General features: G+C 40.6%; 8 protein-coding genes across 16 annotated transcripts; all 8 read right to left on the bottom strand.

Moving 5' to 3' along the window:
- Positions 1 to 21239: 21239 nt before the first annotated feature.
- Positions 21240 to 32668, bottom strand: LOC143030682 (uncharacterized). Of its 2 annotated transcripts, none has more exons than XM_076193862.1 (2): positions 32434 to 32668; positions 21240 to 23697 (listed from the first exon to the last, which is right to left on the bottom strand). In XM_076193862.1, exon 2 carries the CDS (start codon positions 23551 to 23553, stop codon positions 22093 to 22095), a length of 1461 nt encoding a protein of 486 aa, XP_076049977.1. In that variant the 5' UTR covers positions 23554 to 23697; positions 32434 to 32668; the 3' UTR covers positions 21240 to 22092. The 2 variants fall into 2 exon arrangements, with proteins under 2 accessions (XP_076049977.1, XP_076049978.1); XM_076193863.1 differs by having other exon boundaries at positions 21240 to 23693.
- A 5292-nt stretch (positions 32669 to 37960) lies between these two features.
- On the bottom strand, positions 37961 to 49421 carry LOC143031422 (uncharacterized). The gene is made up of 2 exons (XM_076195219.1): positions 48425 to 49421; positions 37961 to 41814 (listed from the first exon to the last, which is right to left on the bottom strand). Exon 2 carries the CDS (start codon positions 41708 to 41710, stop codon positions 40835 to 40837), a length of 876 nt encoding a protein of 291 aa, XP_076051334.1. The 5' UTR covers positions 41711 to 41814; positions 48425 to 49421; the 3' UTR covers positions 37961 to 40834.
- A 541-nt stretch (positions 49422 to 49962) lies between these two features.
- LOC143031420 (uncharacterized) lies at positions 49963 to 92827 on the bottom strand. Of its 2 annotated transcripts, none has more exons than XM_076195215.1 (2): positions 92702 to 92827; positions 49963 to 53835 (listed from the first exon to the last, which is right to left on the bottom strand). In XM_076195215.1, the coding sequence occupies exon 2, from the start codon at positions 53689 to 53691 to the stop codon at positions 52063 to 52065; it is 1629 nt and encodes a 542-aa protein (XP_076051330.1). In that variant the 5' UTR covers positions 53692 to 53835; positions 92702 to 92827; the 3' UTR covers positions 49963 to 52062. The 2 variants fall into 2 exon arrangements, with proteins under 2 accessions (XP_076051330.1, XP_076051331.1); XM_076195216.1 differs by lacking the exon at positions 92702 to 92827 and adding an exon at positions 62496 to 62783.
- Positions 66344 to 80495, bottom strand: LOC143031418 (uncharacterized). 4 transcript variants are annotated; one of them, XM_076195211.1, is made up of 2 exons: positions 79975 to 80495; positions 66344 to 67745 (listed from the first exon to the last, which is right to left on the bottom strand). In XM_076195211.1, the coding sequence occupies exon 2, from the start codon at positions 67535 to 67537 to the stop codon at positions 66344 to 66346; it is 1194 nt and encodes a 397-aa protein (XP_076051326.1). In that variant the 5' UTR covers positions 67538 to 67745; positions 79975 to 80495. The 4 variants fall into 4 exon arrangements, with proteins under 4 accessions (XP_076051326.1, XP_076051325.1, XP_076051327.1 ...); XM_076195210.1 differs by lacking the exon at positions 79975 to 80495 and adding an exon at positions 79397 to 79961; XM_076195212.1 differs by lacking the exon at positions 79975 to 80495 and adding an exon at positions 79277 to 79339.
- LOC143030334 (uncharacterized) lies at positions 69734 to 81809 on the bottom strand. Its single transcript, XM_076193487.1, has 4 exons — positions 81754 to 81809; positions 80907 to 81612; positions 80321 to 80804; positions 69734 to 69816 (listed from the first exon to the last, which is right to left on the bottom strand). Exons 1-4 carry the CDS (start codon positions 81807 to 81809, stop codon positions 69734 to 69736), a joined length of 1329 nt encoding a protein of 442 aa, XP_076049602.1.
- LOC143031421 (uncharacterized) lies at positions 83071 to 104582 on the bottom strand. 2 transcript variants are annotated; one of them, XM_076195217.1, is made up of 2 exons: positions 104378 to 104582; positions 83071 to 87126 (listed from the first exon to the last, which is right to left on the bottom strand). In XM_076195217.1, exon 2 carries the CDS (start codon positions 86980 to 86982, stop codon positions 85774 to 85776), a length of 1209 nt encoding a protein of 402 aa, XP_076051332.1. In that variant the 5' UTR covers positions 86983 to 87126; positions 104378 to 104582; the 3' UTR covers positions 83071 to 85773. The 2 variants fall into 2 exon arrangements, with proteins under 2 accessions (XP_076051332.1, XP_076051333.1); XM_076195218.1 differs by lacking the exon at positions 83071 to 87126 and adding an exon at positions 93428 to 94440.
- Positions 104583 to 106289: 1707 nt separating this feature from the next.
- LOC143031417 (uncharacterized) lies at positions 106290 to 121893 on the bottom strand. Of its 2 annotated transcripts, none has more exons than XM_076195209.1 (2): positions 121393 to 121893; positions 106290 to 109376 (listed from the first exon to the last, which is right to left on the bottom strand). In XM_076195209.1, the coding sequence occupies exon 2, from the start codon at positions 109166 to 109168 to the stop codon at positions 108296 to 108298; it is 873 nt and encodes a 290-aa protein (XP_076051324.1). In that variant the 5' UTR covers positions 109169 to 109376; positions 121393 to 121893; the 3' UTR covers positions 106290 to 108295. The 2 variants fall into 2 exon arrangements, with proteins under 2 accessions (XP_076051324.1, XP_076051323.1); XM_076195208.1 differs by lacking the exon at positions 121393 to 121893 and adding an exon at positions 120883 to 121366.
- Positions 121894 to 124702: 2809 nt separating this feature from the next.
- LOC143031416 (uncharacterized) lies at positions 124703 to 138617 on the bottom strand. 2 transcript variants are annotated; one of them, XM_076195207.1, is made up of 2 exons: positions 137894 to 138617; positions 124703 to 125898 (listed from the first exon to the last, which is right to left on the bottom strand). In XM_076195207.1, the coding sequence occupies exon 2, from the start codon at positions 125688 to 125690 to the stop codon at positions 124818 to 124820; it is 873 nt and encodes a 290-aa protein (XP_076051322.1). In that variant the 5' UTR covers positions 125691 to 125898; positions 137894 to 138617; the 3' UTR covers positions 124703 to 124817. The 2 variants fall into 2 exon arrangements, with proteins under 2 accessions (XP_076051322.1, XP_076051321.1); XM_076195206.1 differs by lacking the exon at positions 137894 to 138617 and adding an exon at positions 137388 to 137814.
- Between the last annotated feature and the right edge of the window lie 5562 nt (positions 138618 to 144179).

The following is a 144179-nucleotide window of genomic DNA, read 5'->3' as shown; positions in this document are numbered from 1 at the left end:
TACTCGCTTCTCTCAACCTACATTCCACCTCCACTCCTCCCTTTCCTGCCACATTTCCACCCAAGTATCTAAAACTATCCACTTCCTCCAGTTGCTCTCCCTTAATGCTCACTTCCAGTCTGCTGCCACTGTCTCCCCTTGTACATCTCACCACCTTACTTTTGCACACATTTATCTTCAACTTTTTTTTTTTTCACACTTTCCCAAACTGCCACTAACTTGCCCAATTCCTCCTCTGATCCTGCTACAAGCACAGTGTCATCAACAAAAAACAGCTGACTTATCTCCCACTTTTCTCCATTTTCTTGAACCATCTCCAATCCCTGACCCACAACCCCTGCATTCACCTCTCGCACCACCCCATCCATGTATAAATTGAACAGCCAGGGTGACACTTAGTACACACTAGTACATAAATACACTAGCACAGAAGTAAAGTAGCACAGGGACACAAGCACACCACAACACTAGCGTATCAGTACACAAGTACACTAGCACATGATTATACTGGCAGAATAGAACACAAGTACAATAGGACACTAGTACAGGAATATACTAGCACACTAGAACATGTGTACATTAACACACTAGTAGACAAGAACACAGACACCAGCACAAAAGTACAAAGGTATATAGTACATTAGCAAACTAGTATACAAATACACTATCACAGTACATAAATGCACTAGCACACGAGTACATAGTACACTAATATACAGTACTAGCACACAAGTACAGTAGTGCACTAGTACACAAGTACAAGTGTGTTAGCATCCTTGTGTGACAGTGTACAAGTATTTACCTAGTTGTATTTTACGGGAAGGGGAGCTATACTTGTGGTGTCCCGTCTTCATATCTCGTTTTACCTAGACTTTCTAAATTCATGTAAAATTTTGCACACACCACTTTCTCATCGAACTTGTTCCAAATGTCTATTCTGTGGGGAAAGCTGTTCTTTTTCAGGTATCTTCTATAACTGTCTTTCTTGATTTTCTTTCTGTGTCCTCTTGTATTTCTACTATCCAATTTGATTAGATCCTCTTTATCAATAGCCTTTCATGATTCTATAAATAGTTATCAAGTATCCTCTCTCTCTTCTCTGCTCTAATGTCTGTAGCTCAAGTTTTGCTAGTCTCTCTTCATATGATAGTTCCGAGTGTGTTGGTACACAAGGATTAGTACACTAGTATACTAACACTAGTACTCTATTTCTAGTACACTATTATTAGTACACTAGTGCACTAAATCTAGTTCATTAATACCAGTATAAATACAGTAGTACTAGATTAGTACATTAGTATTAGTACTAGTATACAAGTACTAGTCCTATTATGTTATTACACTAGTACTATTATATAAGTACACTTGTATAAGTAGACTAGCACTAGTAAATAAGTACTAGAACAATAATACACCAGTACTAGAACACTAGTACAATAATGCACTTGTACTAGTACACTAGTAGTAATACTCTAGTACTAGTATGTTGCAGTACAGTAATACACTAGTAGTACACAAGTACACTATTACAAGAGTACAATAGCACACTAGTACTCTAATACATTAGTACTAGTACACTAATGAAATATTAGCACACTAGTATTAGTACACATTAATTAACTAGTACCAGTACACTATGCTATTACAATAGTACTAGTGTACTAGAATTATTGTACTAGTGTATTACACTAGTCCAATATTTCTAGTACACTAGTAGCACACCATTACTAGTACACTAGCCCTAGTCCAGTAGTACTAACCCAAGTACACCAATACTAGTGTATTAATACTTTAGTACTAGTCCTTTGGAACACTAGTACTATTACACTAATTCTAGCACTAGTACTAGTACACTAATACTAACATTAGTATCAGCACTAATACTCCACTGGTGTTCTGGTGTACAAATATAGTGTACTACACTAGCACACAAACTAGTACATACAGATACCATAGGCTTTTTCCCCCTTACACGGGGGGTAGCCATAAAAAGGCATAGGAACCACTCCCACCCATTCCACTTCCTATATACTCCACTCCACCTTCCTCCCTCCCTCCCTCCTTATCTTGGCACCTCCTGGATGACGGGTCATCCCTTCATCTTGTCCACTGCCTTGGTTATTTACTAAAAAAGTAAATACGCTAGTACATTAGCAAAATAGTACACTAATACACTACCACACTAGTAAACAATCACATTATCACACTAATACAAAAGTACACTAGTACACAAGTACACTAACACTAGTTACATTAATACACATTCATTAGCACGCTAGTACACAAATACACTAGCACAATAGTACAATTACATTAGTAAACTTTACTAGTACATATATACACTAGCACATTAGTACTCAAGTACAGAAACATGCTAGTACACAAGGGTACTAGTGCATAAATACACCAGTAAACTAGCACTCAAGTACACTAGCACACAGGTACACTATTGCACAAGTGCACTAGCACAAGTATATAGCACTAGAACACTAGTACATAAGTACAACAGGACTAGTGCACTAGCGTGTAAGTACAATAGCATTAATAATAATACACTAGCACGTAAGTACATTAGCACTAGTATACTAGTAAACAAGGACGTGAGTAAACCACCAATGGTACAAGTGCACTAGTACACTAGCACACGAGTATACTAGCAGAATAGAACACTAGTACACAAGTACATTAGCACATACACTATAACACTAGGACAGGAATACACTAGCAAACTAGCATAATGTACTAGCACACTAGTATAGAAGTGTGCTAGCACACTAGTATAAAAGTACACTAGGACGCCCCCTCATATTCACTTCTTCCACCTCTGCCTTCCTTCCACACCTCTTTTACTAATCTCTCTTCACTCATTCTTTCCATGTGTCCAAACCATCCTAATACTCTTAGTCCAGTAAATCTAGTAATCATTTTACTGGACCTAGAACAAATTGCAATAGAAGGTTTTTTGGCTTTAACTTGATGAACATATAAAAAGTCTCCAACTTTTGGACACTGTGAAAGTGGTTAATTTGCATCAATTCAAGATGGCCACCGTCCAAAGCTTCAATTTACAGATAACTTTTTTCTGGCTGCTCCCAGACCCTATAAATGTATTACAAACAACGATTTTTGGCTTTAATTTGTTTATTAGGTCCCTCTGATGAACATATAAAACATAAATTCAAGATAAATTCAAGAAATACAGAATGAGGCATTGCAAATGTGATATGACGTCACCATGACGTAGTATGACGTCATTCAGAGGCATGATAGGGGTTCGTATTCACTTGGATCATCGGTGCTTGCATCAAAGTTGCTATTTTGACAGAGTCCCTTACATTCAAGCTCATTCCGTTTGTAACTACAGCGTTGAGTGTCACAGTTGCCCTTACACTGACATCTGACCAATTTCAGTAGTGAATCAAGAGCCATCTTCGAATCCATCGTCTTCGGTTCAAGCTGTCCCTTCCGCAGACACCAGCCCCATTTCTCGGGGTCCACACAGTTCCCCACCCATTCCTGGACCCGACAATAAACACGGAACGAGTGGTATTTGGCTGCATCGGTTGTTGGAGGAAGGCTGTGAACTTGAACGGTAGTTGAACTTTTTCCCACCTTGTTGCAAAACTTTGTCTTTCGCAGTCCGTCAAGGGTGTCATTTCCTTTTCCCCCGTACAAATAAACCAAGGCCTTTTCACTAGCTGATGATATCGCGTCTTTACTTCCACTTTGGCAACCGAATGCATCTAAACGTTTCAAGAAACCGTCGTCTTCCCTCACTTTCCTCAAGGCAGCCCCTTTACCGATACCATACAGTCGTGAGGTTGTGTCACATCCACAGAGTGCATGGACAACTGGCAGGACACTACGGATGCTTTCACCGAGAGCTTCTGCTACTGAGTTAATATGCCAACATTTCCCACCTTCCTTGCTCGACTTGAAGTACAAATCATTCACTCCTCGTTCCGCATAATGACACAATAGCACCAACAAGTCTGTGTCCTCACCTATCACATATGTCACGGTTTCCCTTGCATGCTCAATTCCCTTCTTCGCAATCATGACATCTGCATCTGTCTGGCGCATTGACACAATCAATTCCATTTGCCTTGAATGTTTCACACAATAAGTCAATGAAGTTTTGCTTATTGTCCGAGTTCCTTTTTTGACCGAAGGGGCATGGTTGGAGTGAACATCACCTTTGCACCAAAGACTCCTTTTGATCGTCGATTGTGTGTCATGTCCTTGGTAGTAGGTCCTGATTTATAACCGTCGAATACAACCACCGGGTTGAGAGTTTTTGGAAACATGCTTGCAATGTCCCCAAATGTGTCACACTTCTTCCATGGAATCCTTTGCAATAAGGAACCACCATCCAGAACATGGGTCACACACAGTCCTTTCTTCCTCAAATGATTCCAATGCCGACTTGGGAACAACAGCAGCTATCTCATCTCCTAGCTGTGGTTTACTGGCTTCCCTGAGCCTCCCCCACTTATCGTACAGAGCAGTAGGGTAGCTAGACAACTCATACGCAAAGACCTCTTCAACACCTAAGTCACTGTTATTAGCAAAGATGAGGAGCCTCTGGAAAAGGAGCTGTGGGTCGATTGGTACTTTTTCAGCACTGATTGTAACCTTTGCACCCTCTTGGGGATCGGTGCCATCTGCGTAGAGCTGATGGCCAGGGGTGGTTGCTGCTGATTGGCCCCCAACTCTTGGGGTTGGGGGGTGGTCCCACGACGTAGACGCTGCAGCTCCAGGACTCGCAAACACTTGCCGCAGCCACCACAAACACATCACACCCGCTACACTACATAGCAGAACACCCACACACACCAAGAAACATTAAAACTACACCCAAAGACCTTTATTACGCACAGATACTCTCTTCTCTTCCTCCACAACCACCAAATACCAGCCTCCGGAAACATATTCATAATCATATCACTCACCGCTCCATTAACACACTGAAAGACAACACACTGCTGCATGCCAGACCCCCTGATATCCACCCTTCTGAATCCTCTCTCCCACGAAAGGACAGAGTCCACTTGGCCAGACTGCGATGCGGTCACCACCCAGCACTTCTAAGCTACCAGAAGAGGCTGGACGACCGTGTTGTGAACAGCTGCCCAGGATGTAACACTTCACCCCATACCATACAACACACAATGGAAGACTGCATTATACACAATCATGCACGCAAACAACACAACATACACTCAATAAAGGATTTGTGGGAAAACCCAGTTTCGGCTGTGGCCTTCCTTGGGGAGACGGGACTGCTCGGACAGACAGTCTAGGGCACGACAACAACAACAACCTTTGCACCCAACGACACAACTTGATATTTCTTCCAAAATGAAAAGTCAAAAGCATGGCTGCCTTCCATCTTCTGCACAATGTTCATACCAACCTTATACAGTAAATGAGGATTGGCCGAGGCTGGTCCTGTCACACCGTTGGCAATATTCCTGAGTTCATTTGATTCTTGAAATGGATCATAATCCTTGAAGAATGCGAGAACCTTCTCTGTGTCCTTCCTATCCCGCTCGTTCACGCCTTGCTTCAGTCATTTCTTTGTGCTGCTCAGAGGTGTGGAAATGCTTCCCTGTCAGTTCTTGCATAACTTCACTCACCGCAGCGCAGGCTGGCATAGCAAGTAACCAGCGCAGGCGTTGCATTTCCTCCATGCTGCCCCTACCACGTGTCAATCCACCAATCGTTTTCAAAGAGCGCATCAAAACCTGCTCTATAACCAAGTCGCTTGCTTGGCAGTCCTGCCCACAGCCGATCACTTCGGCGGATTACAAATAGACCGGAGTTCAATTGACAGAACATGTCTGGGTTGAGCTGCTCAAGTTCAATCATGTCTTGAATGTACACATGGGCTGACTTGGCATAATTGTTATGACCACACGCTGCAAAGTACGGCAACATCTCCTGGAGTGTTCCGAGGTACAGTAGGAAATCGCCCATTCTCAGTGCCCTCAGGAAGCGACGCAGCAAGTCAATCATGTCCATGTATTGAATCCATAGCTTTCCCATCTTATGCTCTGCTAAGGAGCTCTTCTCAGCTTTAAGTTTTCTCAGAAATTCTGTTGAAAACGTCTTTACTGCAGACTTCATCGGTTGAAACGTCTTCACGCAACAGCTTATCCAAAAGATCTGCTGCCTCCTGGAAGTCCTTGCATGCGTCACTTTCCTCGTCTACCATTGAGAGGTTGTTAGTACAGGCCTCATTTACCATTGAGAGGTTGTTAGTATAGGTCTACAGTAGGCAAAGTGTAATGGACAATAATGGGCAGTAAAAGTAGGGCTTGACCCAGAACAAATTGCAATAGAAGTTTTTTTTTATTTTTGCTGTAAATTATCCACTATCCCGGTGTCCAAAAGTTGGAGACTTTTTACATGTTCATCAGAGGGACCTAATAAACAAGTTAAAGCCAAAAACCGTTGTTTGTAATACATTTATAGGGTCTGGGAGCAGCCAGGAAAAAGTTATCTGTAAATTGAAGCTTTGGACGGCGGCCATCTTGAATTGATGCAAATTAACCACTTTCCCAGTGTCCAAAAGTTGAAGACTTTTTATATGTTCATCAGAGGGACCTAATAAACAAGATAAAAAAAAAAAAAAACTTCTATTGCAATTTGTTCCAAGTCCAGCCCTACTTTGACTGGTCTATCTTTCATCAACCCTATCTCCCAGCTCCCTTTCCACCCCTGTTCTCCTCCTCACCTCTTCATTTCTCAGTCTATCTAGCCTTGCAACCCCTATCATACTTCTCAGTCATTTCATCTCAAACACATTTCAACTCCTCTCTTCCTATCTCATGCTCTATGTTTCTGCCCCGTACATTACTGTTGGCACAATCACTCCTTCATATAACCTCCTCTTAATATCCATTCCCAGATGTCTATTTCTCATTATACTTTTTAATCCACCAAGGCATTTACTCGCTTCTCTCAATCTACATTCTACCTCCACCCCCACTCCTCCCTTTCCTGTCACATTCGCACCCAAGTATCTAAAACCATCCACTTCCTCCAATCTTTCACCCTTAATGCTCACTTCCAGCCTACTGTCACTCTCTCCCCTTGTACATCTCATCACCTTACTTTTACCCACATTTACCTTCAGCTTCCTTCTTTCACACATCATCATTCACTTCATCCTTCCCTTTTTCTCCTTCATTTTCCTCACTCATCACTCTCATTTTTTTAGCGCTTCCCACTGTAACTACCTTTCCCTCCATACCCTCCTTCACATTTAGCAACTCCCTAGAATACTCTGCCCACCTTCCTCTCACTGCCTTCTCTTCCATTATAATTTCTCCATCTGCACCTTTTACCTTTTCTTCTCTACTTGATTCGCCTCCTCTTTCTCTTTTAATTTCCTTCCAAAACATCTTTTTATTGCTTTCAAAAATTTCTGTCATACTCTTACACCATTTCGCATCAGCTCTCCTCTTTACTTCCTTTATTTTATGCTTAACTTCCCTTCTCTTTACTTTGTACCTCTCATACGATTCCCTCGTCCTAAATTGTAGCCAATCTATAAATGCCTGCTCCTTCTCTTCTACACATTTCTTTGCTTCCTCATCCCACCACTCACTACCCTTCCCTCTATTTCCTCCTGCCCTCCTTGTTCCACACATCATCTTTGCACACCTTATGACTCCCTCCTTGAACCATCCCCATTCCTCCTCCACTCCTAGTTCTACTCTATCCTTTACTCCCTCGCACTCCTCTCTCAGCTTCTTATATTCATTCTCCTTTTTTTCTTCATTTAAGCAGTTCACTCTAAGTACCTCCCCACCTTCTGCCCTTTTCCTCTTTCTCCACTCTCAATTTACCTTCCACCAAAAAATTATCTGATATTCCCCCACTCTCTCCCCTTAGAACATGTACAGCTGCACAGAAAACTATCGTTAGTAAATCACGCTAATCATTTTGACACAAAACAACGAAACAATTTGAGACAAGTTGAAGTCTCCATCGGAAATAAGATTATCATGTCATAGTGAATCCATATGATCTTCGGAACTATTATTCGATTCATATTCATTCAGAAGGAATTCGAACAATTCGAACCCCAGAAATACCAACCCTTCGGTATCATAAGGTTATGTTCATTCGCGAATGTTTCGACACCCCTACTAACGATAGTTTTCTGTGTAGCTGTACATCCTTAACTCTTCCTACCATACTCCTGGTCACCACTATATAGTCCATTCACGCTCTATCTGCCACCCTTCCATCCACCACCCTCTCCCGTGTGTACTTATGCTTGACTTTCTTCCTAAACACTGCATTTGCTATCATCAACTCTCTTTCAAGACACATCTCCATCATTAATTTCTCCACTACGATTTTTACCTGGAACTCCATACTTCCCAATCACTCCGTCTATTGGTTCATTTTCTACCCTAGCATTATGGTCTCCCAATACAACTACATTGACATTTCTCCCTAATCCCTCTATGCACTCTTTTCTATCTACCCAAAAAGCCTCCCTTTCCTTTACGCTCTTCTCACTACCATACATAAAGGAAAAGAAAAATATATATATATTTCCGTTGTACATCAGAGTTTGCTTACTTATTAGTAAGAATTGTATATTTCTCTATATAAGAGGATTACATCTAGTTGATAATGTGATGTTATTTCTAATATTCATAGTTAGAAAATATATGTCAAGGATTTGCAAGAATAGAACGAGGGAAGTTTTACTTTCTGGCGGCTTATGGCAATGAGGACGAGCGGGTGAAGAATAAGGCCTTGATCACACTAGCGGTTTCTAGTGGTTGTAAGTCGTAGTTGTAAGTCTTGGTTGTAAGTAGTGTAACCTTAACTAAGTCGTGGTTGTAGGTGGCGGTTGTATTTGATGGTTGTATGTGTAGTTTTAAGTATTGGTTGTAAGTGGTTATGGTAAGTGGTGGTTGTAAATGGTTATGATGGTTGTAAGTCGTGGTTGTATGTAGTTCTAAGTGGTGGTTGTAATTGGTTGTAGTAGTTGGTGGTTTTAAGTCGGGGTTGAAAGTCGTGGTTGTAAGTCGCGTATCCTAAGTGGTTGTAAGTACTGGTTGTAAGTCGTGTAACCTAACCCAAGTCATGGTTGTAAGAGGTGGTTGTAAGTCGTGGTTGTAGGTGATGTAAGTCGCGTTTGTAAGTCGTGGTTTTATGTTGCGGGTGTAAGTCGCAGTTGTTAGTCGTGGTTGTAAGTAGTGGTTGTAACCCGTGAAACCTAAGTCGTGGTTGCAAGTATAGGTTGTAAGTCGTAGTTAGTGGTTTCAAGTGGTTGTAAGTCGTGGTTGTAACCTAACCTAAACTCAGTAACTATAATAGTGAGAGCTGAAATTATTGATTATTTTAAGAAACTGTTAGACAACATTATGGATGGGAATGACGGGTGGTCATGGACATGGAACTGCCTAGTGTAGGCCTGAGGGTCTCTTGCAGTCTCCTTCATTCTTATATTCTAAATTAACCTAAGTCGTGGTTGTAAGTGGTGGTTGTTAGTGGTTGTATGTGGTTGCGCGGTCGTAAGTGGTTGTATGTGGTTGCGCGGTCGTAAGTGGTGGTTGTAGGTCGTGCTTGTAAGTCGTGGTTGTAAATTGCTATTGTAAAATGGTGGTTGTAAGTTGTGGTTGTAAGTGGTGGTTGCAAGTCGTGGCCGTAAGTGGTGGTTGTTAGTGGTGGTTGTGTGTCGTGGTGGTTGTCTGTCGTGGTTGTAGTTGTAAGTGGTAGTGGTGGTTGTATGTCGTGGTTGTAAGTGGTGATTGTAAGTCGTGGTTGTAAGTTGTTTGTAATGGGACCTTTCGCAGTCAGGCTCGTAGATTCCTATTAGCGCTAGAATTTTCAATTGTCTCGGCTTTCACGAGGCAAAGGGGTGACTTAGCTAATTTGGAAACCGATATTTGAAAAAAGATACGCCATAAATTGCTGCATAAATGTATTTCAAATTAAAAACATGAATCTTAATGTTATAATTTTTACCTACTGGTGTGTGATAAGGCTTTGTTAATTTAATTATAAGGTCAAACTAAAAACAGGTGATTATCTTTACTGAAGTAACTATAAGCATTAAAAATAAGAGGATGTTGATTTCGGTTTGTGCATTTTATCTGAGAGTGTTGAAAAATAATGGATATCACTGTCACGTCCTGTATATGAAGATAATCAGAGATAAAAAAAATAACAGCAGTGGTGGCAGACGTACGAAGTGAGCGACGTTTGTGTAAAGAATGGCCTCTTCGATCTGCTGGGAGCTATTTTCAAACAAATATGACTAATTTTACATGTGCCGTGGCAAACTGCACGTCGGATTCAAGAAAATAAAAATAAGAGAACGACAAAGTTTATCGTACCGAAAAAATTAAGTCTTCGATGCAAAATTATATTTTCGATACATTACATGGATTTGCCTATTGCTTGGTGCATTCAAATGAAAGTATATATCAGTATACGTCCATTGAAGTCGGTAGAAAATGACAAATTGCTTGGCTTGATACAATTATAGGCTGTTTTACGAATATCTGTAATTATAAATAGAGGCTCAAACAATGCTATATGCCGTTTGCAATCATGAAATTAATTTACTTAAATTTCAGACACAATAATGTACAACGATACACCTCTGTAAGCTTATAAAACTTGCCCAAAAAAGTATTTATTTTCCGGCAAGAATGACAAAATCTGGCGGTGTCTGGTATCAATTTGCTCACTGCGAAAGGTCCCATTGGTTGCAAGTGGCTGTTGTAAGTCGTAGTGGTACGTCAAGATTGTAATATGTGGTTGTAGGTCGTTTTAAGTCGTGGTTGTACTAGTTCTAGAGTAATGCCCTAGTACTAGTGTACCAGTACTAATGTAATAGTGTGCTAATACTATCATACTAGTGTGCTATTTTACTAGTATACCAGTACTACTGTACTGGTACAAGTGTCCTAGTTCTAGTTTACTAGTGTACTAGTACTGGTGCATTTTAAGGGTCCCGGTAATAGTATACCAGTACTAGTGTATCAATACTAATGTACTTGTACTGGTGCACTAGTGCTGCATTAATACTACAAAGGCGGAGCATGCCGACAGGAGACCTTTTGATCCATATCTAGGTCGGATGAAAAAAAAAAAATCATAATAAATTAAAACTAATAATGTAAAAATAACAAATAAAATACATAAATAAATGCATAGGTATAGTTGAATAACAAACAAAAAGGTAAATAGTAAATGATTATAAATTGACATATAACCAGTAATAAATGAAAATCAGACAGACAAATTATAACAAAACAAAAACAAATAATATAACATAAATTATAATCATTACAGCATCTTACTTAGGTATTTATCTAAATGATTCTTAAAGCTTCGAACTGAACTACATTGCACTACCTGTGCAGGAAGTTTATTCCATTCATTAACTACACGGTTGGCAAAGTTGTTTCTACCTACTTCCAAATTGAATCTATTTCCGGACAGTTTGAGACCATTGTTTCTTGTCTGATTCTCATTCAATGTGAAAATTTGGTCACTTTTGATGTTGTCAATTCCCTTTAAAATCTTAAAGACCTGTATCAAGTCACCTCTGAGTCTACGCTTTTTTAGGGAAAACAGATTCATGTGCTTAAGTCGATTTTCGTATGATTTATTTTTGATATTTGGAATCGGTTTTGTGGCTCGCCGTTGTACTTTTTCCAGTCTGTCAATGTCTTTAATGAGATTCGGTGACCATACGGAAACAGCATATTCCAAATGTGGACGAACTAACGATTTATATAGCTTGTTAATGAGTGATGGACTTTTGAAATCAAAAGATCGCGCAATCAATCCCAGAATCTTATTTGCTTTCTCAGAGGCTGAAATACACTGCTTGGATGATTTGAGGTCGTTACTGATAATTACGCCGAGATCTTTTTCACTATCCACTTTTGTTAACGAATTTCCAAATAACTTGTAATCGTACTTGCTGTTATTTTTACCTATGTGCATTACCTTGCATTTACTTGTGTTAAATTTCATTAGCCACTTTTCAGACAATTGCTGTAATTGATCTAAATCTTCTTGAATATCTAATTGGTTTGAGTGATCATTTGCCACTCCGCACAGTTTTGTATCATCAGCAAATTTGGAAACAGTAGATTTTAGTCCATTGTCTATATCATTTATATATACTATGAATAGAAGTGGCCCAAGAATGGAACCCTGAGGAACTCCACTTGCAACATTTTTCCATCCAGAAGTTTTTCCATTTAAAACAACTCTCTGTTTTCGACCTTTCAACCAATTACTAGTCCAACCTAATAGGCTACCACTTATTCCATGCAAAGCTAATTTAGTAAGTAGTCTTTCGTGTGGGACGGTATCAAAAGCTTTTGCAAAGTCTAGATATATTAAATCTATATTGTTTCTTTTGTCATAATTGGAGATAACTGTGTTGTAGAATTCGAGTAAGTTAGTCACGCAAGAACGTTTCCGTCTGAAACCATGCTGGCTATCATTTATCAAACGGTTACTTTCTAAATGATATTCGATATCATCTCTGATGATAGTTTCCATTATTTTTCCTACGATCGAAGTCAAACTTATAGGCCTATAGTTATTTGGTTTCTTTTTGTCACCTTTTTTGAATATGGGAGTAACGTTAGCTAGCTTCCATTCTCTTGGGACATCTCCGGATATGATGGATCTCTTGAAAATAATTTCTAATGGAACAACAATCTCATTTTTCATTTCCTTTAAGATTCTTGGATGCCAACCGTCAGGCCCTGGTGTTTTATTAACTTTGAGTTTGTCTATACACCTTTTAATTTTTTCTTTTGTTATATTTACCGTAGTGAGTAAGTTTACCCCAGACTTTTCACAGGTTTCAGTTTGGAATTCACTTTGAGGTGTTTCGTTTACGAATACCGAGCTAAAATAATTGTTTAAGATATTACACTTTCCTTCATTTGAATATTCAAGTTGACCGTCAGCAGATAATAGTGGACCAATGTGATTCCTAACAACCTTTTTATCTCTAATGTAACTATAGAATTCTTTGGATTCAGCGATGTTCATTTCGTATTGTCGTTTTCTTTTTCTTATTGTCTTTTTTAAATCTCTCTGTATTGATACATAACTTTCATAGTCATTAGATGCACCCGAGCACTTATATTTCTTATAAGCCTGTCTCTTTTTAGCAATACTTTTTTCAGTTTCTTTGTCGAGCCACTTTGGGCGAGCCTGATTTGGGGGACGTCTGTCCTTAAAAGGAATGTAAGTTTGAATCATTTTAGTGAGCGTATTTTGAAATATTTCCCACATCTGATCTACAGGCCTTTCGTTTAATTTTGCCTCCCAATCTGTAAGCTGAAGCTCCTGACGTAGTTCTATGAACTGAGCTTTACTGAAATCGGGTATTTTAGAAGCACAAGTATCTATTCTAAAATTGTTTAGGAGTTTGAATCTGACTAAATTGTGATCGCTATTTGCAACAGATTCACCGACTTCTACATCAGTTACCATGCTTTCGCGGCTAGTGATCAATAAATCGAGCAAGTTTCCACATCTTGTGGGCTCTTTTACATGCTGAATTAAGTAATTGTCACCAAGAAAATCAATCAAGCGACTACCTATATGGCCATGTTCAAGGGTCATCCAATCAATGTCAGTAAAATTGAAATCACCCATTATCAATAAATCCCGGTTGCAGAAACTAGACAGTTCTTGAAATAACAGTTTGTCGTCTGCTAATGATAATGTCTTTGGCCTATATATTACACCTATATTCATTTTTTGTCCATTTGTTAGGGTTAACTCAACCCACAAACTGTCATATGCATCCTGTTTCACTTTCTCTAAAACACAAGCATGAACATTGTTTTTAACGTACAACAGAACATCCCCACCTTTCTTGTGGTTTCTATCCTGATGAAAGTGTTTAAATCCCGCAATATTAAATTCAGCTTCGAACTCTGTACCATTTAACCATGTCTCAGTTATTCCTATCATATCGAGATTTTCGCTTTTGACATACGCCTGTATTTCTTGAAATTTGTTCCTAATACTACGAGCATTAAAGTACATAGTTTTAAGAAACTCGTGATTATTCCTTTTTGCCACATTTTGAGTTTCAATATCATGTCTTATATTATCATTTTGTTTTTTATTTATGCCTTGCTCTATATTATTATTATTTGGTCCTTCATTGACATTCAATGCCTCATTAACATTTCTCCTATCAAAATTAAAATTTCCCCCATCACGGACATCTGGTCGATTACGGTCATCCGATCTATTTTGTACATTTTGTCCCCCTACGTCACCGTGATTCACGCCGGCCTCCCATCGTTCAGTGACATTATGTACTTGTACTAGTTCTAGTGTATTTATATTAATGCACTAGTTTACTACACCTTTAAGTAGAAGCGTAACAGTAGTGGTGTGGGGTACTAGTACTAGTCGATCAACACTAGTGACGAGTTTACTAGTGCTAGTGTCCGAGTGTATTAGTAATAGTACTCATTATGTATAAGTGTACTAGTGAATTAATCCTAGTGTATTACTATACTAGTACTAATGTACTACTAGTAGGAAGTCACTAGTATTAGTAGACTAGTGCACTAGTATACTGTTACTGGTATTCTAGTACCCTAGTATTGGTACACTAGTAAAAGTGCAATCATACAGTAGTATTAGTACACTGGTATATTAGTATAAGTACATACTAGTACTATTACAGGTACACTAGTATTAGTGCAGTAGTACTAGTGTACTATCATACAATTACTAGTGTATTTGTGCATAGTATTAGTGGAATAGTAACAGTGGCCTAGTAGTGTATTAGTACTAGTGGACTAGTATTAGTTTACTAGTGGACTAGTACCAGTGTACTAATGGACCAGTACTAGAAGACTAGTAATAGTGTACTAGAGGACATGTATAATACTGTAGTATCAGTGACACTACTTCTATACTAGTGCAGTACTAGTGGACTAGTAATAATGTGCTAGCTGTTAGTGCTAGTGCACTAATGGACTAGTAGTGTAATAGTGGACAATTATTAGTGTACGACTGTAGGTGTACTAGTACTAGTTTACTAAATGTAGTGTATTAGTGTACTATTATTTCTGTACTAGTGTATAATCACTAATGTACTGGTGTAAGATTTACACTATTTAAGTACTAGTACTAATGTAATAGTATACTTATACTACTGTACTAGTGTACTATTTCTTGTGTATTAGTACCATTAGGTTAGTACTAGTGTATCAATAGTGTACTGGTACTAGTGTACTAGTATATTGTAGTAGTACCAGTGTACCATTGTACTAATACTAGTATACTGTTGTACTAACATTACTTTACTATTATACTAGTACTAGTGAATTCTTTTATTAGTACTAGTGTATTAATGTACTAGCACTAGTGTACTACTAATGTACTAGTAGTGTACTATTATTAGTGTACAAATACTAGTACTAGCGAATTAATACTAGTGTACTAGTACTCTATCAGCAGATGTGCCAGTTTTAATATACTAGTGTACTAGTACTACTGTACAAATATACTAATGAAGTAGTACACTAATACTAGTGCACTAGCACTGGTGTATCAGTGTATTTGTACTAGTGCACTATTGTACAAAGTGTAGTAGTAATTGTGTACTAGTTCTAGTGTACTTGTGTACCAGAACTAGTGTACTAGAGTACCTGCACTAGTGTACAAGTTCTAGTGTACTAATGTACTAGAGTACCTGCACTAGTGTACAAGTTCTAGTGTACTAATGTACTAGATCTAGTAGTATCACTAGTGCACTAGTACTAGTGATGAGTACCTGTTTTGTACTAAATTACAAGTATATTAGTACTAGTATACTAGGGTAGTATTATTTTATTAGTGAGTACCAGGTTTGTACTAAATTACATGTGTATTAGTACTAGTATACTAGTGTAGTAGTATTTCATTAGTGCACTAGTATTAGAGTATCAATGTGTACTATTGTACTATTACTAGTGTATTAGATTAATACTAGTGTACTAGTGCTAGTGTTTTAGTGTAATGATATAATAGTATTAATGTACTGGTGTACCTGTACTAGTATACTAGTCTGAGTATTCTATTGTACTTACACTAATGTTGCACTAGCTCACTACTACAGCACATAAGTACATTAGCACACAAGTGCACTATTATTATATAAGTACACCAGAACGTAAGTACACTAGCACATTAGCGTATAAGTACTCTCGCACACCAAAACAAAAGTAAACTAGCGCATTATTACACTAGAACGTAAGTACACTAGCACATAAGAAACTACCACTAGTACAATAGCACTAGTACGCAACTGCACTAACACACTAGTACACAAGTACACTAGGACACTTTGACACTGCCACACAAGTACATTGGCACACTAGAACACGCTAACACACTTGTACTTGTGTACTACTGTGCTAGTGGACTAGTGTATTGTGTACTAGTGCATTTATGTACTACTGTGATAGCGTATTGTGTACTAGTTTACTAGTGTACTTATGTACTAGTGTGCTATTGTACTGAGAGTGTGTGCATAAGTGTGCTTCTATACTAGTGTCTGTGTTCTTGTCGACTAGTGTGCAGTATATTTCTGTGCTAGTGTATTTGTTCACTAGTGTACTAGTGTATTTGTATACTAGTGTACTGGTGTACTTGTGTGCTAGTATATACAGTAGCGGCCAAAATATAAGGGTTAGTGAAAGCATATGTATTCAAATGCATATATTGAAATTAATACCCTACACAAGAACTTCATATTTTGTATACAATTAGATATACGTACATTATATCTATATTTCTTGGAAATTTGAAGCTTATGCAACTGATACAAAGAAAGTTAGTAATTAATAAAGAAAAGAGTGTGTAATTTCTTGCGGTCAAAAGTTAAGGGTATCTTAGAAAAAAGGACTGTCTATGCTTTACAAGACTGTCAAATCAGAACCGCAACATAAAATTAGCGTTTATAATATTGGAACCTCAAACTTATAAACATGGCTGCTGATAAACGACGTCCGGTGTCTTCTCAAGATAAACAGAGGATTGTTGATCTTCACAAAGATGGACATTCAAATGGAGTCATAGCAGAGAGGATAGGAAGGTCTGTGAGTGTGGTGTAACGTACTGTAGCTCAATATAAATCAAAAGGATCAATAATTTCACCACCTAAAACTGGTAGACCACGCAAAACCTCAGTTAAGCAGGACCGTCTTATGGGAAGGTTGTCACGGAAGGATAGATTCAAGAGCGCTGCAGAGATATTCCGTGAGTTAAATGCATCTTATGACTGCGATGTGTCACGTAAAGCAGTGTCTCGGAGATTAGTAAGTGCTGGTTTGAATGCCCGAGTCCCTGCATCCAAACCATTGATATCCAAGAAGAAACAAAAAGCCCGCCTGAAGTTTTGTATTGAACATGTCTGGACGGAAGATCAGTGGTCAAGCGTTTATTTCAGTGATGAATCTAAGTTTAATTTACTTGGTTCAGATGGCAGGAATTATGTCCGACGAACGACTGGCAAAAGATTGTCCGTTAAACGTGTGAAGAAAACTGTGAAACACGGCGGAGGAAGTGTGATGGTGTGGGGGATCATCTCTGCTGCTGGTACTGGCCCTCTTGTTCGCTTGCATGGGAAGATCAACGGAGAGGTGTATAGATAGATTCTTCGACAGCATGCCCTTCCATATTTGAGATCTTTAGGGGTTCAATGTCCCATATTCATGCAAAATAATGCTCCTTGCCACACTTACAAGAAGGTCAAATCATTCTTTACTGAAGAACTTTGTGATGGACTGGCCTGCTCAAAGCCCGGATTTAAATCCAATAGAAAATGTTTGGAAAGTAATTGGTGAACGGGCACAGCAAAAAAAAAAAAAAAAGAACTCTGGAAGTTCTTGGAATTTGAATGGAGCACTGTTACTCCATCATTTTGTAGGAGATTGATCAATTCATGTAGCAACAGGTGTCAGGTGATTGATAATAAAGGATTGTTCACCAAATATTAATGTTATTGCTATTTATCTTTTTAAAATAAGTTGAATTTCATTATTTTCTAAGCTACCCTTAACTTTTGACCGCAAGAAGTTACACACTCTTTTCTTTATTAATTACTAACTTTCTTTGTATGAGCTTCAAATTTTCAAGTAATATAGATATAATGTATATCTAATTGTATACAAAATATGAAGTTCTTGTGTAGGGTATTAATTTCTATATATGCATTTGAATACATATGCTTTCACTTACTCTTATATCTTGGCCGCTACTGTATGTGCTAGTAAACTTGTGTACTTCTCTACTAGTGTGCTAGTGCATTATGCTAGTTTGCTAGTGTATTTCTGTCCTAGTGTTATAGTGTATTTATGTGCTAGTGTACTTCTATAGTAGTGTGCTAGTGTTTTATGCTAGTTTGCTTGTGTGTTTCTGTCCTAGTGTTAGTGTATTTATGTGCTGGTGTACTTGTGTACTAGTGTTCTATTCTGCTAGTATACTCGTGTGCTAGTGTACTAGTGCACTTGTGTGCTAGTGTACTTGTACCATTGGTGGTTTACTTACGTGCTGGTGTACTAGTGTTTACTAGTATACTAGTGCTAATGTACTTACGTGCTAGTATACTTGTGTTAATATAATACTAGTGTCCTTATGTGCTAGTGTATTATCATGACAACATTTTTGAAGTAATAAGAATATGTTTTGGAAAGAAATTAAGAGAGGAAGAGGAGGCGAATCAAGTAGAGAAGAAAAGGTAAAAGGTGCAGATGGAGAGATGATAATGGAAGAGAAGGCAGTGAGAGGAAGGTGGGCAGAGTATTTTAGGGAGTTGCTAAATGCGAAGGAGGATAGGGAGGGAAAGATAGCTGCAGTGGCAAGTGCTAAGAAAATGACCGTGATGAACGAGGAAAATGGAGGAGAAATAAGGAAGGATGAAGTGAAGGCAGTTGTTAAGATGATGAAAGCAGGTAAGGCACCTGGTCTGGATGGATGTCATGCAGAATGTCTGAAAAAGGGAGGTGCAGTGATGGTGGACTGGCTGGTGAGGTTATTTAATGTTTGCTGCAGAGAGGGTGGAGTGCCGGAGGACTGGAGGAGTGCCTGTATAGTTTCATTTTACAAGGGGAAAGGGGGCAAGTGTGAATTTAGTAGTTTCAGAGGGATTAGCTTGTTAAGTGTAGTTGAGAAGGCTTATGGGAGGATCTTGATTGAGAGGATTAGGAGAGGAACAGAGGGAGTAATTGGTGAGGAACAGAGTGGGTTTAGGACAGGTAGGGGTTGTGTAGATCAGATATGTGTGGTAAGACAGATATGTGAGAAAGCTATAGGAAAAATGTAATGATGTTTTTTGGGCTTTTATGGATCTGGAAAAGGCTTATGACAGGGTAGACAGGAAGGCACTGTGGGAGGTACTGCAGATATATGGGATAAGAGGAAAGCTGTTAAGAGCAGTCAAGAGTTTTTACGACAGTAGTAGAGCTTGTGTTAGGATTAGAAATGGAGAGAGTGAATGGTTTGAGGTAAAGGTGGGACTTCGTTAGGGATGTGTTATGTCGCCCTGGCTGTTCAATCTTTACATGGATGGGGTGGTGCGAGAGGTGAATGCAAGGGTAGTGAGTCAGGGGTTGGAGATGGTTAAAGAAAATGGAGAAAAGTGGGAAATAAGCCAGTTGTTTGCTGACGACACTGCGGTTGTAGCGGGATCAGAGGAGGGATTGAGGAGGTGGAAGGAAGGAATATGGGGGGGGCGTCCTAGGATGAGATGGATGAATGGGGTGAAAGGGGCATTACAAAAGAGAGGAATGTCTGTGGAGGAAGGACGGGAGAGGACAGAAGATAGGGGTGAATGGAGAAGGGCTGTGTATAGATGATGCCGTAATGCACGAGGGGAAGTGGGTGGGGGATGAGGAAGTATGAGAAAAAAATTGACACAACCCGAAGGGATTTCTCCCCGTGTAAGAGGCCGGTAGTTGTACGAATGGAAATGAGCTAGGGAAACAGTAGGGCATTAGAATGATGACTCAATAATTCAGACTCGACGCCTACTGTTGTTATTAAACAAGATTGGAAAGCGTCGTTCAAGGCGACGTTATGTCTATGTAAACACACCGACGGTGGTGACTGTTTTATAATCGATGATGTAATCAAAACTCTGTAAGCGCATGTTAGCTTCGTTTGACTAATGCTGAGGTAAACGATATTGCTAGTGGCATTGCAATGGCTGTCCGGATTGGTGCAAGGTGGAGGAGGAAAAAACTATTGGTGCATGAATTCAAAGTCACGCCCATAAGGAGTGACATTTATTTGAGAAGTCATAGGAGATTGGATTAGAAAAATTAGTGACGTCAGACGAAGGTAGCTTAGCGTAGGATACGGGGATCTAGAGAGACGAGAGAAAGAGATCCTGAGTGTAACAAGACTGTGAAATTACAGTGAAAGAAGAAAATTCACCACCCTTTTATTAACCCAAAGGACGAGAGAACTAGGCACGGGGCCTATGGAAATTAGAAAATAGTGAGACTACAGGAAATACAAGGCATTGGGCCTACTGCTTAAGAGGAACTTGAACATATAGTGAAACTCGCGTAACGAAGGCAAGGGGCCTCGAGACGAGTGGTATTACAAGTCAAATATAAGTGTAATAGTCGAGGACCGACAGTGGTGGTGAAACCCCGCCTTCTCCTTTTCTGCATGAGGGGACGGAGAGGGGAGGTTGCCGAATTTATGAAGCGGCCTTGCTGTGGATGTACTGTGTCTTGCGACACTGCTTCTGACCCAAGGCGGTGGACAGGATGCAGGGATGACTCATCATCCAGAAGGTACCAAGATAAGAGGGAGGGAGGAGGGGAGTGGAATATATGGGAAATGGAATGGGTGGGAGTGGTTTCTGTGCCTTTTTCTTTTTGGCTACCCCCCGTGTAAGGGGAAGCCTTTGGTATATGTATTTGTCATTACTATACATTTTTTTTTGCATCCGACCTAGTTATGGACCAAAAGGTCTCATGCCGGCATGCTCCGCCTTTCTAATCTTTTGTTAGAAACCCTTGGGGTTCGATGTCACTTCTCTGGCAACGAGTAATACTGTTGTATAACGCGAGTATGGCGATGCATCATCGTGCATCAGGCAGCTGATGCTTCCCGCGATCATTTGACTCGTACCGAAGAGGTTAATGGAAAAATACCACAACAATTCACATTTTTAAAATATTTTAATATAACTCTTTTTATATCACACATACAACATAAGAACATAAGAATAAAGGAGACTGCAAGAGACCATAAGGCCTACACTAGGCAGCTCCGTACAAACCATCACATTTTTTATTTGATATAGTACAAACAAGAAATACAGGCGTATATGTCAAAAGCGCAAATCTCGATATAATAGGAATAACCGAGACATGGTGAAGACTTTGAAGCTGAATTTAAAATTGTGGGATTGCAACACTTTCATCAAGATATAAGTCACAAGAAAGGTGGGGGTGTTCTGTTGTGCGTTAGGACCAATGTCCATGCTTCTGTTCTAAAGTGAAACAGGATGCATATGATAGTTTGAGGGTCCAAACAAATGGACAAAAATGAATGTAGGTGCAATATATAGGCCAAAGTCATTATCAGCAGCAGACGATAAGCTGTTGTTTCAAGATCTGTCTAGTTTCTCCAACCGGGACTTTATGTGATTGGATGACCCTACACGGCCATATAGGTAGTCGCTTGATGGATTTTCTCGCTGACAAATACTTAATTCAACATGTAAAAGACCCCACAAGACATGAAAACTTACTCGATCTATTGATCACTAGCCGCGAAAGCACGATAACCGATGTACAAGTCTGTGAAGCTATTGCAAATAGCGCTAACAGAGAACAGTTTTTCGTGAAAAAATATTTATTGCACTGGTCACACTGCAATGGGTTCTCTCCTGAATGGGTACTCATGTGACGTGACGTTTGAAAAGATCCTTACGTGAAAAAAAGCTTTATTGCACAGGCCACATTGGAATGTCTTCTCTTCAGCGTGGGTAGTCATGTGATGTTTGAGAACACCCTTTTGTGAGAAAGCTGAATCACACATGTCACACTACAGCGGATTCTCTCCTGTGTGGGTCATCATGTGACGTTTGAGATCACCCTTTTGTGAGAAAACTGAATCACACGTATCACACTGGAATGGCTTCTCTCCTGTGTGGGTCATCATGTGACTTTCGAGATCACCCTTTCGTGAGAAAGCGGAATCACACATGTCACACTGGAATGCCTTCTTTCCTGTGTGGGTCATCGTGTGACTTTCGAGATTCCACTTTCGTGAGAAAGCGGAATCACACATGTCACACTGGAATGGCTTCTCTCCTGTGTGAGTCATCATGTGACTTTTGAGGTAACCCTTTAGTGAGAAAGCAGAATCACACATGTCGCACTGGAAAGGCTTCTCTCCTGTGTGGCTCATCATGTGACGTTTGAGACTACACTTTTGTGAGAAAGCGGAATCACACATGTCACACTGGAATGGCTTCTCTCCTGTGTGGGTCATCATGTGATGTTTGAGATTACCCTTTAGTGAGAAAGCGGAATCACACATGTCACACTGAAATGGCTTCTCTCCTGTGTGGGTCATCATGTGATGTTTGAGACTACCCTTTAGTGAGAAAGCGGAATCACACATGCCACACTGGAATGGCTTCTTTCCTGTGTGGGTCATCATGTGACTTTTGAGGTGACCCTTTAGTGAGAAAGCGGAATCACACATGTCACACTGGAATGGCTTCTTTCCTGTGTGGGTCATCATGTGACTTTCGAGACTACACTTTCGTGAGAAAGCGGAATCACACAAGTCACACTGGAATGGTTTCTCTCCTGTGTGGGTCATCATGTGACGTTTGAGATCACGCTTTTGTGAGAAAGCGGAATCACACATCTCACACTGGAATGGCTTCTCTCCTGTGTGGGTCATCATGTGACGTTTGAGATCACCCTTTAGTGAGAAAGCGGAATCACACATGTCACACTGGAATGGCTTCTTTCCTGTGTGGGTCATCATGTGACTTTCGAGACTACACTTTCGTGAGAAAGCGGAATCACACATGCCACACTGAAATGGTTTCTCTCCTGTGTGGGTCATCATGTGACGTTTGAGATCACGCTTTTGTGAGAAAGCGGAATCACACATGTCACAATGGAATGGTTTCTCTCCTATGTGGGTCATCATGTGACGTTTGAGATCACGCTTTTGTGAGAAAGCAGAAGCACACGTGTCACACTGGAATGGCTTCTCTCCTGTGTGGGCCATCATGTGACTTTTAAGATTACTCTTTCTGGAGAAAGCAGAATCACACATGTCACACTGGAATGGTTTCTCTCCTGTGTGGGTCATCATATGATATTTGCGATAACTCTTTTGTGAGAAAGCAGAATCACACATGGCACACTGAAATGGCTTCTCTCCTGTGTGGGTCATCATATGATATTTGCGATAACTCTTTTGTGAGAAAGCAGAATCACACAAGTCACACTGGAAAGGCCTCTCTACTATGTGGGTCATCATGTGATATATGTGACAATCTTTGGTAAAATATGGGTCACACTAGAAAGGCTTCTCTCCTGTGTGAGCCATCACATGATGTTTAAGATGAGTTGTGAGATAGCCGAGCTATCGATGATACATCTGGTTTTCTTTGTTGATACCTTTCTGAAAAAAAGAGATTAACTTATAGAAATATGTAATAGTAGGACTGTTGGTGTTTTGCACACAAACCATTTCATACATGCCATCCTCTATTATAAGAATAATTTGCCTAAAAACACATAGTAAAATCGATTATCAAAATGGTCAACTGGTCATTATAGCGGTGTTTGCTTTGTTAGCCTAGTTGTGGGTTGAAATTCCATACTTCTCTCCTACTCAAAGGAGTAATTATTAATTACCTACGATGCACCTCGTAGAGGGAACGTCACCTGCATGGAGGGGGGGGGGATGTTAGGGTAGACTCAACCCTGCCCTTCAATCAACCAGTACTAAAACAAACTTTTAAGATCATCTTATCGACTAACTGTTTATGTCTATAGTAATTGCATGTCTGACATGAGAGAATGTAAACACTGAACACATTTGATACGTCACCTTATCTATATCTACCAATTTAGCAGCGGCGATCAGAACCAATGAAAAACTACACCAATTGAAGCAACCTTTAACGCAGAGGCACACTACTTGCTTTGCTGTCAAAATCTTGCGCACGTCACATAGGGAGTGTTTTGCAGATGACTTTTTGGGCAAACAAAAAGGAAGACAAAGCGTCCCGCCGAGCTTTCTCCTATGTTAAATAAAATGCAACTTGTACAACAAGTGAAATACACACTTGCACAAAAAAGGAAATAAATTAAATCACGTTCATACACAGTGACCTTCGTTCACTCTGTACTCTCTCACATTATCTTTTTTCTGTCATTGTGTTCCTAGTGCCTAGATACATTGGATTTAAATCTATGCACCTATTTACACTAGTTTCTTTTGTCGTCCACATTTCTATGAATAATCTCCTTTTCTTCGAGTTGCCTCTGTGTACCACTGTCGCTTCTTCCCGATCAATGTTGTGCTGTAGTTCGTTCATGTGTTTATAAACTGCTGAGGCTGCATCTTTCCGTTTAACTGCCCGTTTATATTCTTCAATTCTTGTGGCGAGTTTCTTATGCGTTTCTCCTATGTGATCTGCATCACAATCCAAACATCCAATGCGGTACACTACGCCCGCCTGCTGAGTGGGTGCTTCCATGTCCCACCCCTACACCAAACCAATTCAAGTTTAAAGGACTACAAAGGAGAAGCATGCCGACAGGAGACCTTTTGGTCCATAACTCGGTCGGATGCGAAAAAAAAACTATAAATAGATAAATAGGTAAAGTTAAATGATAGACAATTGCACTTTTCGACGACACCTTACTTTGTCGCCATTTGAGCCATCTTGATCATCTAGATCAGCAGTAGATCATCACCAGAGCCAGCCTATTCTCCAAGCAGATCAGTAGATTTTCTTGGAAGGATCAGCAATGGAGTGTAAAATTGGATTGGATATTTGCAATTTATTGGTGGACAGAACATTGTTATCTTCTGTGATAGCTCGACCTTTACAAGTACGATCAGAGCAATTCCAGTAAATCTTCGTGGCTCGTTCACTATCTTTGGTGTAGGTGTAGCCTTCAAAAAGCAGACGTACACCACCACGAGATGTTTTGCAAAATTCAGCCATTATCAAAGAGTGTTCTGATTTTTGTAGTTTGTGGTCAATACAGTGTCGACCATTGGGAGAGTGCACGACATTTGGTCGAAAGACATTGGAACACAGCCATGAAAAAAATCCTGAACAACTGTGATATGCTAGTGTGTACGGAAATACTGTAAAATTATGCTCGCCAAAAACTTACATTGATGTATTTAACATATAATGTGTAATTATTTTATCTTATTGCAATGTCTCAGTGTCGCCAATCAATGAACAAATGGTGGCATAACAAGTCCTAAATGCTCCTTTTAATTCATTTGATATTGTAACTTTTTCTCACGAAATGTCATCTAAACTACTCTAGCATTCCTCCAAAATGAAAATATATGAACATATTAAATTAGTACTTTAAATGTATTTTTAATATCTGTCGACGAAATGTCACGTTTGACGAATTGTCCTGTCGCCCAATTGTCGCTGTCGACCAACTGTCGTAGACCCGTCTGTCTTACCACGAAAATCAGACTTTGCACAACACGTAAATGCTCTCAATGAGCAGACGCTAAGTCATCGACTTGAAACTAAGTTGCCGTTAGGTTCCTTCTGAGATTTTGATTCCTAATAACCAAAGATGCTCCCCGAGTGAATTGAACCTGCACTTGATCGCACATTTGTTTGCTGTTTAACTTTTCCTATTCATTATTGTTACCCTTATTCCTATTCATTTGTTCATTTATGGTTATGTTTCCTCGCACCCGGCGTAGTTATGGAACAAAATGTCTATTATCGGCATACTCCTCTTTTTTAATCCTTTTAAATAGAAATGGTTACCCTCATAAACATGTATGCACATCATACCCACACCGTTGACAGTGTCCCAGCCCTGTATCCGATGGCAAAATACTGCCTAACCTTGAGGAGGTGCACATGCGTATATCCATGCTACTCGCCAACAACCACCACTTGACTACTGTTAATATTGGTCACTGATTACTTAGTTGGTCATATCAATACACAACCACATGAATTTCATATATTGGGAACTCCCCAAAATTGGAAAACTACTCATTATAATGGTGCTGGCTACTACCCTTTTCTATTCTTTCACTACAATGTAAACAAACACATGGTGCCAGATCAACTCCGACATGAGCCACTGTCCAATCCGTGTACCAGCTATAACTGCTAGCAATATTACAAACGAATACCAAAGGTACATTGCTCTAAGCCTCTCTCGAGGAAAGATATTACATAAAAACATAGTCAAAAATCTTTTTATACAGAACTATCAGTGACACTAGAGCTCATGGAGGAGTCATATAACTCAAATTATCTAACACAAAAGTTCTCACGACTCATTCAGATCATCAGATGGAAATTATTGCACTCCATCAAATGCCCGCATTTAAATTAATTATAAACTATCATCCGTCACAAAATGATCTTGTACATTTCACGTAAAAAAAAAAAAAATCAACAGAACAAGAGAAGAGACCACAACTCAGCAAGGAAATATTGACAGCCTTTTTATAGAAATTAAACCAAAGAAATTCCATCACTAGAGCTAATCCAAAGAAATGTATTAATCTGAATGGCGGCCATATTATCCATGCCATTTCAACGGTTACATTAATCTAACAAAGATTCTCACCCCTGACCAAGAGGAACTACTTAACCTAGGGTTCAACTGCCTTATTATATCTAAGCTCAAAAAGAGTTAAAAAAAAACAAAAAAACAGAATGTGAAGTTTTTATTGGTGTCCACTGTGGGTCATCACATGATATTTGAGATCACTCTTTCGTGAGAAAGCTGCATCACACATGTCATTCTGGAAAGTCTTCTCTCCAGTGTGGGTCATTATGTGGTATTGAATAGCATTCTTTTCCGAGTATGTTGCATCAAACGGGTCAGATTTGAAAGGCTTCTCTCCATTGTGGGCCATTATGTGATGTTTGAGAGTAATTTTTCCTGAGTAAGCTGCATCACACAGGCCACAATTGAAAGCCTTCTGTCTAGTGTGGTTCATCATGTGACGTTTGAGGTGCTCTTTTCGTGAGAAAGTTGTATCACACAGGTCACATTGGAAAGGTTTCTCCCCACTGTGGGTCATTGTGTGGTGTTTTAGAGCACTCTTTTGTCGGAAAGCTGCTTCACATTTAGCAACTCCCTAGAATACTCTGCCCACCTTCCTCTCACTGCCTTCTCTTCCAGTATCATCTCTCCATCTGCAGATTTTACCTTTTCTTCTCTACTTGATTCGCCTCCTCTTCCTCTCTTGATTTCTTTCCAAAACATCTTTTTATTACTTTCAAAATTTTCTGTCATACTCATACCCCACTTCACATCTGCTCTCCTCTTTACCTCCTTTACCATTTGCTTTACTTCTCTTTTCTTTGTACCTCTCATATGACTCCCTTGTTCTATTTTGTAACCAATCTCTGAAAGCTCGCTTCTTCTCTTCTGCAACCTTCTTTGTTTCCTCATCCCACCATTCACTACCCTTCCTTCTATTTCCTCCTGTCCTTCTTGGTCCACACACCATCCTTGCACACTTTGTGACTCCCTCCTTGAACCATCCCCATTCCTCCTCCACACCTAACTCTACTCTACTCTATTCTTCACTCCCTCCCACTCCTCCTTCAGCTTCTTCTTGTACTCCTTCTCCTTTTCATTTAAAGAGTTCACTCTAAGCACCTCCCTACCTTTTGTCCCTCTCCTCTTTCTCCATCTATCCTCCACTCTCAACTTACCTTCCACCAAAAAATGATCTGATATTCCCCCATCCTCTCCCCTTAGCACATGTACTAAGGGGAGAGGGTGGTTATAACCAGGTTACCAGTAAAATGCTTAAAAGGTTGAAACTAGGAATGAAAATCTTGGAACCAATCCATTACTCATTGCAAGGACTAATAGTCAGTTAAAATATTAGAAAAAACTGACTTTTATGTTATTTTGTATTAAAAAAAAAAAAAAAAAAACGAGCACTTGTTCATTCTGGTGATAGTTGTAGAAGAATCTGTCTTCCCAGATTTATTGATAGGATTTGCAACATTGAAAAAAGGAGGGCATGACAATATGTCAGGCTGAGCAAGGGATCTTAGTGAAATCACAGTTAAATACTTTAGGCTAAGCATGAAGAGAGATATTTACTTACATATTGACAATTGCTTGAGATGTACGGAGGTAAAAGGAAATACACCCAAGTCTGCTCCTGTGCTATCATATCCTATACCACATAAACCTCGGGAAAATTTCACTTAGATACACTTGAGTTGTCTGAAAAGGGATATATGTGTTTCTTGCCATTGATTATCTGTCAAGATTTTGTATTTGACAACAACACACCCATTCCAAATAAGAGAGCCAAAACAATTGCTTCAGTAATATATGAACAAGTAATCTGTAATTTCACAACTCCTAAGATCTCAGTTTCAGACAATGCTGCTGAATTTAACAACAAAATCTTGGAAGAATTATGTAGGTTATTTAAGGTAAACAAAATTAATAGTCAAGTCAATTATCCTCAAAGTAATAGATTGGAATCCTGTGTGTCCTCCCTTCTCCCAATGCCCCAACTTGTATGAATAATTAACTCACCTAAGAAAGATTGTAATTTCCAACCTTTCTTTGGTGAAGTAAAGCTATCATTCTATTATCCCTTGTAAACTGCATACTTAAGTGTTTCTTCAATAATAACAGAGGTTCCTTTTGCTTCTGAATTTAGATTCAACCTGTACAAACTGGTGCCCTTCCCAATGCAAGTAAATAATGCAATTTTTTAACTTAACACACCTGTAATAGATCCACTAAATTACATCCTTTCTCTAGATAACTTAACAGAGAGTAATCTTTAATGATAACCTTAAAAATTGTAAGATCCCTAACAATATTCTCTACTTGTGCCATGCTTTTATTTTATTTTTATTTTAATGATGCGGCCTTGCTGTGGATGTGCTGTGACTTGCAATGCTGCCTCTGACCCAGGGCAGTGGACAGGGTGCAGGGATGACCCGTCATCCAGGTGCTAAGATAAGAGGGAGGGTGGAGGGGAGTGGAGTGTATTTAGGGATGGAATGGGTGGGAGTGATTTTATGCCCTTTTCTTTTTGGCTACCTCCCTTGAAAGGGGGAAAAAGCCTTGATATATGCATGTATGTGTATGTATTTTCATTTTATTGATTTTTTTGTGCTCCATGAAGCATTGAAATAATTTTGTGAAGTTCCACTAGCTAAGAAAATATCTGTAATACAGAATTGTCACTACAAAAAGGATATTTGTAAACCAGGTTACTCACAGAATATCATGACAATATAAAATCTTATCACAAAGGACATGGCACCTGATAAACAGACAGAAAAAACTGCTATGACCAACAAAGGGGGCCTTTAACTATTTGGACAAAGGAATGGTAAAGAAACTAGTAATCACACTGATAAAGCCAAAACTGGAGTACAGTATGCAGCAACATTACGGACAGCCAGTACTTAAAAGAATATAAAGAAAATTGAGAGAATCTAAACAGCAATTACAAATATGGCCCCAACACTTTCAAAACTGCCATATGAAGGGATTGTTAAAGTTGGAAATGCCAACTCTGGAACAAGGAAGAAAAATAGGTGACCTATTGACCATCTATAGAATCATGAGAGAAATGGTCTTTAATACAGAAACTGACAAGTTGGAAAGGATATGCAACAAAATGCCACATGACAATGTCCATAGCCCTATATTTTCTTGCTTATCATAATTTTTTTTTTTTATAAATGTAGAATAAATAATTCATATTATGCATCATGGATGATAAAATCATCATTATATTTTGCACTTCTATTTCGTTTATCAAAATTGCACACAAAGTACATTTTTGCACTTCTATTTCATATATACATTAAAACCATACAAAAATTAAGTGAATATAGTATGTTAAGAATAAATATATATTTTTAAACCATTAGAATTGTCTGATTAGAAATGAAGTCTTAAATCAGAGTATGACTAAAGTAATTAAGCCATCATGCACACTATGAAAAGTGGAACAACTATTATTCTATTTTTCATTTCATTATCTTATCATTGTTATTATTATTATTTTGGTTGGAAAATAATACCTCCTCTGTATGGACACCTTAATTAATTCCATAAAAAGGGAAGACAATAATGTGGCCAATAACTGCACAGGATACAACCTGCCAACCTACATAGAAACGTCGGAGATGGGAGTAAAAGTTTCAAAAAAGCCTCCCAAGATCAAATGAGAAATTCTTTGCAGGTACCAGTTTCAACATCCAATCAACTTGGAGCATCAACAATTTCATGTCATCAGCTTAATTTATTTTAACATTATGTGTACAGTTTTCTATTTCTGTGTTAGGAAATAAAGTAGAAGTACAAAATATGCAATTGTGTTTTAATACAGGGATTACCTTTGTCTTGTGGCATTTTGTACATAATACCTGACTTTAGAAAATATCACCTTACTGGTTTACAAGAGCTTCAGGTAATGAGCTTGAGGTTAATTAGGTGAAAAAATAATGTATTCCATTATCCAAAGTCACACTACACTTAAGGATGTAAATCCCAATATCCACAAAACACCCAACAGGCTATTAGATTTGATTTTTTTTTACAACAGTTTTCCTATTGACTACATTAAATTGGGTGTTCTGTTTCAATCAGAAAACACTTGTTTGTACCAACCCTAACCCCCATACCAGTCATGTCTGGGGACTGCATTGGGAAATAAGTATTTTGAATTAAAAAGGAGTGCAAAGACAGTGATTAATGAGAGAAACAAGGACAACATTCTTCAAATAAACAATAAAACAATTTTGACCATTCCTAAGATTAGAGAACACAATCACAGCAGGGTTCACCATTCTTTAAAAGATTATTGGGTTCGTTATTCTTTACATTACGATAATCAGGTTTGCTGTTTTTGATATAGATATGTTGGGTTCGCTAATCTTGACATTATCTGAATTAGGGAATACTGTAGGTTGTGTTAGGTTATGTTGGGATAGCCATTCTTTAGATGAGGATTATTGGGGTCACTGTTCTTGACATGATCCATACATTTTTTCCCAACAGTTTTCCTGTTGATTTGACCAAATTGGGTGTTCCATTTCAATTGGAAATCACTTGTTTGTACTAAACCCCCACCCACCCCCATCTGGGGAATGCATTGGGAAATAAGTATTGCAATTTAGAGAAGCATGCAAAGCCAGTGATTAATGAAAGAAATGACAAACATTGTTCAAATAAACGATAAATCAAGCACAGTATTCTCCTATTCTGACCATATCTAAACTACCCAGTTCCTCTCTCCCTCATGGCAAAAAGATTTTTCAATGGTATTTGCTCATTTTGTTTCTTGTATTCAATACGAGATAAGTTAATACAAGATCATTTTCATTCTCTTCCATACATATATATCTTTTACAATAATGTAGTTATGATTCTACATAATTCTAAGTATTCACAAATATGTTTGCCAGTCTGCAACCCTTCCCCATATCATCTGCCGGCCCATGTTTAGATACAGTAAATTCATAGTAACATCAGCAACGATTTTCAAAACACTAAGGCGAGCATCTTTATAGTTACCAACATTTAGGTTAGGTTACATTATGTTAAATCTCAAGTCTGCAATTCTTACCTGTATCACGACTAGCTTTTATCATTGTGAGTTTTTCAGCCCCAGATATGAATAGTACCACAAATCAACAGTAACATCAGCGGTGATTAGAAAAAAAAGACTAGCAAACATCTTTACACATACCTAATTCCACACCTAATTCAAAATTCTTATTCAGTACTTGGAATTGTTCTTAAACATCAGCATATACTGTTAACTACTTCCTAGTTCTTAAGGGGATATTGTTATTTGACAGCCCCCTCTACAATTTTTGAAACGCTGGCTTTCTTTCAACAGAACAATACCTAATTTGATCTCATTACTAACCTGCAGCATTCTAAAGTACCCAACACCTAGACAGCTGCAGCCATAATGGCCTGCAACTTCCAGGCATGAATCTAATCATGTAGGCTCTGTCTGGCAAACGCCTACAATCATCTTTTCTTTACCTGTGTGGTTTCCTTCTTTGCTTACAACTTTCGTGACACAAATGTCTAAAGTATTTAGAATATTTTTCAAATGTACAAAGGCACTTTTAGAAATGTTTTGACATGGTTTACCCCTACTTACCAAAAACATTTGTTCTGAAGAGTTTATCCAATAAATTAGTACACCCACACGCACAAAATCAAAGACCCAGTCGAGTGAAAGTGAAAGTGAAGTGTATCACATAAGCGAAACACCGCAAATCCAATTTCGTAAACAAACCCAAGCGACCAAGCGTCCGACGCACAAAGCATCATGGCCGCTGCCTCCGCCCAATCACAACAAACAGACATCTGCGCTTCGTGTGGCGCGGACGGAGACATTGCAATGGATGCCCTAATTGGATCCACTATCTTTGCACGGGGCTTCCCCTATATCAAGTCATGTTCTTCATAAAAACAAACAGAAAATACACGTGTAAAATGTGTTTTGATACGACATACGGGGACGACGACGTAGCGATGAACGAAACAAAGGAGGCTTTAATTTGGCAGGATAAAAAAACTCCCCAAAACGAACAAACTGACATGAGATATCAGTGCCTCCCTGAACGCATCGAAGAACCCACTTTCACCAATACATACAAGCGACACACCAAAACAAATAACTCAAACAAAGGAGAATATTAGTGAAGGCCCAAGTAAGTACACACAGCATACCGTACAACAGTACAATACCAAACCAAGAATCTCAACCAAAGGGAAAGATGAGCCAAATTCTAGCGGGCAGTACGCCTACATCTAACCAGGAATCCCAAACAAAGGAGAATATAAGGGATAATCTACGTAGTACACCAGAAAACCTGAATTCCAGCCAGACTGACATAGTTAAGTTAACCCCAACACCAATAAGGGATGGATGCCCCTAAACCGCCCACGGCTAACCCCAACCCGAAGGAGAAGAGGGACACACCTGGTACCTCGATTGCATCTGTCCAGTACTCTGCACCGTCTAACACGGGGCCAGTGAATTCCCAAACAAAGATGAAGCCAAAAGCATGGTGTAATGGGCATTGGATGCAAAGAGTCACATCCAAAAATCTGCCAAAAGTTTATGAGGCATGGGCTAGACAAGAGGTCCGGATGCACTTTGGGATGGAAATGTGTTAACTTCCACCCATTTGTATGCAGACGCTCTCTCCACAAGGGAACATGCCACCAGAGGAACTGCAGATTCCCTCACATAAAGGGAACCCAGACCCAGAGACCACAAGGAATGGATAATGACCAAAAGGTACAACCAATAACCCATTCCCGACTACAAGCAGCTCCAGGTCCACACAAACCTACCACATCACAACCACCAACTGAACCAAGTATACCTATCACTGGTACCGACAAAAGCTGGCAAATAAACCAGGTCCAGGATGCAGTAATAGATGGCCAGACCAATATCTCCCTAGCCCCAGCAACATCCACAGCAGACCAGAGTGCTTTTTTAGAGCGTCTCATGGAACGAATGCTAGCACTAGAATAACAGTCACGAATAATAATGATGAGGCTACTAGTCCAAGCAGACGACCACGAACGGAAGCTGATGGGGAGGTGGAGCTGCCACTAAACTATTTCTTTGTGGGTAGCATCAGGGGGCTTTACCCACAAAGCAACCAGTGTAAAGTACCAGTGCTTGAAGAGTTGGCAGCAGAAGGGAGCACTATCTTTATTGCCCTCACAGAAACTCACCTTAACGAAGCTATCTTAGATGCAGAAATTAATATTCAGAATTTCACCCTATTCAGAGCTGATGGGGTGGATAGAAGTCATGGAGGAGGGAGGATTTAGCAGCAAACACCGAAGTTTTACTGCCTTCTCATATAAACAACAGAGTTGCTAGCTGTACATGTAAAGAGGCTCGAGCTAATCACTGCAACCTTGTATCGACCCACAAACACCACAGAGGAAATCTTCAAAGAAGTTTAAGAAAAATTACAACCACTTCTTCATCACCTGCCATCCCCCTACACTGAAGTCATACTTGCAGGTGATTTTGACTTACCAATAACAACCTGGACCTCTAGGAATATACGAGGAGGAACAACAAATGAACAGAGGTAAGCAATGGAATTGATCAGCCTAGCCGATATAGCCTATCTCAAGCAATTCATTGAAGTTCCAACAAGAGGCAACAACATACTTGATCTACTATTCAGTAACAACTATGATCTAGTACATGCATATCAAGTTACCAAGACAACAATGTCTGACCACGGTCTTATCAAAGTTATGACAACGCATTTTACTAAACAACAAATAGCTCAACAAGAGGCACACTTCCCTTGTTCCTCTCTCCAAGACCTGAATTTCTTCAGCAAAGATATAGATTGGGACGAAATTAGAAAAGAACTAGGCCGGACCGACTGGGTAACTCTTTTCCAAGACAAAGACACTGATGGAGCCCTGGACATCCTACAGAGAAGATGCCTCCCAAACCAACAAATACTAAAAAACAAAGAAAAATTATTCCAAAAGACAGGAAAAACTTGATGAAGAAGAGAACAAGGCTAAAAGTCAAACTCCAAAAGACCACCCACCTACCAACCACTACTAATATTCAAAGAGAACTTGAGGAAATCGAGAGAAAACGCATTCAGTCCCACAAAGACCAGAGGGCTCAAGGAGAACTACGAGCAATCTCTAATATTCAAATGAATAGGAAGTTCTTTTACTCATATGCTAACAAGAAACTAAAGAGTACACCAACCATAGGACCACACATAAATCCAGCTGGGGAACTCGAGAGCGACCCATTCAAAATAGCACAGTTGCTCAAACAGCAATACAAGAGTGTGTTTAGCCAACCGAAAGACCATATGAAGGTAATCGATCCACACACCTTCTTCAACAAACCCCAGGAGACGCCAAACCAATTATCTTCAGTAGAGATCTCTATACAAGAAATAATAGTGGTCATCAACAAGATCGCACCAAATGCAGCAGCAGAACCAGATGGCTTTCATGCCCAATTGCTAAAGAACTGTAAACATCAGCTAGCTCTACCCCTGAAACTGCTATGGACTATGTCTCTACAAGCAGGACATGTGCCACAAGCCCTCAACTATGGCACAATCACCCCAATACACAAAGGGGGTAGCAAGGGCATTACCAGAAACTACAGACCAGTGGTACTAACATCCCATTTGATAAAAACAATGGAAAGGGTAGTGCGGCAAGCAATCGTTAACTACCTGGAAACCATAGAAGCATTTAACAATGGCCAACATGGATTCAGACAAGGACGCTCACGCCTCTCGCAACTACTCGCTCACTATGACAGAATACTGGACGACACCAAAGATGGGGACAACGTCGATGTCATATACCTCGACTTTGCAAAAGCGTTCGATAAGGTGGATCATGGGATTCTCTTACCCAAAATACGAGCGCTTGGAATATGTGGAGTCCTAGGTAAATGGCTACACAGCTTCTTATCTGATAGAAAACAGCGAGTCAACGTCCAAGGAAATCCTTCACAGGCAAGCAGTGTTATTAGCGGTGTCCCCCAAGGTACTGTACTGGGTCCCTTACTGTTCCTCATCATGATAGGGGACATAGACAGAGACCTTCAACGCTCTACAGCTACATCCTTCGCCGATGACACGCGAATCGAAATGAAGATCCGCACACTACAAGATGCCGTGAATGACCTACAGCAAGACCTTAATGAAATCCTGAGGTGGGCAGAGGAGAACAACATGGCACCGAACGGAGACAAGTTTGAGCTTTTACGCTATGGCCACCATCTAGATTTCAAGAACTCAACAAAGTATTAGTGTGGCCAACAAGAAATCATTGCTAAGAACATAGTGAAGGATCTGAGAGTGAGTATGAGCAGTGATGCCTCCTTCTACCATCACATCAATCAAGCAACATTAAAAGCAAGGCATCTATCAGGGTGTATCCTACGTACCTTCCAGACAAGAAGTCCAAGGTATATGCTAACCCTGTGGAAATCATTAGTTCTACTACACCTAGAATACTGCTGCCAACTTCGGTGTCCCTAGAAAATATCAGAAATTACTAAGATTGAAGAGCCCCAGAGGACTTTCACTAGCAAAATACATGGGCTCCAGGAACTGAATTACTGGGAGAGGCTGAAGGAGATGCAGCTGTTTTATCTCCAACGGCGCAGGGAACGCTATATTATCATCTACATCTGGAAGGTGTTAGAAAAGAGGGTGCCCAACACTTGTATTCGAGAAACAGTCCACCAAAGAACAGGGAGGTTGTGCTATGTGAGGGCTGCTCCTGGATCAACACTGAGCATCAAGTCCAGAATACACAACAGTTTCTCGTTCAGTGGGCCAAGATTGTTTAACTGCATCCCGCCCAAACTGAGAAACATAACAGGGGTGTCTCCAGACACCTTCAAAAAACATCTGGTTATATGGTTGGCCAAAATACCAGACAGAGCAGCCGCCAACACCGGGATACACCAGCCCCAACGCCAACCGACTGATCGATTGGACCATTGATGTCAGGGAGTTGCCTGGTCACAGTGGGACCCCAGTCTAGCTGCGTCGATCACCGACAGAAGTAATATAAGTGTAAGTGTAATCATAAGCTCTATCAAGGGGTAACTAATCTGTTTTGGTTTCACAATCCAGAAATCCACCTCCTTACGATCTGACCGTTCACAAGCTGTGGTTTACTTAAACGTCCTGTTCTGTGTAGGAAGTAGTGGTGAGATGATAGCGGCACTGGTGTTTTTTTCATCCAGGATTGGGCATGTGTGAAATAGAAGTCTTGCTCACAAGCATACTAAAGCTGTTTAAGAACATCGGTTATGATGTAAAGACATGTGGGGTTTGATTTCTAATGTAGGATTTGTTGGATATTGTTCCTAGCCTATATCAATATACTTAACACTGGAAAACAACCTGTTACGTAGAGATGTGTATGCACCTTGACTTACACTGGAAAAACGAAGAGGGCGACGTGATCTAATATGTATCCAGACGGGTCAAGATTATCATTTAGACAACAGGGCAGTACTCATAGTAATGGCCTCTTGCAGTCTCCTCCGGCCTTCGGGGGGAGGGGGGGCGTTTCGTCGATTGGTTTTCCTCCTCTCAGGGCGATAGTGTTATTGCACTCTGACCGAGGTAGTGAAGGAGGGAGGGGTTGGTCATACCGCAGTAGTCTCTTTCCTGCCGTCCGTCCTACTACTTTCCCTCAGCACTTGCACCCCAACCCGAGTCTTGCGAATCTGACGATTGCATAGGATGCGAGAGAGGGAACGGGGACTGACCGCTCTACCATGTGATTTGCAAAGTTCTATCTTAGTTACAATAGTGAAGCCAATAAAGACTTTCGTCTAACTCTACTATTCTTCGTGGTTGGTGTCGGGAGCTGCGTGAAAAGGTATGACGGTAATTAGCAGTCGCCTTCATGACTGAGTAACTATTATCAGACTGCAGCCCTTGTTTAATATAATCATAAATCACCGAAATATTTATATTTTCATATATTGATTTATGACTCAATAATAATGGGCATTTCAATTTCATTAATATTTTTCTTTTAATATATTGATTTCTGATTATGAATTGTGATATCAATAAGTCACACTATCCTTAGCGCACATTAATAGTTATTATGAAATTAACAAAACGTTGGAAGGTGTCCTCTTGCATGCGATATAGTGACTTTGGCGGAAAATGTGGGGAAACTGTCCCTATACTTGTATGAGGATGCCGGCATCTGCGTCATGGTCATATTTATTTTGTAGTTGTGGCCGAGTGACTCCAAAACTCTGTGAATTGGCCTGCTCATCATATTTTCTGTGGTTATAATATTCAGAGTGGAAGAGAACGAGCAATACTGCTGTATAACGCGAGTATGGTGATGCATCATTGTGCATCAGGCAGCTGATGCTTCTCGCGATAATTTCACCAAAGAGCTTAATGGAAAAGTACAAAAAAAATCACATTTTTGAAATGTTTTAATATGACTTTTTTATATAACACATACAAACCATCACACTTTTTTATTCTATATAGTACATACAAGAAATGCATGTGTATATGTCAAAAGCAAAAATCTCGCTATAATAGGAATAGCCGAGACATGGTTAAATGGTGGAGAGTTTAAAGCTGAATTTAATATTGTGGGATTTCAACACTTTCATCAAGAAATAAGTCACAAGAAAGGTGGGGGTGTTCTGTTGTACGTTAAGAGCAATGTCCATGCTTCTGTTCTAAAGTGAAACAGGATGCATATGGTAGTTTGTGGATTGAACTAATCCAAACAAATAAACAAAAATGAATATAGGAGCAATATATAAGCCAAAGACATTGTCATCAGCAGACGACAAGCTGTTGTTTCAAGAACTGTCTAGTTTCTGAAACCGGGACTTTATTCATAATGGGTGATTTCAATTGTTCTGACATTGATTGGATGACCCTACACGGCCATATAGGTAGTCGCTTGATGGATTTTCTCGCCGACAAATACTTAGTTCGACATATAAAAGAGCCGCGAAAGCATGATAACCGATGTACAAGTCTGTGAAGCTATTGCAAATAGCGCTCACGTCAGTCGCGCCTCGCCCTACCCTCCGCGGCGCTCGCTCCCAAATGGGAGGGGGGTGTGGGGCACAACTCGAGCTAGGCCTTGTATATGTCCTCCCGGGGGATTCCTACATTTAATTCTTCTGGACAACAGATTATAACTAACAGAAGTGAGTCGCCATATCCACAAAGTGAGGATTACAAGGGCGGCAACGGTGGTAGCACTTACATCTATATTTTCATGCATACTACTCCAGCTGTATACCGCTTCCTCCAAGCTATAACTGATCGCCATCCCATTACTCCACCTTGACACCGTCCCTCGCATGTCGTCACACATCCTAATTGTCCCAATCCCCTCTCCTACGATCCAAGAGGGAATACTTGGTGGCAGCATTCTGTCCCCCACCACAGGGTAGGCGAAACAAGGAAATGAACATTCAGAGAAGTGGAAGAGGACAGACAGTAACAAGAGTGGGGTTGAGGGAGAGCATAACGGAGGGACAGTCGCAGTATAATTAAAGTGTCATCATTTCTCTGGGAAAAAGAGTCCTCCTCTATAACAGACAAAATGATGTGTGGCTCTGGTCCATAGGGGCGCCCCACAGAGACCCTAGAGTATCAACTGCATGCTACTTTATTACAATAACGTGCAGCCAATACCCCAGACGGGTATTCCTAATTATATTTCCGGTGTTATGGGATTATTCAAACTCTCCCAGCTTCTCCCTTAAGAAATGCTGAAATTTCTGGTCACTCCCCAGTATAGAACTTCGTTTTCACTGAAGAGTAGATAACCAAGCTGGGGGCACGCCATCCTTTCCCGCTAAAACCTGGAGGATGTGTTAGGGGTGAAATAACAGGGTGATTCCGTTGCTATGGGAACGAATTATCAACTGCGGCATTTGAAAGCATCTCGAAAGAAAGCTGCATCGCACAAGAAAGAATACAAGAGAGGCTTCTCACCTGCGCTCATTATCATATGCTATTCGATACTGCCCCTTGAGGCTATTGGAAAGGCCTTTTTTCGGAATGGGCCATCACGCGCTATGTCAAATTATCCTTATATCAGAGAGCTTCATCCCACAAGACACACTGTAAAAGCCTTAACCATGTATGGATCATCTTGTGACATTTGACAACAGTTTTTCGTGAAAAATATCTATTGCACTGGTCACACTGCAATGGGTTCTCTCATGTATGGATAATCATGTGACGTGACGTTTGTAACATTTGAGGTGACTGTGTGAAAAAGTGGAATCACACACGTCACATTAAAATGGCTTCTCTCCTGTGTGGATCATCATGTGATATTTTTGAGACCACCCTTTAGTGAGACAGCAGAATCACACATGCCACACTGATATGGCTTCTCTTCTGTGTGGGTCATCATGTGACGTTTGAGATCCTCATGTGGGTCATCATATGACGTTCGAAACAACTCTTTCGTGAGAAAGCGGAATCACACAAGTCACACTGGAATGGCTTCTCTCCTGTGTGGGTCATCATGTGACTTTTGAGATTACTCTTTTTGGAGAAAGCAGAAACACACATGCCACACTGAAATGGCTTCTCGCCTGTGTGGGTCATCATGTGACGTTTGAGACTACCCTTTCGTGAGAAAGCGGAATCACACAAGTCTCACTGGAATGGCTTCTCTCCTGTGTGGGTCATCATGTGACTTTTGAGATTACTCTTTTTGGAGAAAGCAGAAACACACATGCCACACTGAAATGGCTTCTCGCCTGTGTGGGTCATCATGTGACGTTTGAGACTACCCTTTCGTGAGAAAGCAGAATCACACAGGTCACACTGGAATGGCTTCTCTCCTGTGTGGGTCATCATATGACTTTTGAGATTACTCTTTTTGGAGAAAGCAGAAACACACATGCCACACTGAAATGGCTTCTCGCCTGTGTGGGTCATCATGTGACGTTTGAGACTACCCTTTCGTGAGAAAGCGGAATCACACAAGTCTCACTGGAATGGCTTCTCTCCTGTGTGGGTCATCATGTGACTTTTGAGATTACTCTTTTTGGAGAAAGCAGAAACACACATGCCACACTGAAATGGCTTCTCGCCTGTGTGGGTCATCATGTGACGTTTGAGACTACCCTTTCGTGAGAAAGCAGAATCACACAGGTCACACTGGAATGGCTTCTCTCCTGTGTGGGTCATCATATGACGTCTAAGGCAACCTTTTTTTGAGAAAGCAAAATCACACATGTCACACTGGAATGGCTTCTCTCCTGTGTGGGTCATCATGTGACGTTTGAGATCACCCTTTTGTGAGAAAGCAGAATCACATACGTCACACTGGAATGGCCTCTCTCGTGTGTGGGTCATCATGTGATATTTGAGATTACCCTTTTGTGAGAAAGCGGAATCACACATGTCACACCGGAATGGCTTCTCTCCTGTGTGGGTCATCTTGTGACGTTTGAGATCACGCTTTTGTGAGAAAGCGGAATCACACGTGTCACACTGGAATGGCTTCTCTCCTGTGTGGATCATCATGTGATATTTGAGATCACCCTTTCGTGAGAAAGCGGAATCACACGTGCCACACTGGAATGGCTTCTCTCCTGTGTGGGTCCTCATGTGACGTTTGAGATGACTCTTTCGTGAGAAAGCAGACTCACACATGTCACACTGAAATGGCTTCTCTCCTGTGTGGGTCCTCATGTGACGTTTCAGATTATCCTTGTGTGAGAAAGCAGAATCACACATGGCACACTGGAATGGCTTCTCTCCTATGTGGGTCATCATATGACGTTTAAGATTACGCTGTTGTGAGAAAGCAGAATCACACAAGCCACACTGGAAAGGCTTCTCTACTATGTGGGTCATCATGTGATATAATATATCACATATTATGTGACAATCACTTGATGTTTAAGATTTGTAAGATAGCCGAGCTATAGATGCCACAATGGGTTTTCTTTGTTGATATCTTTCTGAAAAAAATGAGATTAACTTTTAGAGATATGTAATGGGAGGATTGTTGGTGTTTTGTACACAAACCATTTCATACATGCTATCCTCTATTATAAGAATAATTTGCCTAAAAACACATACTAAAATCGACTATCAAAATGGCCAACTAGTCATTATAGCGGTGTTTACTTTGTTAGCCTAGTTGTGGGTTGAAATTCCATACTTCTCTCCTACTCAAAGGAGTAAATATTAATTACCTACGATGCACTTCGTAGTGGGACTGTCACCTACGTGGAGGGGGGGGGGGTTAGGGTAGACTCAACCCTGCCCCTCAATCAATCAGTACTAAAACAAACTTTTGAGATTATCTTATTGAGTAACAGATTCACCATGAGAAAAGCCACTACAAATTAATTACATTTAAATTTGTGACAAATTTACAGTATGTCTATTCTCTATTTTACTTGTAAATCAGAATGACAACACAATTTTCTCCAGATTCAGTTATGGTGTTCACTAATTTGTGACTTTAAGTCTATAGTAATTGCATGTCTGACATGAGAGAATGTAAACACTAAACACGTTTGATATGTCGCCTTCATTCTATCTACAAATTTGGCAGCGGCGTTCGGAACCAATGAAGATCTTGGCCAATTAAAGCAACCTTTAATGTAGAGACACACTACTTGCTTTGCTGTCAAAATCTTGCATACGTCACATAGGGAGTGTTTTGCAGATGACTTTTTGGGCTAACGGCAAACAAAAAGGAAGACAAAGCGTCATCCCGCCAAGCTTTCTCTTACGTTAACAAGGGCCACAAGGGCGGCAACAGTGGTGACAGTGGCAGTAGCAAAGGAAAGGACACACACTGATAAATCATCTCTGAAAAGAAACACTCAACGCACGAAAAATAAAATGTTTCCGAAGAAACACTCAACGCAAGCAAATAAGACGTTTCTGAAGAGAAACACTCAGTGCACATATTTAAAGACTACATATAAAGAATGTACTGCGGCATACGTGCTTCCACATATGTATTGTTGCAGCCAAACTACCATCGCAATCAACATCTTTGAAGAAACAAAACATAATCATTTGTCTACAAAAGAAAACGCAAGCAACTACTCACAAACTCCAAGCAACAGACGGGACAATGTAGTGCACGCAAATCCCCACGCTGGTACGAGAACGATCTAGTGAAGGATAGGGACGACTACAAGGAAAAGGATGAGTTGCTGACGTGTGCGCCCATATGTGTTGAGTTGAGGAGAAGGAGTCTATTCAAATCGACATCATCAACAGAGAGGGTAGAAACTCACATGTATTATACTTGTAATTATAATAGAATGACCACGGAATTACCTCGCAGTCAGTACCAGGCCCTTCGAAAGGGGGTGCAGCCAGTGCACCACACCAGGGCCCATAAGGGTCTAGGGGCCCAAGAATATCAATATTGATAATCAAAGTGGGCAATTATGCATGAATTTTTATTGTTGCTTTGAAGCTGATAGGGATTTCCATGTGCTAAATATTTTAGCGCCAGCCAAAATACATGATTTCTTATCTCAGAACATATATGGTGCAACACAATCATCTCGCACCAGCACATTTTTTTCCTCTCGGGGGCCCTGGTCAATACAATAGAGGTAAATTGATTCATTAATACAATAGTGACAAAAAACATACTAGATGAAAGGAAAAAGATAAAAATGTTGAAAGAAAATGTAGATCCTGAGAAGGGTAGGGGAGACATAGGGGAGATTATCTTTTACAAGGTTATTAAGATAGTAAAGCAAATATTCCATATGTCATGACATTAATAATGCAACAACGAAATTAGAAAAATTAGGAGTGATTACAGAAACAGAGGATTTTAACATAGAGTTAGAAGCACCGCAAGGAACACTAGGCTGAGTGCCATAATTGTAGGAAATTGGGACAGCATGGGTGTTATTATGAGATCATTTGCAGGAACTGAAAATATGAGTCATGATGAATATCATTGTAGAAACCCAACTTTCTGTTTGTATCACAATTGAGTAGGACATAGAACACAGGATTGTAGAGGAATGCCAAATTTTTGTTGTATTCACCCAGAAACAGGAGTAAAAACCCCAGAAGACACAAAATAAAACAACACTACAGAGCTAACCTTAGAGGGACAGACATTATAGGGTACTGAAAAGGGATGAAAAAGAAAACAACAACACAGGAAGGAGATTTTTTCTCTCTCATTTACTATAAAAATTGGAAAGATTTCTGTAGGACCCATCATTGTGAGTAGATTTATTCAAAAGACCTATTTAAATATCTATTGATACAGGATCTGTAGTAAATGTTATAATCAGTAAAATGCTTAAAAGGTTGAAACTAGGAATGAAAATTTTGGAACCAATCCATTACTCATTGGAAGGACTAATAGAGAGTCAGTAAAAACATTAGATAAAACTGACTTTTATGTTATTTTGTATAAAAAAGAGCACTTGTACATTCTGGTGATAGTTGAAGAAGAATCTGTCTTCCCAGATCTATTGATAGGATTTGCAACATTCAAAAAAGGAGAGTATGACAATATGTCAGGCTGAGTAAGGTATCTTAGTAAAATCACAGTTAAATACTTTAAGCTAGGCATAAGGAGAGATATTCACTTACATATTGACTATTGCTTGAGATGTACGGAGGTAAAAGGAAATACACATAAGTCTGCTCCTGTGCTATCATATCCTATACCACATAAACCTCGGGAAAAATTTACTTAGTTACACTTGAATTACCTATGTCTGAGAAGGGATATATGTATTTCTTGCCATTGATTATCTGTCAAGATTTTGCATTTGACAAAACCCATTCCAAATAAGAGCCAAAACAATTGCTTCAGTAATATATGAACAAGTAATCTGTAATTTCACAACTCCCAAGATCTGTTTCAGACAATGCTGCTGAATTTAACAACAAAATCTTGGAAGAATTATGTAAGTTATTTAAGGTAAACAAAATTAATATTCAAGTCAATTATCCTCAAAGTAATAGATTGGAATCCTGTGTGTCCTCCCTTCTCCCAATGCCCCAGCTTGTATGAATAATTAACTCACCTAAGAAAGATTGTAATTTCCAACCTTTCTTTGGTGAAGTAAAGCTATCATTCTATTATCCCTTGTAAACTGCATACTTAAGTGTTTCTTCAATAATAACAGAGGTTCCTTTTGCTTCTGAATTTAGATTCAACCTGTACAAACTGGTGCCCTTCCCAATGCAAGTAAATAATGCAATTTTTTAACTTAACACACCTGTAATAGATCCACTAAATTACATCCTTTCTCTAGATAACTTAACAAAGAATAATCTTTAATGATAACCTTAAAAATTGTAAGATCCCTAACAATATTCTCTACTTGTGCCATGCTTTTATTCTATTTTTATTTTAATGATGCGGCCTTGCTGTGGATGTGCTGTGACTTGCGACGCTGCCTCTGACCCAGGGCAGTGGACAGGGTGCAGGGATGACCCGTCATCCAGGTGCTAAGATAAGAGGGAGGGTGGAGGGGAGTGGAGTGTATTTAGGGATGGAATGGGTGGGAGTGATTTTATGCCCTTTTCTTTTTGGCTACCTCCCTTGAAAGGGGGAAAAAGCCTTGATATATGCATGGATGTGTATGTATTTTCATTTTATTTATTTTTTTGTGCTCCATGAAGCATTGAAATAATTTTGTGAAATTCCACTAGCTAAGAAAATATCTGTAATACAGAACTGTCACTACAAAAAGGATATTTGTAAACCAGGTTACTCACAGAATATCATGACAATATAAAATCGGTACAAAGGAAGTAAAGTAGTGAGTTCTGAAAAAGACCTTTGAGTGATTATCACAAAGGACATGGCACCTGATAAACAGACAGAAAAAACTGCTATGACCAACAAAGGGGGCCTTTAACTATTTGGACAAAGGAATGGTAAAGAAACTAGTAATCACACTGATAAAGCCAAAACTGGAGTACAGTATGCAGCAACATTACGGACAGCCAGTACTTAAAAGAATATAAAGAAAATTGAGAGAATCTAAACAGCAATTACAAATATGGCCCCAACACTTTCAAAACTGCCATATGAAGGGATTGTTAAAGTTGGAAATGCCAACTCTGGAACAAGGAAGAAAAATAGGTGACCTACTGATCATCTATAGAATCATGAAAAAAATGGTCATTAATACAGAAACTGACAAGTTGGAAAGGATATGCAACAAAATGCCACATGACAATGTCCATAGCCCTACATTTTCTTGCTTATCATAATTTTTTTTCTTTTTTTTTTATAAATGTTGAATAAATAATTCATATTATGCATCAAGGATGATAAAATCACCATTATATTTTGCACTTCTATTTCGTTTATCAAAATTGCACACAAAGTACATTTTTGCACTTCTATTTCATATATACATTAAAACCATACAAAAATTAAGTGAATATAGTATGTTAAGAATAAATATATATTTTAAACCATTAGAATTGTCTGATTAGAAATGAAGTCTTAAATCAGAGTATGACTAAAGTAATAAAGCCATCATGCACACTATGAAAAGTGGAACAACTATTATTCTATTTTTCATTTCATTATCTTATCATTGTTATTATTATTATTTTGGTTGGAAAATAATACCTCCTCTGTATGGACACCTTAATTAATTCCATAAAAAGAGAAGACAATAATGTGGCCAATAACTGCACAGGATACAACCTGCCAACCTACATAGAAACGTCGGAGATGGGAGTAAAAGAACTTTCAAAAAAGCCTCCCAAGATCAAATGAGAAATTCTTTACAGGTACCAGTTTCAACATTCAATCAACTTGGAGCATCAACAATTTCATGTCATCAGCTTAATTTATTTTAACATTATATGTACAGTTTTCTATTTCTGTGTTAGGAAATAAAATAGAAGTACAAAATATGCAATCGTGTTTTTATACAAGGATTACCTTTGTCTTGTGGCATTTTGTACATAATACCTGACTTTAGAAAATACCACCTTACTGGTTTACAAGAGCTTCAGGTAATGAGCTTGAGGTTAATTAGGTGAAAAAATAATGTATTCCATTATCCAAAGTCACACTACACTTAAGGATGTAAATCCCAATATCCACAAAACACCCAACAGGCTATTAGACTTGATTTTTTTTTTTTACAACAGTTTTCCTATTGACTACATTAAATTGGGTGTTCTGTTTCAATCAGAAAACACTTGTTTGTACCAACCCTAACCCCCATACCAGTCATGTCTGGGGACTGCATTGGGAAATAACTATTTTGAATTAAAAAGGAGTGCAAAGACAGTGATTAATGAGAGAAACAAGGACAACATTGTTCAAATAAACAATAAAACAATTTTGACCATTCCTAAGATTAGAGAACACAATCACAGCAGGGTTCACCATTCTTTAAAAGATTATTGGGTTCGTTATTCTTTACATTACGATAATCAAGTTTGCTGTTTTTGATATAGATATGTTGGGTTCGCTAATCTTGACATTATCTGAATTAGGGAATACTGTAGGTTGTGTTAGGTTATGTTGGGATAGCCATTCTTTAGATGAGGATTATTGGGGTCACTGTTCTTGACATGATCCATACATTTTTTCCCAACAGTTTTCCTGTTGATTTAACCAAATTGGGTCTTCCATTTCAATTGGAAATCACTTGTTTGTACTAAACCCCCACCCACCCCCATCTGGGGAATGCATTGGGAAATAAGTATTGCAATTTAGAGAAGCATGCAAAGCCAGTGATTAATGAAAGAAATGACAACACTGTTCAAATAAACGATAAATCAAGCACAGTATTCTCCTATTCTGACCATATCTAAACTACCCAGTTCCTCTCTCCCTCATGGCAAAAAGATTTTTCAATGGTATTTGCTCATTTTGTTTCTTGTATTCAATACGAGATAAGTTAATACAAGATCATTTTCATTCTCTTCCATACATATATATCTTTTACAATAATGTAATTATGATTCTACATAATTCTAAGTATTCACAAATATGTTTGCCAGTCTGCAACCCTTCCCCATATCATCTGCCGGCCCATGTTTAGATACAGTAAATTCATAGTAACATCAGCAACGATTTTCAAAACACTAAGACTAGCATCTTTATAGTTACCAACAATTAGGTTAGGTTACATTATGTTAAATCTCAAGTCTGCAATTCTTACCTGTATCATGATTAGCTCTATCATTCTGAGTATTTTCAACCCTAGATATGAGTACCACAAATCAACAGTAACATCAGCAGTGATTAGAAAAGACTAGCATGTATCTTTACATATACCTAATTCTACACCCAATTCAAAAATTTTACTCAGTATTTGGAATTGTTCTAAAACATCAGCATATACTGTTAACTACTTCCTAGATCTTTAGGGGCTATTGTTATTTGACAGCTCCCTCTGCGATTTTTTAAACGCTGGCTTTTTTTCAACAGAACAATACCTAATTTGATCTCATTACTAACCTACAGCATTCTAAAGTATCCAACACCTAGTCAGCTACAGCCATAATGGCCTACAACTTCCAGGCATCAATCTAATCATGAAGGCTCTGTCTGGCAAACGCCTACAATAATCTTTTCTTTACCTGTGTGGTTTCCTTCTTTGCTTACAATTTTTGTGACACAAATGTCTAAACTATTTCAAACATTCTTGCAAATGTACAAAGGCACTTTTAGATATGTTTTGACATGGTTTATCCCTACTTAACGAAAATATTTGAAATCATAAGCTCTATCAAGGGGTAACTAATCTGCTTTGGTTTCATAATCCAGAAATCCACCTCCTTACGATCTGACCGTTCACAAGCTGTGGCATACTTAAAAGTCCTGCTCAATGTAGGAAGTAATGGTGAGATGATAGTGGTACTGGTGTTTTTTTTTTTTTTTCATCCAAGATTGGGCATGTGTGAAATAGAAGTCTTGCTCACAGGCATACTAAAGCTATCTAAGAACATGGGTTATGATGTGGAGTTATGTGGGGTTTGATTGCTAATGTAGGATTTGTTGGATATTGTTCCTAGCCTATATCAATATATTTAACACTGCTGATTGAAGCACTGGAAAACAACCTGTTACGTAGAGATGTGTATGCACCTTGACTTACACTGGAAAAACGAAGAGGGCGACGTGATCTAATATGTTTTCAAACGGGCCATGATTATCATTTAGACAGCAGGGCAGTACTCATAGTAATGGCCTCTTGCAGTCTCCTCCGGTCTTCGGGGGGGCTGTGTCGTCGATTGGTTTTCCTCCTCTCAGGGCGATAGTGTCATTGCACTCTGACCGAGGTAGTGAAGGAGGGAGGGGTTGGTCATACCGCAGTACTAGTCTCTTTCCTGCCGTCCGTCCTACTACTTTCCCTCAACACTTGTAACCCAATCCGAGTCTTGTGAATCTGACGATTGCATAGGATGCAAGCGAGGGAACGGGGACTGACCCCTCTACCATGTGATTTACAAAGTTCTATGTTAGTTACAACAGTGAAGCCAATAAAGGCTTTCGTCTAACTCTAATATTCTTCGCGGGTGGGGTCAGGAGCTGCGTGAAAAGATATGACAGTCGCCTTCACTACTGAGTAACTGCTATCAGACTGCAACCCCATTTTTGTATATAATCATAAATCACTGAAATATTTATGTTTTTATATAGTGATATAGGACTCAATAATGATGGGCATTTCAATTTCATTCATAATTTTCTTTTAATATATTGATTTCTGATTTTGAATTGTGATATCCATATGTCACATTATCCTTAGCGCACATTAATAATTATTATGAAATTAACAGAATGTTGGAAGCTGTCCTCTTGCATGTGATAAAGTGACAATGGCGGCAAATGTGGGAAACTGTCCTTATACCTACATGAGGATGCCAGCATCTGCATCATGGTTATATTTATTTTGTAGTTGTGGCCGAGCGACTCCAAAATTCTGCGAACCAGGCTGACCATATTTTCTGTGGTTGTTATAACTGTCATAGTGGAAGAGAACGAGTAATACTGCTGTATTACGGTGATACAGCAGCATCATCGTGCATCAGGCAGCTGATGCTGATGCTTTCCGCGATAATTTGACTCGTACCAAAGAGGTTAATGGAAAAATGCCACAACAGTTCACATTTTTAAAATATTTTAATATGTCTCTTTTTATATCATACAAACTATCACATCAAACTGTTTTATATAGTACATACATATACCAAACGGAACAAATACACAATTAGAGATTGTGTATATTTTCAATCGTGTATTTGCCTCGTACATACAAACCATCACATTTTATTATTATATCAAATCATTTTATGTAGTACATACATGAAATACAGGCGTATATGTCAAAAGCGAAAATCTTGATATGATAGGAATAACCGAGACATGTTTAAACGGTGGAGAGTTTGAAGCTGAATTTAATATTGCGGGATTTAAACACTTTCATCAAGTTAGACACCACAAGAAAGGTGGGGGTCTTGTTGTCCGTTAAACGCAATGTCCATGCTTGCGTTTTAGAGAAAGTGAAAGATGGTGCACATGATAGCTTGTGGGTAGAACTAATTCAAACAAATGGGAAAAAAAATGAGTGTAGGTGATATAGGCCAAAGGCATTGTCATCAGCAGGCGACAAACTGTTGTTTCAAGAACTGTCTAGTTTCTGCAACCGTGACTTTATTCATAATGGGTGATATCAATTGTATTAGCATTGATTGGATGACCCTACACGGCCATATAGGTAGTTGCTTGATGGATTTTCTCGGTGACAAATACTTAGTTCGACATGTAAAAGAGCCCACAAGACATGCAAACTTACTCGATCTATTGATCACTAGCCGCGAAAACATGATAACCGATGTACAAGTCAGTGAAGCTATTGCAAATAGCGCTCACGTCAGTCACACCTCGCCCTACCCTCCGCGGCGCTCGCTCCCAAGTGGGAGAGGGGGGGGGGGAAGCACAACTCGAACTAGGCCTTGTATATGTCCTCCCGGGGGATTCCTACATTTTTCATTCTTCTGGACAATAGATTATAACTAACAGAAGTGAGTCGCCATATCCACAAAGTGAGGATTACAAGGGCGGCGACGGTGGTAGCACCTACATCTATATTTTCATGCATACTACTCCAGCTGTATACTGCTTCCTCCACGCTATAACTGATCGCCATCCAATTACTCAACCTTGACGACGACTTCGTCCGTCCCTCGTATGTCGTCACACATCCTAATTGTCCCAATCCCCGTCTCTTACGATCCAAGTGGGAATACTTGGCGGCAGCATTCTGTCCCCCCACCACAGGGTAGGCGAAAAAAAGGAAATGAACATTCAGAGAGGTGGAACAGGACAGACAGTAACAAGGGGTTGGGGGAGAGCATAACGGAGGGACAGTCGCAGTATAATAAAAGTGTCATCATATCTCTGGGAAAAGATTCCTCCTCTATAACAGACAATATGATGTGTGGCTCTGGTCCATAGGGGCACCCCACATAGACCCTAGAGTATCAACTGCATGCTACTTTATCACAATAACGTCCAGCCCAGACGGGTATTCCTAATTATATTTCCGGTGTTATGGGATTATTCAAACTCTCCCAGATTCTCCCTTAAAAATGCTGACATTTTTGGCAACTCCCCAGTATAAAACTTTGTCTTCACTGAAGAGTAGATAACCAAGCTGGGGACGCGCCATCCTTTCCCGCTAAAACCTGGAGGATGTGGTAGGGGTGAAATAACAGGGTGATTCCGTTGGTATGGGAACGAATTATCACCTGTGGCATTTGAAAGCATCTCGAGAGAAAGCTGTATCGCACAAGAAAGAATACAAGAAAGTCTTCTCGCCTGCGCTAATTATCATATGCTGTTAGATACTGCTCCTTCAAGCTGTTGGAAGGGCCTTTTTGCGGAATGGGTGATCACGTGCTATTTCAAATAATTCTTATTGTATCAGAAAGCTTCATCCCACAGGACACAGTGTAAAAGCCTTAACCATGTATGGATCATCTTGTGACATTTGAGAATAGTTTTTCATGAAAAATATCTATTGCACTGGTCACACTGCAATGGGTTCTCTCCTGTATGGGTAATCATGTGACGTGACGTTTAAGAAGATCCATCAGTGAAAAAAAAAAGCTTTATTGCATAGGCCACATTGGAATGTCTTCTCCTCAGCGTGGGTAGTCATGTCATGTTTGACAACACCCTTTTGGGTGAAAGCGGAATCACACATGTCACACTACAATGGATTCTCTCTTGTATGGGTTATCATGTGACGTTTGAGATAACGCTTTCGTGAGAAAGCTGAATCACACGAATCACACTGGAATGGCTTCTCTCCTGTGTGGGTCATCATGTGACTTTTGAGATTATCCTTATGGGAGAAAGCGGAATCACACATGACGCACTGGAAAGGCTTCTCTCCTGTGTGGCTCATCGTGTGACGTTTGAGATCACCCTTTAGTGGGAAAGCGGAATCACACATGTCACACTGGAATGGCTTCTCTCCTGTGTGGGTCATCATGTGAAGTTTGAGACGACCCTTTTGTGAGAAAGCGGAATCACACATATCACACTGGAATGGCTTCTCTCCTGTGTGGCTCATCATGTGACGTTTGAGACTACACTTGTGTGAGAAAGCGGAATCACACATGTCACACTGGAATGGCTTCTCTCCTGTGTGGGTCATCATGTGATGTTTGAGAGTACCCTTTAGTGAGAAAGCGGAATCACACAAGTCACACTGGAATGGTTTCTCTCCTGTGTGGGTCATCATGTGACGTTTGAGACTACCCTTTAGTGAGAAAGCGGAATCACACATCTCACACTGGAATGGCTTCTCTCCTGTGTGGGTCATCATGTGACTTTCGAGACTACACTTTTGTGAGAAAGCGGAATCACACATGTCACACTGGAATGGCTTCTCTCCTGTGTGGGTCATCATGTGATGTTTGAGAGTACCCTTTAGTGAGAAAGCGGAATCACACATGTCACACTGGAATGCCTTCTCTCCTGTGTGGGTCATCATGTGATCTTTGAGACTACTCTTATGTGAGAAAGCGGAATCACACAAGTCACACTGGAATGGCTTCTCTCCTGTGTGGGTCATCATGTGATGTTTGAGACTACCCTTTAGTGAGAAAGCGGAATCACACATGCCACACTGGAATGGCTTCTTTCCTGTGTGGGTCATCATGTGACTTTTGAGGTGACCCTTTTGTGAGAAAGCGGAATCACACATGTCACACTGGAATGGCTTCTCTCCTGTGTGGGTCATCATGTGATGTTTGAGAGTACCCTTTAGTGAGAAAGCGGAATCACACATGTCACACTGGAATGCCTTCTCTCCTGTGTGGGTCATCATGTGATCTTTGAGACTACTCTTATGTGAGAAAGCGGAATCACACAAGTCACACTGGAATGGCTTCTCTCCTGTGTGGGTCATCATGTGAAGTTTGAGACGACCCTTTTGTGAGAAAGCGGAATCACACATATCACACTGGAATGGTTTCTCTCCTGTGTGGTTCATCATGTGACGTTTGAGAACACGCTTTTGTGAGAAAGCAGAAGCACACGTGTCACACTGGAATGGCTTCTCTCCTGTGTGGGCCATCATGTGACTTTTAAGATTACTCTTTCTGGAGAAAGCAGAATCACACATGTCACACTGGAATGGTTTCTCTCCTGTGTGGGTCATCATATGATCTTTGAGATGATGCTTTTGTGAGAAAGCAGAATCACACATGGCACACTGAAATGGCTTCTCTCCTGTGTGGGTCATCATATGACATCTGAGATTACGCTTTTGTGAGAAAGCAGAATCACACAAGTCACACTGGAAAGGCCTCTCTACTATGTGGGTCATCATGTGATATATGTGACAATCTTTGGTAAAATATGGGTCACACTAGAAAGGCTTCTCTCCTGTGTGGGCCATCACATGATGTTTAAGATGAGTTGTGAGATAGCCGAGCTATCGATGATACATCTGGTTTTCTTTGTTGATATCTTTCTGAAAAAAAAGAGATTAACTTATAGAAATATGTAATAGTAGGACTGTTGGTGTTTTGCACACAAACATTTCATACATGCCATCCTCTATTATAAGAATAATTTGCCTAAAAACACATAGTAAAATCTATTACCAAAATGGTCAACTGGTCATTATAGCGGTGTTTGCTTTGTTAGCCTAGTTGTGGGTTGAAATTCTATACTTCTCTCCTACTCAAAGGAGTAATTATTAATTACCTACGATGCACCTCGTAGAGGGAACGTCACCTGCATGGAGGGGGGGAGGTGTTAGGGTAGACTCAACCCTGCCCTTCAATCAACCAGTACTAAAACAAAATTTTAAGATTATCTTATCGACTAACGGTTTATGTCTATAGTAACTGGATGTCTGGCATGAGAGAATGTAAACACTGAACACGTTTGATACGTCACCTTATCTATATCTACCAATTTGGCAGCGGCGATCAGAACCAATGAAAAACTACACCAATTGAAGCATCCCCTACAGACCATTTACACCATGAAACAAAAGTCCTCAAAGTCAAGGACCACCTCGACATGAGAGGCACACAAACACTTGCTGCAGCCACCACAAACACATCACACCCGCTACACTACATAGCAGAACACCCACACACACCAAGAAACATTAAAACTACACCCAAAGACCTTTATTACGCACAGATACTCTCTTCTCTTCCTCCACAACCACCAAATACCAGCCTCCGGAAACATATTCATAATCATATCACTCACCGCTCCATTAACACACTGAAAGACAACACACTGCTGCATGCCAGACCCCCTGATATCCACCCTTCTGAATCCTCTCTCCCACGAAAGGACAGAGTCCACTTGGCCAGACTGCGATGCGGTCACCACCCAGCACTTCTAAGCTACCAGAAGAGGCTGGACGACCGTGTTGTGAACAGCTGCCCAGGATGTAACACTTCACCCCATACCATACAACACATAATGGAAGACTGCATTATACACAATCATGCACGCAAACAACACAACATACACTCTATAAAGGATTTGTGGGAAAACCCAGTTTCGGCTGTGGCCTTCCTTGGGGAGACGGGACTGCTCGGACAGACAGTCTAGGGAACGACAACAACAACAACCTTTAACGCAGAGGCACACTACTTGCTTTCCTGTCAAAATCTTGCTTGCGTACATCACATAGGGCGTCTTTTGCAGATGACTTTTTGGGCAAACAAAAAGGAAGACAAAGCGTCCCGCCGAGCTTTCTCCTATGTTAACAAAAGAATAAATACAATAAAATGCAACTTGTACAAGTGAAATACACACTTGCACGAAAAAAAGGAAATAAATTAAATCACGTTCATACACACTGTGACCTTCGTTCACCCTGTACTCTCTCACTTTATCTTTTTCTGTCATTGTGTTCCTAGTGCCCACGTACATTGGATTTAAGTCTATGCACCTATTCTTTTGTCGTCCACACTTCTATGAATAATCTCCTTTTCTTCGAGTTGCCTCTGTGTACCACTGTCGCTTCTTACCAATCAATGTTGTGGTGTAGTTCGTTCATATGCTTATAAAGTGCTGAGGCTGCATCTTTCCGATTAACTGCCCGTTTATGTTCTTCAATTCTAGTGGCGAGTTTCTTATGCGTTTCTCCTGTGTAATCTGCATCACAATCCAAACATCCAATACGGAACACTACGTCCGCCTGCTGAGTGGGTGCTTCCATGTCCCACCCCTACACAAAACCACTTCAAGTTTAAAGAACTACAAAGGAGAAGCATGCTGACAGGAGACCTTTTGGTCCATAACTCAGTCGGATGCGAAAAAAAAACCATATAAATAGATAAATAGGTAAAGTTAAGTTATAACCTATCAGGTAAATACATATATACATATACCAAGGCTTTTTCCCCCTTACAAGGGAGGTAGCCAAAAAGGAAAAGGCATAAAATCATTCGCACACATTCCATCCCTGAATACACTCCATACCCCTCCACCCTCCCTCTTATCTGAGCACCTCATGGATGACAGGTCATCCCTGCACCTTGCCCACTGCCCTTGGTCAGAAGCAGTGTCGCACGACACAGCACATCCACAGCAAGGCCGTTTCATTAAATCGGCGACCCCCCCTTGCATAAAAGGAGAGGACGGGGAGAAATCCCTTCAGGCTGCGTCAACTTTTGCTCACACATACTACCTCACCCCTACCCCCCCACCCATTCCACCTCATGCAATCACAACATCATCCATACACAAACATTCTCCATTTACTCCTGTCCTCTCCCATCCTTCCTCAACAGACATTCCCCTCTTCCCCAAAGCCCCCTTCACCCCATCCATCCACCTCATCCTAGGACATCCCCTCATGTTCACTCCCTCCACATCTCCCTTCCATACCTCTTTTACTAGTCTTTCTTCACTCATTCTTTCCATGTGTCCAAACCATCCTAATATTCTTTCATCAACCCTATCTCCCAGCTCCTTTTCCACCCCTGTTCTCCTCCTCATTTCTCACTCTATCTAGCCTAGTAACCCCCACCATACTTCTCAGACACCTCATCTCAAACACATTCAAACTCCTCTCTTCTCTTATGTTCCATGTTTCTGCCCCATACAGTGCTGTTGGCACAATCACTCCTTCATACAGTCTCCTCCTAGCATCCATTCCCAAATGTCTATTCCTCATTACACTCTTCAATCCACCAAGGCATTTACTCGCTTCTCTCAATCTACATTCTACCTCCACCTTCACTCTACCTATTCCTGCCACATTTGCAACCAAGTATCTAAAACCATCCACTTCTTCCAGTCGCTCTCCCTTAATGCTCACTTCCAGTCTACTGCCACTTTCACCCTTGTACATTTCATCACCTTACTTTTACCCACATTTATCCTCAGCTTTCTTCTATCACATACTTTCCCAAACTCTGTCACCAACTTCCTCAATCCCTCCTCCAATCCTGCCACAAGCGCAGTGTCATCCGCAAACAACAGCTGGCTCACCTCCCAGTTTTCTCCATTTTTTTTAATCATATCCAATCCCTGACCCACTACCCTTCCATTTACCTCACGCACTACCCCATCCATGTATAAGTTGAACAGCCAGGGTGACAAAACGCATCCTTGACGAAGTCCCACCTTTACTTCGAACCCTTCACTCTCTCCATTTCTAATCCTGACACAAGCTCTACTCCTCTCATAAAAACTCTTGACAGCTCCAAGAAGCTTTCCTTCTATCCCATATAACTTCATAACCTCCCACAGTGCCTTTCTGTCTACCCTGTCATAAGCCTTTTCCAGATCCATAAAAGCCAAAAAAACATCCTTAACTTTTCCTATAGCTTTCTCACATATCTGTCTTACCACAAAGATCTGATCTACACAACCTCTACCTGTCCAAAATCCACACTGTTCCTCACCAATTACTCCCTCTGTTCCTCTCCTAATCCTCTCAATCAAGACCCTCCCGTAAGCCTTCCCAACTACACTTAACATGCTAATCCCTCTGAAACTACGACATTCACACTTGTCCCCTTTTCCCTTGTAAAGTGGAACTATACAGGCACTCCTCCAGTCCCCTGGCACTCTACCCTCTCTCCAGCAAATATTAGATAACCTCACCAGCCAGTCCATCATCACTATACCTCCTTTTTTTAGACATTCTGCATGGCATCCATCCAGACCATGTGCCTTACCTGCTTTCATCCTTCCTTATTTCTCCATTTTCCTCACTCATCACGGTCATTTTCTTAGCATTTCCCACTGCAACTATCTTTCCCTCCCTATCCTCCTTCACATTTAGCAACTCCCTAAAATATTCTGCCCATTTTCCCCTTTCTGCCTTCTCTTCCATTATCATCTCTCCATCTGCACCTTCTACATTTTCTTCTCTACTTGTTTCGCCTCCTCTTCCTCTCTTAATTTCTTTCCAAAACATCTTTTTATTACTTTCAAAATTTCTGTCATACTCTTACCCAACTTCACATCTGCTCTCCTCTTTACCATTTGCTTTACTTCACTTTTCTTTTCTTTGTACCTCTCATATGACTCCCTCGTCCTATTTTGTAACCAATCTGTGAAAGCTCGCTTCTTCTCTTCTACAACCTTCTTTGTTTCCCATCTCTATTCCTTCTATTTCCTCCTGTCCTTCTTGTTCCACACACCATCCTTGCACACTTTGTGACTCCCTCCTTGAACCATCCCCATTCCTCCTCCACACCTAGCTCTACTCTATCCTTCACTCCCTCCCACTCCTTCAGCTTCTTCTTGTACTCCTTCTCCTTTTCATTTAAAGAGTTCACTCTAAGCACCTCCCTACCTTTTGTCCCTCTCCTCTTTCTCCATCTATCCTCCACTCTCAACTTACCTTCTACCAAAAAATGATCTGATATTCTCCCATCCTCTCCCCTTAGCACATGTACTAAGGGGAGAGGGTGGTTATAACCAGGTTACAACCAGTAAAATGCTTAAAAGGTTGAAACTAGGAATGAAAATCTTGGAACCAATCTATTAATCATCGCAAGGACTAATAGAAAGTCAGTTAAAACATTAGATAAGGCTGACTTTTATGTTTATTTTGTAAAAAAAAAAAAAAAAAAAAGAGCACTTGTACATTCTGGCGATAGTTGAAGAAGAATCAGTCTTCTCAGATCTATTGATAGGATTTGCAACATTGAAAAAAGGAGGGCATGACAATATGTCAGGCTGAGCAAGGGATCTTAGTGAAATCACAGTTAAATACTTTAGGCTAGGCATGAAGAGAGATATTCACTTACATATTGACAATTCCTTGAGATGTACGGAGGTAAAAGGAAATACACATAAGTGTGCTCCTGTGCTATCATATCCTATACCACATAAACCTCGGAAAATTTTCACTTAGATACACTTGAGTTGTCGGAAAAGGGATATATGTGTTCCTTGCCATTGATTATCTGTCAAGATTGCTTCTGAATTTAGATTCAACCTGTACAAACTGGTGCCCTTCCCAATGAAAGTAAATAATTCAATTTTTAAACTTGACACACAAGTAATATATCCACTAAATTACATCCTTTCTTTAGATAACTTAACAGAGAGTACAATCTTTAATGATAACCTTAAAAATTGTAAGATCCCTAACAATATTCTCTATTTGTGCCATGCTTTTATTCTATTTTTGTTTTAATGAAGCTGCCTTGCTGTGGATGTGCTGTGACTTGCGACGCTGCCTCTGACCCAGGGCAGTGGACAGGGTGCAGGGATGACCCGTCATCCAGGAGGTGCTACGATAAGAAGAAAGATTGAGGGGAGTGGAGTGTATTTAGGGATGGAATGGGTGGGAATGATTTTATGCCTTTTTCTTTTTGGCTACCTCCCTTGAAAGGGGGAAAAAGCCTTGGTATGTGTATGTATTCTTATTTTATCTATCTATTTATTCATTTATTTCTTTTTGTGCTCCATGAGGCATTGAAATAATTTTGTGAAGTTCTTGGCTAAGAGTAGTAGTAGTAGTATTGTATGGCTCTCTTACACCTCCAACTTTGTATTTGCTAGCCAGTCTATGAATGTTTGATTTGCTTTGTAGATAGTCTGGTAACCCCCAGGCACTGCCGGATCACCACGCTGTCATCGTGCGGTGGCTTAAGTACCCCAATGCCTAAAGATTGGGGGAAAACTAAGAGTGATCCCAACGTGGCATCCGGACATAGACTCGATCTATCACCTGGATACACACCTCCACTATCATGAAATAGCTAAGAAAATATCTGTAATACAGAATTGTCACTACAAAATAGATATTTGTAAACCAGGTTACTCACAGAATATCATGACAAAATAAAATCGGTTCAAAGGAAGTAAAGAAAGTAGTGAGTTCTGAAAAAGACCTTGGAGTGATTATCACAAAGGACATGGCACCTGATAAACAGATAGAAAAAACTGTTATGACCAACAAAGGGGGCCTTTACCTACTTGGACGAAGGAATGGTAAAGAAACTAGTAATCACACTGATAAGCCCAAAACTGGAGTACAGTATGCAGCAACATTATGGACACCCAGTACTAAAAAGAATATAAAGAAAATTGAAAGAGTCTAAACAGCATAATTACAAATATGGCCCCAACACTTTCAAAACTGCCATATGAAAAGACTGTTAAAGTTGGAAATGCCAACTCTGGAACAAAGAAGAAAAATAGGTGACCTACTGACCATCTATAGAATCATGAGAAAAATGGTCATTAATACAGAAACTGACAAGCTGGAAAGGATATGCAACAAAATGCCACATAACAATGTCCACAGTCCTACATTTTCTTGCTTATTATCATAAAACAATTTCTATAGATGTAGAATAAATAATTCATATTATGTATCAAGGATAAAATCACCATTATATTTTGCACTTCTATTCCATTTATCAAAATTGCACAAAAAGTATATTTTTGCACTTCTATTTCATGTATACATTAAAACCATACAAAAATTAAGTGAAAATAGTATGATAACAAGAATAAATAAAAAATCTTTAAACCATTAGAATTGTCCAATTAGAAATGAAGTCTTAAATCAGAGTATGACCAAAGTAATATAAAGCCATCATGCACAGTATGAAAAGTGGAACAACTATTATTCTATTTTTCATTTTATCATTATCATTTTATTATTATTACTGTTATCATTTTGGTTGGAAAATAATACCTCCTCTGTATGGACACCCTAATTAATTCCCTAATAAGGGAAGACAATAATGTGGCCAATAATTGCACAGGATGCAACCTGCCAACCTACATAGAAACGTCAGAGATGGGCGTAAAAGAATTTTCAAAAAAGTCTCCCAAGATCAAATGAGGAATTCTTTGCAGGTATCAGTTTCAACATCTGATCAATTTGGAACATCAACAATTTAACGTCATCAACTTAATCTATTTTAATTTTATATGCAGTTTTCCATTTCTGTGTTAGGAAATAAAATAGAAGTGCAAAATATGCAATTGTGTTTTTATACAGGGATTACCTTTGTCTTGTGGCATTTTGTACATAATGCCTGACTTTAGAAAATATCACCTTACTGGTTTACAAGAGCTTCACGCAATGAACTTGAGGTAAATTAGGTGAAAAAATAATGTATTACATTATCCAAAGTCACACTACACTTAAGGATGTAAATCCCAATATCCACAAAACACCCAACAGGCTATTAGACTTGATTTTTTTTTTTTACAACAGTTTTCCTGTTGATTTCATTAAACCGGGTGTTCTGTTTCAATCAGAAAACACTTGTTTGTACCAACCCCAACCCCCATACCAGTCATGTCTGGGGACTGCATTGGGAAATAAGTATTTAGAATTAAGGAGGAGTGCAAAGACAGTGATTAATGAGAGAAACAAGGACAACATTGTTCAAATAAACAATAAAACAAGCATTTTTCTCCAGTTCTGACCATACCTAAGATTAGAGAACACAATCACAGCAGGGTTCACTATTCTTTAAAAGATTATTGGGTTCGTTATTCTTTACATTAGTATAATCAGGTTTGCTGTTTTTGATATAGATATGTTGGGTTCGCTAATCTTGACATTATCTGAATTAGGGAATACTGTGGGTTGGGTTAGGTTATGTTGGGATAGCCATTCTTTAGATGAGGATCATTGGGGTCACTTTTCTTGACATGAACCATATACCGGGTATTATTTTCCAACAGTTTTCCTGTTGATTTGATCAAATTGGGTGTTCCATTTCAATTGGAAATCACTTGTTTGTACTAAACCCCCAACCACCCCCATCTGGGGACTGCATTGGAAAATAAGTATTGCGATTTAGAGAAGCATGCAAAGCCAGTGATTAATGAAAGAAATTACAACACTGTTCAAATAAACGATAAATCAAGCATAGTACTCTCCTATTCTGACCATATCTAACCTCCCAAGTCCCTCTCTCCCTCATGGCAAATAGATTTTTCAATGGTATTTGTTTGATTTGTTTCTTGTATTCGATACGAGATAATTTAATACAAGATAATTTTCTTTCTCTTCCATACATATTCTTTTACAATAATGTATAGTTATGATTCTACATAATTCTAAGTATTCACAAATATGTTTGCCAGTCTTCAACCCTTCCCTATATCATCTACCAGCCCATGTTTAGATACAGTAAATTCATAGTAACATCAGCAACGATTTTCAAAACACTAAGACAAGCATCTTTAGTTACCAACAATTAGGTTTGGTTACATTATTTAAATCTCAAGTCTGCAATTCTTACCTGTATCACAACTACCTTTACCATTCTGAGTATTTTCGACCCCATATATGAGTACCACAAATCAACAGTAACATCAGCGGTGATTAGTAATGACTACCATGCATCTTCACATATACCTAATTCTACACCCGAGTCAAAATTCTTATTCAATACTTGGAATTGCTCTAAATCATCGGCATATGCCGTTAACTACTTTCTAGTTCTTAAGGGGCTTTTGTTACTTGACAGCACCCCCTCCAATTTTTGAAACGCTGGCTTTCTTTCAACAGAACAATACCTAATTTAATCTCATTACTAACCTACAGCATTCTAAAGTATCCAACACCTAGACAGCTACAGCCATAATGTCCTGCAACTTCCAGGCATCAAACTAATCATGTAGGCTCTGTCTGGCAAACGTCTACAATCATCTTTTCCTTACCTGTGTGGTTTCCTTCTTTGCTTACAACTTTCGTGACACAAATGTCTAAACTATTTCAAACATTCTTGCAAATGTACAAAGGCACTTTTAGAAATGTTTTTACATAGTTTACCCCTACTTAACGAAAATAATTGTAATCATAAGCTCTATCAAGGGGTAACTAATCTGCTTTGGCTTCATAATCCAGAAATCCGCCTCCTTACGATCTGACCGTTCACAAGCTGTGGTTTACTTAAAAGTTCTGCTCAATGTAGGAAGTAATGGTGAGATGATAGCGGTACTGGTGTTTTTTTTTTTTCATCCAGGATTGGGCATGTGTGAAATAGAAGTCTTGCTCACAGGCATATTAAAGCTGTTTAAGAACATCGGTTTTGATGTGAAGATATGTGGGGTTTGATTGCTAATGTAGGATTTGTTGGATATTGTTCCTAGCCTATATCAATATACTTAACACTACTGATTGAAGAACTGGATAACAATCTGTTACGTAGAGATGTGTATGCACCTTAATTTACACTGGAAAAACGAGGAGGGCGACGTGATATAATATATATTCAAACGGGTCAAGTTTACCATTTAGACAGCAGGGCAGTACTCATAGTAATGGCCTCTTGCAGTCTCCTCCGGTCTTCGGAGGGCCGTGTCTTCGATTGGTTTTCCTCCTCTCAGGGCGATAGTGTTATTGCACTCTGACCGAGGAGGTAGTGAAGGAGGGAGGGGTTGGTCATACCGCAGTAGTCTCTTTCCTGCCGCCCGCCCTACTACTTTCCCTCAGCACTTGTACCCCAACCCGAGTCTTGCAAATCTGACGATTGTATAGGATGCAAGCGAGGGAACGGGGACTGACCGCTCTACCATGTGATTTACAAAGTTCTATCTTAGTTACAACAGTGAAGCCAATAAAGGCTTTCGTCTAACTCTACTATTCTTCGTGGTTGGTGTCGGTAATTGGCAGTCGCCTTCATGACTGCGTAACTGTTATCAGACTGCAGCCCTTTTTGTATATAATCATAAATCACCGAAATATTTACATTTTCATATATTGATATAGGACTCAATAATAATGGGCATTTCAATTTCATTAATATTTTTCTTTTAATATATGGATTTCTGATTTTGAATTGTGATATCCATAAGTCACATTATCCTTAGCGCACATTAATAGTTATTATGATATTAACAAAATGTTGGAAGGTGTCCTCTTGCATGCGATCAAGTGACAATGGCGGAAAACGTGGGAAGCTGTCCTTATACTTGTATGAGGATGCCGGCATCTGCGTCATATTTATTTTGTAGTTGTGGCCGAGTGACTCCAAAACTCTGTGAATTGGCCTGCTGATCATATTTTCTGTGCTCATAATATTCAGAGTGGAGGAGGACGAGCAATACTGCTGTATAACGCGAGTATGGTGATGCATCATCGTGCATCAGGCAGCTGATGCTTCCCGCGATAATTTCACCAAAGAGGTTAATGGAAAAGTACAAATTTTTTCACAATTTTTAAATGTTTTAATATGACTTTTTTATATAACACATACAAACCATCACATTTTTTATTTTATATAGTACATACAAGGAATGCAGACGTATATGCCAAAAGCGAAAATGTCGATATAATATGAATAGTCGCGCCTCACCCTACCCTCCGCGGCGCTCGTTGTAGTTGGCAGGCATAGTTCGCAAAGACCTTGTATATGTCCTCCCGGGGGATTCCTACATTTTCATTCTTCTGGACAATAGATTATAACTAACAGAAGGGGGTCGCCATATCCACAAAGTGAGGATTACAAGGGCGGCGACGGTGGTAGCACTTACATCTATGTTTTCAAGCATACTACTCCAGCTGTATACCGCTTCCTCCACGCTATAACTGATCGCCATCCCATTCCTCAACCTTGACAACGGCTTCGTCCGTCCCTCGTATGTCGTCACACATCCTAATTGTCCCAACCCCCGTCTCTTACGATCCAAGTAGGAATACTTGGTGGCAGCTTTCTGTCCCCCACCACAGGGAAGGTAGGCGAAAACAAAGAAATGAACATTCAGAGAAGTGGAACAGGACAGGACAGTCGCAGTATAATAAAAGTGTCATCATATCTCTGGGAAAAGAGTCCTCTTCCATAACAGACAAAATGATGTGTGGCTCTGGTCCATAGGGGCACCCCACATAGACCCTAGAGTATCAACTGCATGCTACTTTATCACAATAACGTGCGGCCAATACCCCAGACGGGTATTCCTAATTATATTTCCGGAGTTATGGGATTATTCAAACTCTCCCAGATTCTCCCTTAAGAAATGCTGAAATTTCTGGTCACTCCCCAGTATAGAACTTCGTTTTCACTGAAGAGTAGATAACCAAGCTGGGGACACGCCATCATTTCCCGCTAAAACCTGGAGGATGTGGTAGGGGTGAAATAACAGGGTGATTCTGTTGGCATGGGAACGAATTATCACCTGTGGCATTTGAAAGCATCTCGAGAGAAAACTGTATCGCACAAGTCATACAAGAAAGTCTTCTCCCCTGCGCTCGTTATCATATGCTATTAGATACTGCTCCTTCAAGCTGTTGGAAAGGCATTTTTTCGGAATGGGTCATCACGTGCTATTTCAAATCATCTTTATATCAGAAAGCTTCATCCCACAGGACACACTGTAAAAGCCTTAACCATGTGTGGATCATCTTGTGATATTTGAGAACAGTTTTTCGTGAAAAATATTTATTGCACTGGTACACTGCAATGGGTTCTCCCCTGTATGGGTAATCATGTGACGTGACGTTTGAGAGGACCCTTACGTGAAAAAAAAGCTTTATTGCACAGGCCACACGGGAATGTCTTCTCTTTAGCGCGGGTAGTCATGTGCTGTTTGAGAACTCCCTTTTGTGAGAAAGCTGAATCACACATGTCACACTACAATGGATTCTCTCCTGTGTGGGTCATCATGTGACATTTGAGACTATCCTTTTGTGAGAAAGCGGAATCACACGTGTCACATTGGAATGGCTTCTCTCCTGTGTGGGTCATCATGTGATGTTTGAGATTACCTTTTTGTGAGAAAGCGGTACCACACATGCCACACTGGAATGGCTTCTCTCCTGTGTGGCTCATCATGTGATGTTTGAGATTACCTTTTTGTGAGAAAGCGGAATCACACATGTCACAATGGAATGGTTTCTCTCCTATGTGGGTCATCATGTGACGTTTGAGATTACTCTTTTTTGAGAAATCAGAATCACACAAGTCACACTGGAATGGCTTCTCTCCTGCGTGGGTCATCATGTGACGTCTGAGGTGACCCTTTTGGGAGAAAGCAGAATCACACACGTCACACTGAAATGGTTTCTCTCCTGTGTGGGTCATCATGTGACGTTTGAGATTACTCTTTTTTGAGAAAGGGGAATCACACATGTCACACTGAAATAGCTTCTTTCCTGTGTGGGTCATCATGTGACGTTTGAGTATACTCTTTTTTGAGAAATCAGAATCACACAAGTCACACTGGAATGGCTTCTCTCCTGCGTGGGTCATCATGTGACGTCTGAGGTGACCCTTTTGGGAGAAAGCAGAATCACACACGTCACACTGAAATGGTTTCTCTCCTGTGTGGGTCATCATGTGACGTTTGAGAATACCTTTTCGTGAGAAAGCGGAATCACACATGTCACACTGGAATGGCTTCTCTCCTGTGTGGATCATCATGTGACGTTTGAGATCACCCTTTTGTGAGAAAGTGGAATCACACAAGTCACACTGGAAATGCTTCTCTCCTGTGTGGGTCATGTGACATTTGAAATGACTCGTTCGTGAGAAAACAAAATCACACAGGTCACACTGAAATGGCATCGCTCATGTGTGGGTCATCATGTGACGTTTGAGATTACGCTTTGTTGAGAAAGCGGAATCACACATGTCACACTGGAATGGCTTCTCTCCTGTGTGGGTCATCATGTGACGTTTGAGATCACCCTTAAGTGAGAAAGTAGAATCACACAAGTCACACTGGAAAGGCTTCTCTCCTGTGTGGGTCATTATGTGACGTTTGAGATGATCCTTAAGTGAGAAAGCGGAATCACACATGTCACACTGGAATGGCTTCTCTCCTGTGTGGATCATCATGTGACGTTTGAGATCACCCTTTTGGGAGAAAGCAGAATCACACATGCCACACTGGAATGGCTTCTCTCCTGTGTGGATCATCATGTGACGTTTGAGATGACCCTTTTGGGAGAAAGCAGAATCACACATGCCACACTGGAACGGCTTCTCTCCTGTGTGGGTCATCATGTGACTTTTGAGGTGACTCTTTATTGAGAAAGCGGAATCACACGAATCACACTGGAATGGCTTCTCTCCTGTGTGGGTCCTCATGTGACATTTGAGATCACTCTTTCGTGAGAAAGCAGAATCACACATGCCACACTGGAACGGCTTCTCTCCTGTGTGGGTCATCATGTGACTTTTGAGGTGACTCTTTATTGAGAAAGCGGAATCACACGAATCACACTGGAATGGCTTCTCTCCTGTGTGGGTCCTCATGTGACATTTGAGATCACTCTTTCGTGAGAAAGCAGAATCACAAATGTCACACTGGAACGGCTTCTCTCCTGTGTGGGTCATCATGTGAAGTTCGAGACCACCCTTTCGTGAGAAAGCGGAATCACACATCTCACACTGGAACAGCTTTTCGCCTGTGTGGGTCATCATGTGATCTTTGAAATTATGCTTTTGTGAGAAAGCAGAACCACACAAGTCACACTGGAACGGCTTCTCTCCTGTGTGGGTCATCATGTGAAGTTTGAGACAACCCTTTCGTGAGAAAGCGGAATCACACATCTCACACTGGAACAGCTTTTCGCCTGTGTGGGTCATCATGTGATGTTTGAGATTATGCTTTTGTGAGAAAGCAGAATCACACAAGTCACACTGGAACGGCTTCTCTCCTGTGTGGGTCATCATGTGAAGTTTGAGATTACGCTTTTGTGAGGAAGCAGAATCACACAAGTCACACTGGAAAGGCTTCTCTACTATGTGAGTCATCATGTGATATATGTGATGATCTTTTGGTGAGAAAACTGCATAATATAAGTCACACTAGAAAAAATGTACTCCTGCGTGGGTCATCACTTGATAGTTAAGATGACTTGTGAGATAGCTGAGCTGTAGATGTCACATCGGGTTTTCTTTGCTGTATAACAAATACATGGAATCTTTGGATAACTTTCCCACACAAATGTTGATAGTTACCTTTCTGAAAAAAAAAAAAAAAAATGTAATCATAAGATTGACATTAACTTTTTGAGATTTGTAATAGTAGGATTGTGGGCGTTTTGTACACAAACCATTTCATACATGCCATCCCCTATTATAAGAATATTTTACCTAAAAACACATAGTAAAATCGATTATGAAAAACACTCATGAAAATGTGATGCGTGCACATTACATCCACACCAATTACATTGTCCCAACCATTGAAAAGATGCCCACCTACGTACCCACACTATTCGCCAACAACCACCACTGTTAACATTGGTCACTGATCACTTTGTTGGTCATGACAATACACACATTATATCAACTTCATATAGTGGAAACACCAAAAATGGTCAACTGGTCATTATATGTGTTGTTTGCTTCGACTCATCCATAATATTTCACAACAATGTAAACAAACATAAAGTTGCCAGATTAATTCTATGACACAAACCACTGTCCAATCCGTGTAGCAGTTGCAACTGTTGACAATACAACAAAACCAACATACCCTTTCCTCCTATAAAGGGGGTGGCAGAGTTATAGCATACATTTCGCCCACCCTACACCCTTTCGCCTAGAACTTGTGGGTTGAAATTCCATACTTCTCTCCTATTCCAAGGAGAGACTATTATTTACCTACCCCAACAGTCCAAGTCAAGCACACATGGCAAAGGTGATGGTTTTGACTGAAGCCACACACTTCCTGGTGTCAGATATTATAGTTTCATAGTGGGACGCATCTAAATCTGATATTGATTTACACTGCTATTTTTTTCATGTGTCAATAACACGAGTTAATTTTGTTGTAATAATGCCAAAACTCTATGCATAAAACTATCATTTCTGACACTAGTGAGTGAAAAATAAATGACCTACCAACCATACCTAAACTGTCACCACTTATACCTACATGGGGGGTAGACTCAACCCTGCCCCTCAATCAATCAGTACTGAAACAAACTTTTCAGATTATCTTATCGAGTACCAGATTCACCATGAGAACAGCCACTACAAATTAATTACATTTAAATTAGTGACAAATTTACAGTATGTCTATTCTCTATTTTACTTGTAAATCAGAATGACAACACAATTTTCTCCAGATTCAGTTGTGGTGTTCACTAATTTGTGACTTTAAATCTATAGTAATTGCATGTCTGACATGAGAGAATGTAAACACTAAACACGTATGATATGTCGCCTTCATTCTATATACAAATTTGGCAGCGGCGTTCAGAACCAATGAAGAACTAGGCCAATTAAAACAACCTTTAATGTAGAGGCACACTACTTGCTTTGATGTCAAAATCTTGTGTACATTACATAGGGAGTATTTTGCAGATGACTTCTTGAGCTAACGGCAAACAAAAAGGAAGACAAAGCGTCCCGCCAAGCTGTTTCCTATGTTAACAAGGACCACAAGGGTGGCAACAGTGGTGAGAGTGGTGACAGTGGCAGTAGCAAAGGAAAGGACACACACTGATAAATCATCTCTGAAAAGAAACACTCAACACACGAAAAATAAAATGTTTCCGAAGAAACACTCAACGCACGCAAATAAAACGTTTCCGAAGAAACACTCAGCGCACATATCTAAAGACTACATATAAAGAATGTACTGCAGCATACGTGCTTCCACATATGTAGAGTATTGCTGCAGCCAAACTATCATCGCAAGCAACATCTTTGAAGGAACAAAACACAATCATTTGTCTACAAAAGAAAATGCAAGCAACTACTCACAAACTCCAAGCAACAGATGGGACAACGTAGTGCACGCAAATCCCCACGCTGGTACGAGAACGATCTAGTGAAGGATAGGGACGACTACAAGGAAAAGGATGAGTTGCTGACATGTGCACACATATGTGTTGAGTTGAAGAGAAGGAGTCTATTCAAATCGACATCATCAACAGTGAAGGTAGAAACTTACATGTATTATACTTGTAATTATAATAGAATGATCACAGAATTTCTCCATCAAGAGGTTATTACCTCGAAGTCAGTACCAGGCCCTTCAAGAGGGGATGCAGCCAGTGCACCACACCAGGGCCCATAAGAGTCTAGGGACCCAAGAATATCAAAATTGAAAATTAAAGTGGGCAATTATGCATGAATTTTTATTGTTGCTTTGAAGCTGATAGAGATTTCCATGTGCCAAATATTTTAGCGATAGCCAACATACACAATTTCTTATCTCAGAATGTATAGTATGGTGCAACACAATCATCTCGCACCAGCACATTTTTTCCTCTCGGGGGCCCTGGTCAATACAATAGAGGTAAATTGATTCATTAATATAATTGATATACTAATAGTGATAAAAAATATACTGAATAATAGTGACAGAAATTATATTAGATGAAAGGAAAAAGATAGAAATGTTGAGAGAAAATGTAGATCCTGAGAAGGGTAGGGGAGACATAGGGGAGATTATCTTTTACAAGGTTATCAAGATAGTAAAACAAATATTCCATATGTCATGACATTAATAATGCAACAATAAAGAAACTAGAAAAGTTAGGAGCGATTACAGAAACAGAGGATTTTAAAATAGAGTTAGAAGCACCTCAAGGAATGCTAGACTGAGTGCCATAATTGTAGGAAACTGGGACAGCATGTGTGTTATTAGGGATTATTTGCAGGAACTGAAAATATGAGTCATGATGAATATCATTGTAGAAACCCAACTTTCTGTTTGTATCACAATTGAGTAGGACATAGAACACAGGATTGAAGAGGAACACCAAGTTTCGTTGTATTCGCCCAGAAATAGGAGTAAAAACCCAAGAAGACACAAAATAAAACAACACTACAAAGCTAACCTTAGAGGGACATACATTATAGGGTACTGAAAAGGGATGAAAAAGAGAACAACACAGGAGATTTTTTTTTCTCATTTACTATAACAATTGGAAGGACTTCTGTAGGACCCATCATTGTGAGTAGATTTATTCAAAAGACCTATTCAAATATTTATTGATACAGGATCTGTAATAAATGTTATAACCAGTAAAATGCTTAAAAGGTTGAAACTAGGAATGAAAATCTTGGAACTAATCCATTACTCATTGCAAGGACTAATACAAAGTCATTTAAAACTTTAGATAAAACTGACTTTTATGTTATTTTCTATAATAGGAAAAAAAAAATAGAGAACTTGTACATTCTGGTGATAGTTGTAGAAGAATCTGTCTTCCCAGATCTATTGATAGGATTTGCAACATTAAAAAAAAGAGGGCATGACAATATGTCAGGCTGAGTAAGGGATTTTAGTGAAATCACAGTTAAATACTTTAGGCTAGGCATGAAGAGAGATATTTACTTACATATTGACAATTGCTTGAGATGTACGGAGGTAAAAGGAAATACACATAAGCCTGCTCCTGTGCTATCATATCCTATACCACATAAACCTCAGGAAAAATTCACTTACGATACACTTGTTACCTATGTCTGAAAAGGGATATATGTGTTTCTTGCCATTGATTATCTGTCAAGATTTTGTATTTTACAACCCATTCCAAATAAGAGAGCCAAAACAATTGCTTCAGTAATATATGAACAAGTAATCTGTAATTCCACAACTCCCAAGATCTTAGTTTCAGACAATGCAGCCGAATTTAACAACAAAATCTTGGAAGAATTATGTAAGTTACTTAATTTACCTTAAGTAAATCAATATGCAACTCAATTATCCTCAAAGTAATGAATTGGAATCCTGTGTGTCCTGGAATCCTTTGTACAAGATTTGATTGTCGCAAATTCTGGTCATGTCCTCCCTTCTCCCAATGCCCCAACTTGTAAGGATAATTAACTCACCTAAGATTGTAATTTCCAACCTTTCTTTGGTGAAGTAAAGCTATCATTCTATTATCCCATGTAACCTGCATACTTAAGTGTTTCTTCAATAATAACAGAGGTTCCTTTTGCTTCTGAATTTAGATTCAACCTGTACAAACTGATGCCCTTCCCAATGAAGGTAAATAATTCAATTTTTGAACTTGACACACCACTAATAGATCCACTAAATTACATCTTTTCTCTAGATAACTTAACAGAGTACAATCTCTTATGATGACCTTAAAAATTGTAAGATCCTTAACAATATTCTCTACCTGTGCCATGCTTTTATCTATTTAATTTAGAGTATGACAGAAAGTTTTGAAAGTAATAAAAAGATGCTTTGGAAGGAAATTAAAAGAGGAAGAGGAGGCGAATCAAGTAGAGAAGAAAACGTAAAAGGTGCACATGGAGAGATGATAATGGAAGAGAAGGCAGTGAGAGGAAGGTGGGCAGAGTATTTTAGGGAGTTGCTAAATGTGAAGGAGGATAGGGAGGTAAAGGTAGTTGCAGTGGGAAGTGCTAAGAAAATGAGTGATGAATGAGGAAAATGGAGGAGAAATAAGGAAGGATGAAGTGGAAGCAGCTATTAAGATGATGAGAGCAGGTAAGGCACCTGGGTTGGATGGATGCCATGCAGAATGTCTGAAGAAAGGAAGTAGTTATGGTGGACTGGCTGGTGAGGTTATTTAATGTTTGTTTAAGAGAGGGTAGAGTGCCGGAGAACTGGAGGAGTGCCTGTATAGTTCCGCTTTACAAAGGAAAGGGGGACAAGTGTGAGTGTAGTAGTTACAGAGGGATTAGATTGTTGAGTGTAGTTGGGAAGGCTTATGGGAGGGTCTTGATTGAGAGGATTAGGAGAGGAACAGAGGAAGTAATTGGTGAGGAACAGTGTGGTTTTAGGACAAGTAGGGGTTGTGTAGATCAGATTTTTGTGGTAAGACAGATATGTGAGAAAAGTATAGGAAAAGGTAAGGATGTTTTGTGGGCTTTTATGGATCTGGAAAAGGCTTACAAACCAATGAAGAACTAGGGTGTCCATAATTACAACAGGAAGGCACTGTGGGAGGTACATACATACATACATATACCAAGGCTTTTTCCCCCTTACCAGGGAGGTAGCCAAAAAAGGACAAGGCATAAAATCATTCCCACCCATTCCATCCCCGAAAACACTCCACACCCCTCACACCCTCCCTCCCATCTTAGCACCTCCCAGATGATGGGTCATCCCTGCACCCTGTCCACTGCCCTGGGTCAGAAGCAGTGTCGCAGGACACAGCACATCCACAGCAAGGCCGCTTCATTAAATCGGCGACCCCCCTCTCCGTCCTCCCATATAAAGGAGAGGATGGGGAGAAATCCCTTCGGGCTGCGTCAAAATTTTTTCTCACACACACCACCTCACCCCACATTCCCCCGTCCATTCCACCTCATGCATCACAACATTTTCCATATACAACCATTCTCCATTCACCCCTGTCTTCTGTCCTCTCCCATCCTTCCTCAACAGACATTCCCCTCTTCCCCAAAGCCCCCTTCACCCCATCCATCCATCTCATCCTAGGACGTCCCCTCATGTTCACTCCCTCCACATCTGCCTTCCATACCTCCTTTACTAGCCTTTCTTCACTCATTCTTTCCATGTGTCCAAACCATCCTAATACTCTTTCATCAACCCTATCTCCCAGCTCCCTTTCCACCCCTGTTCTCCTCCTCACCTCATTTCTCACTCTATCTAGCCTAGTAACCCCCATCATACTTCTCAGACACTTCATCTCAAACACATTCAAGTTCCTTCTATCTTCCTCTCTCATGTTCCATGTTTCTGCTCCATACAAAGCTGTTGGCACAATCACTCCTTCACACAGTCTCCTCTTAGCATCCATTCCCAGATTCCTATTCCTCATTACACTTTTTAAACCACCAAGGCATTTACTCGCTTCTCTCAATCTACATTCTACCTCCATCTTTACTCCACCCTTTGCACCCAAATATCTAAAACCATCCACCTACTCCAGTTGCTCTCCATTAATGCTCACTTCCAGATTACTGCCACTTTCACCCCTTGTACATCTCATCACCTTACTTTTACCCACATTTATCTTAAGCTTTCTTCTATCACACACTCTCCCAAACTCTGTCACCAACTTCCTCAATCCCTCCTCCGATCCTGCCACAAGCGCAATGTCGTCCGCAAACAACAGCTGGCTCACCTCCCACTTTTTTCCATTTTCCTTAACCATCTCCAATCCCTGACCCACTACCCTTGCATTCACCTCTCGCACTACCCCATTTATGTATAAGTTGAACAGCCAGGGTGACAAAACGCATCCCTGAAGAAGTCCCACCTTTAACTCAGACCACTCACTCTCTCCATTTCTAATCCTGACACAAGCTCTACTACTCTCATAAAAAACTCTTGACAGCTCCCAGAAGCTTTCCTCCTATCCCGTATATCCGCATAACCTCCCACAGTGCCTTTCTGTCTACCCTGTCGTAAGCCTTTTCCAGATCCATAAAGGCCCACAAAACATCCTTCCCCTTTCCTATACCTTTCTCACATATCTGTCTTACCACAAAGATCTGATCTACACAACCTCTACCTGTCCTAAACCCACACTGTTCCTCACCATTTACTCCCTCTGTTCCTCTCCTAATCCTCTCAATCAAGATCCTCCCATATGCCTTCCCAACTACACTTAACAAGCTAATCCCTCTGAAACTACTACATTCACACTTGTCCCCCTTTCCCTTGTAAAGTGGAACTATACAAGCACTCTACCTTCTCTCCAGCAAACATTAAATAACCTCACCAACCAGTCCACCATCACTGTACCTCCTTTTTCAAGACATTCTGCATGGCATCCATCCATACCAGGAGCCTTACCTGCTTTCATCATCTTAACTGCTGCCTTCACTTCATCCTTCCTTATTTCTCCTCCCTTTTCCTCACTCATCACTCTCATTTTCTTACCATTTCCCACTGCAGCTATCTTTCCCTCCCTATCCTCCTTTATATTAAGCAACTCCCTAAAATATTCTGCCCATCTTCCCTTTACTGCCTTCTCCTCCATTATCATCTCTCCATCTGCACCTTTTACCTTTTCTTCTCTACTTGATTCGCCTCCTCTTCCTCTCTTAATTTCTTTCCAAAACATCTTTTTATTACTTTCAAAATTTCTGTCATACTCTTACCCAACTTCACATCTGCTCTCCTCTTTACCTCCTTTACCATTTGCTTTACTTCTCTTTTCTTTTCTTTGTACCTCTCATATGACTCCCTTGTCCTATTTTGTAACCAATCTGTGTAAGCTCTCTTCTTCTCTTCTACAACCTTCTTCATTTCCTCATCCCACCATTCACTACCCTTCCTTCTATTTCCTCCTGACCTTCTTGTTCCACACACCATCTTTGCACACTTTGTGACTCCCTCCTTGAACCACCCCCAGCGGTAACTGTGGGAGGTACTGCAGATATATGGGATAGGAGGAAAGCTGTTAAGAGCAGTCAAGAGTTTTTATGAGAGTAGTAGAGCTTGCGTTAGGATTAGAAATGGAGAGAGTGAATGGTTTGCGGTAAAGGTGGGACTTCATCAGGGGTGTGTTATGTCACCCTGACTGTTCAATCTATACATGGATGGGAATGCAAGGGTAGTGGGTCAGGGGTTGGAGATGATTAAAGGAAATGGAGAAATGAGGGAGGTGAGCAAACTATTGCTTGCTGACGACACTGTGCTTGTAGCAGGATCAGAGGAGGGATTGAGGAAGTTAGTGACAGAGTATGAGAAGGTGTGTGAAAGAAGGAAGCTGAAGATAAAAGTGGACAAAAGTAAGGTGATGAGATGTACAAAGGGAGAGAGTGACAGTAGGCTGGAAGTGAGCATTAAGGGTGAGAAACTGGAGGAAGTGGATAGTTTCAGATACTTGGGTGCGAATGTGACAGGAAAGGGAGGAGTGGGGGTGGAGGTAGAATGTACATTGAGAGAAGCGAGTAAATGCCTTGGTGAATTAAAAAGTGTAATGAGAAATAGACATCTGGGAATGATGCTAAGAGGAGGTTATATGAAGGAGTGATTGTGCCAACAGCATTGCACGGGGCAGAAACATGGAACATGAGAGAGGAAGAGAAAAGGAGTCTGAATGTGTTTGAGATGAAATGTCTGAGAAGTATGATAGGGGTTACTAGGCTAGATAGAGTGAGAAATGAGGAGGTGAGGAGGAGAACAGGGGTGGAAAAGGAGCTGGGAGATAGGGTTGATGAAAGAGTATTAGGATGGTTTGGACAAATGGAAAGAATGAGTGTAGAAAGATTAGTAAAAGAAGTGTGGAAGGCAGAGGTGGAAAGAGTGAATATAAGGGGGCATCCTAGGATGAGATGGATGGCTGGGGTGAAAGGGGCTTTACAAAAGAGAGGAATGTCTGTAGGGGAAGGACAGGAGAGGACAGAAGATAGGGGTGAATGGAGAGGGGTTGTGTATAGATGAGGCTGTGATGCATGAGAGGGAGTGGGTGGGGGATGGGGGGTGAGGAAGTATGTATGAGGAAAAATTTGATGCAGTCCGAAGGGATTTCTCCCCATCTTTTCCTTTTCTGCATGAGGGGACCGAGAGGGGGGGGTCCCAGAATTTATGTGCTGTATCTTGCGACACTGCTTCAGACCACCCAGGGCAGTGGACAGGATGCAGGGATGACCTGTCATCCAGGAGGTGCCAAGATAGGAGGGAGGGAGGAGGGTAGTGGAATATATTGGAAATGAAATGGGTGGTAGTGATTTCTATGCCTTTTTCTTTTTGGCTACCCCCCGTGTAAGGGGGAAAAAGCCTTTGATATATGAATGTATTTTTATTTCAATTTATTTATTTATTTTTATTTCATATATTTATTCATTTTTTGCTCCATTAACCATTGAAATAATTTGATGAAGTTTCACTAGCTAAGAAAATGTCAGTAATACATAATTGTCACTACAGAAAGGATATTTGTAAACCAGGTTACTCACAGAATATCATAACAATATGAAATTGGTGCAAAGGAAGTAAAGAAAGTAGTGAGTTCTGAAAAAGACCTTGGAGTGATTATCACAAAGGACATGGCACCTGATAAACAGACAGAAAAAACTGCTATGACCAACAAAGGGGGCCTTTACCTACTTGGACAAAGGAATGGTAAAGAAACTTGTAGTCACACTGATAAGACCAAAACTGGAGTACAGTATGCAGCAACATTATGGACACCCAGTACTAAAAAGAATATAAAGAAAATTGAAAGAATCTAAACAGCAATTACGAATATGGCCCCAACACTTTCAAAACTGCCATATGAAGAGATTGTTAAAGTTGGAAACCCCAACTCTGGAACAAAGAAGAAAAATAGGTGACCTACTGACCATCTATAGAATCATGAGAGAAATGGTCATTAATACAGAAACTGACAAGCCACATGACAATGTCCACAGTCCTACATTTTCTTGCTTATTATCATAAAACAATTTCTATAGATGTAGAATAAATAATTCATATTATGCAATAAGGATGATAAAATCACCATTATGTTTTGCACTTCTATTTCATTTATCAAAATTGCACAAAAAGTAAATTTTTGCACTTCTATTCCATATATACATTAAAACCATACAAAAATTTAATGGATATATAGTATGATAACAAGAATAAATAAAAAATCTTTAAACCATTAGAATTGTCCAATTAGAAATGAAGTCTTAAATCAGAGTATGACCAAAGTAATATAAAGCCATCATGCACAGTATGAAAAGTGGAACAACTATTATTCTATCTTTTATTTTATCAATATCATTTTATTATTATTACTGTTATCATTTTGGTTGGAAAATAATATCTCCTCTGTATGGACACCCTAATTAATTCCCTAATAAGGGAAGACAATAATGTGGCCAATAATTGCACAGGACTTTCAAAAAAGCCTCCCAAGATCAAATGAGGAATTCTTTGCAGGTATCAGTTTCAACATCTGATCAATTTGGAACATCAACAATTTAACGTCATCAACTTAATCTATTTCAATTTTATATGCAGTTTTCCATTTCTGTGTTAGGAAATAAAATAGAAGTGCAAAATATGCAATTGTGTTTTTATACGGGGATTACCTTTGTCTTGTGGCATTTTGTACATAATGCCTGACTTTAGAAAATATCACCTTACTGGTTTACAAGAGCTTCACGCAATGAACTTGAGGTAAATTAGGTGAAAAAATAATGTATTACATTATCCAAAGTCACGCTACACTTTAGGATGTAAATCCTAATATCCACAAAACACCCAACAGGCTATTAGACTTTATTTTTTTTTACAACAGTTTTCCTGTTGATTTCATTAAACCGGGTGTTCTGTTTCAATCAGAAAACACTTGTTTGTACCAACCCCAACCCCCATACCAGTCATGTCTGGGGACTGCATTGGTAAATAAGTATTTAGAATTAAGGAGGAGTGCAAAGACAGTGATTAATGAGAGAAACAAGGACAACATTGTTCAAATAAACAATAAAACAAGCAGTTTTCTCCAGTTCTGACCATACCTAAGATTAGAGAACACAATCACAGCAGGGTTCACTATTCTTTAAAAGATTATTGGGTTCGTTATTCTTTACATTAGTATAATCAGGTTTGCTGTTTTTGATATAGATATGTTGGGTTCGCTAATCTTGACATTATCTGAATTAGGGAATACTGTGGGTTGGGTTAGGTTATGTTGGGATAGCCATTCTTTAGATGAGGATCATTGGGGTCACTTTTCTTGACATGAACCATATACCGGGTATTATTTTCCAACAGTTTTCCTGTTGATTTGATCAAATTGGGTGTTCCATTTCAATTGGAAATCACTTGTTTGTACTAAACCCCCAACCACCCCCATCTGGGGACTGCATTGGGAAATAAGTATTGCGATTTAGAGAAGCATGCAAAGCCAGTGATTAATGAAAGAAATTACAACACTGTTCAAATAAACGATAAATCAAGCATAGTACTCTCCTATTCTGACCATATCTAACCTCCCCAGTCCCTCTCTCCCTCATGGCAAATAGATTTTTCAATGGTATTTGTTTGATTTGTTTCTTGTATTCGATACGAGATAATTTAATACAAGATAATTTTCTTTCTCTTCCATACATATTCTTTTACAATAATGTATAGTTATGATTCTACATAATTCTAAGTATTCACAAATATGTTTGCCAGTCTTCAACCCTTCCCTATATCATCTACCAGCCCATGTTTAGATACAGTGAATTCATAGTAACATCAGCAACAATTTTCAAAACACTAAGACAAGCATCTTTAGAGTTACCAACAATTAGGTTAGGTTACATTATGTTAAATCTCAAGTCTGCAATTCTTACCTGTATCACAACTAGCTTTATCATTCTCAGTTTTTTTCCACCCCAGATATGAGGAGTACCACAAATCAACAGTAACATCAGCGGTGATTAGAAAAGACTAGCATGCATCTTCACATATACCTAATTCCACACCGAAGTCAAAATTCTTATCCAGTACTTGGAATTGTTCTAAATCATCGGCATATGCCGTTAACTACTTTCTAGTTCTTAAGGGGCTATTGTTATTTGACAGCACCCCCTCCAATTTTTGAAACGCTGGCTTTCTTTCAACAGAACAATACCTAATTTAATCTCATTACTAACCTACAGCATTCTAAAGTATCCAACACCTAGACAGCTACAGCCATAATGGCCTGCAACTTCCAGGCATCAAACTAATCATGTAGTCTGTCTGGCAAACGCCTACAATAATCTTTTCCTTACCTGTGTGGTTTCCTTCTTTGCTTACAGCTTTCGTGACACAAATGTCTAAACTATTTCAAACATTCTTGCAAATGTACAAAGGCACTTTTAGAAATGTTTTTACATAGTTTACCCCTACTTAACGAAAATATTTGTAATCATAAGCTCTATCAAGGGGTAACTAATCTGCTTTGGCTTCATAATCCAGAAATCCGCCTCCTTACGATCTGACCGTTCACAAGCTGTGGTTTACTTAAAAGTTCTGCTCAATGTAGGAAGTAATGGTGAGATGATAGCGGTACTGGTGCTTTTTTTTCATCCAGGATTGGGCATGTGTAAAAAAGTCTTGCTCACAGGCATACTAAAGCTGTTTAATAACATCGGTTATGATGTAAAGAAATGCGGGGTTTGATTGCTGATGTAGGATTTGTTTGATATTGTTCCTAGCCTTTATCAATATACCTAACACTGGATAACAATCTGTTACGTAGAGATGTGTATGCACCTTAACTTACACAGGAAAAACGAAGAGGGCGACGTGATCTAATATGCATCCAGACGGGTCAATATTATCATTTAGACAGCAGGGCAGTACTCACAGTAATGGCCTCTTGTAGTCTCCTCCGGTCTTCGGGGGGCCGTGTCTTCGATTGGTTTTCCTCCTGTCAAGGTGATAGTGTTATTGCACTCTGACCGAGGAGGTAGTGAAGGAGGGAGGGAGGGGTTGGTCATACCGCAGTAGTCTCTTTCCTGCCGTCCGCCCTGCTACTTTCCCGCAGCACTTGTAGTTGTACCCCAATCCGACTTTTTTTTAATTCGGTAGATAATGTTTATCTACACACGGGCCTTTTTGTAGTTATCTGGGCGGAGGGTATCCGACCAGGATGTGGGCGAGCCGTTCTATGTTTTCGGTGATGTTGTAAACTACGTCGTCTCCAGTCTTACAAGCTTCGGGGGCCATGGGGTTAAATTGTCTACCTCTTCTCAGGGCGATGGTGTGAGCGCACTCTAGTTGGCAGTGAAGGAGATGTTCTGAGGTGTTCATCCCGCAGTGGTCGCATTCCTTTTCCTGTCGTTTGATGATTTCCCAGCAGTACTTGTACCCCAACCTGAGCCTGTGGATGATCACGGCGAGTCCTCTGTCGGCGATCTTGGTGGCTGGATGAGGGCACAGTTTGGTGGCCCTCTCGTTCCACTTTGCGTTTGTTGATGCTGAGCTTATCGATCTTCTGTGGTTGGCTACCTTTGTTCGTTGTAGGTGGTCTCTGGCCCAGCTTTTGAATAATGTGGTTGATGGTTGGACTTGGATTTCTATGTGAGGATGGTAGCGTGTTGTCTTGGCAAGCTCATCTGCTCGTTCGTTTCCGTGTACCCCTATGTGGCTGGGTATCCAGTTGATGATGACTGGGCGATTTTGTTTGTTGTGTATCTGCAGGAGGTAGAGTATTGTTATGATAATGTTTATGTTGGTGGGTATGTCCTTCTTCTGGAGTACTTGTGTCACCGTAAGAGAGTCTGTGTGTATGATCACCGGCCCTTGCAGTTGGCTTGAGTACTCCAGGGCTTTTTGCATTGCCACCAGCTCAGTCTGTAGGGTCGAGCAGTGGTCTGATGTGCGCCAGGCGGCGGTGTATGTTGCGGAGTATACTCCTGCACCTGTTATGCCGTTCTCCGGGTCGACAGTGCCGTCAGTGTAGCAGACAAATCCACCCTGGGCCTCCGTTGCCTGGATCGCTGTTCGCGCAGCGTCTCTCAGTTCCCCTGGTGAGCAGTGATTCTTTGCGTGTGGTAGTTGTGTGTGGTTGAAAGTAGTTGTTGGGGATATCCACGGGGCTGGAGGTTGGTACTTCAGGCATGCCCTGTCTGGCTTCAGAGCCTGTAGGTGCCCTTCCATGCCTTTCGCGCGGATTTGGTCTCTTAGGTGTCCGATGTATGTATCTGGTCGTGGTATGTCCGGGTGCGCGTCCAGGTGGTCCTTGAGATGTGAGTCTCTGTCACTCAGCAGGGCCTTGGCTGCCGCGGTGCAGTTCCGGGTCTGAATCCTGGCCATCAGTGGTGGTATGCCAGATTCCATCTTCAGGTTGCTTTTTCTGGTCCACATGGGAGCACCTAGGATGAGGCGAAGGTCGTTGTTTTGTGCAACTTCAAGTGATTCTTCCAACCGTGATAGGACAGGTGCTCTATATTCAATAATGGATCGGATACAGTACTTGTAGTAGTGTTCCAGTACCTGGCGGCTGGCACCCGCATCAAGTCATTGCATATACCTCATCGGAGCTGTCTTCGTTTTTGTCATTTGCTTGAGCTTCTGGATTTGAAAAGAGGATGACAAGGTTTTCTGCACAGTGACTCCATGATAGGTGAAGTCATCCACCCACTCAAGATCTTGCTGGTGTATGGAGATTGGCCTTGGGTTTGCCATTTTAATAGCCATGGCTTTTGTCTTCCTTACGTTTAACTTGAAGCCTAGGTGTGTGCAGCTCTATTGTCTAGTGTTGAGTGTTTTTTGGGCATTGGTGCGACAGTTGGGTCCATTGCTAACGATGGCGATGTCGTCAGCATATATGAAGATCTCAACGTTCCGTGGTCGTGGGAGGGAGGCTATGTTTTCCATGTGCACGTTGAACAGGTAGGGACTCAAGATGCCTCCTTGAGGGGTGCCGTATTCCAGGTCTTTGTAGCTAGACACGGAGCCCTGGAAACGGACTCTAGCCCGTCTGTTTAGGGAGTATGCCTGTACCCATGCCAGAAGGTTGCCTGCGATTCCCTTCTCGACGAGAGAGGTCAGCATCGCTGAGAGGTTGACCAATTCGAAGGCTATATAATCTGACGTTATATAGGATGCAAGCGAGGGAACGGGGACTGACCGCTCTACCATGTGATTTACAAAGTTGTATGTTAGTTACAACAGTGAAGCCAATAAAGGCTTTCGTCTAACTACTAATCTTCGTGGGTGCAACCCCTTTTTGTACATAATCATAAATCACTGAAATATTTATGTTTCTATGTATTGATATACATACATACATACATATACCATGGCTTTTTCCCCCTTACTAGGGAGGTAGCCAAAAAGGAAAGGTCATAAAATCATTCCCACCCATTTCATTCCCGAACACACTCCACACCCCTCCACCATCCCTCTCATCTTAGCACCTCCTGGATGACGGGTCATCCCGTCATCCCTAAGTATTGATATAGGACTCAATAATAATGGGCATTTCCATTTCATTCATAATTTTCTTTTATATATTGATATCTGATTTTGAAATGTGATATCCATAAGTCACATTATCCTTAGCGCACTTTAATAATTATGAAATTGATAAAATGTTGAAAGGTGTCCTCTCGCATGTGAACAAGTGACAATGGCGGAAAATGTGGGAAACTGTCCCTATACTTGTATGAGCATACCGGCACCTGTGTCATGGTTATATTTATTTTGTAGTTGTGGCCGAGTGACTCCAAAACTCTGCGAATTGCCCTGCTGATCATATTTTCTGTGGTTATAACATTCAGAGTGGAAGGGAACGAGCAATACTGCCGTATAACGCGAGTATGGTGATGCATCATCGTGCATCAGGCAGCTGATGCTTCCCGCGATAATTTGACTCGTACCAAAGAGGTTAATGGAAAAATAACACAACAGTTCACATTTTAAAATTGTTTTAATATAACTCTTTTTACATCATGCATACAACATAAGAACAAAGGAGACTGCAAGAGACCATAAGGCCTACACTAGGCAGCTCCGAACAAACCATCACATTTTTTATTTCATATAGTACATACAAGAAATACAGGCGTATACGTCAAAAGCGAAAATCTCGATATAATAGGAATAACCGAGACATGGCTAAATGGGGGAGAGTTTGAAACTGAATTTAATATTGCGGGATTTAAGCACTTTCATCAAGATATAAGTCACAAGAAAGGTGGGGGTGTCCTGTTATACGTTAGGAGCAATGTCAATACTTCTGTTTTAAAGTGTAACAGGATGCATATGACAGTTTGTGGGTTGAACTAATCCAAACAAATGGACAAAAACGAATGTAGGTGCAATATATAGGCCAAAGACATTATCATTAGCAGACGACAAGCTGGTGTTTCAAGAACTGTCTAGTTTCTGCAACCAGGACCTATTCATAATGGGTGATTTCAATTGTACTGACATTGATTGGATGACCCTACACGGCCATATAGGTAGTCGCTTGATGGATTTTCTCGCTGACAAATACTTAGTTCGACATGTAAAAGAGCCCACAAGACATGGAAACTTACTCGATCTATTGGTCACTAGCCGCGAAAGCATGATAACCGATGTACAAGTCTGTGAAGCTATTGCAAATAGCGCTCGCGGCGCTCGCTCTCAAAGAAGGGGGGGGGTGTACACAACTCGCTGTAGTTGGCAAGTATAATTCGCTAAGACCTTGTATATGTCCTCCCGGGGGATTCCTACATTTTCATTCTTCTGGACAGTAGATTATAACTAACAGAAGTGAGTCGCCATATCCACAAAGTGAGGATTACAAGGGCGGCGACGGTGGTAGCACTTACATCTATATTTTCATGCATACTACTCCAGCTGTATACCGCTTCCTCCACGCTATAACTGATCGCCATCCCATTCCTCAACCTTGACAACGACTTCGTCCGTCCCTCGTATGTCGTCACACATCCTAATTGTCCCAACCCCCGTCTCTTACGATCCAAGTAGGAATACTTGGTGGCAGCTTTCTGTCCCCCACCACAGGGAAGGTAGGCGAAAACAAAGAAATGAACATTCAGAGAAGTGGAACAGGACAGGACAGTCGCAGTATAATAAAAGTGTCATCATATCTCTGGGAAAAGAGTCCTCCTCTATAACAGACAAAATGATGTGTGTTTCACCTCCCCTTGTCACCACTGTCACTTAAATTTGACTTGTAATATCACTCGTCTCAAGGCCCCTTGCCTCTCGTTACGTGAGTTTCACTAATATTCAAGTTCCTCTTAAGCAGTAGGCCCAATGCCTTCTTTTTCCTGTAGTCTCACTATTTTCTAGGCCCCATGCCTATTCCTCTCGTCCTTTGGGTTAATAAAAGGGTGGTGAATTTTCTTTCTTCTTTCACTGTAATTTCACCTTCTGCTTACACTCGGGATCTCTTTTCTCTCGTCTCTACATCGTCTCCTGATCCTCTCTCCACACCCTCTCTATATCTTCTCTCGATCCTCTCTCTATATCCTCTGACGAGATCCCGTATCCTACGCTAAGCTACCTTCGTCTGACGTCACTAATTTTTCTAATCCAATCTCCAGTGACGTTTCAAATAAATGTCACTCCTTATGGGCGTGACTTTGAATTCATGCACCAATAGTTTTTTCCTCCTTCTCCACCTTGCACCATTTCGGAAAGCCATTACAATGCCACTAGCAAAAATTGTTTACCTCAGCATTAGTCAAACGAAGGTAACCTACGCTTACAGAGTTTGATTACATAATCGAATATAAAACAGTCACCACCATCGGTGTGTTTACATAGACAAAACGTCGCCCTCACATAGACATAACATCGCCCTCGAGCAGGCGTCGAGTCTGAATTATTCTAATGCCCTAGCTCATTTCCATTCGTACACTACCGGCCTCTTACATGTGGCTCTGGTCCATAGGGGCACCCCACATAGACCCTAGAGTATCAACTGCATGCTACTTTATCACAATAACGTGCAGCCAATACCGCAGACGGGTATTCCTAATTATATTTTCGGAGTTATGGGATTATTCAAACTCTCCCAGATTCTCCCTTAATACTGAAATTTTTGGCAACTCCCCAGTATAAAACTTGTCTTCACTGAAGAGTAGATAACCAAGCTGGGGACACGCCATCCTTTCCCGCTAAAACCTGGAGGATGTGGTATGGGTGACATAACAGGGTGATTCTGTTGGTATGGGAACGAATTATCACCTGTGGCATTTGAAAGCATCTCGAGAGAAAACTGTATCGCACAAGTCATACAAGAAAGTCTTCTCCCCTGCGCTCGTTATCATATGCTATTAGATACTGCTCCTTCAAGCTGTTGGAAAGGCATTTTTTCGGAATGGGTCATCACGTGCTATTTCAAATCATCTTTATATCAGAAAGCTTTATCCCACAGGACACACTGTAAAAGCCTTAACCATGTGTGGATCATCTTGTGATATTTGAGAACAGTTTTTCGTGAAAAATATTTATTGCACTGGTACACTGCAATGGGTTCTTCCCTGTATGGGTAATCATGTGACGTGACGTTTGAGAAGACCCTTACGTGAAAAAAAGCTTTATTGCACAGGCCACACGGGAATGTCTTCTCTTTAGCGCGGGTAGTCATGTGCTGTTTGAGATCTCCCTTTTGTGAGAAAGCTGAATCACACATGTCACACTACAATGGATTCTCTCCTGTGTGGGTCATCATGTGACATTTGAGACTATCCTTTTGTGAGAAAGCGGAATCACACGTGTCACATTGGAATGGCTTCTCTCCTGTGTGGGTCATCATGTGATGTTTGAGATTACCTTTTTGTGAGAAAGCGGTACCACACATGCCACACTGGAATGGCTTCTCTCCTGTGTGGCTCATCATGTGATGTTTGAGATTACCTTTTTGTGAGAAAGCGGAATCACACATGTCACAATGGAATGGTTTCTCTCCTATGTGGGTCATCATGTGACGTTTGAGATTACTCTTTTTTGAGAAAGGGGAATCACACATGTCACACTGGAATAGCTTCTTTCCTGTGTGGGTCATCATGTGACGTTTGAGTATACTCTTTTTTGAGAAATCAGAATCACACAAGTCACACTGGAATGGCTTCTCTCCTGCGTGGGTCATCATGTGACGTCTGAGCTGACCCTTTTGGGAGAAAGCAGAATCACACACGTCACACTGAAATGGCTTCTCTCCTGTGTGGGTCATCATGTGACGTTTGAGAATACCTTTTTGTGAGAAAGCGGAATCACACATGTCACACTGGAATGGCTTCTCTCCTGTGTGGGTCATCATGTGATGTTTGAGAGTACCCTTATGTGAGAAAACAGAATCACACAGGTCACACTGGAATGGCCTCTCTCCTGTGTGGGTCATCATGTGATCTTTGAGATTACGCTTTTGTGAGAAAGCAGAATCACACACGTCACACTGAAATGGTTTCTCTCCTGTGTGGGTCATCATGTGACGTTTGAGATCACCTTTATGTGAGAAAGCGGAATCACACATGTCACACTGGAATGGCTTCTCTCCTGTGTGAGTCATCATGTGATGTTTGAGAGTACCTTTTTGTGAGAAAGCGGAATTACACATGTCACACTGGAAGGGCTTCTCTCCTGTGTGGGTCATCATGTGACTTTTGAGGAGACCCTTACCTGAGAACGCGGAATCACACGTGTCACACTGGAATGGCTTCTCTCCTGTGTGGGTCATCATGTGACGTTTGAGAATAACTTTTTGTGAGAAAGCGGAATCACACATGTCACACTGGAATGGCTTCTCTCCTGTGTGGGTCATCATGTGATGTTTGAGATTACCTTTTTGTGAGAAAGCGGAATCACACATGTCACACTGGAATGGCTTCTCTCCTGTGTGGATCATCATGTGATATATGTGACAATCTTTTGCAAAATACAGGTCACACTAGAAAGACTTCTCTCCTGTGGGGGCCATCAATCGATTTTTAAGATGAGTTGTGAGATAGCCGAGCTATAAATGCTACATCGGGTTTTCTTTGTTGATACCTTTCTGAAAAAGAAAAAAAAAATGAGATTAACTTTTAGAGATATGTAATAGTAGGATTGTTGGTGTTTTGTACACAAACCATTTCATACATGCCATCCTCTATTATAAGAATGATTTGCCTAAAAACATAGTAAAATCGATTATCAAAATGGTCAGCTGGTCATTATAGCAGTGTTTGCTTTGTTAGCCTAGTTGTGGGTTGAAATTCCATACTCTCCTACTCAAGGGAGTAATTATTAATTACCTACGATGCACCTCGTAGAGGGAACGTCACCTGCATGGAGGGGGGGGGGATGTTAGGGTAGACTCAATCCTGCCCCTCAATCAACCAGTACTAAAACAAACTTTTAAGATTATCTTATCGACTAACGGTTTATGTCTATAGTAATTGCATGTCTGGCATGAGAGAATGTAAACACTGAACACGTTTGATATGTCACCTTATTTATATCTACGAATTTGGCAGCGGCGATCGGAACCAATGAAAAACTAGACCAAGTGAGGCAATCTTTAACGCAGAGGCACACTACTTGCTTTGCTGTCAAAATCTTGCTTGCGTACGTCACATAGGGAGTGCTTTGCAGATGGCTTTTTGGGCTAACGGGAAACAGAAAGGAAGACCAAGCGTCCCGCCAAGCTTTCTCCCATGTTAACAAAAGAATACAATAAAATGTAAATTGCACAACAAGTGAAAAAGTGAAATACACACTTGAACGAAAAAGGAAACAAATAAAATCACGTTGATACACACTGTGACCTTTGTTCACCATGTACTCTCTCACGTTATGTTGAGTGTCATTGTGCTCCTAGTGCCCAGGTATATTGGATTTAAGTCTATGCACCTATTTACGCTAACTTCTTTTGTCGCCCACGCTTCTAAGAATAATCTCCTTTTCCTCGAGCTGTCTCTGTGTATCACTATCGCTCCTTCCCAGTCAGTGTTGTGCTGTAGTTCGTTCATGTGTTTATAAAGTGCTGAGGCTGCATCTTTCCGTTTAACTGCCCGTTATGTTCTTCAATGCTAGTGGCGAGCTTCTTATGCGTTTCTCCTATGTAATCTGCATCACAATCCAAACATCCAATGCGGTACACTACGCCCGCCTGCTGAGTGGGTGCTTCCATATCCCACCCCTACACCGAACCATTTCAACTTCAAAGGATTACAAAGGAGAAGCATCCCAACAGGAGACCTTTTGGTCCATAACTCGGTCGGATGCGAAAAAAACTATGACGATAAATAAAATAGTGATAATAATAACAAATAAAATAAATAGGTAAAGTTAAATTATAACCTATCAGGTAAATAGTAAATAATAAATGGACAGATAAATAATAATAAACAAATTGAGAAATGATAACCAATAGTGTGAAAAAATGTCACTTTTAATGTCAATTCTTTTCAGAATCTTAAATCTGTGTCAAGTCACCTGAGTCTACGCTTTTTAGGGAAAATAGATTCATATGTTTTAATTGATTTTCTTATAATTCTTTTTGGTATTTGAAATCAGTTTTGTGGCTCGCCGCTGTACTTTTTCCAATCTGTCAATGTCTAATGGAAGTCAGAGACCATAAGAAAACGGCATATTCCAATTGTGGTTGAAGTCATAAGATCACGCAATCAGTTCTGGAATCTTGTTTGCTTTCTCAAAGGCTGAAATATACTGTTTAGATGATTTGAAATCGTTATTGATAATCAACCCGAGATCCTTTTCACTATCCACTTTTGTTAACGAATTTATAACTTGTAATCGTACTTATTGTTATTTTTACCTATGTGCATAACCTTGCATTTGTGTAAAATTCCATTAGCCACTTTTCAGACCATTGGTTTAAGTGATCATTTGTCATTCCGCACAGTTTTGTATCACCAGCAAATTTGGACACGATAGATTTCAGTACGTGGTCTATATCATTGCTATATACTATGAATAGAAGTGGCCAAAGAACGGAACCCTGAGGAACTCCACTCTGTAAGAACATCTTTGCCTCTGCGAGTTCGGTGGATTAAAACTTGTGGCAAGTCTATAACACTGCTCCTTCCATTGATATGCTAAAAATGTCCTTTAGCAATCAAATCGCATATCAGATAGCAATCCCACAATATTTAAAATCTAAAAAAAAAAAAAAAAAAAAAAATCTATTTTAATAAAATAAATCTGATCGAAAAAAAAATCGATTTTTTAAATATTTTTTAAAAAGATAGAAAAAAAAAATCGCTAACCCTGGTGTCCACTAACCTCATACAATACCTGTTAAGTCCGGCTAAAATTGGCATTTCAAAGCATAACAGTGCCTTAAAAATAGTTTCTTATTTCACTATAAAAGTTTATATTAACTTATACTGCATTGAATAAGTCAATAGTTGATATATTTGTCCTATATACAATGCTAGGTTTCTAGTTTTGATATATACATACATATACTAAGGCTTTTTCCCCCTTCCAAGGGAGGTAGCCAAAAAGGGAAAGGCACAAAAACACTCCCACCCATTTCATCCCTAAATACACTCCACACCCCTCCCACCCTCCCTCTCATCTGAGCACCTCCTGGATGACGGGTCATCCCTGCACCCTGCCCACCGCCCTGGGTCAGAAGCAGTGTCGCAAGACACAGCACATCCACAGCAAGGCCGCTTCATTTAATCGGCGACCCCCCCTCTCCGTCCCCCTTTGCATATAAGGCGAGGACGGGGAGAAATCCCTTTGGGCTGCGTCAAAAGTTACTCACACATACTACTACCCCCCACCCCCCGCCCATTCCTCCTCATGCAGTCACAACATCATCCATATACAACCATTCTCCACTCACCTCTGTCTTCCGTCCTCTCCCTTCCTTCCTCAACAGACATTCCCCTCTTCCCCAAATCCCCCTTCACCCCATCCATCCACCTCATCCTAGGACGTCCCCTCATGTTCACTCCCCCCACATCTGCCTTCCATACCTCTTTTACTAGTCTTTCTTCACTCATTCTTTCCATGTGTCCAAACCATCCTAATATTCTTTCATCAACCCTATCTCCCAAATCCTTTTTCACCCCTGTTCTCCTCCTCACCTCATTTCTCACACTATCCAGCCTAGTAACCCCCACCATACTTCTCAGACACCTCATCTCAAACTCCTTCTCTTATGTTCCACGTTTCTGCCCCATACATTTGTCAAATATAAAATCTGGGTGCGCACGTCTTGTGTAATAGTCCTTGATATATATATGTGTGTATATATATATATTACCCTTTAAATATTATTTTTGTGACTGTATATATATATATATTTATCATACTGAAATAATCTTAGCATCTTTAATCTATGTTGTATATATTTTAACCTTTTTATAATTTTATCTGATTTTCTTTGGGAAACGTAGCCTAGGCCTAAGCATACTGAATAAAATCCTATCATCTTTGACCTATGATATTTAATAGTGTATTTTTTAACCTTTTTATTATTTTACCATCAGACTTGCTTTAGGAAACGTATGCATACTGAATAAAATCTTATTATCTTTGAGCTACGTTGTTTCATATTTATTCATATTTTATCATTTTCGTTAGGAAACGTAGCCTAAGCCTATGCATCAAGTCCTGTCATCTTTGACCTACAAATACTTTTTTGTTGGTTAAATTAAAATCATTGCAAGGCAAAATCAGGAAAATTTATTTCAAAACACACTTTTTTCGTTTACGTACTGTACCGAAAATATTGTTATCGACAACAGACTAGGCATAAACAAAGTTACTATTACATTTTATTAATCACAAAACATAAAAATACAAAATGCTGTACCGAACATAATGTTATCGACAACAGACTAGGCATAAAAAAGTTTTACTGTTACATTTTATTAATCAAAAAACACATGAAAATAGAAAATGCAAGGCAAAATTAGGAAAAATTATTTCAAATCACATTATTTTCGTTTAGGTACTGTACCGAACATATCATTATCGACAACAAACTAGCTTAGGCATAGAAAAAAATTACTGTTACATTTCTTGCAAAACATATAATAATACAAAATGCAATGCAAATTAAGAAACATTTTACTTCAAACAAAATGAAAAAAATATTTAGGTGGCTGGAATGCTGACGCTGCCGGCAGCCTGCCAAAACTATCGTACTCAAGTCTCGCGGCGTGCGGAGTAATTATACTGCACTGCCAGGCATAATTTTGCAATTCTATTACTCTATTAATGTTAAATATTATTGCATTATCTCGTGGTCGTAAAGTCGATCAGTCGTAAGTCGACGACTACCTGTATACACACACACACACAATTATATATATATATATATATACAGTACATACATATACACAGCAAGTAACATTGATGTCGCAACACAAGAGTAAAATAAAACTTAAACCCACCCTTGGAGAAAGATAAGCTGAGATAGTGTAAAACGTATATTTCGATCACTGTGGTCCTCTTCTGCAGTTACAATTATTGGGTACATAGACAAGAATGTATATGCAGAGGAGAAAACTACAAAAAGGAACTAGGTAAGCCTCAAGTGACGTGCCCTGAGTGAGGCTGCATTTTTCCAATCTATTCTGTGATCTAAAAGACTTGAATAGAGGAATACAGCTGAGTTTTCTTGGCCGTATTTGCCTGAATTTTTACGTTCTTTTATCCTAGTAAGTAGATCACGCCCCGTTCATCCCCAGTGCATTTTATTACAATCAAGACATGGTATTTTTTATACTCCAGGGTCGTCTTTATTAGGAGTTCTGTGATGGACATTAAAAAAAAAGTGGTAAATGTCCATCACAGAACTCCTTTGGTGAGGATCTTAAACCACTGAACCAAGGAAGTCACCACGTCACTGCAAAACTCACGTAGGATCTTGTATATGTCATCTCGGGGGATTCCTACATGTTCATTCTCAACCTTGACAACCTTGACAACGGCTTCGTCCATCCCTTGTACGTCGTCACCCATCCTAATTGAATTACTCACATCGGGCATTCCTAGTTGTCGATATTTCCGGTGGTATGGGCTTATTCAAACTCTCCTAGTTTCTCCTTTAACCACTTCAATACGGGACTTAAATCTCGCGGGCAGCAGCCAATGCCAGCCGTATGACGTAACGAAATAATATTCGCATCATAAAATATAGTCGCCGCTTATATCGATCGTTCTCTCTTTCACCCGCGAATTTTGAAAACCACAGAGAATGGGATTAAGGGCGCATTTGGGAGAATGTAAAAACACAGGGGCGACTACAATAAATATAATCAAGACGCCGATATGGCAGCGTCGCGAATCCACTTGCTCCTCATGACGCCTACGTGTGCGGCATCGTATGGAAGGGGTTAAAAAATGCTGATTCCGTTGGTATGGGAACGGCACATACCAAATAGGTAGAAATGACAAAGGGAGTATACCTTGCCACCTACGTCTGGTTATGATTGCCTTGATTCCTGATATGTTCCCTAAAACCTATAAATATAAATGATAGAATCAAGAGTGCCGCTATTACCCGATGAACTTGAAGTTCTTACCTCGTGTGAGTTATCATGTCACATTTGAAAGCATCTCGCGAGAAAGCTGCATCGCACAAGTCATACAAGTCTTCTCACCTGCACTCATTATCATATGCTGTGTAGATACTGCTCCTTCAAGCTGTTGGAAAGGCATTTTTCCCGGAGTGGGTCATCACGTGATATTTCAAAACATTCTTATTTCAGAAAGCTTCATCCCACAGGTCACACTGTAAAAGGCTCAATCATATATGGATCATCTTGTGACATTTGAGAACAGTTTTCGTGAAAAATATTTATTGCACTGGTCACACTGCAATGGGTTCTCTCCTGTATGGGTGTTCCTGTGACGTTTGAGAACGTCCTTACGTGAAAAAGCTTTATTGTACGGGTAACACTGGAACTGCTTTTCTTCAGCGTGGGTAGTCATGTGGCATTTAAGATCGCTCTTTTGTGAGAAAGCAGAATCACACGTGTCACATTGGAAAGGCTTCTCTCCAGTGTAGGTCATCATATGATGTTTGAGACCACGCTTTTGTGAGAAAGCAGAATCACACAAGTCACACTGGAAAGGCTTCTCTCCTGTGTGGATCATCGTGTGGCATTTGAGGTGACCCTTTTGTGAAAAAGTGGAATCACACAAGTCACACTGGAAAGGCTTCTCTCCTGTGTGGATCATCGTGTGGCATTTGAGGTGACCCTTTTGTGAAAAAGTGGAATCACACAAGTCACACTGGAAATGCTTCTCTCCTGTGTGGGTCCTCATGTGACATTTGAAATGACTCGTTCGTGAGAAAACAAAATCACACAGGTCACACTGAAATGGCATCGCTCATGTGTGGGTCATCATGTGACGTTTGAGATTACGCTTTGTTGAGAAAGCGGAATCACACATGTCACACTGGAATGGCTTCTCTCCCGTGTGGGTCATCATGTGACGTTTGAGATCACCCTTTTGTGAAAAAGCGGAATCACACATGGCACACTGGAAAGGCTTCTCTCCTGTGTGGGTCCTCATGTGACTTTTGAGATTACCCTTTTGTGAGAAACCAGAATCACACAAGTCACACTGGAACGGCTTCTCTCCTGTGTGGGTCATCATGTGAAGTTTGAGACCACCCTTTCCTGAGAAAGCGGAATCACACATGTCACACTGGAATGGCTTCTCTCCTGTGTGGGTCCTCATGTGACGTTTGAGATCACGTTTTTGTGAGAAAGCGGAATCACACATGTCACACTGGAACGGCTTTTCGCCTGTGTGGGTCATCATGTGATGTTTGAGGTTACTCTTATGTGAGAAAGCGGAATCACACATGTCACACTGGAAAGGCTTCTCTCCTGTGTGGGTCACCATGTGATCTTTGAGACTACTCTTATGTGAGAAAGCGGAATCACACGTGTCACACTGGAATGGCTTCTCTCCTGTGTGGGTCCTCATGTGACATTTGAGATGACTCTTTCGTGAGAAAGAAGAATCACACATGCCACAATGAAACGGCTTCTCTCCTGTGTGGGTCATCATGTGACGTTTGAGGTAAACACTTTGGGAGAAAGCAGAATCACACATGCCACAATGGAATGGCTTCTCTCCTGTGTGGGTCATCATGTGATGTTTGAGATTACGCTTTATGAGAAAGTAGAATCACACAAGTCACACTGGAAAGGCTTCTCTACTATGTGGGTCATCATATGATATATGTGACAACCTTTTGCATAATATAGGTCACATTGGAACGGATTTCTCTCCTGTGTGGGTCATCACTTGATGTTTAAGATGCCTTGTGATATATCTGAGCTATAGATGCCACATCGGGTTTTCTTTGTTGATAGTTACCTTTCTGAAAAAAATTGAGATTAACTTTTTGAGATATGTAATAGTAGGACTGTTGCCTAAAAACACATAGTAAAATCGATTATCAAAATGGTCAACTGGTCATTATAGCGGTGTTTGCTTTGTTAGCCTAGTTGTGGGTTGAAATTCCATACTTCTCTCCTACCCAAAGGAGTAATTATTAATTACCTACGATGCACTTCGTAGTGGGACTGTCACCTACATGGAGGGGGGGGGGGTTAGGGTGGATTCAACCCTGCCCCTCAATCAACCAGTACTAAAACAAACTTTTAAAATTATCTTATCGAGTAACGGTTTATGTCTATAGTAATTGCATGTCTGGCACGAGAGAATGTAAACACTGAACACGTTTGATACGTCACCTTATTTATATCTACGAATTTGGCAGCGGCGTTCGGAACCAATGAAGAACTAGGCCAATTAAAGCAACCTTTAACGTAGAGGCACACTACTTGCTTTGCTGTCAAAGTCTTGCATACTCCACATAGGGAGAGTTTTGCAGATGGCTTTTTGGGCTAATGGCAAACAAAAAGGAAGACAAAACGTCCCGCCAAGCTTTCTCCTATGTTAACAAGGGCCACAAGGGTGGCAACAGTGGTGACAGTGGCGGCAGCGAAGGAAAGGACGCAAATCCCCATGCTGGTACGAGAACGATCTAGTGAAGGATAGGGACGACTACAAGGAAAAGGATGAGTTGCTGACGTGCGCGCCCATATGTGTTGAGTTGAAGAGAAGGAGTCTATTCAAATCGACATCATCAACAGAGAAGGTAGAAACTCGCATGTATTATACTTGTAATTATAATAGTTAGAATGACCACGGAATTTCTCCGTCAAGAGGTTATTACCTCGCAGTCAATACAATAGGGGTAAATTGATTCATTAATATAATTGATATACTCATAGTGACAAAAAACATAATTGATGAAAGGAAAAAGGTAGAAATGTTGAAAGAAAATGTAGATCCTGAGAAGGGTAGGGGAGACATAGGGGAGATTATCTTTTACAAGGTTATCAAGATAGTAAAGCAAATATTCTATATATCATGACAATAATGCAACAACAAAGAAACTAGGAAAATTAGGAGTGATTACAGAAACAGAGGATTTTAAAATAGAGTTAGAAGCACCTCAAGGAATGCTAGACTGAGTGCCATAATTGTAGGAAACTGGGACAGCATGGGTGTTATGAGATTATTTGCAGGAACTGAAAATATGAGTCATGATGAATATCATTGTAGAAACCCAACTTTTTGTTTGTATCACAATTGAGTAGGACATAGAACACAGGATTGCACAGGAATGCCAAATTTTTTTTTGTATTACCCAGAAACAGGAGTAAAAACCCCAGAAGACACGAAATAAAACAACACTACAGAGCTAACCTTAGAGGGACAGACATTATAGTGTACTGAAAAGGGATGAAAAAGAGAACAACAACACAGGAAGATTTTTTTCTCTCGTTTACTATAACAATTGGAAGGAGTTCTGTAGGACCCATCATTGTGAGTCAATCATTCAATAGACCTATTCAAGTGACTAAAAGCAGCAACGACTGCAACAGCACTGTAGGAGAGAGGCCAAACGCAGGGTATGGGATCCAATATATTCTAACATTTCTGAAGAAGCCCTGCTGGGCGAAATGTCAAATATATTGGATCCCATACTCTGCATTTGGCCTCTCTCCTACAGACCTATTCAAATATTTATTGATACAGGATCTGTAGTAAATGTTATAACCAGTAAAAGGCTTAAAAGGTTGAAACTAGGAATGAAAATCATGGAACCAATCCATCACTCATTGCAAGGACTAATAGAAAGTCAGTTAAAACATTAGATAAGGCTGACTTTTATGTTATTTTGAAGAAAAAAAAACGAGCACTTGTACATTCTGGTGATAGCTGTAGAAGAATCGGTCTTCCCAGATCTATTGATAGGATTTGCAACATTGAAAAAAGGAGGGCATGACAATATGTCAGGCTGAATTAGGGATCTTAGTGAAATCATAGTTGAATACTTTGCGCTAGGCATGAAGAGAGATATTCACTTACATATTGACAATTGCTTGAGATGTACAGAGGTCAAAGGAGATACACCCAAGTCTGCTCCTGTGCTATCATATCCTATACCACATAAACCTCAGGAAAAATTCACTTAGATACACTTGAGTTGTCTGAAAAGGAATATATGTGTTGTTGTTGTCGTTCCCTAGACTGTCTGTCCGAGCAGTCCCGTCTCCCCAAGGAAGGCCACAGCCGAAACTGGGTTTTCCCACAAATCCTTTATAGAGTGTATGTTGTGTTGTTTGCGTGCATGATTGTGTATAATGCAGTCTTCCATTATGTGTTGTATGGTATGGGGTGAAGTGTTACATCCTGGGCAGCTGTCCACAACACGGTCGTCCAGCCTCTTCTGGTAGCTTAGAAGTGCTGGGTGGTGACCGCATCGCAGTCTGGCCAAGTGGACTCTGTCCTTTCGTGGGAGAGAGGATTCAGAAGGGTGGATATCAGGGGGTCTGGCATGCAGCAGTGTGTTGTCTTTCAGTGTGTTAATGGAGCGGTGAGTGATATGATTATGAATATGTTTCCGGAGGCTGGTATTTGGTGGTTGTGGAGGAAGAGAAGAGAGTATCTGTGTGTAATAAAGGTCTTTGGGTGTAGTTTTAATGTTTCTTGGTGTGTGCGGGTGTTCTGCTATGTAGTGTAGCGGGTGTGGTGTGTTTGTGGTGGCTGCAGCAAGTGTTTGTGTGCCTCTCATGTCGAGGTGGTCCTTGACTTTGAGGACTTTTGTTTCATGGTGTAAATGGTCTGTAGGTGATGTATTTGTGCAGCCTGTAATTGTTTTTAGGGCTTTGTTTTGTATGATTTGAAGGGTATTGTGGTGTGTCTCACTGAGATTAGGAGCCCATGCAGGACTCGCATAATTCATCACTGAGCGTATGCATTGTTTGTATATTGTTATATTAGTTTCTTTGTTTTGTCCAAATGTTGTTCCAGTGATTGACTTAAGTGCGTTAAGTCTAGGTGTGCATTTGTTTTTTATGTTTGTGAGGTGTTGTTTGAAAGACATGGATGTATCGTATGTTACACCAAGAATTTTCAGTGTGTTTGTGTGTGGTATTAGAGTGTTGTTGATGTAGAGATGAGGTATGTATTTGTGTTCTTTTGTCCAGTTGGTGAGAAGTGTTGCTGTAGATTTGGTTGGAGCTATTTTGAGTCTGTTTGTGATGAACCATGTGTTGAGTGTGTCAAGGTAAGGCTGGATTATTTCTGCAGCTTTGTCTGTGTTACGATGTGTGCATGTGATTGTTATGTCGTCTGCGTAGGAAGAGATTTGTATTTCTGAGGTGTCTGGCGTGGGTAAGTCATGCATGTATAGATTAAATAATGTGGGGGATAGAACTGAGCCCTGTGGTACTCCGTTCTTAATGTTTCTGATGTGCGATGATTGGCCATTATATGACACATGAGCATTCCTGCCTGCCAGATAATTGGCCAGCCATCTTTTGGTGTTATTGTGCATGTCTGTGTTATATATTTTATTTGTTAGGTTGTGGCGGGGGATAGCATCAAAAGCTTTACTAATGTCCAATGTTATAAGAAGTGTTCTGTGGTGGGGCCTATCTGAATTGATGCCATCTAAAATTCTTTGTGTGAGGTTTGTCAGAAGAGTGTTTGTGGAGTGTAGTGGCCTAAAACCGTGTTGTGAGTCAGCAAGGGGAATATATGGTGTGACAAGTTTAAGCATTAGGCGTTCAATGACTTTAGAGGGGGTGCAGAGAAGTGTGATTGGGCGGTGCGATGTTGGGATTGTTGGGTCTTTGTTCGGTTTTGGAATGGTGATTATTTTACCATGCTTCCAGATGTCAGGTATAGTGTTGTGTGAATAGCTGTAGTTTGCAATGTTTGTGAGTGCGTGTATACCTTGTGGTCCAATGTGTTTTAGGTGGATGTTGCTTATGTTATCAGGGCCACAGGCAGATGAGTGCTTGAGATTATGCATTATGAGTTTTGTCTGACTGTCTATGAAGGGTGTATAGTCTGAGTCTGTGGGGAAGTCTTTCTTACGTCGAATGGTGCGTCGGTCGTCAGGGTGAGATGTAAGATGGCTCGTCTGTGCAAAATGACGTATGAGTGCGTTTGCTTGTTGTCTGTTTGAGGGTAGATTATCTATTGTTGTGATTATTGCTGCGTGAGAGCGTGTAGTGTTAGTGTTGGATAGTGTGATGCTGTTGAGTGTTTTGTACAATTTGCTGGTGTTTGTTTTGTGATCAAGTGTTTTGATAAAGTTTAGCCAATTTTGTGTTTTTTGTTCATGTATTTTATTGGCAATCACAGTGTTTAGTGTTTGTATTTGGTCTGCTATGTTTTGAGGGATAGGTGTGGGGGTATCGTGTTTAAGTGTGTCACGTTGTCTGATGAGGCCTTGGATTTCTGGTGTGAAGTTGGGGTTGTGTGATTTTCTGTTGCCTCTAGGGATGTATCTCTTGTTTGCGTTTTGTATGATTGTATTAAAAGCGTGCACAGCATTGTTTATGTTTGTGATTGGTGTACTGTTAAGTGTTTCAAAATGTTGTTCTGTCTCTTCAGTAAAGGCTTCCCAGTTAGCTCTCTTGTAATTGGTGTAAGTGTGTCTGTGGCCAGCTGGGGTGCATCTTGTTTTGGTGGTGATGATGATTGGAAGGTGGTCAGAACCAAGGGCTCCGACCACTCTCCATGATGTTGTTGGGGTTAGGCAGGGGGAGCAAAAGGTGATATCAGGAGAGGAGGGAGTGTAGAGGGCTTGGTATGGGATATGTGTATGATTATGCGTGTTGTTCATGATAGTCAATGAGTCGAATTGAGTCTGTATATCAAGCCCTCTGTCTGTGTCAGGGTTGTCGACAAACCAGGCAGACGACTTGGCGTTGAAATCACCACCCATGATCAGGTTGGGGATTGAGGTTAGTTGGCTGAGTTGAGGTCTGAAGGTGTTTGGAACTGTGGGGGATGATTGGGGGGGAATATACACGTTAACTATTGTTAGTGTCGAATTGTTGCCTGTGCGGATACGAATGGATTGGGTTTCTGTTGTGTTATCTGTGGTAGGGAGGAGAATTTTGGTTGTGGCACTTGTGTCCACAAAACAGATGGAATGGTGGATCAGGGTGATGAGTCCACCGCCACTGCCGTCAGTCCGGTCTTGTCTGATGGTGGTGTAATTATGAAATGATGGTGTTTTGTGTGAGTGTCTTAATTTTGTTTCTTGTAGAATTGCAATGTGTATGTTGTGTTGTTTAAGAAAGTGTTCAAGTTCATGTTTTTTAGTGTTAATACCGTCAATGTTGTAATATGTTGTAATATGTTGATGTTGTGTGTTTTGTATGTGTTGTATGTTGCCGTTTGGGGTTGAGGTTGGGGTGGTAGTGGGGAAGGTGTAGGATCTGGGTCAGAGGGGGGGAAAGGAGAGATCGGGGACAAAGGAAAGGGAGTACTAATCGGGGGCAAGGGCAAAGGGAAATTGGGAGTGGGTAAGGGTGTTGGCTGTGGTTGGGGAGGTGGGATTGGGGTTACTGGAGGGCAGGTAGAACATGTCCAAGTGTTTGTGTATTGGTTTGTGTCAGCAAGTGTTGTACAAGTGAGGTGGGCCCAGTTTTTGCACATATTGCACTGAACTGAGCCCTTTGTCTGTCTGCTCGAAGTAATGGGTTTAGAGCATGTTGGGCATGTGTATTTTGTGGTGGGCCCAGGATTGCTCTCCACATCTCCGGCTAAAAGTAGAAGAGGGGTGATCGCCGGAAAATGACCCCTCAGTGCAGAAAAAACGTAACATTGTGTGTTGGAAAAAAAAAAAAAAAGGATTGTGGTACTCCCCCAGGTAGCCGTAGCTCCTCCTTGGGGATCGGTGCCATCTGCGTAGAGCTGATGGCCAGGGGTGGTTGCTGCTGATTGGCCCCCAACTCTTGGGGTTGGGGGGTGGTCCCACGACGTAGACGTTGCAGCTCCAGGACCAATATATGTGTTTCTTGCCATTGATTATCTGTCAAGATTTTGTATTTGACAACAACACACCCATTCCAAATAAGAGAGCCAAAACAATTGCTTCAGTACTATATGAACAAGTAATCTGTAATTTCACAACTCCCAAGATCTCAGTTTCAGACAATGCTGCTGAATTTAACAACAAAATCTTGGAAGAATTATGTAAGTTATCTAAGGTAAACAAAATTAATATTCAAGTCAATTATCCTCAAAGTAATGGATTGGAATCCTGTGTGTCCTGGAATCCTTTGTGCAAGATTTAGTTGTCGCAAATTCTGGTAAAGTCGTGTCCTCCCTTGTCCCAATGCCCCAACTTGTAAGGATAATTAACTCACCTAAGATTGTAATTTCCAACCTTTCTTTGGTGAAGTAAAGCTATCATTCTATTATCCCTTGTAAACTGCATACTTAAGTGTTTCTTCAATAATAACAGAGGTTCCTTTCGCTTCTGAATTTAGATTCAACCTGTACAAACTGGTGCCCTTCCCAATGAAGGTAAATAATTCAATTTTTGAACTTGACACACCAGCAATAGATCCACTAAGTTACATCTTTTCTCTAGATAACTTAACAGAGTACAATCTCTTATGATGACCTTAAAAATTGTAAGATCCCTAACAATATTCTCTACCTGTGCCATGCTTTTATTTATTTCATTTTCATTTTAATGAAGTGGCCTTGCTGTGGATGTGGTGTGACTTGCGACACTGCCTCTGACCCAGGGCAGTGGACAAGGTGCAGGGATGACCCGTCATCCAGGAGGTGCTAAGATAAGAGGGAGGGTGGAGGGGAGTGGAGTGTATTTGGGGATGGAATGGGTAGAAATTATTTTATGCCTTTTTCTTTTTGGCTACCTCCCCTTGAAAGAGGGAAAAAGCCTTGGTATGTATGTATGTGTATGTATGTATTTTTATTTTATTTTATTTTATTTTTTTGTTCCATGAAGCATTGAATTTTTTTTTTTAAGTTTCACTGGCTAAGAAAATGTCTGTAATACAGAACTGTCACTACAAAAAGGATATTTGTAATCTAGGTTACTCACAGAATGTCATGACAATATAAAATCGGTACAAAGGAAGTAAAGAAAGTAGTGAGTTCTGAAAAAGACCTTGGAGTGATTATCACAAAGGACATGGCACCTGATAAACAGACAGAAAAAACTGCTATGACCAACAAAGGGGGCCTTTACCTATTTGGATGAAGGAATGGTAAAGAAACTAGTAATCACACTGATAAGGCCAAAACTGGAGTACAGTATGCAGCAACATTATGGACACCCAGTACTTAAAAAGGTTATAAAGAAAATTGAAAGAACCTAAACAGCAATTACGAATATGGCCCCAACACTTTCAAAACTGCCATATGAAGAGATTGTTAAAGTTGGAAACCCCAACTCTGGAATAAACAAAAAAAATAGGTGACCTACTGACCATCTATAGAATCATAAGAGAAATGGTCATTAATACAGAAACTGAGAAGCTGGAAAGGATATGCAACAAAATGCCACATGACAATGTCTACTATCCTACATTTTCTTGCTTATCATCATAAAACAATTTCTATAGATGTAGAATAAATAATTCATATTATGCAACAAGGATGATAAAATCACCATTATGTTTTGCACTTCTATTTCATTTATCAAAATTGCACAAAAAGTAAATTTTTGCACTTCTATTCCATATATACATTAAAACCATACAAAAATTAAATGGTATAGTATGATAACAAGAATAGATAATTTTTTTAAACCATTAGAATTGTCTGATTAGAAATGAAGTCTTAAATCAGAGTATGACCAAAGTAATATAAAGCCATCATGCACAATATGAAAAATGGAACAACTACTATTCTATTTTTCATTTTATTATTATTTTATAATTGATATTATTATTATTTTCATTAGAAAATAATACCTCCTCTGTATGGACACCCTAATTAATTCCCTAATAAGGGAAGACAATAATGTGGCCAATAATTGCACAGGATGCAACCTGCCAACCTACATAGAAATGTTTGAGATGGGCGTAAAAGAACTTTCAAAAAAGCCTCCCAAGATCAAATGAGGAATTCTTTGCAGGTATCAGTTTCAACATCTGATCAATTTGGAACATCAACAATTCAACATCATCAACTTAATCTATTTTAATTTTATATGCAGTTTTCCATTTCTGTGTTAGGAAATAAAATAGAAGTGCAAAATATGCAATTGTGTTTTTATACAGGGATTACCTTTGTCTTGTGGCATTTTGTACATAATACCTGACTTTAGAAAATATCACCTTACTGGTTTACAAGAGCTTCACGCAATGAACTTGAGGTAAATTAGGTGAAAAAATAATGTATTACATTATCCAAAGTCACACTACACTTAAGGATGTAAATCCCAATATCCACAAAACACCCAACAGGCTATTAGACTTGATTTTTTTTTTACAACAGTTTTCCTGTTGATTTCATTAAACCGGGTGTTCTGTTTCAATCAGAAAACACTTGTTTGTACCAACCCCAACCCCCATACCAGTCATGTCTGGGGACTGCATTGGGAAATAAGTATTTAGAATTAAGGATGAGTGCAAAGACAGTGATTAATGAGAGAAACAAGGACAACATTGTTCAAATAAACAATAAAACAAGCAGTTTTCTCCAATTCTGACCATACCTAAGATTAGAGAACACAATCACAGCAGGGTTCACTATTCTTTAAAAGATTATTGGGTTCGTTATTCTTTACATTAGTATAATCAGGTTTGCTGTTTTTGATATAGATATGTTGGGTTCGCTAATCTTGACATTATCTGAATTAGGGAATACTGTGGGTTGGGTTAGGTTATGTTGGGATAGCCATTCTTTAGATGAGGATCATTGGGGTCACTCTTCTTGACATGAACCATATACCGGGTATTATTTTCCAACAGTTTTCCTGTTGATTTGATCAAATTGGGTGTTCCATTTCAATTGGAAATCACTTTTTTTGTACTAAACCCCCACCCACCCCCATCTGGGGACTGCATTGGGAAATAAGTATTGCGATTTAGAGAAGCATGCAAAGCCAGTGATTAATGAAAGAAATTGCAACACTGTTCAAATAAACGATAAATCAAGCATAGTACTCTCCTATTCTGACCATATCTAACCTCTCCAGTCCCTCTCTCCCTTATGGCAAATAGAATTTTCAATGGCATTTGTTTGATTTGTTTCTTGTATTCGATATGAGATAATTTAATACAAGATAATTTTCTTTCTCTTCCATACATATTCTTTTACAATAATGTATAGTTATGATTCTACATAATTCTAAGTATTCACAAATATGTTTGCTAGTCTTCAACCCTTCCCTATATCATCTACCAGTCCATGTTTAGATACAGTAAATTCATAGTAATATCAGCAACGATTTTCAAAACACTAAGACAAGCATCTTTAGTTACCAACAATTAGGTTAGGTTACACTATGTTAAATCTCAAGGCTGCAATTCTTACCTGTATTGCAACTAGCTTTATCATTCTGAGTATTTTCAACCCCAGATATAAGGAGTACTACAAGTCAACAGTAACATCAGCGATGATTAGAAGACTAGCATGCATCTTTACATATACCTAATTCTACACCTAGGTCAAAAATCTTATTCAGTACTTGGAATTGTTCTAAAACATCAGCATATACTGTTAACTACTTCCTAGTTCTTAAGGGGCTATTGTTATTTGACAGCCCCCTCTACAATTTTTGAAACGCTGGCTCTCTTTCAACAGAACAATACCTAATTTGATCTCATTACTAACCTACAGCATTCTAAAGTATCCATCACCTAGACAGCTACAGCCATAATGGCCTGCAACTTCCAGGCATCAAACTAATCATGTATGCTCTGTCTGGCGAACGCCTACAATAATCTTTTCCTTACCTGTGTGGTTTCCTTCTTTGCTTACAATTTTCGTGACACAAATATCTAAACTATTTCAAACATTCTTGCAAATGTACAAAGGCACTTTTGGAAATGTTTTGACATGGTTTACCCCTACTTAACGAAAATATTTGTAATCATAAGCTCTATCAAGGGGTAACTAATCTGTTTTGGTTTCATAATCCAGAAATCCACCTCCTTACGATCTGACCGTTCACAAGCTGTGGTTTACTTTAAAAGTTCTGCTCAATGTAGTAGTGGTGAGATGATAGCGGTACTGGTGCTTTTTTGTTTTTACCAGGATTGGGCATGTGTGAAATAGATGTCTTGCTTACAGGCATATTTAAGCTGTCTAAGAACATCGGTTATGATGTGAAGATATGTGGGGTTTGATTGTTAATGTAGGATTTGTTGGATATTGTTCCTAGCCTATATCAATATACTTAACACTGCTCATTGAAGAACTGGATAACAATCTGTTACGTAGAGATGTGTATGCACCTTAACTTACACTGGAAAAACGAAGAGGGTGACGTGATCTAATATATATTCAAACGGGTCAAGATTATCATTTAGACAGCAGGGCAGTACTCATAGTAATGGCCTCTTGCAGTCTCCTCCGGTCTATGGGGAGCCGTGTCGTCGATTGGTTTTCCTCCTCTCAGGGCGATAGTGTTATTACACTCTAGGACAGTGGTTCTCAACCAGGGGGAAATTTGGATGTTTCAGGGGGGAAATTCTAGTCTGGAATTAAAGTTCTGGAAATTATCAGAAGATACTTAGAAAATACACTCAAACCTCGAATTTCCGTACAAATAGAGACCGAGACAGGTCCGGAAATAGAAAAGTCCGGAAATTGGTAACACTGGTAAGTGGTAAAGGTGGGTGGAAGTATCTTGACTGGTAGCTGGATACCTGCAAATGCGCAAATGCTGTGTTAGTGTTAGCGTTCTTATTCAATACAATTTAATGTTAGCTGTGTTAGTGCATTTGAAAAATAAACTAGTAAATAGTCTCAGTGTGTTTTAACTGTTCTTTCTCTCATACACATGTAGGGGGAAATCTGGATGGTTGAATTGGGTACAGGGGGAAATGACAGAAAATAGGTTGGGAACCACTGCTCTAGGAGGTAGTGAAGGAGGGAGGGGTTGGTCATACCGCAGTAGTCTCTTTCCTGCCGTCCGTTCTACTACTTTCACTCAGCAACCAGAGTCTTGTGAATCTGACGTTATATAGGATGCAAGCGAAGGAACGGGGACTGACCGCTCTACCATGTGATTTGCAAAGTTCTATGTTAGTTACAACAGTGAAGCCAATAAAGGCGTCTAACTCTAACATTGTTCGCGGGTGGGGTCGGGAGCTGCGTGAAAAGATATGGCAGTCGCCTACACTACTGAGTAACTGTTATCAGACTGCAACCCCTTTTTGTATATAAACATAAATCACTGAAATATTTATGAATTTTCTTTTAATATACTGATTTCTGATTTAGAATTGTGATATCCATAAATCACATCATCCTTAGCGCATATCAATAATCATTATGAAATTAACAAAATGTTGGAAGGTGTCCTCTTGCATGTAATAAAATGACAATGGCGGAAAATGTGGGAAACTGTCCCTATACTTGTGTGAGGATGCCGGCATCTGCGTCATGGTTATATTCATTTTGCAGTTGTGGCCGAGTGACTCCAAAACTCTGTGAATTGGCCTGCTGACCATATTTTCTGTGGTTATAGCAGTCATAGTGGAAGAGAACGAGCAATACTGCTGTATAACGTGAGTATGGTGGTGCATCATCGTGCATCAGGCAGCTGATGCTTCCCGCGATAATATGACTTGTACCAAAGAGGTTAGAGAAGTACCACAAAATTTCACATTTTAATTTTTTTTTAATATAACTCTTTTTAAAACATCATGCATACAACATAAGAACAAAGGAGACTGCAAGAGACCATAAGGCCTACACTAGGCAGCTCCGAACAAACCATCACATTTTTTATTTGATATAGTACATACAAGAAATACAGGCGTATATGTCAAAAGCGAAAATCTCGATATAATAGGAATTACCGTGACATGGCTAAATGATGGAGAGTTTCAAACTGAATTTAATATTGCGGGATTTAAACACTTTCATCAAGATATAGTCACAAGAAAGGTGGGGGTGTTCTATTATACGTTAAGAGCAATGTCAATACTTCTGTTTTAAAGTGAAACAGGATGCATATGACAGTTTGTGGGTTGAACTAATCCAAATGGACAAAAACGAATGTAGGTGCAATATATAGGCCAAAGACATTATCATTAGCAGACGACAAGCTGTTGTTTCAAGAGCTGTCTAGTTTCTGCAACCGGGACTTTATTCATAATGGGTGATTTCAATTGTATTAGCATTGATTGGATGACCCTACACGGCCATATAGGTAGTCGCTTGATGGATTTTCTCGCTGACGAATACCTAGTTCAACATGTTAACATGATAACCGATGTACAAGTCTGTGAAGCTATTGCAAATAGCGCTCACGTCAGTCGCGCCTCGCCCTACCCTCCGCGGCGCTCGCTCCCAAAGAAGGAGGGCGGGGGGGTCACACAACTTGAGCTAGGCCTTTATACTCGCTGTAGTTGGCAAGCAGAGTTCGCAAAGACCTTGTGCATGTCCTCCCGGGGGATTCCTGCATTCTCATTCTTCTGGACAGTAGATTATAACTAACAGAAGAGAGTCGCCATATCCACAAAGCGAGGATTACCAGGACGGCGACGGTGGTAGCACTTACATCTATATTTTCATGCATACTACTCTAGCTGTATACCGCTTCCTCCAAGCTATAACTGATCGCCATACCATTACTCAACCTTGACAACGGCTTCGTCCGTCCCTCGTATGTCGTCACACATCCTAATTGTCCCAATCCCCGTCTCTTACGATCTAAGTGGGAATACTTGGCGGCAGCATTCTGTCCCCCACCACAGGGTAGGCGAAAAAAAAGGAAATGAACATTCAGAGAAGTGGAACAGGATAGACAGACAGTAACAAGAGTGGGGTTGGGGGAGAGCATAACGGAGGGACAGTCGCAGTATAATAAAAGTGTCATCATTTCTCTGTGAAAAGAGTCCTCCTCCATAACAGACAAAATGATGTGTGACTCTGATCCATAGGGGCGCCCCACAGAGATCCCTAGAGTATCAGCTGCATGCTACTTTATCACAATAACGTGCAGCCAATACCCCCAGATCGGTATTCCGAATTATATTTCCGGTGTTATGGGATTATTCAAACTCTCCCAGTTTCTCCCTTAAGAAATACTGAAATTGTTGGTCACTCCCCAATATAAAACTTTGTCTTCACTGAAGAGTAGATAACCAAGCTGGGGACGCGCCATCCTTTCCCGCTAAAACCTGGAGGATGTGGTATGGGTGACATAACAGGGTGATTCCGTTGGTATGGGAACGAATTATCACCTGTGGCATTTGAAAGCATCTCGAGAGAAAGCTGTATCGCACAAGTCATACAAGAAAGTCTTCTCCCCTGCGCTCGTTATCATATGCTATTAGATACTGCTCCTTCAAGCTGTTGGAAAGGCATTTTTTCGGAATGGGTCATCACGTGCTATTTCAAATCATCTTTATATCAGAAAGCTTCATCCCACAGGACACACTGTAAAAGCCTTAACCATGTGTGGATCATCTTGTGATATTTGAGAACAGTTTTTCGTGAAAAATATTTATTGCACTGGTACACTGCAATGGGTTCTCCCCTGTATGGGTAATCATGTGACGTGACGTTTGAGAGGACCCTTACGTGAAAAAAAAAGCTTTATTGCACAGGCCACACGGGAATGTCTTCTCTTTAGCGCGGGTAGTCATGTGCTGTTTGAGAACTCCCTTTTGTGAGAAAGCGGAATCACACATGTCACACTACAATGGATTCTCTCCTGTGTGGGTCATCATGTGACATTTGAGACTATCCTTTTGTGAGAAAGCGGAATCACACGTGTCACATTGGAATGGCTTCTCTCCTGTGTGGATCATCATGTGACGTTTGAGATCACCCTTTTGGGAGAAAGCAGAATCACACATGCCACACTGGAATGGCTTCTCTCCTGTGTGGATCATCATGTGACGTTTGAGATGACCCTTTTGGGAGAAAGCAGAATCACACATGCCACACTGGAACGGCTTCTCTCCTGTGTGGGTCATCATGTGACTTTTGAGGTGACTCTTTATTGAGAAAGCGGAATCACACGAATCACACTGGAATGGCTTCTCTCCTGTGTGGGTCCTCATGTGACATTTGAGATCACTCTTTCGTGAGAAAGCAGAATCACAAATGTCACACTGGAACGGCTTCTCTCCTGTGTGGGTCATCATGTGAAGTTCGAGACCACCCTTTCGTGAGAAAGCGGAATCACACATCTCACACTGGAACAGCTTTTCGCCTGTGTGGGTCATCATGTGATGTTTGAGATTATGCTTTTGTGAGAAAGCAGAATCACACAAGTCACACTGGAACGGCTTCTCTCCTGTGTGGGTCATCATGTGAAGTTTGAGACCACCCTTTCGTGAGAAAGCGGAATCACACATCTCACACTGGAACAGCTTTTCGCCTGTGTGGGTCATCATGTGATGTTTGAGATTATGCTTTTGTGAGAAAGCAGAATCACACAAGTCACACTGGAACGGCTTCTCTCCTGTGTGGGTCATCATGTGAAGTTTGAGATTACGCTTTTGTGAGAAAGCAGAATCACACAAGTCACACTGGAAAGGCTTCTCTACTATGTGAGTCATCATGTGATATATGTGATGATCTTTTGGTGAGAAAACTGCATAATATAAGTCACACTAGAAAAAATGTACTCCTGCGTGGGTCATCACTTGATAGTTAAGATGACTTGTGAGATAGCTGAGCTGTAGATGTCACATCGGGTTTTCTTTGCTGTATAACAAATACATGGAATCTTTGGATAACTTTCCCACACAAATGTTGATAGTTACCTTTCTGAAAAAAAAAAAAAAAAAAATGTAATCATAAGATTGACATTAACTTTTTGAGATTTGTAATAGTAGGATTGTGGGCGTTTTGTACACAAACCATTTCATACATCCCATCCCCTATTATAAGAATATTTGACCTAAAAACACATAGTAAAATCGATTATGAAAAACACTCATGAAAATGTGATGCGTGCACATTACATCCACACCAATTACATTGTCCCAACCATTGAAAAGATGCCCACCTACGTACCCACACTATTCGCCAACAACCACCACTGTTAACATTGGTCACTGATCACTTTGTTGGTCATGACAATACACACATTATATCAACTTCATATAGTGGAAACACCAAAAATGGTCAACTGGTCATTATATGTGTTGTTTGCTTCGACTCATCCATAATATTTCACAACAATGTAAACAAACATAAAGTTGCCAGATTAATTCTATGACACAAACCACTGTCCAATCCGTGTAGCAGTTGCAACTGTTGACAATACAACAAAACCAACATACCCTTTCCTCCTATAAAGGGGATGGCAGAGTTATAGCATACATTTCGCCCACCCTACACCCTTTCGCCTAGAACTTGTGGTTTGAAATTCCATACTTCTCTCCTATTCCGAGGAGAGACTATCAATTACCTACCCCAACAGTTCAAGTCAAGCATGCTTGGCAAAGGTGATGGTTTTGACTGAAGCCACACACTTCCTGGTGTCAGATATTATAGTTTCATTGTGGGACGCATCTAAATCCGATATTGATTTACACTGCTATTTTTTTCATGTGTCAATAACACGAGTTAATTTTGTTGTAATAATGCCAAACCTCTATGCATAAAACTATCATTTCTGACACTAGTGAGTGAAAAATAAATGACCTACCAACCATACCTAAACTGTCACCACTTATACCTACATGGGGGGTAGACTCAACCCTGCCCCTCAATCAATCAGTACTAAAACAAACTTTTCAGATTATCTTATTGAGTACCAGATTCACCATGAGAACAGCCACTACAAATTAATTACATTTAAATTTGTGACAAATTTACAATATGTCTATTCTCTATTTTACTTGTAAATTTTCTCCAGATTCAGTTGAGGTGTTCACTAATTTTGTGACTTTAAATCTATAGTAATTGCATGTCTGACATGAGAGAATGTAAACACTAAACACGTTTGATATGTCGCCTTCATTCTATCTACAAATTTGGCAGCGGCGTTCGGAACCAATGAAGAACAAGGCCAATTAAAGCAACCTTGAATGTAGAGGCACACTACTTGCTTTGCTGTCAAAATCTTGTGTACGTTACATAGGGAGTATTTTGCAGATGACTTCTTGAGCTAACGGCAAACAAAAAGGAAGACAAAGCGTCCCGCCAAGCTTTTTCCTATGTTAACAAGGACCACAAGGGTGGCAACAGTGGTGAGAGTGGTGACAGTGGCAGTAGCAAAGGAAAGGACACACACTGATAAATCATCTCTGAAAAGAAACACTCAACACACGAAAAATAAAATGTTTCCGAAGAAACACTCAACGCACGCAAATAAAACGTTTCTGAAGAGAAACACTCAGTGCACATATCTAAAAACTACATATAAAGAATGTACTGCAGCATACGTGCTTCCACATATGTAGAGTATTGCTGCAGCCAAACTATCATCGCAAGCAACATCTTTGAAGGAACAAAACACAATCATTTGTCTACAAAAGAAAATGCAAGCAACTACTCACAAACTCCAAGCAACAGATGGGACAACGTAGTGCACGCAAATCCCCACGCTGGTACGAGAACGATCTAGTGAAGGATAGGGACAACTACAAGGAAAAGGATGAGTTGCTGACATGTGCACACATATGTGTTGAGTTGAAGAGAAGGAGTCTATTCAAATCGACATCATCAACAGTGAAGGTAGAAACTTACATGTATTATACTTGTAATTATAATAGAATGATCACAGAATTTCTCCATCAAGAGGTTATTACCTCGAAGTCAGTACCAGGCCCTTCAAGAGGGGATGCAGCCAGTGCACCACACCAGGGCCCATAAGAGTCTAGGGACCCAAGAATATCAAAATTGAAAATTAAAGTGGGCAATTATGCATGAATTTTTATTGTTGCTTTGAAGCTGATAGAGATTTCCATGTGCCAAATATTTTAGCGATAGCCAACATACACAATTTCTTATCTCAGAATGTATAGTATGGTGCAACACAATCATCTCGCACCAGCACATTTTTTCCTCTCGGGGGCCCTGGTCAATACAATAGAGGTAAATTGATTCATTGATATAATTGATATACTAATAGTGATAAAAAATATACTGGATAATAGTGACAAAAATTATATTAGATGAAAGGAAAAAGATAGAAATGTTGAAAGAAAATGTAGATCCTGAGAAGGGTAGGGGAGACATAGGGGAGATTATCTTTTACAAGGTTATCAAGATAGTAAAACAAATATTCCATATGTCATGACATTAATAATGCAACAATAAAGAAACTAGAAAAGTTAGGAGCGATTACAGAAACAGAGGATTTTAACATAAGAGTTAGAAGCACCTCAAGGAATGCTAGACTGAGTGCCATAATTGTAGGAAACTGGGACAGCATGTGTGTTATTATGAGATTATTTGCAGGAACTGAAAATATGAGTCATGATGAATATCATTGTAGAAACCCAACTTTCTGTTTGTATCACAATTGAGTAGGACACAGAACACAGGATTGAAGAGGAACACCAAGTTTCGTTGTATTCACCCAGAAATAGGAGTAAAAACCCAAGAAGACACAAAACAAAACAACACTACAAAGCTAACCTTAGAGGGACAGACATTATAGGGTACTGAAAAGGGATGAAAAAGAGAACAACACAGGAGATTTTTTTTTCTCATTTACTATAACAATTGGAAGGACTTCTGTAGGACCCATCATTGTGAGTAGATTTATTCAAAAGACCTATTCAAATATTTATTGATACAGGATCTGTAATAAATGTTATAACCAGTAAAATGCTTAAAAGGTTGAAACTAGGAATGAAAATCTTGGAACTAATCCATTACTCATTGCTGACTTTTATGTTATTTTCTATAATAGGAAAAAAAAAGGAAAAAAAAAAGAGAACTTGTACATTCTGGTGATAGTTGTAGAAGAATCTGTCTTCCCAGATCTATTGATAGGATTTGCAACATTGAAAAAAGGAGGGCATGACAATATGTCAGGCTGAGTTAGGGATCTTAGTGAAATCACAGTTGAATACTTTGCGCTAGGCATGAAGAGAGATATTTACTTACACATTGACAATTGCTTGAGATGTACGGAGGTAAAAGGAAATACACATAAGCCTGCTCCTGTGCTATCATATCCTATACCACATAAACCTCAGGAAAAATTCACTTAGATACACTTGAGTTGTCTGAAAAGGGATATATGTGTTTCTTGCCATTGATTATCTGTCAAGATTTTGTATTTGACAACACCCCCATTCCAAATAAGAGGGCCAAAACAATTGCTTCAGTAATATATGAACAAGTAATCTGTAATTCCACAACTCCCAAGATCTCAGTTTCAGACAATGCAGCCGAATTTAACAACAAAATCTTGGAAGAATTATGTAAGTTACTTAATTGACCTTAAGTAAATCAATATGCAACTCAATTATCCTCAAAGTAATGAATTGGAATCCTGTGTGTCTTGGAATCCTTTGTACAAGATTTGATTGTCGCAAATTCTGGTCATGTCCTCCCTTCTCCCAATGCCCCAACTTGTAAGGATAATTAACTCACCTAAGATTGTAATTTCCAACCTTTCTTTGGTGAAGTAAAGCTATCATTCTATTATCCCATGTAACCTGCATACTTAAGTGTTTCTTCAATAATAACAGAGGTTCCTTTTGCTTCTGAATTTAGATTTAACCTGTACAAACTGATGCCCTTCCCAATGAAGGTAAATAATTCAATTTTTGAACTTGACACACCACTAATAGATCCACTAAATTACATCTTTTCTCTAGATAACTTAACAGAGTACAATCTCTTATGATGACCTTAAAAATTGTAAGATCCTTAACAATATTCTCTACCTGTGCCATGCTTTTATTTATTTAATTTAGAGTATGACAGAAAGTTTTGAAAGTAATAAAAAGATGCTTTGGAAGGAAATTAAAAGAGGAAGAGGAGGCGAATCAAGTAGAGAAGAAAACGTAAAAGGTGCACATGGAGAGATGATAATGGAAGAGAAGGCAGTGAGAGGAAGGTGGGCAGAGTATTTTAGGGAGTTGCTAAATGTGAAGGAGGATAGGGAGGTAAAGGTAGTTGCAGTGGGAAGTGCTAAGAAAATGAGTGATGAATGAGGAAAATGGAGGAGAAATAAGGAAGGATGAAGTGGAAGCAGCTATTAAGATGATGAGAGCAGGTAAGGCACCTGGGTTGGATGGATGCCATGCAGAATGTCTGAAGAAAGGAAGTACAATTATGGTGGACTGGCTGGTGAGGTTATTTAATGTTTGTTTAAGAGAGGGTAGAGTGCCGGAGAACTGGAGGAGTGCCTGTATAGTTCCGCTTTACAAAGGAAAGGGGGACAAGTGTGAGTGTAGTAGTTACAGAGGGATTAGATTGTTGAGTGTAGTTGGGAAGGCTTATGGGAGGGTCTTGATTGAGAGGATTAGGAGAGGAACAGAGGGAGTAATTGGTGAGGAACAGTGTGGTTTTAGGACAAGTAGGGGTTGTGTAGATCAGATTTTTGTGGTAAGACAGATATGTGAGAAAGGTATAGGAAAAGGTAAGGATGTTTTGTGGGCTTTTATGGATCTGGAAAAGGCTTACAAACCAATGAAGAACTAGGGTGTCCATAATTACAACAGGAAGGCACTGTGGGAGGTACATACATACATACATATACCAAGGCTTTTTCCCCCTTACCAGGGAGGTAGCCAAAAAAGGACAAGGCATAAAATCATTCCCACCCATTCCATCCCCGAAAACACTCCACACCCCTCACACCCTCCCTCCCATCTTAGCACCTCCCAGATGATGGGTCATCCCTGCACCCTGTCCACTGCCCTGGGTCAGAAGCAGTGTCGCAGGACACAGCAAGGCCGCTTCATTAAATCGGCGACCCCCCTCTCCGTCCTCCCATATAAAGGAGAGGATGGGGAGAAATCCCTTCGGGCTGCGTCAAAATTTTTTCTCACACACACCACCTCACCCCACATTCCCCCGTCCATTCCACCTCATGCATCACAACATTTTCCATATACAACCATTCTCCATTCACCCCTGTCTTCTGTCCTCTTTCCATGTGTCCAAACCATCCTAATACTCTTTCATCAACCCTATCTCCCAGCTCCCTTTCCACCCCTGTTCTCCTCCTCACCTCATTTCTCACTCTATCTAGCCTAGTAACCCCCATCATACTTCTCAGACACTTCATCTCAAACACATTCAAGTTCCTTCTCTCTTCCTCTCTCATGTTCCATGTTTCTGCTCCATACAGTGCTGTTGGCACAATCACTCCTTCATACAGTCTCCTCTTAGCATCCATTCCCAGATTCCTATTCCTCATTACACTTTTTAAACCACCAAGGCATTTACTCGCTTCTCTCAATCTACATTCTACCTCCATCTTTACTCCACCCTTTCCTGCCACATTTGCACCCAAATATCTAAAACCATCCACCTCCTCCAGTTGCTCTCCATTAATGCTCACTTCCAGATTACTGCCACTTTCACCCCTTGTACATCTCATCACCTTACTTTTACCCACATTTATCTTAAGCTTTCTTCTATCACACACTCTCCCAAACTCTGTCACCAACTTCCTCAATCCCTCCTCCGATCCTGCCACAAGCGCAATGTCGTCCGCAAACAACAGCTGGCTCACCTCCCACTTTTTTCCATTTTCCTTAACCATCTCCAATCCCTGACCCACTACCCTTGCATTCACCTCTCGCACTACCCCATTTATGTATAAGTTGAACAGCCAGGGTGACAAAACGCATCCCTGAAGAAGTCCCACCTTTACCTCAAACCACTCACTCTCTCCATTTCTAATCCTGACACAAGCTCTACTACTCATCATAAAAAACTCTTGACAGCTCCCAGAAGCTTTCCTCCTATCCCGTATATCCGCATAACCTCCCACAGTGCCTTTCTGTCTACCCTGTCGTAAGCCTTTTCCAGATCCATAAAGGCCCACAAAACATCCTTCCCCTTTCCTATAGCTTTCTCACATATCTGTCTTACCACAAAGATCTGATCTACACAACCTCTACCTGTCCTAAACCCACACTGTTCCTCACCAATTACTCCCTCTGTTCCTCTCCTAATCCTCTCAATCAAGATCCTCCCATATGCCTTCCCAACTACACTTAACAAGCTAATCCCTCTGAAACTACTACATTCACACTTGTCCCCCTTTCCCTTGTAAAGTGGAACTATACAAGCACTCTACCTTCTCTCCAGCAAACATTAAATAACCTCACCAACCAGTCCACCATCACTGTACCTCCTTTTTCAAGACATTCTGCATGGCATCCATCCATACCAGGAGCCTTACCTGCTTTCATCATCTTAACTGCTGCCTTCACTTCATCCTTCCTTATTTCTCCTCCCTTTTCCTCACTCATCACTCTCATTTTCTTACCATTTCCCACTGCAGCTATCTTTCCCTCCCTATCCTCCTTTACATTAAGCAACTCCCTAAAATATTCTGCCCATCTTCCCCTTACTGCCTTCTCCTCCATTATCATCTCTCCATCTGCACCTTTTACCTTTTCTTCTCTACTTGATTCGCCTCCTCTTCCTCTCTTAATTTCTTTCCAAAACATCTTTTTATTACTTTCAAAATTTCTGTCATACTCTTACCCAACTTCACATCTGCTCTCCTCTTTACCTCCTTTACCATTTGCTTTACTTCTCTTTTCTTTTCTTTGTACCTCTCATATGACTCCCTTGTCCTATTTTGTAACCAATCTGTGTAAGCTCTCTTCTTCTCTTCTACAACCTTCTTCATTTCCTCATCCCACCATTCACTACCCTTCCTTCTATTTCCTCCTGACCTTCTTGTTCCACACACCATCTTTGCACACTTTGTGACTCCCTCCTTGAACCACCCCCAGTGGTAACTGTGGGAGGTACTGCAGATATATGGGATAGGAGGAAAGCTGTTAAGAGCAGTCAAGAGTTTTTATGAGAGTAGTAGAGCTTGCGTTAGGATTAGAAATGGAGAGAGTGAATGGTTTGAGGTAAAGGTGGGACTTCATCAGGGGTGTGTTATGTCACCCTGACTGTTCAATCTATACATGGATGGGATGGTGCGACAGGTGAATGCAAGGGTAGTGGGTCAGGGGTTGGAGATGATTAAAGGAAATGGAGAAATGAGGGAGGTGAGCAAACTATTGCTTGCTGACGACACTGTGCTTGTAGCAGGATCAGAGGAGGGATTGAGGAAGTTAGTGACAGAGTATGAGAAGGTGTGTGAAAGAAGGAAGCTGAAGATAAAAGTGGGCAAAAGTAAGGTGATGAGATGTACAAAGGGAGAGAGTGACAGTAGGCTGGAAGTGAGCATTAAGGGTGAGAAACTGGAGGAAGTGGATAGTTTCAGATACTTGGGTGCGAATGTGACAGGAAAGGGAGGAGTGGGGGTGGAGGTAGAATGTACATTGAGAGAAGCGAGTAAATGCCTTGGTGAATTAAAAAGTGTAATGAGAAATAGACATCTGGGAATGATGCTAAGAGGAGGTTATATGAAGGAGTGATTGTGCCAACAGCATTGTACGGGGCAGAAACATGGAACATGAGAGAGGAAGAGAAAAGGAGTCTGAATGTGTTTGAGATGAAATGTCTGAGAAGTATGATAGGGGTTACTAGGCTAGATAGAGTGAGAAATGAGGAGGTGAGGAGGAGAACAGGGGTGGAAAAGGAGCTGGGAGATAGGGTTGATGAAAGAGTATTAGGATGGTTTGGACAAATGGAAAGAATGAGTGTAGAAAGATTAGTAAAAAGTGTGGAAGGCGGAGGTGGAAAGAGTGAATATAAGGGGGCATCCTAGGATGAGATGGATGGCTGGGGTGAAAGGGGCTTTACAAAAGAGAGGAATGTCTGTAGGGGAAGGACAGGAGAGGACAGAAGATAGGGGTGAATGGAGAGGGGTTGTGTATAGATGAGGCTGTGATGCATGAGAGGGAGTGGGTGGGGGATGGGGGGTGAGGAAGAATGTATGAGGAAAATTATGATGCAGTCCGAAGGGATTTCTCCCCATCTTTTCCTTTTCTGCATGAGGGGACCGAGAGGGGGGGTCCTAGAATTTATGTGCTGTATCTTGCGACACTGCTTCTACCCAGGGCAGTGGACAGGATGCAGGGATGACCTGTCATCCAGGAGGTGCCAAGATAGGAGGGAGGGAGGAGGGTGGAGGGGAGTGGAATATATTGGAAATGAAATGGGTGGTAGTGATTTCTATGCCTTTTTCTTTTTGGCTACCCCCCGTGTAAGGGGGAAAAAGCCTTTGATATATGTATGTATTTTTATTTCAATTTATTTATTTATTTTTATTTCATATATTTATTTATTTTTTGCTCCATTAACCATTGAAATAATTTTATGAAGTTTCACTAGCTAAGAAAATGTCAGTAATACATAATTGTCACTACAGAAAGGATATTTGTAAACCAGGTTACTCACAGAATATCATAACAATATGAAATTGGTGCAAAGGAAGTAAAGAAAGTAGTGAGTTCTGAAAAAGACCTTGGAGTGATTATCACAAAGGACATGGCACCTGATGAACAGATAGAAAAAACTGCTATGAGCAACAAAGGGGGCCTTTACCTACTTGGACAAAGGAATGGTAAAGAAACTAGTAATCACACTGATAAGGCCAAAACTGGAGTACAGTATGCAGCAACATTATGGACACCCAGTACTTAAAAAGATTATAAAGAAAATTGAAAGAATCTAAACAGCAATTACGAATATGGCCCCAACACTTTCAAAACTGCCATATGAAGAGATTGTTAAAGTTGGAAACGCCAACTCTGGAATAAACAAGAAAAATAGGTGACCTACTGACCATCTATAGAATCATGAGAGAAATGGTCATTAATACAGAAACTGACAAGCTGGAAAGGATATGCAACAAAATGCCACATGACAATGTCCACAGTCCTACATTTTCTTGCTTATTATCATAAAACAATTTCTATAGATGTAGAATAAATAATTCATATTATGTATCAAGGATAAAATCACCATTATATTTTGCACTTCTATTCCATTTATCAAAATTGCACAAAAAGTATATTTTTGCACTTCTATTTCATGTATACATTAAAACCATACAAAAATTAAGTGAAAATAGTATGATAACAAGAATAAATAAAAAATCTTTAAACCATTAGAATTGTCCAATTAGAAATGAAGTCTTAAATCAGAGTATGACCAAAGTAATATAAAGCCATCATGCACAGTATGAAAAGTGGAACAACTATTATTCTATTTTTTATTTTATCAATATCATTTTATTATTAGTACTGTTATCATTTTGGTTGGAAAATAATATCTCCTCTGTATGGACACCCTAATTAATTCCCTAATAAGGGAAGACAATAATGTGGCCAATAATTGCACAGGACTTTCAAAAAAGCCTCCCAAGCTCAAATGAGGAATTCTTTGCAGGTATCAGTTTCAACATCTGATCAATTTGGAACATCAACAATTTAACGTCATCAACTTAATCTATTTTAATTTTATATGCAGTTTTCCATTTCTGTGTTAGGAAATAAAATAGAAGTGCAAAATATGCAATTGTTTGTGTTTTTATACAGGGATTACCTTTGTCTTGTGGCATTTTGTACATAATGCCTGACTTTAGAAAATATCACCTTACTGGTTTACAAGAGCTTCACGCAATGAACTTGAGGTAAATTAGGTGAAAAAATAATGTATTACATTATCCAAAGTCACGCTACACTTGATGATGTAAATCCTAATATCCACAAAACACCCAACAGGCTATTAGACTTTATTTTTTTTTACAACAGTTTTCCTGTTGATTTCATTAAACCGGGTGTTCTGTTTCAATCAGAAAACACTTGTTTGTACCAACCCCAACCCCCATACCAGTCATGTCTGGGGACTGCATTGGGAAATAAGTATTTAGAATTAAGGATGAGTGCAAAGACAGTGATTAATGAGAGAAACAAGGACAACATTGTTCAAATAAACAATAAAACAAGCAGTTTTCTCCAATTCTGACCATACCTAAGATTAGAGAACACAATCACAGCAGGGTTCACTATTCTTTAAAAGATTATTGGGTTCGTTATTCTTTACATTAGTATAATCAGGTTTGCTGTTTTTGATATAGATATGTTGGGTTCGCTAATCTTGACATTATCTGAATTAGGGAATACTGTGGGTTGGGTTAGGTTATGTTGGGATAGCCATTCTTTAGATGAGGATCATTGGGGTCACTCTTCTTGACATGAACCATATACCGGGTATTATTTTCCAACAGTTTTCCTGTTGATTTGATCAAATTGGGTGTTCCATTTCAATTGGAAATCACTTTTTTTGTACTAAACCCCCACCCACCCCCATCTGGGGACTGCATTGGGAAATAAGTATTGCGATTTAGAGAAGCATGCAAAGCCAGTGATTAATGAAAGAAATTGCAACACTGTTCAAATAAACGATAAATCAAGCATAGTACTCTCCTATTCTGACCATATCTAACCTCTCCAGTCCCTCTCTCCCTTATGGCAAATAGAATTTTCAATGGCATTTGTTTGATTTGTTTCTTGTATTCGATATGAGATAATTTAATACAAGATAATTTTCTTTCTCTTCCATACATATTCTTTTACAATAATGTATAGTTATGATTCTACATAATTCTAAGTATTCACAAATATGTTTGCTAGTCTTCAACCCTTCCCTATATCATCTACCAGTCCATGTTTAGATACAGTAAATTCATAGTAATATCAGCAACGATTTTCAAAACACTAAGACAAGCATCTTTAGTTACCAACAATTAAGTTAGGTTACACTATGTTAAATCTCAAGGCTGCAATTCTTACCTGTATTGCAACTAGCTTTATCATTCTGAGTATTTTCAACCCCAGATATAAGGAGTACTACAAGTCAACAGTAACATCAGCGATGATTAGAAGACTAGCATGCATCTTTACATATACCTAATTCTACACCTAGGTCAAAAATCTTATTCAGTACTTGGAATTGTTCTAAAACATCAGCATATACTGTTAACTACTTCCTAGTTCTTAAGGGGCTATTGTTATTTGACAGCCCCCTCTACAATTTTTGAAACGCTGGCTCTCTTTCAACAGAACAATACCTAATTTGATCTCATTACTAACCTACAGCATTCTAAAGTATCCATCACCTAGACAGCTACAGCCATAATGGCCTGCAACTTCCAGGCATCAAACTAATCATGTATGCTCTGTCTGGCGAACGCCTACAATAATCTTTTCCTTACCTGTGTGGTTTCCTTCTTTGCTTACAATTTTCGTGACACAAATATCTAAACTATTTCAAACATTCTTGCAAATGTACAAAGGCACTTTTGGAAATGTTTTGACATGGTTTACCCCTACTTAACGAAAATATTTGTAATCATAAGCTCTATCAAGGGGTAACTAATCTGTTTTGGTTTTATAATCCAGAAATCCACCTCCTTACGATCTGACCGTTCACAAGCTGTGGGTTACTTAAAAGTTCTGCTCAATGTAGGAAGTAGTGGTGAGATGATAGCGGTACTGGTGCTTTTTTGTTTTTACCAGGATTGGGCATGTGTGAAATAGATGTCTTGCTTACAGGCATATTTAAGCTGTTTAAGAACATCGGTTATGATAATGATGTGAAGATATGTGGAGTTTGATTGCTAATGTAGGATTTGTTGGATATTGTTCCTAGCCTATATCAATATACTTAACACTGCTGATTGAAGAACTGGATAACAATCTGTTACGTAGAGATGTGTATGCACCTTGACTTGCACTGGAAAAACGAAGAGGGTGACGTGATCTAATATATATTCAAACGGGTCAAGATTATCATTTAGACAGCAGGGCAGTACTCATAGTAATGGCCTCTTGCAGTCTCCTCCGGTCTTCGGGGAGCCGTGTCGTCGATTGGTTTTCCTCCTCTCAGGGCGATAGTGTTATTACACTCTAGGACAGTGGTTCTCAACCAGGGGGAAATTTGGATGTTTCAGGGGGGAAATTCTAGTCTGGAATTAAACTTCTGGAAATTATCAGAAGATACTTAGAAAATACACTCAAACCTCGAATTTCCGTACAAATAGAGACCGAGACAGGTCCGGAAATAGAAAAGTCCGGAAATTGGTAACACTGGTAAGTGGTAATGGTGGGTGGAAGTATCTTGACTGGTAGCTGGATACCTGCAAATGCGCAAATGCTGTGTTAGTGTTAGCGTTCTTATTCAATACAATTTAATGTTAGGTGTGTTAGTGCATTTGAAAAATAAACTAGTAAATAGTCTCAGTGTGTTTTAACTGTTCTTTCTCTCATACACATGTAGGGGGAAATCTGGATGGTTGAATTGGGTACAGGGGGAAATGACAGAAAATAGGTTGGGAACCACTGCTCTAGGAGGTAGTGAAGGAGGGAGGGGTTGGTCATACCGCAATAGTCTCTTTCCTGCCGTCCGTTCTACTACTTTCACTCAGCACTTGTAACCCAACCAGAGTCTTGTGAATCTGACGTTATATAGGATGCAAGCGAGGGAACGGGGACTGACCGCTCTACCATGTGATTTACAAAGCCCTATCTTAGTTACAACAGTGAAGCCAATAAAGGCTTTCGTCTAACTCGACTATTCTTCGCGGGTGGGGTCGGGAGCTGCGTGAAAAGATATGACAGTCGCCTTCACTACTGAGTAACTGTTATCAGACTGCAACCCCTTTTTGTATATAATAATAAATTATTGAAATATTTATGAATTTTCTTTTAATATACTGATTTCTGATTTAGAATTGTGATATCCATAAATCACATCATCCTTAGCGCATATTAATAATCATTAAGAAATTAACAAAATGTTGGAAGGTGTCCTCTTGCATGTGATAAAATGACAATGGCGGAAAATGTGGGAAACTGTCCCTATACTTGTATGAGGATGCCGGCATCTGCGTCATGGTTAATTTATTTTGCAGTTGTGGCCGAGTGACTCCAAAACTCTGTGAATTGGCCTGCTGACCATATTTTCTGTGGTTATAGCAGTCATAGTGGAAGAGAACGAGCAATACTGCTGTATAACGCGAGTATGGTGATGCATCATCGCGCATCAGGCAGCTGATGCTTCCCGCGATAATTTGACTCGTACCAAAGAGGTTAATGGAAAAGTACCACAAAAATTCACATTTAAAATTGTTTTAACATAACCCTTTTTAAAACATCATGCATACAACATAAGAACAAAGGAGACTGCAAGAGACCATAAGGCCTACACTAGGCAGCTCCGAACAAACCATGACATTTTTTATTTTATATAGTACATACAAGAAATACAGGCGTATATGTCAAAAGCGAAAATCTCGATATAATAGGAATTACCGTGACATGGCTAAATGATGGAGAGTTTCAAACTGAATTTAATATTGCGGGATTTAAACACTTTCATCAAGATATAAGTCACAAGAAAGGTGGGGGTGTTCTGTTATACGTTAAGAGCAATGTCAATACTTCTGTTTTAAAGTGAAACAGGATGCATATGACAGTTTGTGGGTTGAACTAATCCAAATGGACAAAAACGAATGTAGGTGCAATATATAGGCCAAAGACATTATCATTAGCAGACGACAAGCTGTTGTTTCAAGAACTGTCTAGTTTCTGCAACCGGGACTTTATTCATAATGGGTGATTTCAATTGTATTAGCATTGATTGGATGACCCTACACGGCCATATAGGTAGTCGCTTGATGGATTTTCTCGCTGACGAATACTTAGTTCAACATGTTAACATGATAACCGATGTACAAGTCTGTGAAGCTATTGCAAATAGCGCTCACGTCAGTCGCGCCTCGCCCTACCCTCCGCGGCGCTCGCTCCCAAAGGAGGGCGGGGGGGTCACACAACTTGAGCTAGGCCTTTATACTCGCTGTAGTTGGCAAGCAGAGTTCGCAAAGACCTTGTGCATGTCCTCCCGGGGGATTCCTGCATTCTCATTCTTCTGGACAGTAGATTATAACTAACAGAAGAGAGTCGCCATATCCACAAAGCGAGGATTACCAGGACGGCGACGGTGGTAGCACTTACATCTATATTTTCATGCATACTACTCTAGCTGTATACCGCTTCCTCCAAGCTATAACTGATCGCCATACCATTACTCAACCTTGACAACGGCTTCGTCCGTCCCTCGTATGTCGTCACACATCCTAATTGTCCCAATCCCCGTCTCTTACGATCCAAGTGGGAATACTTGGCGGCAGCATTCTGTCCCCCACCACAGGGTAGGCGAAAACAAGGAAATGAACATTCAGAGAAGTGGAACAGGGCAGACAGTAACAAGAGTGGGGTTGGGGGAGAGCATAACGGAGGGACAGTCGCAGTATAATAAAAGTGTCATCATATCTCTGGGAAAAGAGTCCTCCTCCAAAACAGACAAAATGATGTGTGGCTCAGGTCCATAGGGGCGCCCCACAGAGACCCTAGAGTATCAACTGCATGCTACTTTATCACAATAACGTGCAGCCAATACCCCCAGATCGGTATTCCGAATTATATTTCCGGTGTTATGGGATTATTCAAACTCTCCCAGTTTCTCCCTTAAGAAATACTGAAATTGTTGGTCACTCCCCAATATAAAACTTTGTCTTCACTGAAGAGTAGATAACCAAGCTGGGGACGCGCCATCCTTTCCCGCTAAAACCTGGAGGATGTGGTATGGGTGAAATAATAGGGTGATACCGTTGGTATGGGAACAAATTTTCACCTGTGGCATTTGAAAGCATCTCGAGAGAAAGCTGTATCGCACAAGTCATACAAGAAAGTTTTTTCGCCTGAACTCATTATCATATGCTGTTAGATACTGTTCCTTCAAGCTGTTGGAAAGGCCTTTTTTCGGAATGGGTCATCACGTGCTATTTCAAATCATCTTTATATCAGAAAGCTTCATCCCACAGGACACACTGTAAAAGCCTTAACCATGTGTGGATCATCTTGTGATATTTGAGAACAGTTTTTCGTGAAAAATATTTATTGCACTGGTACACTGCAATGGGTTCTCCCCTGTATGGGTATTCATGTGACGTGACGTTTGAGAGGACCCTTACGTGAAAAAAAAAGCTTTATTGCACAGGCCACACGGGAATGTCTTCTCTTTAGCGCGGGTAGTCATGTGCTGTTTGAGAACTCCCTTTTGTGAGAAAGCGGAATCACACATGTCACACTACAATGGATTCTCTCCTGTGTGGGTCATCATGTGACATTTGAGACTATCCTTTTGTGAGAAAGCGGAATCACACGTGTCACATTGGAATGGCTTCTCTCCTGTGTGGATCATCATGTGACGTTTGAGATCACCCTTTTGGGAGAAAGCAGAATCACACATGCCACACTGGAATGGCTTCTCTCCTGTGTGGATCATCATGTGACGTTTGAGATGACCCTTTTGGGAGAAAGCAGAATCACACATGCCACACTGGAACGGCTTCTCTCCTGTGTGGGTCATCATGTGACTTTTGAGGTGACTCTTTATTGAGAAAGCGGAATCACACGAATCACACTGGAATGGCTTCTCTCCTGTGTGGGTCCTCATGTGACATTTGAGATCACTCTTTCGTGAGAAAGCAGAATCACAAATGTCACACTGGAACGGCTTCTCTCCTGTGTGGGTCATCATGTGAAGTTCGAGACCACCCTTTCGTGAGAAAGCGGAATCACACATCTCACACTGGAACAGCTTTTCGCCTGTGTGGGTCATCATGTGATGTTTGAGATTATGCTTTTGTGAGAAAGCAGAATCACACAAGTCACACTGGAACGGCTTCTCTCCTGTGTGGGTCATCATGTGAAGTTTGAGACAACCCTTTCGTGAGAAAGCGGAATCACACATCTCACACTGGAACAGCTTTTCGCCTGTGTGGGTCATCATGTGATGTTTGAGATTATGCTTTTGTGAGAAAGCAGAATCACACAAGTCACACTGGAACGGCTTCTCTCCTGTGTGGGTCATCATGTGAAGTTTGAGATTACGCTTTTGTGAGAAAGCAGAATCACACAAGTCACACTGGAAAGGCTTCTCTACTATGTGAGTCATCATGTGATATATGTGATGATCTTTTGGTGAGAAAACTGCATAATATAAGTCACACTAGAAAAAATGTACTCCTGCGTGGGTCATCACTTGATAGTTAAGATGACTTGTGAGATAGCTGAGCTGTAGATGTCACATCGGGTTTTCTTTGCTGTATAACAAATACATGGAATCTTTGGATAACTTTCCCACACAAATGTTGATAGTTACCTTTCTGAAAAAAAAAAAAAAAATGTAATCATAAGATTGACATTAACTTTTTGAGATTTGTAATAGTAGGATTGTGGGCGTTTTGTACACAAACCATTTCATACATGCCATCCCCTATTATAAGAATATTTGACCTAAAAACACATAGTAAAATCGATTATGAAAAACACTCATGAAAATGTGATGCGTGCACATTACATCCACACCAATTACATTGTCCCAACCATTGAAAAGATGCCCACCTACGTACCCACACTATTCGCCAACAACCACCACTGTTAACATTGGTCACTGATCACTTTGTTGGTCATGACAATACACACATTATATCAACTTCATATAGTGGAAACACCAAAAATGGTCAACTGGTCATTATATGTGTTGTTTGCTTCGACTCATCCATAATATTTCACAACAATGTAAACAAACATAAAGTTGCCAGATTAATTCTATGACACAAACCACTGTCCAATCCGTGTAGCAGTTGCAACTGTTGACAATACAACAAAACCAACATACCCTTTCCTCCTATAAAGGGGATGGCAGAGTTATAGCATACATTTCGCCCACCCTACACCCTTTCGCCTAGAACTTGTGGTTTGAAATTCCATACTTCTCTCCTATTCCGAGGAGAGACTATCAATTACCTACCCCAACAGTTCAAGTCAAGCATGCTTGGCAAAGGTAATGGTTTTGACTGAAGCCACACACTTCCTGGTGTCAGATATTATAGTTTCATTGTGGGACGCATCTAAATCCGATATTGATTTACACTGCTATTTTTTTCATGTGTCAATAACACGAGTTAATTTTGTTGTAATAATGCCAAACCTCTATGCATAAAACTATCATTTCTGACACTAGTGAGTGAAAAATAAATGACCTACCAACCATACCTAAACTGTCACCACTTATACCTACATGGGGGGTAGACTCAACCCTGCCCCTCAATCAATCAGTACTAAAACAAACTTTTCAGATTATCTTATTGAGTACCAGATTCACCATGAGAACAGCCACTACAAATTAATTACATTTAAATTTGTGACAAATTTACAATATGTCTATTCTCTATTTTACTTGTAAATTTTCTCCAGATTCAGTTGAGGTGTTCACTAATTTTGTGACTTTAAATCTATAGTAATTGCATGTCTGACATGAGAGAATGTAAACACTAAACACGTTTGATATGTCGCCTTCATTCTATCTACAAATTTGGCAGCGGCGTTCGGAACCAATGAAGAACAAGGCCAATTAAAGCAACCTTGAATGTAGAGGCACACTACTTGCTTTGCTGTCAAAATCTTGTGTACGTTACATAGGGAGTATTTTGCAGATGACTTCTTGAGCTAACGGCAAACAAAAAGGAAGACAAAGCGTCCCGCCAAGCTTTTTCCTATGTTAACAAGGACCACAAGGGTGGCAACAGTGGTGAGAGTGGTGACAGTGGCAGTAGCAAAGGAAAGGACACACACTGATAAATCATCTCTGAAAAGAAACACTCAACACACGAAAAATAAAATGTTTCCGAAGAAACACTCAACGCACGCAAATAAAACGTTTCTGAAGAGAAACACTCAGTGCACATATCTAAAGACTACATATAAAGAATGTACTGCAGCATATGTGCTTCCACATATGTAGAGTATTGCTGCAGCCAAACTATCATCGCAAGCAACATCTTTGAAGGAACAAAACACAATCATTTGTCTACAAAAGAAAATGCAAGCAACTACTCACAAACTCCAAGCAACAGATGGGACAACGTAGTGCACGCAAATCCCCACGCTGGTACGAGAACGATCTAGTGAAGGATAGGGACAACTACAAGGAAAAGGATGAGTTGCTGACATGTGCACACATATGTGTTGAGTTGAAGAGAAGGAGTCTATTCAAATCGACATCATCAACAGTGAAGGTAGAAACTTACATGTATTATACTTGTAATTATAATAGAATGATCACAGAATTTCTCCATCAAGAGGTTATTACCTCGAAGTCAGTACCAGGCCCTTCAAGAGGGGATGCAGCCAGTGCACCACACCAGGGCCCATAAGAGTCTAGGGACCCAAGAATATCAAAATTGAAAATTAAAGTGGGCAATTATGCATGAATTTTTATTGTTGCTTTGAAGCTGATAGAGATTTCCATGTGCCAAATATTTTAGCGATAGCCAACATACACAATTTCTTATCTCAGAATGTATAGTATGGTGCAACACAATCATCTCGCACCAGCACATTTTTTCCTCTCGGGGGCCCTGGTCAATACAATAGAGGTAAATTGATTCATTGATATAATTGATATACTAATAGTGATAAAAAATATACTGGATAATAGTGACAAAAATTATATTAGATGAAAGGAAAAAGATAGAAATGTTGAAAGAAAATGTAGATCCTGAGAAGGGTAGGGGAGACATAGGGGAGATTATCTTTTACAAGGTTATTAAGATAGTAGAGCAAATGTTCCATATGTCATGACATTAATAATGCAACAACCAAGAAACTAGGAAAATTAGGAGTGATTACAGAAAGAGAGGATTTTAACACAGAGTTAGAAGCACCTCAAGAAACGCTAGACTGAGTGCCATAATTGTAGGAAACTGGGACAGCATGTGTGTTATTATGAGATTATTTGCAGGAACTGAAAATATGAGTCATGATGAATATCATTGTAGAAACCCAACTTTCTGTTTGTATCACAATTGAGTAGGACACAGAACACAGGATTGAAGAGGAACACCAAGTTTCGTTGTATTCACCCAGAAATAGGAGTAAAAACCCAAGAAGACACAAAACAAAACAACACTACAAAGCTAACCTTAGAGGGACAGACATTATAGGGTACTGAAAAGGGATGAAAAAGAGAACAACAGAGGAGATTTTTTTTTCTCATTTACTATAACAATTGGAAGGACTTCTGTAGGACCCATCATTGTGAGTAGATTTATTCAAAAGACCTATTCAAATATTTATTGATACAGGATCTGTAATAAATGTTATAACCAGTAAAATGCTTAAAAGGTTGAAACTAGGAATGAAAATCTTGGAACTAATCCATTACTCATTGCTGACTTTTATGTTATTTTCTATAATAGGAAAAAAAAAGGAAAAAAAAAAAGAGAACTTGTACATTCTGGTGATAGTTGTAGAAGAATCTGTCTTCCCAGATCTATTGATAGGATTTGCAACATTGAAAAAAGGAGGGCATGACAATATGTCAGGCTGAGTTAGGGATCTTAGTGAAATCACAGTTGAATACTTTGCGCTAGGCATGAAGAGAGATATTTACTTACACATTGACAATTGCTTGAGATGTACGGAGGTAAAAGGAAATACACATAAGCCTGCTCCTGTGCTATCATATCCTATACCACATAAACCTCAGGAAAAATTCACTTAGATACACTTGAGTTGTCTGAAAAGGGATATATGTGTTTCTTGCCATTGATGATCTGTCAAGATTTTGTATTTGACAACACCCCCATTCCAAATAAGAGGGCCAAAACAATTGCTTCAGTAATATATGAACAAGTAATCTGTAATTCCACAACTCCCAAGATCTCAGTTTCAGACAATGCAGCCGAATTTAACAACAAAATCTTGGAAGAATTATGTAAGTTACTTAATTGACCTTAAGTAAATCAATATGCAACTCAATTATCCTCAAAGTAATGAATTGGAATCCTGTGTGTCTTGGAATCCTTTGTACAAGATTTGATTGTCGCAAATTCTGGTCATGTCCTCCCTTCTCCCAATGCCCCAACTTGTAAGGATAATTAACTCACCTAAGATTGTAATTTCCAACCTTTCTTTGGTGAAGTAAAGCTATCATTCTATTATCCCATGTAACCTGCATACTTAAGTGTTTCTTCAATAATAACAGAGGTTCCTTTTGCTTCTGAATTTAGATTCAACCTGTACAAACTGATGCCCTTCCCAATGAAGGTAAATAATTCAATTTTTGAACTTGACACACCACTAATAGATCCACTAAATTACATCTTTTCTCTAGATAACTTAACAGAGTACAATCTCTTATGATGACCTTAAAAATTGTAAGATCCTTAACAATATTCTCTACCTGTGCCATGCTTTTATTTATTTAATTAAGAGTATGACAGAAAGTTTTGAAAGTAATAAAAAGATGCTTTGGAAGGAAATTAAAAGAGGAAGAGGAGGCGAATCAAGTAGAGAAGAAAACGTAAAAGGTGTACATGGAGAGATGATAATGGAAGAGAAGGCAGTGAGAGGAAGATGGGCAGAGTATTTTAGGGAGTTGCTAAATGTGAAGGAGGATAGGGAGGTAAAGGTAGTTGCAGTGGGAAGTGCTAAGAAAATGAGTGATGAATGAGGAAAATGTAGGAGAAATAAGGAAGGATGAAGTGGAAGCAGCTATTAAGATGATGAGAGCAGGTAAGGCACCTGGGTTGGATGGATGCCATGCAGAATGTCTGAAGAAAGGAAGTACAATTATGGTGGACTGGCTGGTGAGGTTATTTAATGTTTGTTTAAGAGAGGGTAGAGTGCCGGAGAACTGGAGGAGTGCCTGTATAGTTCCGCTTTACAAAGGAAAGGGGGACAAGTGTGAGTGTAGTAGTTACAGAGGGATTAGATTGTTGAGTGTAGTTGGGAAGGCTTATGGGAGGGTCTTGATTGAGAGGATTAGGAGAGGAACAGAGGGAGTAATTGGTGAGGAACAGTGTGGTTTTAGGACAAGTAGGGGTTGTGTAGATCAGATTTTTGTGGTAAGACAGATATGTGAGAAAGGTATAGGAAAAGGTAAGGATGTTTTGTGGGCTTTTATGGATCTGGAAAAGGCTTACAAACCAATGAAGAACTAGGGTGTCCATAATTACAACAGGAAGGCACTGTGGGAGGTACATACATACATACATATACCAAGGCTTTTTCCCCCTTACCAGGGAGGTAGCCAAAAAAGGACAAGGCATAAAATCATTCCCACCCATTCCATCCCCGAAAACACTCCACACCCCTCACACCCTCCCTCCCATCTTAGCACCTCCCAGATGATGGGTCATCCCTGCACCCTGTCCACTGCCCTGGGTCAGAAGCAGTGTCGCAGGACACAGCAAGGCCGCTTCATTAAATCGGCGACCCCCCTCTCCGTCCTCCCATATAAAGGAGAGGATGGGGAGAAATCCCTTCGGGCTGCGTCAAAATTTTTTCTCACACACACCACCTCACCCCACATTCCCCCGTCCATTCCACCTCATGCATCACAACATTTTCCATATACAACCATTCTCCATTCACCCCTGTCTTCTGTCCTCTTTCCATGTGTCCAAACCATCCTAATACTCTTTCATCAACCCTATCTCCCAGCTCCCTTTCCACCCCTGTTCTCCTCCTCACCTCATTTCTCACTCTATCTAGCCTAGTAACCCCCATCATACTTCTCAGACACTTCATCTCAAACACATTCAAGTTCCTTCTATCTTCCTCTCTCATGTTCCATGTTTCTGCTCCATACAAAGCTGTTGGCACAATCACTCCTTCACACAGTCTCCTCTTAGCATCCATTCCCAGATTCCTATTCCTCATTACACTTTTTAAACCACCAAGGCATTTACTCGCTTCTCTCAATCTACATTCTACCTCCATCTTTACTCCACCCTTTGCACCCAAATATCTAAAACCATCCACCTCCTCCAGTTGCTCTCCATTAATGCTCACTTCCAGATTACTGCCACTTTCACCCCTTGTACATCTCATCACCTTACTTTTACCCACATTTATCTTAAGCTTTCTTCTATCACACACTCTCCCAAACTCTGTCACCAACTTCCTCAATCCCTCCTCCGATCCTGCCACAAGCGCAATGTCGTCCGCAAACAACAGCTGGCTCACCTCCCACTTTTTTCCATTTTCCTTAACCATCTCCAATCCCTGACCCACTACCCTTGCATTCACCTCTCGCACTACCCCATTTATGTATAAGTTGAACAGCCAGGGTGACAAAACGCATCCCTGAAGAAGTCCCACCTTTACCTCAAACCACTCACTCTCTCCATTTCTAATCCTGACACAAGCTCTACTACTCTCATAAAAACTCTTGACAGCTCCCAGAAGCTTTCCTCCTATCCCGTATATCCGCATAACCTCCCACAGTGCCTTTCTGTCTACCCTGTCGTAAGCCTTTTCCAGATCCATAAAGGCCCACAAAACATCCTTCCCCTTTCCTATAGCTTTCTCACATATCTGTCTTACCACAAAGATCTGATCTACACAACCTCTACCTGTCCTAAACCCACACTGTTCCTCACCAATTACTCCCTCTGTTCCTCTCCTAATCCTCTCAATCAAGATCCTCCCATATGCCTTCCCAACTACACTTAACAAGCTAATCCCTCTGAAACTACTACATTCACACTTGTCCCCCTTTCCCTTGTAAAGTGGAACTATACAAGCACTCTACCTTCTCTCCAGCAAACATTAAATAACCTCACCAACCAGTCCACCATCACTGTACCTCCTTTTTCAAGACATTCTGCATGGCATCCATCCATACCAGGAGCCTTACCTGCTTTCATCATCTTAACTGCTGCCTTCACTTCATCCTTCCTTATTTCTCCTCCCTTTTCCTCACTCATCACTCTCATTTTCTTACCATTTCCCACTGCAGCTATCTTTCCCTCCCTATCCTCCTTTACATTAAGCAACTCCCTAAAATATTCTGCCCATCTTCCCCTTACTGCCTTCTCCTCCATTATCATCTCTCCATCTGCACCTTTTACCTTTTCTTCTCTACTTGATTCGCCTCCTCTTCCTCTCTTAATTTCTTTCCAAAACATCTTTTTATTACTTTCAAAATTTCTGTCATACTCTTACCCAACTTCACATCTGCTCTCCTCTTTACCTCCTTTACCATTTGCTTTACTTCTCTTTTCTTTTCTTTGTACCTCTCATATGACTCCCTTGTCCTATTTTGTAACCAATCTGTGTAAGCTCTCTTCTTCTCTTCTACAACCTTCTTCATTTCCTCATCCCACCATTCACTACCCTTCCTTCTATTTCCTCCTGACCTTCTTGTTCCACACACCATCTTTGCACACTTTGTGACTCCCTCCTTGAACCACCCCCAGTGGTAACTGTGGGAGGTACTGCAGATATATGGGATAGGAGGAAAGCTGTTAAGAGCAGTCAAGAGTTTTTATGAGAGTAGTAGAGCTTGCGTTAGGATTAGAAATGGAGAGAGTGAATGGTTTGAGGTAAAGGTGGGACTTCATCAGGGGTGTGTTATGTCACCCTGACTGTTCAATCTATACATGGATGGGATGGTGCGACAGGTGAATGCAAGGGTAGTGGGTCAGGGGTTGGAGATGATTAAAGGAAATGGAGAAATGAGGGAGGTGAGCAAACTATTGCTTGCTGACGACACTGTGCTTGTAGCAGGATCAGAGGAGGGATTGAGGAAGTTAGTGACAGAGTATGAGAAGGTGTGTGAAAGAAGGAAGCTGAAGATAAAAGTGGGCAAAAGTAAGGTGATGAGATGTACAAAGGGAGAGAGTGACAGTAGGCTGGAAGTGAGCATTAAGGGTGAGAAACTGGAGGAAGTGGATAGTTTCAGATACTTGGGTGCGAATGTGACAGGAAAGGGAGGAGTGGGGGTGGAGGTAGAATGTACATTGAGAGAAGCGAGTAAATGCCTTGGTGAATTAAAAAGTGTAATGAGAAATAGACATCTGGGAATGATGCTAAGAGGAGGTTATATGAAGGAGTGATTGTGCCAACAGCATTGTACGGGGCAGAAACATGGAACATGAGAGAGGAAGAGAAAAGGAGTCTGAATGTGTTTGAGATGAAATGTCTGAGAAGTATGATAGGGGTTACTAGGCTAGATAGAGTGAGAAATGAGGAGGTGAGGAGGAGAACAGGGGTGGAAAAGGAGCTGGGAGATAGGGTTGATGAAAGAGTATTAGGATGGTTTGGACAAATGGAAAGAATGAGTGTAGAAAGATTAGTAAAAAGTGTGGAAGGCGGAGGTGGAAAGAGTGAATATAAGGGGGCATCCTAGGATGAGATGGATGGCTGGGGTGAAAGGGGCTTTACAAAAGAGAGGAATGTCTGTAGGGGAAGGACAGGAGAGGACAGAAGATAGGGGTGAATGGAGAGGGGTTGTGTATAGATGAGGCTGTGATGCATGAGAGGGAGTGGGTGGGGGATGGGGGGTGAGGAAGTATGTATGAGGAAAAATTTGATGCAGTCCGAAGGGATTTCTCCCCATCTTTTCCTTTTCTGCATGAGGGGACCGAGAGGGGGGGTCCCAGAATTTATGTGCTGTATCTTGCGACACTGCTTCTGACCCAGGGCAGTGGACAGGATGCAGGGATGACCTGTCATCCAGGAGGTGCCAAGATAGGAGGGAGGGAGGAGGGTGGAGGGGAGTGGAATATATTGGAAATGAAATGGGTGGTAGTGATTTCTATGCCTTTTTCTTTTTGGCTACCCCCCGTGTAAGGGGGAAAAAGCCTTTGATATATGTATGTATTTTTATTTCAATTTATTTATTTATTTTTATTTCATATATTTATTTATTTTTTGCTCCATTAACCATTGAAATAATTTTATGAAGTTTCACTAGCTAAGAAAATGTCAGTAATACATAATTGTCACTACAGAAAGGATATTTGTAAACCAGGTTACTCACAGAATATCATAACAATATAAAATTGGTGCAAAGGAAGTAAAGAAAGTAGTGAGTTCTGAAAAAGACCTTGGAGTCATTATCACAAAGGACATGGCACCTGATGAACAGATAGAAAAAACTGCTATGACCAACAAAGGGGGCCTTTACCTACTTGGACAAAGGAATGGTAAAGAAACTTGTAGTCACACTGATAAGGCCAAAACTGGAGTACAGTATGCAGCAACATTATGGACACCCAGTACTTAAAAAGATTATAAAGAAAATTGAAAGAATCTAAACAGCAATTACAAATATGGCCCCAACACTTTCAAAACTGCCATATGAAGAGATTGTTAAAGTTGGAAACCCCAACTCTGGAACAAACAAGAAAAATAGGTGACCTACTGACCATCTATAGAATCATGAGAGAAATGGTCATTAATACAGAAACTGACAAGCTGGAAAGGATATGCAACAAAATGCCACATGACAATGTCCACAGTCCTACATTTTCTTGCTTATTATCATAAAACAATTTCTATAGATGTAGAATAAATAATTCATATTATGTATCAAGGATAAAATCACCATTATATTTTGCACTTCTATTCCATTTATCAAAATTGCACAAAAAGTATATTTTTGCACTTCTATTTCATGTATACATTAAAACCATACAAAAATTAAGTGAAAATAGTATGATAACAAGAATAAATAAAAATCTTTAAACCATTAGAATTGTCCAATTAGAAATGAAGTCTTAAATCAGAGTATGACCAAAGTAATATAAAGCCATCATGCACAGTATGAAAAGTGGAACAACTATTATTCTATTTTTTATTTTATCAATATCATTTTATTATTATTACTGTTATTATTTTGGTTGGAAAATAATATCTCCTCTGTATGGACACCCTAATTAATTCCCTAATAAGGGAAGACAATAATGTGGCCAATAATTGCACAGGACTTTCAAAAAAGCCTCCCAAGATCAAATGAGGAATTCTTTGCAGGTATCAGTTTCAACATCTGATCAATTTGGAACATCAACAATTTAACGTCATCAACTTAATCTATTTTAATTTTATATGCAGTTTTCCATTTCTGTGTTAGGAAATAAAATAGAAGTGCAAAATATGCAATTGTTTGTGTTTTTATACAGGGATTACCTTTGTCTTGTGGCATTTTGTACATAATGCCTGACTTTAGAAAATATCACCTTACTGGTTTACAAGAGCTTCACGCAATGAACTTGAGGTAAATTAGGTGAAAAAATAATGTATTACATTATCCAAAGTCACGCTACACTTGATGATGTAAATCCTAATATCCACAAAACACCCAACAGGCTATTAGACTTTATTTTTTTTTACAACAGTTTTCCTGTTGATTTCATTAAACCGGGTGTTCTGTTTCAATCAGAAAACACTTGTTTGTACCAACCCCAACCCCCATACCAGTCATGTCTGGGGACTGCATTGGGAAATAAGTATTTAGAATTAAGGATGAGTGCAAAGACAGTGATTAATGAGAGAAACAAGGACAACATTGTTCAAATAAACAATAAAACAAGCAGTTTTCTCCAATTCTGACCATACCTAAGATTAGAGAACACAATCACAGCAGGGTTCACTATTCTTTAAAAGATTATTGGGTTCGTTATTCTTTACATTAGTATAATCAGGTTTGCTGTTTTTGATATAGATATGTTGGGTTCGCTAATCTTGACATTATCTGAATTAGGGAATACTGTGGGTTGGGTTAGGTTATGTTGGGATAGCCATTCTTTAGATGAGGATCATTGGGGTCACTCTTCTTGACATGAACCATATACCGGGTATTATTTTCCAACAGTTTTCCTGTTGATTTGATCAAATTGGGTGTTCCATTTCAATTGGAAATCACTTTTTTTGTACTAAACCCCCACCCACCCCCATCTGGGGACTGCATTGGGAAATAAGTATTGCGATTTAGAGAAGCATGCAAAGCCAGTGATTAATGAAAGAAATTGCAACACTGTTCAAATAAACGATAAATCAAGCATAGTACTCTCCTATTCTGACCATATCTAACCTCTCCAGTCCCTCTCTCCCTTATGGCAAATAGAATTTTCAATGGCATTTGTTTGATTTGTTTCTTGTATTCGATATGAGATAATTTAATACAAGATAATTTTCTTTCTCTTCCATACATATTCTTTTACAATAATGTATAGTTATGATTCTACATAATTCTAAGTATTCACAAATATGTTTGCTAGTCTTCAACCCTTCCCTATATCATCTACCAGTCCATGTTTAGATACAGTAAATTCATAGTAATATCAGCAACGATTTTCAAAACACTAAGACAAGCATCTTTAGTTACCAACAATTAAGTTAGGTTACACTATGTTAAATCTCAAGGCTGCAATTCTTACCTGTATTGCAACTAGCTTTATCATTCTGAGTATTTTCAACCCCAGATATAAGGAGTACTACAAGTCAACAGTAACATCAGCGATGATTAGAAGACTAGCATGCATCTTTACATATACCTAATTCTACACCTAGGTCAAAAATCTTATTCAGTACTTGGAATTGTTCTAAAACATCAGCATATACTGTTAACTACTTCCTAGTTCTTAAGGGGCTATTGTTATTTGACAGCCCCCTCTACAATTTTTGAAACGCTGGCTCTCTTTCAACAGAACAATACCTAATTTGATCTCATTACTAACCTACAGCATTCTAAAGTATCCATCACCTAGACAGCTACAGCCATAATGGCCTGCAACTTCCAGGCATCAAACTAATCATGTATGCTCTGTCTGGCGAACGCCTACAATAATCTTTTCCTTACCTGTGTGGTTTCCTTCTTTGCTTACAATTTTCGTGACACAAATATCTAAACTATTTCAAACATTCTTGCAAATGTACAAAGGCACTTTTGGAAATGTTTTGACATGGTTTACCCCTACTTAACGAAAATATTTGTAATCATAAGCTCTATCAAGGGGTAACTAATCTGTTTTGGTTTCATAATCCAGAAATCCACCTCCTTACGATCTGACCGTTCACAAGCTGTGGTTTACTTACAAGTTCTGCTCAATGTAGTAGTGGTGAGATGATAGCGGTACTGGTGCTTTTTTGTTTTTACCAGGATTGGGCATGTGTGAAATAGATGTCTTGCTTACAGGCATATTTAAGCTGTTTAAGAACATCGGTTATGATAATGATGTGAAGATATGTGGAGTTTGATTGCTAATGTAGGATTTGTTGGATATTGTTCCTAGCCTATATCAATATACTTAACACTGCTGATTGAAGAACTGGATAACAATCTGTTACGTAGAGATGTGTATGCACCTTGACTTGCACTGGAAAAACGAAGAGGGTGACGTGATCTAATATATATTCAAACGGGTCAAGATTATCATTTAGACAGCAGGGCAGTACTCATAGTAATGGCCTCTTGCAGTCTCCTCCGGTCTTCGGGGAGCCGTGTCGTCGATTGGTTTTCCTCCTCTCAGGGCGATATTGTTATTACACTCTAGGACAGTGGTTCTCAACCAGGGGGAAATTTGGATGTTTCAGGGGGGAAATTCTAGTCTGGAATTAAAATTCTGGAAATTATCAGAAGATACTTAGAAAATACACTAAAACCTCGAATTTCCGTACAAATAGAGACCGAGACAGGTCCGGAAATAGAAAAGTCCGGAAATTGGTAACACTGGTAAGTGGTAATGGTGGGTGGAAGTATCTTGACTGGTAGCTGGATACCTGCAAATGCGCAAATGCTGTGTTAGTGTTAGCGTTCTTATTCAATACAATTTAATGTTAGGTGTGTTAGTGCATTTGAAAAATAAACTAGTAAATAGTCTCAGTGTGTTTTAACTGTTCTTTCTCTCATACACATGTAGGGGGAAATCTGGATGGTTGAATTGGGTACAGGGGGAAATGACAGAAAATAGGTTGGGAACCACTGCTCTAGGAGGTAGTGAAGGAGGGAGGGGTTGGTCATACCGCAGTAGTCTCTTTCCTGCCGTCCGTTCTACTACTTTCACTCAGCAACCAGAGTCTTGTGAATCTGACGTTATATAGGATGCAAGCGAAGGAACGGGGACTGACCGCTCTACCATGTGATTTGCAAAGTTCTATGTTAGTTACAACAGTGAAGCCAATAAAGGCTTTCGTCTAACTCTAATATTGTTCGCGGGTGGGGTCGGGAGCTGCGTGAAAAGATATGACAGTCGCCTTCACTACTGAGTAACTGTTATCAGACTGCAACCCCTTTATGTATATAATCATAAATTATTGAAATATTTATGAATTTTCTTTTAATATACTGATTTCTGATTTAGAATTGTGATATCCATAAATCACATCATCCTTAGCGCATATTAATAATCATTATGAAATTAACAAAATGTTGGAAGGTGTCCTCTTGCATGTGTAGTGACGCAGCCACAGGCGGTCACACACTTCCCATAGTTGGCAAGAGGTGAATATGAGCTAGCCAATCAGGAGCCAGCAAATGGTTCTCGAGCGGCTAGCGACCTCTCTTGCCAACTACGCTGAGCAGCGAGCGACCCTTAAATAGGGCAGCGGCGGCTAGTCAGGACAGATTCCAGAATGGTAATAGCCACGGCAGCAGCAACAACATCTCGTCCAGTCTTGTAGCAGTTCCATCGAGCCTCGCCGTCATCAGCCGCCACCGCCTCTGACGTTAGGCTCACCGTCCAGCTACGACTGATCAGATCCACTAACCAGTGGCTATTACTTGTGGTTTTACCAAAGAGATTAGAATAAGAGACCAAAGTGAATTTCATTTTCCCTGGCTTGTTCGAACCAAACCACTACATATTGGTGACCCCGGTGAAAGACAACCAGGATTATGGAAAATTCACAAGTGAAACTTCCCAGTTTCTCCCGTGACTTGGAGAGCTGGCTACTTCACACAGAAGCCTATTTAGCCACTCAAGGTGACGTTCCAGACCACCAAGCCTTCGGCGCGTACATCGCCGCTCTACCAACGGACGTCATCGCCCTTGTCCGTAACGCCGTCTCTTCTCCTCCGGAAGAAGGCAAGTGTGCCGCCCTCAAGACTGCCTTACGGAAGCTATGCGCCAGGCCTGACGACCAGCTCTGCCGAGATATCCAGCAGAGCGAACTCGGCGACACCACCCCCTCACAGCTATACACCCGTATGGCCAACCTCAACACCCGTGCAAAGGTGGCATTGCCCAAGGAACTCCTCCGCTCCATTCACCTCTCCAAGATGCCGGACGCCCTCCACTTACACCTGGAAGCTTTAGCCGGCGATAAGGACGACGAACAATACTGCGAAATAGCAGATAGGTTGTTCCAGCGACATACCTCGGTACACAAACCAGTGCATAGTGTTCGCGCAAAGTGTAGTGACAACCCAGGTGTTACCGACCATAGTGCTGTGAGTGAAAACATTCCCATGTCATATAGTGCCAGTGACCAAAGTATGCAGCAACTACGGCAGGAAGTCGCCGACATGAAGACCTTGCTCAACCAGTTGCTTGCCGAGAAGGGAACCCCCCCTCAACCACCACCTAGCCCCGCTCCACGACAGGATACTGCCTCCTGTTGGTACCATACCCGCTTCGGAGCCAAGGCGCTCAGATGCACACAACCATGCAGCTGGTCGCAGGGAAACGCCAAACGCGGGGGTCGGTAAGCACTCCTACCCCCGCTAACCATACTCACACCCTCCTCTCAGTGCGTGATCGCCACTCTGGCCTCTCTTTCCTGGTAGACACGGGCTCAGCCGTCAGCATCATACCCCCGACGGAAGAACCCAACCACGGTACACGGTGGCCATCCTACGACCTGCTTGCAGCCAACGGTACGCCCATTGCAACGTACGGCAGCCACCAAAGCATCCTGGACCTCCACGATGTCAAGTTCCCTTGGACATTCGTCATAGCAGCGGTCCAGCACCCCATTCTTGGCTACGACTTCCTCCACCATTACAATATGGTAGTAAACGCCAAGGATAACTGCTTGTACCACGGCACGACAAGCATGCCGGGAACCACCACTAACGCCAAATCCCACCAGATATCGTCCCTCCAGTCCGCTGGCGATTATGTACGCATCTTGCAGGAGTTTCCCCAGCTAACATCGCCAGACAAGACCAACACCACCACCACCCCTCACAACATCATGCACCACATCCAGACATCTGGACCGCCAGTACACAGCAAGCCTCGACGACTTTCCCCAGAGAAGTTGGCCGCTGCCAAACAGGAGTTCCAAGAACTCCTAGACCAGGACATCATCCAACCATCGGAGAGTGCTTGGGCATCACCACTCCACATGGTTCCCAAGCCACCCCCACCGCCCAACCAATGGCGGGCTTGCGGTGACTACCGTCAACTTAACCGCATCACGAAGCCCGACCGCTACCCCATCCCTCACGCTCAAGACTTCCACTTCAAGCTTCACGGGAAGCAGGTCTTCTCCAAAATTGACCTGGTCAGGGCGTTTCATCAAATCCCTGTAGCGCCGGAAGACGTCCAGAAGACAGCCATAGCCACTCCGTTCGGCCTCTTCGAGTGGAAGATGATGGCCTTTGGCCTCCGGAATGCCGCCCAGACGTTCCAGAGGTTCATAGACCATGCCCTCAGAGACTTCGACTTCATCACCGTTTACATCGACGACATCCTCGTAGCCTCCGATACCCACGACCAACACCGCCAACACCTCCGCCTCCTCTTCCGCCGCCTCCAAGATTATGGCCTCCGGGTACATCCGTCCAAGTGTCTCCTCGGAGTTTCATCTCTCGACTTCCTCGGACACCGCATCTCAACAGCAGGTCTGTATCCTCTCCCTCAGAAAGTAGACACAATCCAAGATTTCCCACAGCCAACAACCATCAAGATGCTCCGACGATTCCTAGGAATCGTCAATTATTACCACAGATTCATCCCCAACGCAGCTGCAAAACTCGCTCCCTTGAACGACCTCACCAAGAACCATTCCAAGCGGTCGGTCAAACCTGTGAGATGGTCTTCCGAAGCGACCCAGGCATTCGAACAAGCCAAGGCGGCAATCGCTGAAGCCGCCCGCTTGTCCTACCCAGTAGCTCACGCACCCACATTCCTTACCACTGATGCCTCCTCCACAGCAATTGGCGCCGTCCTCCAACAGAAGATCAACGGCCAGCTCCAGCCTATCGCCTTTTTCTCCAAACGTCTGGACCCTCCTCAAATTCGCTACAGTGCCTTTGACAGGGAACTGCTAGCCATAGTCTCGGCTGTCAAGCACTTCCTTTACTTCCTGGAAGGCCGGCCTTTCGTTATCCTTACAGACCACAAGCCACTCGCCCATGCCCTAGACAGAGTCTCCGACCATCACTCCCCAAGAGTCTCCCGGCAGCTGTCCTTCCTCTCCCAATTTGATACTCGCATTGAATACATCAAGGGAGAGGATAACCAGGTAGCCGATGCCTTGTCTAGAATCACCTCCAGCATCCTCCCTAACCACAACATAGACTACGCACGCATCGCCGCATCTCAGAACAACGACGGTGAACTCCGCCTCCTACGGATGCACGACACCTCGTCCCTACAGCTAAGACAGCTTCCCAACAACCCCGTACCATTGTGGTGTGACATCTCCACAGGCAAACCCCGTCCGTACATCCCCGCCTGTCACCGTAAGGACGTCTTCTCCTCCTTCCATGACCACAGTCATCCGGGCATCCGCGCGACACAACGCCTCATCACGGATCGAGTCGTCTGGCCAGGCATCAACAAGGATGTCAGACAATGGACCCGGACCTGCCTCCCCTGCCAGACGGCCAAGGTTACGCGCCACGTCCACGCACCACTCCAGCGTTTTCCTGCACCAACGGCACGTTTCCAGTCAGTTCATGTGGACATTGTGGGCCCCCTTCCGCCTTCTCGCGGCATGCGTTACCTCCTTACGTGTATCGACAGGTACACCAGGTGGCCAGAAGCGATCCCCCTTCCGGATATATCCGCCGAGACGACCGCCCGTGCTTTCCTCTCTGGATGGGTATCCAGATTCGGCGCACCTCACATCATTGTCACCGATAGGGGCTCCCAGTTCGAATCTGACCTATGGTCCAGCCTCCTCAAGTTCCTTGGCACCAAACGTAACCGGACCACCGCTTACCACCCCCAAGCCAATGGACTCGTGGAACGGTTCCACCGCCAACTGAAGGAGTCGCTGAAGGCACAGCCCTCATGCGACTGGGTCGACGCCCTTCCCCTGGTGCTTCTCACGATCCGCGTCACACCTAAGGTCGACAATGACATTTCCCCATCGCAGCTACTTTACGCTGAGAACCTTCGCCTCCCTGGGGAAATTGCCACGCCTGCCGTCGGCGATCCGGATCGTCACGCCCACCTCCAACTCATCAAGGACACATTCGCCAACACCCCCTCGTCCACCACAACCACAGCCGGAGCACCTTCCCCCGGCCCTGTCTACAAGTGACTACGTCTTCGTCAGGAAAGACTCCACACGAGCTCCTCTTCAGCGCCCATACGACGGCCCCTTCCGAGTCCTCAGCAGATCACCAAAGTACTTCGTGATCAACCGAGGTGCCAAACCGGATAGCGTCTCCATCGACAGGCTCAAGCCGGCCCATCTCCCCATCAATCCCCCTACCAAACCTCCAGGGCCACTACAATACCTCTTACAGCATGGTCCTAGCCCCATCCTCACCACCGAACCAAGTCATTCCTCACCCTCCGAAACACTCTCCCTTCCAAACCAACACTCCCCTCCAGGGCCACTACAATACATCTTACAACATGGTCCTAACCCCATCCTCACCACCGAACCAAGTCATTCCTCACCCCCCGAAACACTCTCCCTTCCAAACCAACACTCCCCTCCTGCCCCTGACTCTTCACCATACACAGATCACACGCACACGACAGCGAACCCTTCTCCTTCTCCCACCCCGCAACCACATCCTTCTACAACTGTTCCCGGCACCCCGCAAGATCCTCCCCACCCTACGCCCCCACTCTACCATGCAATGCAACAATTCTCACCCAACCTTATGTCTCCACAGCTCCATACTCAACCGACCCCACCTCGCCAGGCATCTGACTTCGACCACACCACCCTGCATTCGAGCCCCCCTCCATCAAGGCCCTCCTCGCCAGACATGCCCCCTGATGGAATGACCACACGTTTTGGGCGAGTGATACGAAGGCCACACCGATTCAACCACGTCGCGCGCGTCGCTCCCTATCTCCCTCGACGCCCGCTCTCGAAGAGAGGGGGAGTGGTGTAGTGACGCAGCCACAGGCGGTCACACACTTCCCATAGTTGGCAAGAGGTGAATATGAGCTAGCCAATCAGGAGCCAGCAAATGGTTCTCGAGCGGCTAGCGACCTCTCTTGCCAACTACGCTGAGCAGCGAGCGACCCTTAAATAGGGCAGCGGCGGCTAGTCAGGACAGAATGGTAATAGCCACGGCAGCAGCAACAACATCTCGTCCAGTCTTGTAGCAGTTCCATCGAGCCTCGCCGTCATCAGCCGCCACCGCCTCTGACGTTAGGCTCACCGTCCAGCTACGACTGATCAGATCCACTAACCAGTGGCTATTACTTGTGGTTTTACCAAAGAGATTAGAATA

This window comes from Oratosquilla oratoria, chromosome 12 (assembly GCF_046742065.1).
Source record: "Oratosquilla oratoria isolate Oo_2021 chromosome 12, ASM4674206v1, whole genome shotgun sequence".
In the NCBI taxonomy this organism is placed as follows: domain Eukaryota; kingdom Metazoa; phylum Arthropoda; class Malacostraca; order Stomatopoda; family Squillidae; genus Oratosquilla; species Oratosquilla oratoria.
This window is presented reverse-complemented; position numbering and strand designations above follow the sequence as displayed.

Excerpts from the sequence above, each read along its gene's own strand:
- LOC143030682 (XM_076193862.1), bottom strand. The coding sequence starts at position 23,553 with ATGATGACCCACATAGTAGAGAGGCCTTTCCAGTGTGACTTGTGTGAT.
- LOC143031422 (XM_076195219.1), bottom strand. The coding sequence starts at position 41,710 with ATGATGACCCACATAGTAGAGAAGCCTTTCCAGTGTGGCTTGTGTGAT.
- LOC143031420 (XM_076195215.1), bottom strand. The coding sequence starts at position 53,691 with ATGATGACCCACATAGTAGAGAGGCCTTTCCAGTGTGACTTGTGTGAT.
- LOC143031418 (XM_076195211.1), bottom strand. The coding sequence starts at position 67,537 with ATGATGACTCACATAGTAGAGAAGCCTTTCCAGTGTGACTTGTGTGAT.
- LOC143030334 (XM_076193487.1), bottom strand. The coding sequence starts at position 81,809 with ATGGCTATTAAAATGGCAAACCCAAGGCCAATCTCCATACACCAGCAA. Across the intron at positions 81,613-81,753 it reads ATACACCAGCAAGATCTTGA|CCGCCAGGTACTGGAACACT; the intron begins GTGGGTGGATGA and ends TGCGGGTGCCAG. Across the intron at positions 80,805-80,906 it reads CAAGCCAACTGCAAGGGCCG|ATACACAACAAACAAAATCG; the intron begins GTGATCATACAC and ends TACCTCCTGCAG.
- LOC143031421 (XM_076195217.1), bottom strand. The coding sequence starts at position 86,982 with ATGATGATCCACACAGGAGAGAAGCCATTCCAGTGTGACATGTGTGAT.
- LOC143031417 (XM_076195209.1), bottom strand. The coding sequence starts at position 109,168 with ATGATGACTCACATAGTAGAGAAGCCTTTCCAGTGTGACTTGTGTGAT.
- LOC143031416 (XM_076195207.1), bottom strand. The coding sequence starts at position 125,690 with ATGATGACTCACATAGTAGAGAAGCCTTTCCAGTGTGACTTGTGTGAT.